The sequence below is a fragment of the Trichosurus vulpecula genome, chromosome 6, assembly GCF_011100635.1.
Source record: "Trichosurus vulpecula isolate mTriVul1 chromosome 6, mTriVul1.pri, whole genome shotgun sequence".
Taxonomy (NCBI): Eukaryota; Metazoa; Chordata; class Mammalia; order Diprotodontia; family Phalangeridae; genus Trichosurus; species Trichosurus vulpecula.
The window spans coordinates 168012297-168153556 of record NC_050578.1 but is presented as its reverse complement, the minus strand read 5'-3'; the positions used below and the strand labels follow the sequence as shown (position 1 = coordinate 168153556).

Below are 141260 nucleotides of genomic sequence, written 5' to 3'. Positions count from 1 at the left end.
GGAGGTCCTATAGCATTCTAGGACTTGCTGCTTATCTACTCATGGATCAAATGAGCACAATGTCATACCCAAGTGGGAGCATTTGGAGAAACTTTCTATTAGGAAAGCAGCTAGATTGTACAGTGGATAGAGTGTCAGGTCTGAAGTAAGGAAGACTCATTATGAGTTTCAAATCTCGCCTCTGACACTAGCTGCATGACCCTGGACAAGTCACTTAACCCTGTTTACCTCAGTTTCCTCATTTGTAAAATGAGCTAGAGAAAGAAATGACAAACCACTCCAGTATCTTGGTCAAGAAAACCCAAAAGTAGGTCACAAAGAGTTGGATATAAATGAAAAATAACAACAAATTTTTCCTGCACATAGCATGTCTGCACTTATTTGAAATGACTCAACAACTATTTATATAGAATCCTTCCTTTTGGACTTTGCTCAGGACATCTTCCTTGACAAGGGTGAACACTTTTGGCAAACATACATGCACATACACATATACATATAAGTATATATACATACATACATATATACACTTCTATATATATGTATGTATACATATCCTTGTTTTATGCTGTATTTTGTAGTGCTAGTCAAAGGATAGTTGAATTAAATTATCTCTGTGGGGGGTGGAGCCAAGATGGCAGCTGGAAAGCAGGGACTTGCATGAGCTCCCCACCATGTCCCTGCAAAAACCTATAAAAAATGGCTCTGAACAAACTCTAGAACTGCAGAACCCACAAAATAGCAGAGGGAAGCAGGGATCCAGCCCAGGACAGCCTGGATGGTTGCTGGATGAGGTCTATCACCCACGGAGTGGAGGGGAGTGGAGCTCAGCGTGGGAGGCAGCAGAACCAGCCAGACCAGGAGCCGGGCAGAACAGGCCCTAGCACCCTGAATCAGTGAGCTGTGGCAGTTACCAGACTTCTCAACCCACAAACACCAAAGACAACAGAGAAGGTTAGTGGGAAAAGCTTTGGGGGACAGAGTTCACAGTTCAGCCACTGCCCCAGGGGCAGCGGGGGAGGTGCAGCTACAGAACTACAGCTCCAGTTACTTCCGGCCCCAGGCCCACGTGGTGGGAGGAATTAAGTGGTGGATCAGAGCAGGAGTGCAGAGCCTGCTGAAGATTTGCGCCAGGTCTGGGTTGGTGGTTCTTGAGGAAGGAGGAGTGCTGGGGTGGCAGAGCTGGCTATATAGAAATAGCTCTGAAATCAATGGCACATCCCCTCAAGCTTGGAACAAAGTACTCTTTGCTCTACAAGCAGTCATACCCCGATGAAAAACTCAAGGGTCAAGTAAGTTGGCTGGGAGCATGGCCAGGCAGCGAAAACGCACCCAGATTCAGTCTCAGACTTTGGAATCTTTCTTTGGTGACAAAGAAGACCAAAACATACAGCCAGAAGAAGTCAACAAAGTGCAAGAACCTACACCAAAAGCCTCCAAGAAAAACATGAACTGGTCTCAGGCCATGGAAGAGCTCAAAAAGGAGGTGGAAAAGCAAGTTAGAGAAGTAGAGGAAAAATTGGGAAGAGAAATGAGAAGGATGCAAGAAAACCATGAAAAACAAGTCAATGACTTGCTAAAGGAGACCCAAAAATATACTGAAAAAAATATTGAAGAAAACAACACCTTAAAAAATAGACTAACTCAAATGGCAAAAGAGCTCCAAAAAGCCAAAGAGGAGAAGAATGCCTTGAAAGGCAGAATTACCCAAATGGAAAAGGAGGTCCAAAAGACCACTGAAGAGAATACTACCTTAAAAATTAGATTGGAGCAAGTGGAAGATAGTGACTTGATGAGAAATCAAGATATTATAAAACAGAACCAAAGGAATGAAAAAGTGGAAGACAATGTCAAGTATCTCATTGGAAAAACCACTGACCTAGAAAATAGATCCAGGAGAGATAATTTAAAAATTATTGGACTACCTGAAAGCCATGATCAAAAAAAGAGCCTAGATATCATCTTTCAAAGAAATTATCAAGGAGAATTGCCCTGATATTCTAGAGCCAGAGGGTAAAATAGAAATTGAAAGAATCCACAGATCACCTCCTCAAATAGATCCCAAAAAGAAAACTCCTAGGAACATTGTCGCCAAATTCCAGAGCTCCCAGGTAAAGGAGATAATACGGCAAGCAACCAGAAAGAAACAATTTGAATATCGGGGAAAAACAATCAGGATAACACAGGATCTGGCAGCTTCCACATTAAGGGACCACATTAAGGCTTGGAATACGATATTCCAGAGGTCAATGGAGCTAGGATTAAAACCAAGAATCACCTACCCAGCAAAACTGAGTATCATGCTCCAAGGCAAAATATGGCTTTTCAATAAAATAGAGGACTTTCAAGCTTTCTCAGTGAAAAGACCAGAGCTGAATAGAAAATTTGACTTTCAAACACAAGAATCAAAAGAAGCATGAAAAGGTAAACAAGAAAGAGAAATCATAAGGGACTTACTAAAGTTGAACTGTTTTGTTTACATTCCTACATAGAAAGATGATGTGTATGATTCATGAGACCTCAATATCATAGTAGCTGAAAGGAATATGCATATATATATATATGTGTATACATATATATATATACATATGTGTGTGTCTATGTATGTATATATGTAGGTATAGGTATATATATATGCATATATATACATATATATGTATACATACACACAAAGGGCACAGGATGAGTTGATATGAAGGGATGATATTTAAAAAAATAAAATCAATTTAAGGGATAAGAGAGGAATATATTGAGAGAGGGAGAAAGGGAGAGATAGAATGGGGTAAATTATCTCGCATAAAAGTGGCAAGAAAAAGTGGTTCTGTAGGAAGGGAAGAGGGGGCAGGTGAGGGAGAATGAGTAAATCTTGCTCTCATTGGATTTGACCTGAGCAGGGAATACCATGCACACTCAATTGGGTATCTTAACCCAGAGGAAAGAAGGAGGAAGAGGATAAAAAAGGGGGGATGATAGAAGGGAGGTTAGACAGGGGGAGGAGGTAATCAAAAACAAACACTTTTAAAAAGGGACAGGGTCAAGGGAGAAAATTTAATAAAGGGGGATAGGTTAGGAATGAGCAAAACATAGTTAATCTTTCACAACATGAGTACTGTGGAAGGGTTTTACATAAAGATACGCATGTGGCCTATGTTGAATTGCTTGCCTTCTTAGGGAGGGTGGGTGGGGAGGGAAGAGAGGAGAGAATTCGGAACTCAAAGTTTTAAAAACAGATGTTCAAAAACAACAACAAAAAAAAGTTTTTGCATGCAACTAGGAAATAAGATACACAGGCAATGGGGCATAGAAATTTATCTTGCCCTACAAGAGAAGAAGGGAAAGGGGATGGGAGGGGAGTGGGGTGACAGATGGGAGGGCTGAGTGCGGAACAGGACAACCAGAATATATGCCATCTTGGAGTGGAGGGAGGGTAGAAATGGGGAAAAAATTCGTAATTCAAACTTTTGTGAAAATCAATGCTGAAAACTAAATATATTAAATAAATTTTAAAAAAATTATCTCTGTGGTTGCATTTATCAAAGAAACTTGTATGATAATAAGAATGTGTAAATTGCTCATTGTAACTAAATTTAGGAATCTCCAATGATGCTTGCCGTACAGGAGTTTCTTTGAATAATATTTTCCTATGGAAAGACAAAAAGGAGACAGCTGATAAGGGACTATTTCTCTTGCTTTGACACGACTGCTTTCTATTCTACATTTTCTCTATGTATGACGAAGCTACTTTTGGCCTACCAAAAGTAAGTTCTTCATCACCATTCATCCTTACTTCTCCAAGAGGACACCATGAGGGTGATGTCTTGCCTTTCAGGTAAATCGGATTTAAGTGAGGCAGAGCCCAGAAAAGTCCAGGAAATATCCCTAAGTAGCAAGTCATTGAGTATGTTTAATCTCTTCAGGGCCTCAGTTTCCTCATCTGTAAAGTACTAGATGATCTCTAAAATGCATCCAACAATTCAACAACTGTTTATTATCTATGCCTACAAAACACTAAAGGTAGGGGTGGGGGGTGGGGAGGATATCACAAAAATATGACAGTCCTATGCAGAAGCATATTTAAAAGCTCCTTTTAAAAGTTTTTCTAAAAATATTCAGAAATAACATTTTCCTCTAAAGTCCTTAAAACTCCTGGGAAAAGCCCCATGGAAAGGTAGATGATGGGTCAAGGACGAAAAGCCTTTTCATTAGGTGAACAAATTAACGGCAGAAACCAGAAATTTAACTGAGTATCTCAGTCTTCATAATCTCTCCCTCTTCAAGGGGTGCCTAGACTCACCTAAGCAAAGACTCCTCTTTTGAATTCAAAGTTAAGATATTCTGCTTTTGACCAGCTCTAATTATTGGGAATTTTTTTCCTGTGGTCAAGCCTAAATTGACTTCTTTGCAACTTCCACCTTTTGCTCCAGGTTCTGCCCTCCAGGACCAAACATAACAGGTCTGATCTTTTCCCACTCAAAAGCCTTTCAAATATTTAGACAGCTATCAAGTCTTACCTGGGCTTTTATCCACGCTAAACACCCTCAGTTCCTTCCCTTAATAGTCATATAATATTAACTCAAAACTTCACCATCATAATTTTCTTCTGCTGGACACTCTCCACTTTATCAATGTCCTTCTTAAACTGTGGTAAACAGAACATAATATTCTAGATGTGGTCTGAATAGGGCCAAGTGCAGAGGGACTCTCACCTCTCTATTCTTAGAGACTATGTTTCTCTCTCTTTTTTTTTTAACTATGTCTTTCTTAATGAAACCAAAAATCATATTAACCTTCTTGGCAGCTGCATCAAACTACTTGTCTTATATTGAGCTTCTAACACCAAGAAAATAATATATGTGTATATGTGTATACACATTCTTTTTTTTTGAGTTCCAAGTCTCCCTGCAGTCCCTCCTCTACCCACTGAGAAGGCAAGCAATATGATGCCTATTATAAATATGAAGCCATGCAAAACATATTTCCATATCGCAAAATATTACATATTTCCATGTTGCAAAAAAAGGCAAGAAAAACAAGATGAAAAACAACATGCTTTAATCTATACTTAAGAGTTCATCAGCTCTCTCTCTGGAGGTGGATAGCCCTTATCAACATGAGCCCTTTGGAACTGTCTTGGATCATTACTTTGATCAGAGTACCTAAGTCTTTTGCAGTTGATCATTACAATATTGCTGTTACTGAGTACAATGTTTTCCTGGTTCTGCTCACTTTATTTCTTCATCAGTTCAGATAAGTCTTTCCAGATTTCTCTGAAACAACCCTCCCCCACCTTCCCACCCCTTCCTGTCATGTCTTATAATGCAATAGTATTCCATCACAATCATATGTCACAATTTGTTCAGCCATTCTCCAATTGATGGGTATCTCCTCAGTTTCCAATTCTTTGCTACTACAAAAAGAGCTGCTATATTTTTGTACATACAGGTCCTTTCCCTTTTCCACTGATCTCTTTGGGATACAGTCCTAGTAGTGGTACTACTGGGTCAAAGGGTATACACAGTTTTATAGTTCTTTGAACATAGTTTCAAATTGAATAGTTGGACCAGTTCACAACTCTACCAACAGTGCATTAGTGTCTCCATTCTTCCACATCCACTCCAGCATTTGTCCTTTTCCTTTTCTGTCATGTTAGTCAATCTGATAGGTGTGGTGAAGTGGTACCTCAGAGTTGTTTTAATTTGCATTTCTCTAATCAATAGTGATTTGGAGCATTTTTTCATGTGATTAATTGCTTTAATTTCTTCTGAAAACTGCTTGTTCATATCCTTTGTCCATTTATCAACTGCAGAATGGCTCTTATTTTTATAAATTCCTATATCAGTAAGGCAGAATTCATGACTTCAAAGATGACCATGAATATGCCTGAATGGTCCAGAATCACAGGATAGAAGGAATTCTCCAAGTAAAAGGTAGAGGACTTGAAGCATTTATTGAAACTCAAAAGTAGCAGACCCACGGACCAATGTCCCCAGTTCAACATCCTGGCAAGAACCTTCCAAGACCAGTATGCCCATCTCACAATAGTGACCAGGAGGCCACAGAAAAACATTATGGCAGCAAGCCAAGCCATACTGGTGCTTCCCCCATCCCCAGTGCCAGGGCCCTCCAGCAAGAAGACCACCCACTTGCCTCAAGCCCCTGCTCAGCACCCTCTGGTCTCCATGAGGGTCAGTCCTGCCTTTTTGTAGTGCCTGTTGCCATCGCCGCCGCTTCCGCCGCAATCTCCAAGCTGTGTTCCAGCTAGCTGCCTGTTTCCTCTCTTCTTCAGCTCTCAACTGCTCTCACCAACTGCCTCCCCAACTGCCTCTTAGCTCTGCTCCAACTGTTCAGCAAGCTCCTCCCACCACAGGCTTCCATTGGCTCCAGTCCTAGCCACTCCCCCCAGAACCCTGAGAGCCCCACCCCTGAAGCCCATTCAAATGAGCAAGGAAGACCTTCCCATGCACTAATTGCCTTTACAAACCCCCATTTTAAGGAATGGCTTAGGGAAGCCATTCTTTCATTCTTTTCCTGATTCTGCTTCTGATTCTTTAGAACTTGCCACTATCTACCCAACCCCTCTTATGTGTTGTATTACCATATTAAAATGTAAGATCCAACATAGAGAACATTATGAAATGCAAAATGGATAATTTTGATTACATTAAATTAAAAAGGTTTTGCACAAAGCTAATGCAACCAAGATTAGAAGGAAAGAAGAAGGCTGGGAAACAATTTTTATAACCAGTATCTCTGATAAAGGCCTCATTTCTAAAATATATAGGGAACTGAATCAAATTTATAAGAAATCAAGTCATTCTCCAATTGATAAATGGTCAAAGGATATAATAGGCAGTTTTCGGATGAAGAAAGCTATCTATATGTATATGAAAAAATGCTCCAAATTACTATTGATCAGAGAAATTCAAATTAAAATAACTCTGAGATATGACCTCAAACCTGTCAGATTGGCTAATATGACAAAAAAGGAAAAGGATAAATGTTGGAGATAATATGGGAAAATTGGAACACTAATGCATGTTGGTGGAGTTGTGAACTGACCCAACCATTCTGGAGAGCAATTTGGAACTATGCCCAAAGGGCTATAAAACTGTGCATACCCTTTGACCCAGCAATACCACTACTCAGTCTATATCCCAAAGACATCATAAAAAGGGGAAAGGACCCGAAATTCTCAAAAATATTATAGCAGCTCTTTTTGTGGTGGCAAAGAATTGGAAATTGAGGGGATGCCCATCAACTGGGGAATGATTGAACAAGTTGGGACATATGAATGTAACGGAATACTATTGGGCTATAAGAAATGATGAGTAGGCTGATTTCAGAAAAACCTGGAAAGACTTACCTGAATTATTGCTGAGTGAAGTGAACAGAACCAGGAAAACATTGTACATAGTAACCAGGAAAACATTGTACATAGTAACCAGGAAAACACTGTACATAGTGCAACGATCAACTTTGATAGACTTAGCTCTACTCAGCGCTACAATGATCTAAGACAATTCCAAAAGACTTGTGATGGAAAATACTATCCACATCCAGAGAAAGAATTATGCAGTCTGAATGCAGATCAAAACATACTATTTTCTCTTTGTTTTTTCTTTCTCGTGGGTTTTCCCTTTTGTTTTGATTCTTCTTTCACAACAAGACTAATGTGGAAATATATTTAATATGATTGTACATGTAAAACTTATGTCAGAATGCTTGCTGTCTTGGGGAGGGGGAAGAGGAAGGAGAAAAAAATTTGAAACTCTGAATCTTATAAAAGTGAATGCTGAAAACTGTCTTTGCATGTAATTGGAAAAAAATAAAATAAAATATAAGTTCCTTGAGGGCAAAGATTTTCTTTTCTTGTACTTGTATTCCCAGTGCTTAGTGCAATGCCTAGTTAGAGCTTAATAAATGTTTGTAGACTTGACTTGGCTTGACTATTAATTTAAAGCAAGCATAACAACTGAATTGCAAGTTAAAATAGTTCCTAACAGCCTTTCAGAATGGACTTAGAACAATTCCACAAGGTTGATTCTAAGCATGTTGTTCTTTCCATCTCCTATTAATATACCATGATAAATCATGACTTTTCTATCATATGAAGTTGACATTTATAGATCCATTCATATATGTCCAACTTTAGAAAACCTGACATGCAATGCAACAATGTGAACTCAGAAAACAAATAAAAGAGGGAATGATTAATATCATTGCCTTTAGAGCTGGGTGGAATCTTGGAGATCATGTAACCCCTCCATGCATTTTATAGGTGAAAAGACTCCAGAGGAGTAAAGTAATATATTTCAGGAGACACGGGTAATAAGTAGCTAATCCTGGACTCAAACTCATTTTTTTTTATTTCAAATACAGTGCTCTTTTTAAGCTAAGATATGTGCATTATTTGTACCACAAAGAGATGTTCATTTGTAAAAAATAATCCTACTACTATGTGTAAAACCCAAGTTCAAAGACGTAAAGAAAGACTCTATATGTACCAAAATATTCACAGCAATACTTTTTGCAGTAGCAAAAACTAGAAACAGCATGAACCTACTGACTGAGGATTAACTGAACAGATTATGTATGTCAATGTAATAGGATACTGTTGTGTGATAAGAAACAAAATATATGAGAAATTCAGAAAAAATGGAAACACTTCAATGAATTAAGTCAAAATGAAGAAAGCATATTCTGGAGAACAATATACATAGTAACTGTAATAATGCAAATGAAAACACTAAATGGCAGCCAATCTCAGATTAAATGATCTTTTTAATCTTAGTCCTCTTTGACAGATGGTGAAATACACTTCTTGTAGGGTTTTATAGCTGTGTATTAAATATCTTCTGAATTGGTCTATGCTGCCTCCAGCTCCCCTGGGTAGTATGGGAAAGAACTGGGGTAAAAACCATGATTTGCCTACAGGAAATATTCATTGTTCAGTTGTTAGCACATTTATGGAACCTAACCAAATCTAGTATCCTTTCCATACCATCACTCTGTCTCTATAATATTATAATGAAAATTCTACCAATTCAATTCAATTTGCAGTTATTAAGCGCCTACTATGTGCCAGGCACTGGAAATACAAAGACAGTAGTTGAAGGGAGGTGCTAAGATTAAACAAAGGTCTTTGACTTCAGATTAGCAACTAGAGAAGAGGGAGAGGTACCAAAATCTCTTTCTGGTATCCCAGGCACTTAGCTATTCCCTTGGGTAGGGATATAAAATGGGTCCTCCTTTTCCTAATTTCTCTTCGGAAATTGTGGAGGGGGTTGGTATGTAAGGCGGATTTTAGTGTGTGTAAGGTGAATTTTTGTTATTTTCAGGGTCATGACTTGTAAACATCTCAACCACACTTGCATGGCATTATATAATGATAAATAATATAAACATTTGTGCTTAAATTGTAAATATACACTAAGATTGTGCAGTGGATATGACAGTGAGGCAATGTAAACTTGTGAAGCTATTGCTGGAAATATGCCTTCTTTGTGTGTTGCCCTATAAAGCAGGTTGGCACTAGTCAGTGAGTGGGGAACCTTTAGAGTTGAATGCACAAGCTGGAGTCCTGTGTGTGCCTTGATCGGTCCCTATCAAGGGTTGGGCAGAATCTGTGCTTGCCTCAACTGGCCCCCATTGAGGTTTGAGGGGATTAGAGGAGTACACAAACTGTGCCTGTCTTGATTAACCTCATCAAGACATAGGGGTAGTTGCCCCTGAGAGAAGGGTGATTAGGGAATGATGTAGGAGTTGGTGTTCCCATTATCAGCAAACCCTCTTGAGAAGACTAGACTAGAAGAAACCCCTCTGAAGCTGTCTTCCTGTCTTTCCTGTCTCACCAGATCAAGAGTGAACCCATGCTAGCAGCCCTCCTGGGTGCTAGTGTTATCTGTCTTACAGGGTTATATTTACAAAGGCAGCAGTGGGCAGCAGGGTCTTAGGTAGAAGATTGAGCATTGTAAAGGAAGAGGTCAGAAATAAAGGATAAGAGATGATGAACGTGGAGAAAATCAGATGTTGGTAGAGAATGCACATTAGAATAGCAGTTTACATTTGTATGCATCCTTAGTAATACTTTACATTTGCACACATTTATACATTTACATATTTATAACATATATATTCACAACAACCTTGGGAGGAAGGCAGTATCAAGAATTATCATCCTTCTCTTACATATGGAGAACCAAAGCTCAGAAATGTCCAAGGATTTTCCCAGATTCAAATAGCTGGTGTGAGAAGGCTAGACCTTGAAATCAGAAGTCCTAGCTCCATATCGAATATGATTTTCACTACATCATACTCCCTTAGGAAAGCACAGGTGTGCAAGCTTCTAAGAAAGAAAGAAAGAAATGAGGAATCATAAGGTTTGGGGAAAGACTGAGAGAAGATTTGGCATAACCCATAGCTTGTGATCTCAGTTTTGAGTTCACACAAAGTTCAGTGTCAGAAGACTTTTAACAATATAGTTTAGTCTCCATCTTGAATAAACCCTTGAGAATATCAAATTTTAGATTGACCTTGCTCCCTTATACGCACTAAGGCTAACAAAACATTGAACAAAGAACATGTTTATTAAAAAGAGTACTAACACAAAAGATAGCCTGTTTTTCAAGTCCCACTAAAATTTAGCATTGTCCTGCCACACTCAGAGTTCAGCCTTCAGACTTAGCCTAGTATTTATCCATAATGAATTTGAGTGCTTAAATAAAGACAGAATATCATACATGTTCCCATGCTTCTCTCTGGCAATTTCTTGCTTTCTTCTGTCTATTGCTATACTGGTCACCCAATTATTTCCGGGTTTCTTTTTTTTTTTTTTAAGAAGAATTATGACCAATGGAATGAATCATGAGAAAGAAGAAACAAAAACAAAAACAAAAAAAACCAAAAACAAATGAGAAAATAAACAAAAGAAAAAAAAAAAGGAGAGCAAATAGTTTGCCTCGATCTGCATTCAGACTCCATAGTTCTTTCTCTGGATGTAGATGGCTCTCTCCACCATGAGTCCTTTGGAGTTGTATTTGAACCTTGTATTGCTGAGAAGAGCTAAGTCTATGAGGGTTAGTCATCACAGAATCAATATATCTGTGGTTGTATATAATGTTCTCCTAGTTCTGCTCTGCTCACTCAGCATTATATCATGTAGGTTTTTCCAGGTTATTATAAAGTTCGTATCTTCCCCATTTCTTACAGCACAATAGTATTCCATTACATTCATATACCACAGCTTGTTCAGCCATTCCCCAGTTGACATGCATCCCCTTGATTTCCAATTCTTTGCTACTACAAAAAGAGCTGCTATAAATATTCTTGTACATACGGGTCCTTTTCCCACTTGTGTGATCTCTTTGAGATACAGCCCTAGCAGTGGTAGGGCTGGGTCAAAGGGTATGAACATTTTTATAGCCCTTTGGGCATAGTTCCAAATTGCTCTCCAGAATGGCTGAATCAGTTCACAACTCCACCAGCAATATAACAGTGTTCCAATTTCCCCACATCCTCTCCAGCATTTATCATTTTCCTGTTTTGTCATTTTAGCCAATCTGACAGGAGAGATGTGGTACCTAAGAGTTGTTTTGATTTGCATTTCTCTAATCAGTAGTGATTTCGAGCATTTTTTCATATGCCTATAGATATCTTTAATTTCTTCCTCTGAAAACTGCCTGTTCATATCCTTTGACCATTTCTCAATTGGGGAATGACTTGTATTCCTATAAATTTGGCTCAGTTCCCTGTATATTTTAGAGATGAGGCCTTTATCAGAGACACTAGGGTTGTAAAGATTTTCTCCCAATTTTCTGCTTCCCTCCTAATCTTTCTTGCATTGGCTTTGTTTATACAAAAACTTTTCAATTTAACATAGTCAAAATTATCCATTTTGCATTTTGTAATGCTCTCTGTCTCTTGTTGTGTCATGAATTCTTTGCTTTCCCATAAATCAGATAGGTAAGATGTTGCTTGGTCTCCCAAATTGCTTATAGTATCAGCCTTTATTCCTAAATCATGAACCCATTTTGACTTTATTTTGGTATATGGTGTAAGGCATTGGTCTATGCCCAATTTCTGCCCTACCATTTTCCAATTTTCCCAGCAGTTTTTGTGAAATAGTGAATTCTTAGCCCAGAAGCTAGATTCTTTGGGTGTATCAAAAGTAGATATTTCTGGGTTTCTAACAAGATGGGCTCCCTGCTCCAGTAAATTTCAGCAGGATGCCTCCTACAATCCTACTGGTTATCTAGCAGGACAGTAGTTTTTCCAGATCAGTTTAACATACTTCTTAACCCCTTGGGAGCTCCATTTTCCCAAGAAAAGGGTAAAAAAGCTGCCATGATCAGGAACCCAAGGTGAAAACTCACTTCCCTCCCCCCATACACAATACACACACACACACACACACACACACACACACACACACACACGTGTACATATATATATACATATGTATGTATGTATGTGTACGTACACACACACACACAAACACGGCTCTGGCCTTCTCCTATCCCAGGTGAAGCAGAGTAAAGGTTTGCTTGAGTAAGGCCCACAGGACCATTCACTGTTACCTTCACCAAACTCAGCCAATATACTGTTACACAGATGGACTTAAAGGTGGCATTAGTAATGAGAAAAGTACTGCCTCAAAAGTACTGCTCTCTGTTGACAAAGTTTGTTAAATTTGAATCATTTCTATTATTATAAAACCTGTGGTTTTTTCCTTGCTGTTCTTAAACTGAGAGAGAGTACTCAATATTTTGTAGTGGGTAGAGTTTGGCTTTGGCACTCCCAGTCTTCCTCATCTTTGAAATATAGATTATAATGCTTGTAGTATCTATTTCACATAGCTGTTTTGAAGAGCAACTGGCATAAAATGTGTAAAGTGCCTTTTAAACCCTAAACACTACTTAAATTTTAGCTGTAATTATTATTTAATAAAATAATACCCTATTCTGATAGAGAAATATGGCTGTCGTCAGTGGTGTGTACAGGTTGTTCTTTCCAAGTACAGGTTACCTGTTAAACCTAGAATGCTCTGCATCACATCCTTCCAAGACCATCTGAAACCTCTTGGGCCCAACAGAGATTCCTGGGGCAAGCCAACTCACTCAAGCCATTGTCAATTTCATCAGCTCCAAGTGGATCCATGGGTACACAGCTTCTGCTGCTCAAGACAGTAGCTCCCTCTTCTTGTTCCTCTTTAATCTCCTTTAGGTGGGTCAGGCAGGTGTAGCCTCAGGGCCTGGATATGGTCCTGAATGTCACTCAGAGCATCCTCAATACCTTTCACATGTGTTAGCTCTCTACTTCTTGCTCAGGTACCCAGCGTCTTCCTTCTCTCTCTTCTCATTCCCTACTCTTGCAAAAGATCTAATAAAATCATTAAAACTGAAGTATCGATGATTAACTACTTTAAAATCTTAGTCCTCCTGGTAGTATCTGTGTGTTCCCTGGAGATAAAGCCTAAAGAAGCTTGAAATGGGATCTTTCTCTCTCTCTCTCAATCTCTCCTCCTACCCCGTAGTGTGTGTAGGTGTGTGTGTGTGTGTGTGTGTGTGTGTGTGTGTGTTCTTTTTTGGAGGGGGGAGGCAATCAGGATTAAGCGACTTGTCCAGGATCACACAACTAGTAAGTATCTGAGGCTACATTTGAACTTGGGTCCTCCTGACTCCACTGAGCCACATAGCTGATCTACATCTTGCCACTGGACCCACATGGCTCCAGAGGAGAAAGTGACTGGTGACTTTGCGTGGCTCTCCCTCACTTAAATCCAATTCACTTGCAAGTCATGATATCACCTTCCTGATGGTATGGTCCTCTTTAAGAACGAAGGACCAATAACAACCTGTGTGTAGTACAAGCTGCCCCACTAGGGACCCAACCAGCCAGTTCCAGTTGGGCAAGGTAGCCCCCTCTTTCGTTCCTTCCTTCCTTCCCCTTTCTTTTTCCTTTTCCCTCCTCTTCCTTTCCTTCTTCCTTTCCCTCTGTCCATATATGATATCATAGCATTACCTTCCAGTGCTCTGCCCAAAGGAATATAAATTTTGATCACTGAAACCTCACAAGATATCTTGGGGTCTACTTGCTAGATTTCATTGATCAGCCAAGGATAGGACCCAGCCCAAGCCTACTTGGTCATTGTTTGGGCTAAGAGTGAATATAAATAGCCATTGTTTCTGTTTTGGCCAGAAACTCTAAGGGTCTTCCCCTCCCAGATTGATTTAAAAAAAAAAAAAAAACTAGGTAAAAGAGGTCATTCTTTGCCTCATTTCTTACCTAGCTTTAATCACTGAATGGGCACTTCCTCAGTCAAAATGACACATGGGAAAGACCTTAGCTTAAAAAGCCATGGTCTCCCACTACAGCCAGGGCCATCTCCAGTCATCCTGATCTATATCTTGCCACTGGACCCAGATAGCTGGCGAGGAAAAAGTGAGGCTGGTGACTGCACAGCCCTCCCTTACTTAAATCCAATTCACTTGCGAGTCATGGCATCATCTTCCTGATGTCATGGTCCTCTTCAAGAAATAAGGACAAACAACAACAAGGACAAGAGATAGCTCATGACGCACATAGTTTGTGATTAATTAATAATTCTTTTTATTGTTGTAATTGAAGGAAGGAAATTCAGGTACCAATGAGCAAATAGAGAAACCTGGGGAGAAAAGGGTCATAGAAGGCCTTTCTACCACTTTCTTTTCTATAGCAAATATAAATCAAAGTGCCAATGTACGGACAACAGAGAGTTATGAAAGGTTCATACATCTGGAGCTAAAAGGTCATTCAATCCAATTCCCTCCTTTTACAAGTGAGGGAACAGGGCCCGGGGAGGGTTACTATATTACCATAAAGGTACTAAGAGTCAGAAGCAGGTTTAGAAATCAGAATCCCCGAACTCCAGAGCCAGTGCTTTTTCTATTGATCTAGAAGAGAACTGCCGAAGAGAAATAAGCATTGAGAATCATAATGCATGTTAACAACATAATCAAAATACAATTATACAATTCAGTAACAACTAATAAGTAACAACTAATAACTTTGGTTAAAACTGGGTGTGAAGCTAAGATTGAAACTTCATTAGGGCCTGAAACAGTTTTGAAATACTGCAAATTAAGCCTCTAGCATTTCACCTTAGCCCTGAACTGAACAGCCAGTAAAATGGCCAAAGAGCGCCAGCCTCCCTCTGGTAGCCCATTCTCCAATGCAGAAATTTCCCCTACTGTTAGCTACTCCTCCTGTGGCTGCAACCAAAAATAATCTGGTCAATGGTCTTACCACCTCTTGTAGACCTCCTGCCCTTTCAAACTCTGTCACATAATGAAGCAAAGGAAACACAAGAAAAGCAGTAGCCTCCAAAAACCAGGGGCAAGTTTGAATAGTTGCCATGAGGGAGGTGGGGAGGTCTGTCATTATACTACAGTAGAAAAGGACCCTGCCTTCCCTGTTCCTCAATGGAGTCCCATCTTGCCACCTGGAATGTCTCAGACAAGAGACCACCAGGCAGAAGCTATCTTTTCTTTTAATAGACAATACCCTCCCCGTCTGCTGCTGTCACAGGACAGATGGAGAACTGAGGGACAACTTAGTATTTACCACAGCATTCCATGCTAAGTCCTTTCAGTGCTGGGCCATTACATATCCAGAAATAATCAGGAAGTTCATCATTGCCATAGAGCCCAAGCAGTGAGCCACTGCGTCAACATGCCTCAGAAATCCCTGGAAGGTTCCAGGAAAGCCTCAGGCACATGCTCCCTGGGATGACCTCTATAGGTTTAGTCAGCTTTGCTACATATATATTTGGTATATACCTATATATGTCCCCCAGTAGAATGTAAGATTTTAAAGTTAGGACCACTAAGGGTCCTATCATATCATAAATCATCAAATATGTTCAGTGATAGGTAACCATCTGAGCAGAAACAGATTCCTTCATGAGCTTCTCTCTTGCTGACTTAATCCATGCAGGGAATAACTGCACATATTTCAAAGAACAGCTCCTAGAGGCCAGTCCATCTATGTTAGATTTACATTAGGATATTTATAGAGACAGAGTGGTTTATTAGAAAGAACACAAGTTTTGGGGAGAGTCCGCAAGGGAGGAATTGGAAAGCGGAAGGAAAACTCATAATTTGGAATTGCACCATGTAGGTTCCTATGTGTTGCACCTACTTGGCCTCTTTATAAGGCCAGTCCAATACTATTTACATACAGTTTAGGCACAGGATCTGTTTTAAAAAATGAAATCATAAAACTGCTTAATGATATATATTCAAAGACAACTGTTTTGCTACTACTGGACTGAACAAATATGATGTCAGAAACTTACCACATAATTCCTGGCCTAGATAAATAGTCCTCCACCCAAATAACTAAAGTCATAAAGCATCAAATTTTAATTAGGCTAAGGATGACTAGACAGATGTTACTCACCAGTAGATGGAAGAGTCATAATGCTACATGAGTTAATATTTAACTTCATATAAAAATGCCTATACATAAGCATACAGAAAGACAGTGTGGTGTAGTAGACAGAGAGAGCTGGCTTTACTGTCAGAAAGACTTGGGTTCAGATCCTACCTCTGACACGTACTGACTATGACCCTGGACAAAATTACTTAATAATTCAGTAATCCGGGAAACTCTCTAAGACCGTAAGTTGGGGAGAAGGTACTGTTCTATGGTCCTATGATCTGAGATGGTAGAAGATGCTCCTCACCACTGAAATCATTGGACCCAAAATAAAACAAAACAAAAATCAGCAGCATTGTTGGAAAAGGCAAAGGATTTGGAGTCACAGAACCTGGGTTGGATTCCTGGCTTTGCTGCCTACTAGTTGTGTGACCTCTAGGAAGTCACTTAACCTCTCTTTACCTCAGTTGTCTCATGTGTAAAACAAGGGTGTTTAACTAGATCAGGGGTGGGGAGCCTGTGGCCTTCTAGGTTCTTGGGTACAGCCTTTTGACTGAGTCCAAGTTTTACAGAACAAATCCTTTTATTAGGGGGATTTATTCTGTGAAGTTTGGATTCAGGCAAAGAGCCACACTTGAGGACCTAGAAGGCTACATGTGGCCTCGAGGCTGCAGGTTACCCTCCCCCACCCCCAGACTAGATAATGGTACTCTAGTGTCCCTTCCAGCTCTAGGTCCAGAGTAATAAGAAAGTGCAATCAATGGTTAAGGTCAATGGTGACTACCGCTGACCTAGTCTGGACCCAAAGAAGAGATATAAGAAGATGCTACCTCTCCCTCCTTTTCCCCACTCTTTTGCAGAAGTAGGAGTCCATGGGAGTGGAATATTCCTTGTCATGTGAGACTTTTAAAAAAGTGTTAGTTTTGCTGTGCTTTTAAAAGAATTCCTTCTTTTAGTTTTTCTTCTTTATTTAAATGGGATGATTCTTTGGAAGGGATTTAGTGGGAAATTCAGGTAATACAAAAACAAAAGATTACAATAAAAATTATTTTCTAAAAATGAACTAACATTTCTTGATGTGGTAAATTAAAATCATCAGACTTAAGTAATTACAAGTGATAATCTTATTTGAAACAAAAGATGTAAGACAAGGATCTTTTAAAAAATAAGAATTTTATACCCTATTCTTAAGAAGTAGGAATTATAACATTCATATAATAACTTGATGTGTTGTCCTTCCCATGGTGTCATGGGAGAAGTGGGTCTTCTCTATTCTTTGCCTCACTATTTTTTTTTTACTGACATGCTAAGCATGCTGGTTCCTCTTTCCAGTTATGACAAAAGAATACTAGCCACCACCGTCCTCACTGACGTGCGGACAGAAGGGAGAGAAAATAGATGTTTGCTAACTGAAAAAAATTATTTTAAAAAGTAATAATTGCCTGTCTTACAGATTTATAGAATAGTATAAGTGAAAGTGCTTTAAAAACTACAAAGTGTTATCTTACAGATATAAAGTATGATGTGTGATTTATTTGATACATAACAGTGTATCACTATTGCAACAGGTGTTTCTAATGCCTCTGGAAAATAGATCAGCCAAGCCATAGGAAAGATATGAAATATAAAGTAGTAAGGTAGGTTCAAAGGAAATAGCACTACTTTTTTTTAAGGCTCCTCTATAAACGCTTTCTTATAAAAAAAGAAAAATATTTAAGCAAAACCAAGTGATACAGTAATCAACATCTGATGAGGTATGCCATATTCTACACTTATAATCTCTACCCCCTTACCAAAAGGACTGTGCTAAGGTGAACTTCATCATTTGTTCTCCAGAGCCAAGACTGAGCATTCTGAGTGTCCTTTTGGGCATAATGATGAATGATAATATAGCGATCTCAGAAAAGTCTAAACCAAATATATATAGATGTAAAACAGAGTTTAGTGTAGTGGAATGAGTACTGGGCTAAGAGTCAAGAGACCTAAGTTCTGTTTACACTAGACCGTAGCAAGTCATTTAATCTCCTTGGGCTTTAGTTTCTTCCATTATAAAATGAAAGAGTTGGATTAGATATTGATAATCTCTGAGGTTCTGGTGACTCTAAAATTTTTAACAAAAGAATATACTGAAAATTATGAACAATTTTTTTTAAACTACAAGGCTACATTTCTAAGGAGAAGGAGGCTTGCCCTATGGATGCCCAGACTGATGGCCTAACATGGTGGCACTTCGCTTTCCCCAGCTCCCTACCACGAGAGTGGGAGTAGCCTCCCTCCATAGTCCTCCTAGACAGAACAGTCTGGGTCTTTAAAAACTGCCAGACTAGAACAGCCTCTCTCTCTTTTTCCTCTTTGCTCTCTCCTGCTACTCCCAGGGGTGAAGATCACACACATTTCACCCACAGCAAGAATACTATGAAATGAACCAGGACGGGGAGAAGAGACAGGGAAAGGAGGCAGGGAAGGGCAGAATACCTTCTCCCCTTTTAACTGAGACACCAAGAAAACAGTCTGGGGTCTCTATTCTATTTCACTTCCCCTCTCCAGAGGCTGAGGATGGCATAGAGGTGGGGGTGAGAGAATTAAGACCTATGTGTTGTTGGGAGAATAAGTTTATATATTTGTGATTATATTTTTGAAGTAATTTTTTTTTGTAAAAGCTAATCCAGCTATTAGTGGTTAGATGGAATTGGGGAGCAAGGAACCCACCACTGGTGGAGGCTAGAGCCATTGACAGAGAGCCTAGACACCCTGCCAATCCCTGTAAGAGTTGAATTCTTTACTCTGTAAGTGTACAGGAAAAGCCTGGGGGAGGGATTAAATATAATATTCTTAGCTTTGAAGAAGTGGGGGTCGGGGTGGCAAGTATTAACATAAGTAATACCAAGAAGAACAATATTTGAATATGATAGAATAAAACAATAATTTACTCTAGGCCACTCTCTAAAGAGTTAGTGCTGACAAGCATAGAAATTAGGTGATCCTGTCACTAGTCTAATAATCTGTCTCTTAGCTAGACCACACTGATTCTCATTAGCCTCAGGATACAATTAGTGAAATTCCCTAATATATGCTAGCTCTGACTACCAAGACCAAAAATATTATATTAGTTAATTATAAATTAGTATTTGCCAAAGACAGCAGTTTTCTCATATTGCTATGTTTAATTAAACTTGCCTATACTCCTTTTTCATTTCAATATTTATCATTTTTCTCTCTGCAGCTTTTTTGTGTCCATTGTTTCATCGTATTGAATTTACATTCCTCTCTCTCCAATTCTTGTTATCTCTCCAGACCTCCTTTTCCCTTTCTTCTTCTCTTCTATACTGCTTGGTTTGGTGTGTGAATAATTTTTGCAAAGTGGACTTTTTATGTGTGTCTTTAATAGGAATGGAAGAAAAGAAGGAACAATCTAAGACTTTAAGCAATTCACTTTATGTCTGTTCTATGCCTCAGTGGAGGAATAGTGCCTTCTAGTGTTGCTTGCAATAATACTTTTATTTGAAAAGATCATAGGAATCTGAAAGGAAAACACCTCAACACTACACTGTGAATCTTCATTCTCCATTTCTCTAAGTGTATTTGTAAGTTATGTGGATAGTTAAGTGAAGGTGTTATTGTTATTGTCCCTCTGTTGAATTGCATCAAATTGAGGAATTTTTTTTTTTTTGGCGGAGAAGAATTATGACCAATGGAATGAGTCATGAGAAAGAAGAAACAGAACCAAAACAAAAAAAAAAACCCCAAAAACAAAAACAAAAGAGAAAAGAAAAAGGTGAGCACCAAGTGTGCCTCAATCTGCATTCAAACTTCATAGTTCTTTCTCTGGATGTAGATAGCATTCTCCATCGTGAGTCCTTTGGAGTTGTGCCTGCACCTTGTGTTGCTGAGAAGAGCAAAGTCTGTCAGGGTTGGTCCTCACGGAATCCATATATCTGTGGTTCTCCTGGCTCTGCTCCGCTCACTCAGCATTATGTCCTGTAGGTTTTTCCAGGTTGTTATGAAGTCCGTATCATCCCCATTTCTTATGGCACAATAGTATTCCATTACCTTCATATACCACAGCTTGTTCAGCCATTCCCCAATTGATGGGCATCCCTTTGATTTCCAATTCTTGGCTACCACAAAAAGAGCCGCTATAAATATCCTTGTACATATGGGTCCTTTTCCCGCCTGTGTGATTTCTTTGGGATACAACCCTAGAAGTGGTATTGCAAGGGTCAAAGGTATGAACATTCCTGTGGCCCTTTGGGCATAGCTCCAAACTACTCTCCAAAATGGCTGGATCATCTCACAACTCCACCAGCAATGCAACAATGTTCCAATTTTCCCACATCCTCTCCAGCATTTTTCATTTTTCTGTTTTGTTATTTTAGCCAATCTGACAGGAGAGATGTGGTATCTAGGAGTTGTTTTGATTTGCATTTCTCTAATCAGCAGTGATTTAGAGCATTTTTTCATATGTCTATAGATAGCTTTAATTTCTTCCTCTGAAAACTGCCTGTTCATATCCTTTGACCATTTCTCAGTTGGGGAATGGCTTGTATTCCTATATATTTGGCTCAGTTCCCTGTATATTTTAGAAATGAGGCCTTTATCAGAGACACTGGTTGTAAAGATTTTCTCCCAATTTTCTGCTTCCCTCCTAATTTTTGTTGCATTGGCTTTTTTTGTACAAAAGCATTTCAATTTGACATAATCAAAATTATCCATTTTGCATTTTGCAATGCTCTCTGTCTCTTGTTGGGTCATGAATTCTTTTCTTTTCCATAAATCTGATAAGTAAACTATTTCTTGCTCTCCCAAATTACTTATAGTATCAGCCTTTACTCCTAAATCATGAACCCATTTTGACTTTATTGTCCCTCTGTTGAATTGCATCAAATTGAGGAATATTTTAAAAAAGCAATATGAGTCATTAATCAAGCCCACACAGGCACTCTGCATCTGCAAAACATGCTCTAAACCAGACATACGAATAGCCTGGGAAAAATGGAGCAACCTGATCCATTCCACATTCCTATGGCATTGATCTCTGACAAGGTCCAAGGCTGGAGGAGGGGGCCCCAAAGTATGATTCATGACAGTGCAACATCCACCAAGGCAATGATGCTCGCAAAAGCTGGTTGGTATTGGATGCCAGGCACAAGGAAGCATAGTCCCTTGACATCTCTTTTCCTGGTATGTCTTTTTACAGTCTATTTGGATGGTTTGTCTCCTATGGATGTTCAAATTCCAGGGCACCTAAAGGTTCTCTTGGGATTCCCTTTGAGGAAAGAGCCAAGTTAAGGCCTTTATGTGCCCTTATCAAGGCTAAAAATGGTAGACCACTTTCCCTCCATCCTCCCTCCCCTACATTCCCTAAGTCATGTTCCCTGTTGGTTTCCACAGGAGAATCTCTTTTAAAACAGATGGGACAAACTAAATACCAACATGCCACAGAGAGTAGAATTTTCTGGAATTTAAAAAAAAACAGTATTGTTGAATGGCTAAACAAATCATGATATGTAAATGTAATGGAATAGCACTGTAATAAACAAGGATTATGAAGAATATAAAAGCAATCTGGAATACAAGGGGAGCAAGACAACTAAAACCAGAAGCTAAGAGTTCAAAATTGGAGATGGTGCCATTAGAGGAAATAAATTGCATACCTTTAAACCTTATTTTGTTCCTTCAGTGGTCCACAGAATCATTTTCAGTGTTAAGAGTCTATAAACAGTGATACTGGACAAGAGATTGGGGGCATGACCCTTAGGGAGCCAAGCCTAGTTCCTTAGCCAGGTCCCTTAACCTTTCAGCTTCCTTGGGTTGTAAATGATAGGGATGGACAAGATGATCTCCACAGTAACCTTCAAGTTTACTAACCAGGAATTAGAATGTTCTTCAATAAATATTTGTTAAGCACCAGTTATTATGTGCCAGGCACTGTGCTAAGCACTGGAGAAGCAAAAAGAGGCAAAAGACAATCCCTGCCCTCAAGGAGCTCACAGTTTAATGGGCAAGACAGCAAGCAAACAAATATATACAAACAAACTACACATAGGATAAATAGGAATAATTAAAAGAGGGAAGACATTAGAATTAGGAGAGTTTAGGAAAGGCTTCCTATTGAAGATGGGATTTTTGTTGACTTAAAGGAAGTCAAACGCGATGGTGTTTGTAAAGGACTTTGTAAACCTTAAAGTGCTATGCAAATTCCTATTATTATTGAAGAGAACTGGAATAATCTGAGCCATATCCTGGTGATGATAAACCACCTTACCTGGTACAGGCCTACCTAACAAAATAGACAGATAGAAAGTTAGAGAGATAGAGAGATAGAGTAAACAGAGTAATGTCAAGATATTAGGAGACATCCTGTTTGCCAGAGCTAATGGCCAATGAGCAAGCTATGCCCTGAGCTTGGCATAACAACAATCCTTTGTGCTCACCTTCTGGAATTGATGGTCCCTGAGCTTATAAATGAATGCCAGCAGGAATGATGCTTACTCCATGCTTTGATATTTGTGCGAGATACACAGCTGACTACTGACCTGTAGTTTGAAGTCTCTGAGGATTGGGGAGGTACACGATTTACCAGCAGTACATAACTTGACAGAGAGATCAGGTTAGTGGGGCCTACCACCTAGCCATGGCCTCAGCTCAGAAAAGTGTGGAAAGAAACGAAGAAACATAGTGGTACATGAGGGGAGTGGAATGAGGTTGCCTTAGCTTGAAGGAGCCCTCAACCTATATGGGGGAGAAGGGTTAGGTAAATGCAAATGCCATCCCTTTCCTACCTGCTCCTCTTGGTGTAAAGGAGTCAAGTATACCCTGGGGCTCAATCTGCACAATAATCTTTTCATTGGTAGAGATTGGTAACTCAATGTTCCATGCCTGTGTGAAGGGAAGAATTAGAGAGAGATTGATAGAAAAGAAATCCCTGCTGTGCTGACTTCCAATTTCTAGAGAAGAATCACATATTTTCAGATTCTCTTCAAGGAAAGACTCCAGGAAGAGGCTGACATGTAGAGGAGGAGGTCACCTAAAAAACTTGATACATTAGGAGTTGAAGACAGCCACATTCAATGTTGGTCATATAGGCCTAGGACTGGGACTTGAGGCCAGTAAATCTAAAGACACCATTTCTTCCATAAAAGATGGCAGGAGAACAAGTGTTCAAAAGTGACAACAGATTGAAGCAGAAATACCTGTATTAGGTAGGGATGCCATGCACGTAGCTCCCCAGTAATGAAAGGAAGGTAATTAAGTACCTACTATGTGCCAGGCACTGCATTCAAGCACTTTATAAATATTATCTCATTTCGTAAGCTATAGCAGGGAAATAAGTATACCAACATGTATAAATATTTGGTAAGTATAGCAATGCAAGAAAAATATCATTCACTTGGTACTGGTATCTTACATTACATTATAGAATGCATCCTGTCTTCAGGGAAGGATAGCACATAGCTAAGTTTGAGTGCATCCAACTATATTATGTTATGAGTATATGTCCATGCATGGGACTTATATGTCACTATGCCCTATGTAATTTCATGAGTGTTGAATAATGAGAAATTACGGACTACACATACATACCTAGTATAATTTGCAGAGACTGCACATTCTTTAACTGGGGAAAGAATGTAGAAGGTATTCTCTGAAAGATCTCAAGTAGCTTCTTCTTCTCCTGCAGACAGAAGAATATGGAGGCATAAAGAACAATAGGAAGACAACTGAGCTTCTGGGTGAGGTCAGGAAGGAGGAACATGGAGCTAGCTGGAGGAAATGTCCACGTCACTGGGTGAATGCCAAGAAGTTCTAGTGCCAAGCAGAGAGCTGCAGAAACCACAATGACTGACTTTCGGGAGCTGCAGGACCATGCTGAGAAGACACTGACACAGACAAGAGAGACTGAATAGTGGCTAATATGTGGATGTCAGAGGAAGTGATCATGCAAACCCCAAAGGGAGTCAGGCAAACGTTAAGAAAGATGTGGCTCTTTCAATGAGGTTCTCAATTCTACTCCTGCAGATGGAATTTCCTGAAATGCTAAAACTTGAATAGTGGTAGTTGGGTGGGGAGGGAAACTGTGACTGAACTCCTTGGAGGGGAAAGAAACAGAGCTTATCAGGAAGGCTATACTTTGCTTTGCTAAAGGGGCTCAGGGATCAGATAGAAATCTCTCTGTTACTAGCTATTTTTTCCTTGCTGATTTTATTTTTTATTTTTTCCACTTAATGGTATTTTATTTTTTTCCAATTACATGTAAAGATAGTTTTCAACATTCACTTTTATAAGATTTTGAGTTTCAATTTTTTCCCCTCCCTCCTCCCCTCCCCCCTCCCCAAGACAGCAAACAATCTTATATAGGCTATACATGTACAACCATATTAAAAACATATTTCCACATTACCCATGTTTTGAAAGAAGAATCAGAACAAAACGGACCCCATAGTTCTTTCTCTGGATGTGGATAGCATTTTTGATCATGAGTCTTTTGGAACTGCATTACTGAGAAGGGCTAAGTCTATCAAGGTTGATCGCTGCACAATGTTGCTGTTACTATGTACAACGATCTACTGATTTTGCTCACTTCACTCAGCATCAGTTTATGTAAGTCTTTCCAGGTTTTTCTGAAACTTGCCTGCTCATCATTTCTTTTTTTTTCTTTTTTTACAAATTTATTTAATATTTTTGGTTTTCAGCATTGATTTTCACAAGAGTTTGAATTACAAATTTTCTCCCCATTTCTACCCTCCTTCCCACTCCAAGATGGCATATATTCTGATTGCTCAGTTCCCCAGTCAGCCCTCCCTTCTGTCACCCCACTGCCCCCCATCCCCTTTCCCCTTACTTTCTTGTAGGGTAAGATAGATTTCTATGCCCCATTACCTGTATATCTTATTTCCCAGTGCATGCAAAAAAAATTTTTTTTTGAACATCTGCTTTTAAAACTTTGAGTTCCAAATTCTCTCCCCCTTCCCTCCCTAACCACCCTCCCTAAGGAGGAAGCAATTCAACAAAGGCCACATGTGTATCATTATGTAAAACCCTTCCACAATACTCATGTTGTGAAAGACTAACTATATTTTGCTCCTTCCTATCCTATCCCCCTTTATTCAATTTTCTCCCTTGACCCTATCACTTTTCAAAGTGTTTGTTTTTGACTACCTCCTCCCCCTATCTGCCCTCCCTTCTATTGTCCCCCCTTTTTTATCTTCGTCCTCCTTCTTTCCTGTGGGTTAAGATACCCAATTGAGTGTGTATAGTATTCTCTCCTCAGGTCAAATCTGATGAGAGCAAGATTCATTCACTCCCCCTTACCTGCCCCCTTTTCCCTTCCAACAAACTGCTTTTTCTTGCCACTTTTATGCAAGATAATTTATCCCATTCTATCTCTCCCTTTTTCCCTCACTCAATATATTCCTCTCTCACCCCTTAATTTGATTTTATTTTTTAGATATCATCCCTTCATATTCAACTCACCCTGTGCCCTCTGTCTCTCTGTCTCTGTCTCTCTGATTCCATGTAGGAATGTAAACAAAACAGTTCAACTTTAGTAAGTCTCTTATGATTTCTCTTTCTTGTTTACCTTTTCATGCTTCTCTTGATTCTTGTGTTTGAAAGTCAAATTTTCTATTCAGCTCTGGTCTTTTCACTGAGAAAGCTTCAAAGTCCTCTATTTTATTGAAAATCCATATTTTGCCTTGGAGCATTACACTTAGTTTTGCTGGGTAGGTGATTCTTGGTTTTAATCCTAGCTCCACTGACCTCTGGAATATCACATTCCAAGCCCTTCGATCTCTTAATGTAGAAGCTGCTAGATCTTGTATTATCCTGATTATGTTTCCACAATACTCAAATTGTTTTTTCTGGCTGCTTTCAGTATTTTCTCCTTGATCTGGGAGCTCTGGAATCTGGCGACAATATTCCTAGGAGTTTTCTTTTGGGGATCTTTTTCAGGAGGCAATCAGTAGATTCTTTCCATTTGTATTTTACCCTCTGGCTCTGGAATATCAGGGCAGTTCTCCTTGATAATTTTTTGAAAGATGATATCTAGGTTCCTCCTTTGATCATGGCTTTCAGGTAGTTCAATAATTTTTTTTAATTTAAATTTATTTATTTAACATATTTAGTTTTCAGCATTGATTTTCACAAGAGTTTGAATTACAAATTTTCTCCCCATTTCTACCCTCCCCCCCACTCCAAGATGGCATATATTCTGGTTGCCCTGTTCCCTAGTCAGCCCTCCCCTCTGTCACCCCACTCCCCTCCCATCCCCTTTTCCCTTCCTTTCTTGTAAGGCAAGATACTAGTTCAATAATTTTAAAATTATCTCTCCTGGATCCATTTTCCAGGTCAGTGGTTTTTCCAATGAGATATTTCACATTGTCTTCCATTTTTTCATTCCTTTTGTTCTGTTTTATAATATCTTAATTTCTCATAAAGTCACTGGCTTCCACTTGCTCCAATCTCATTTTTAAGGTAGCATTTTCTTCAGTGGTCTTTTGGACCTCCTTTTCCATTTGGCTAATTCTGCCTTTCAAGGCATTCTTCTCCTCATTGGCTTTTTGGAGCTCTTTTGTTATTTGAGCTAGCCTATTTTTTAAGGTCTTCTTTTGTTCAGTATTTTTTGGGTCTCCTTTAGCAAGTCATTGACTTGTTTTTCATGGTTTTCTCACATCACTCTCATTTCTCTTCCCAATTTTTCCACTACTTTTCTAACTTGCTTTTCCAAATTCTTTTTGAGTTCTTCCATGACCTGAGAACAGTTCATATTTTTCTTATAGGGTCTGATGTAGGCTCTTTGACTTTGTTGACTTCTTCTGGCTGTATGTTTTGGTCCTCTTTGTCACCAAAGAAAAATTCCAAAGTCTGAGTCTGAAGCTGAGTCCATTTTCGCTGTCTTGCCATGTTCCCAGCCAACTACTTGACCCTTGAGTTTTTCATCGGGTTGTGACTGCTTGTAGAGTGGAGAGTACTTTGTCCCAAGCTTGAGGGGCTGTGCTGTTGTTTTCAGAGCTATTTCTACACACCAAACTCTGCCACACCAGCACTCCACCTCCCCCAGGAACTGCCAGCCCGGACAGCGACTCAGATCTAATGAAGCTCTGCACTCCTGCTCTGATCCACCACTTAATTCCTCCCACCAGGTGGACCTGAGGCCAAAAGCAACTGCAGCTGTAGTTCTGCAGCTGCACCTCCTCTGCTGCCTCCTGGGTGGTGGCCAAACCACAAACTCCTTTCACTCTGTCCCCCACAGTTTTTCCCACTAACCTTCTCTGTTGTCTTTGGTGTTTGTGGGTTGAGAAGTCTGGTAACCATCACAGCTCACTGATTCAGGGTGCTAGGGCCTGTTCAACCTGGCTCCTGTTCTGACTGGTCTGGGCGCAGCCCACCCTGGGCTCTGCTCCCCTCCGCTCCCAGCTCCGTGTGATAGACCTTACTCAGCGACCATCCAGGGTGTCCTGGGCTGGAGCCCTGCTTCCCTCTGCTACTTTGTGGGTTCTGCAGTTCTAGAATTTGTTCAGAGCCATTTTTTATCGCTGTTTGGAGGGTCTTGGAGGAGAGCCCTAGGGAAGTCCCTGCTTTCCAGCTGCCATCTTGGCTCCTCTCCCCCCCCTCATCATTTCTTATAGCACAATAGTATTCCATTACATTCATATACAACTTGTTCAGCCATTCTCCAATTGATGGGCATCCCCTCAATTTCCAGTTCTTTGCCACCACAAAAAGAGCTGCTATAAATATTTTTGTACATGTAGGTCCTTTTCCATTTTTATGGCTTTGGGATACAGACCTAGTAGTGGTATTGCTGGGTCCCAGCAATACCACTATTAGGTCTGTTTTATAGCTCTTTGGGCATAGTTCCAAATCATTTTCCAGAATGGTTGGATCAGTTCACAACTCCACCAACGATGCATTAATGTTCCAATTTTCCCACATCTCCTCCAACATTTATTCTTTTCCTTTTTTTGTCATATTAGCCAATCTGATAGGTGTGAGGTGGTACCTCAGAGTTATTTTAATTTGCATTTCTCTAATAGTGATTTAGAGCATTTTTTCATATGATTATAGATAGCTTTAATTTCTTCATCTGAAAACTGCCTGTGCATATCCTTTGACCATTTATCAACTGGGGAATGACTTCTATTCTTATAAATTTGCCTCAGTTCTCTCTATGAGTCCTTTATCAGAAACACTGGTAGCAAAAATTGTGTCCCAATTTTCTGCTTTCCTTCTAATCTTGGTTACACTGGCTGTGTGCAAAACTTTCTAAATTTAATGTAATCAAAGTTATCCATTTTGCCTTTCATAATGTTCTTTTTCTCTTGTTTGGTCATAAATTCTTCCCTTCTTCATAGATCCTTACTGTCCTAATTTGCTTTTGGTATCACCCTTTATGTGTAAATCTTATAACCAATTTGACTTTATCTTATGATATGGTGTAAGCAGGTGGTTTATGCCTAGTTTCTGCCATACTATTTTTCAGTTTTCCCAGTATTTTTTGTCAAATAGTGAATTCTAATTTTGGGGGGTGGGGGGGCAGGGCAATTGGGGTTAAGTGACTTGCCCAAGGTCACACAGCTAGTAAGTGTGTCAAGTGTCTGAGGCCAGATTTGAACTCAGGTCCTCCTGACTCCGGTACTCTACTTACTGCACCACCTAGCTCCCCCTAAATAGTGAGTTCTTGTCCCAGAAGCTGGGGTCTTTGGGTTTATCAAACAGAAGATAACTCTAGTCATTGACTTGTGTCTTGTGTACCTAAGCTATTCCACTGATCCATGCAACGACAATGCTATTTGCTGCTACTATGGCTGTGTAAGCACAATAACACTAGCACATAGGAGGGCTGCTAGCACAGATTCTTTGATCTGATTTTCTAAGGAAAGCAACTATAACGGGTTAATAATCTTTTTTTTTTTAATAAATTTCTTTATTTATTTTTGGTTTACCACACACGGTTCTCCATAGTTTTGAGTTCCAGATTTTCTCCCCTCCCTCCCCCCTCCCTCCCCAAGACGGCATGGAGTCTCATATAGCTGTCATGAATGACTTTGCATTGAATTAATTTATGCACTAGTCAAGTCATGGAGAAGAATTTTGACCAATGGAATGAATCATGAGAAAGAAGAAACAGAACCAAAAAAAAAAAACCCCAAAAACAAAAACAAAAGAGAAGCAGAAAAGGCAAGCATGTAGTGTGCCTCAGTCTGTATTCAAACTTCGCAGTTCTTTGTCTGGATGAAGATAGCATTCTCCATCGTGAGTCCCCTGGAGTTGTCCTTGCCCCTTAGGTTGCTGAGAAAAGCACAGTATGTCAGGGTTGGTCCTCACGGAATCCACATATCTGTGGCTGTGCACAACGTTCTCCTGGCTCTGCTCCGCTCACTCAGCATTATGTCGTGTAGGTTTTTCCAGGTTGTTATGAAGTCTGCATCATCCCCATTTCTTATGGCACAATAGTATTCCATCACCTTCATATACCACAGTTTGTTCAGCCATTCCCCAATTGATGGGCATCCCTTTGCTTTCCAATTCTTGGCTATCACAAAGAGAGCTGCTATAAATATTCTTGTACATATGGGTCCTTTTCCCGCTTGCGTGATTTCTTTGGGATACAACCCTAGAAGTGGTATTGCTGGGTCAAAGGGTATGAACATTTCTATAGCCCTTTGGGCATAGTTCCACACCGCCCTCCAAAATGGCTGGATCAGCTCACAACTCCAACAGGTTAATAATCTTACTTTAATTAAACTTACATACATCATTAGTTCAGGGGGGAAAGTCAGCACCCTGAACTTCAGAGCAAATACAAACAGAAATTACAAGAGGAAATTATAAGCAGAGAGAATAACAAAATCCAACAGACAGGCTTCTATCTGTGTGACCAAATCATAATATATAGTTATCAGAAAGAGAAGCACCAACATCTAGGTTTTCAAAGCAGGGGAGAGGGGGCAGTGGAGTTCTTAACAGCTACCCAGAGTCTCATCTGGCCAAACCAGGTGACCACTCTTCCAATGAGTGGAACTCCCCAAAACAAAATGCCAACCTCAGATTATATATACACTTCTCAGGGCCCTGGGGTTTAGTAGCTACTTAGGAAAAGGGTGTGAGGCCTGTGGCCTGGGGCTTTCTTGTTTCTTAATCAGGTCATTAAAGACTCTAGATTCAAACAAAGACAATCAAAGATTGAAACAAAGGCAGGATTGAAACAAAGGCCAGACTCATCAAAGGCACTAGCTTACCTCAGTGCTAAGAAGCATTTCAGAACAAAGGACAAAAAAAAGTACCACTTTGCTTGCCATTACATTTAAAAGGCAAGACTCATCAAAGGTAGCTGACTGCCTTAGTGCTAAGAGGCACTCCTAAAGAAAAAACAAAGGTGCAAAGTCCCACCCTGCTTGCCATCACAATCCACCACTCTATTTCTTAGCCAGTTCCAAATAATTTTGATGACTGCCACTTTATAATACAGTTTTAGATCTGGTTCACTGGCCCACCTTCCTTTGCATTTTCTTTTCATTAATTCCCTTGAAATTCATCTTTTATTTTTCCAGATTAATTTTGTTATTATTTTTCTAGTTATATAACATAATTTTTGGTAGTTTGACTAGCATGGCACTAAATAAGTATATCAATTTAGGTAGAATTGTCATTTTTATTATATTAGCTCAGCCTACCCATGAGCAACTAATATTTTTCCAATTATTCAGATCTGCCTTTATTTGTATGAAAAGTGTTTTGTAATTGTGTTCATATCATTCCTGGGTTTGTCTTGGCAGGTAGACTCCCAATATTTCATATTATCTACAGTTATTTTAAGCGGAATTTCTCTTTCTACCTCTTCCTGCTGAGCTTTGTTAGTAATATACAGAAATGCCAATAATTTATGTGGGTTTATTTTATATCATGCAACTTTGCTATAGTTGTTAATTATTTCAAATAGTTTGTTGATTCTCTAAGTATACCATCATATCATCTGCAAAGAATGATAGCTTTGTTTTCTCACTGCTTATTCTAATACCTTCAATTTCTTTTTTCTTCTGTTACTGCTGAAGTTAACAATTCTAGTATAATATTGAGTAACAGTGGCAATAATGGGCATCCCTATTTCACCCTGATCTTATTGGGAAAGCTTCTAGCTTACCCCCATTATATATAATGCTTGCTAATGGTTTTTGATAGATGCTACTTATCATTTAAAGGAAAACTCCATTTATTCAAATGCTCTCTAGTGTTTTTAATAGGAATGGATACTATACTTCCTCAAAACTTTGCTGATTTTAATAAAACTGTGGTATGTTAGGCAGCTAGGAGACACAGTGGTTAAAGTGCCATGCTTGGAGTCAGGAAGACCTGAATTAAAAAATCTTGCCTCAGACATTTACTAGCTGTGTGACCTGGATGTTAGGAAAACTGGTCTAAACTGGCCAGACAACAGTCAGGGTTGAAGAGAAAACTGGGTCAAATGACTACCACGCATGCTTAATTGGATAATTGAATGTTACCTCACACACCCACAGGGAGGAGTTGTACGCCATTTTTGAACATGGGATGTGTGTTGAGGAGGGGGGAACATGCCAAGGAGTTGCATGTTGGGGGCATATATGGAAGACTGTGACCCAGAAAGGAACAGAACAATCTGTTCTCTGAAGGGAGGTACTGAGCTGATGGTGCATCAATCTATGTCAGTCTAATAGAATAAAGTTGCTCTCACTCCTTTACACCCCACTCCCCCTTCCTAAAGAAGGGTGGAGTCCACTCCTGGCCAGGAACATTTATCAATTCCTTTGAATTCCTCAATAATAATAAATTGCCCTTGATACCTGAATTTCAGTGTCAAGCGTATTTCTAACACGTCCTACAGGAAGGCTTTCTTGATTCTGTCTAACTGCTAATGCCATCTCTTCCTATCTTATATTTAACTGCATTGTTTTTATTTGTATTTATGTTCTTTATATTTACCCTATATAGATATACATGTACTCGTTTTCTTCATAGATGGAATGTAAGATCCTTGTGAGGAGAGATTGTTTAATTCATTACATTTATATCATTAATATCTAGTACTGTGCCTGGCATATAGTAGGTACTTTATACTTTCTTAATTGATTGATACGTAGGTAGGACCAATTACCGGTCAAGACTGGACAAAAGAAAAATAATGTGAAACTAAGACAGTATGAGAAATGATTATTAACAACCAATATCTCAAAGCTCTCTCCTTCTAAATTCCTCATTTTAAAAAATTTCTGGAAGAACATTATTGATTATGAGATTGCATTAACTCTCCTGATCTTGGCCAGACCTCTTACAAGGAATGCAATCTAACCAGGGAAGCCCATTGTGTTCTACTCAAGTTTGTGTGGAGACAGAGCCTTTTGTCTAGATAGCCCAAGGTTGGGAGCGGTCTGGTATAGTTAGGGGTGGTCTGAGTAGAGACAATTTTCTCTATGCAAGGGTGGCATGATGATGAGTGACATGAGATGGACAAATGACCATCCTTTTATTAATAACCTGCTCACCTTATTAATAAAATTATTAAATTACCCAGAAATGATGTCTCTCAAAACTTTTTAATCATTCACAAGAGTTAGGACATTGAATAAGCCTAAGTAAGTATGACCTTGTTTGCAAAAAGTAATTTGCATACCAAAAACCAGAGAAATCTCTATATGGATTCTCATATTGCCTGAGAAACTGGTAAATTAGGTGCTTCTGATATGGAATTATGTTGTGTTTCTCCTTAGTTCTCTAAAAGGACCATGACATCAGGGAATGATGACATGCCTTGCAGTTGACTTGGAATTGGGTGAGGGAGGGTTGTGCAAGGTCACCAGCCTCACTTTCTCCTTCAGAGCTATCTGGGTCCAGTGGCCTGATATTCATCAGGAAGACTGGAGATGGCCCTGGATGCAATGGGAGACCCTGGCCCTTTTGCTCTAAGGTTTTTCCAGGTTCTCACTTTGAGTGAGGTAATGCCCTCACTCAAAGCCAACATTTTGTTGGCTAAAAGCTGCCTCATTAACTTGGGGTTTACTGGCTAGATTTCATTGTCAAAGACCGAGCCTCAAATCCAATGTACTCTGTAGCTCATGGACTGGACAACAGGTCCCTGGCCTCCTAGCACAGGATGAATTTAAACAGTAAATATTAATGGTTTCTCTTGTACCCATCAACCTTAAGGGTCTTCCCCTCCCAGTTTGATTTTCTTTCTTTCTTTTTTTTTTTTTTTTGATTAAAGGGGCCATCCCTTGACTCACTTCTTAAAGAGGTATATTCACTGAATAGAACTACCAGTGCCATAAAGAAGAGCCAAAAAATACAGAGTGAAGAAAATGTTGTCCTAGTTTACCCCTTTGACCAGCAGAGAGCAGCAGGCCAAGAAAGTACTTTTGGAAGGAATATTTCACCAGAAGATCTGTCATATTCAGGATGAAGCAGCATGCTACAGTGGATGAAGGACTAGCCTTGGAAAGAGCTTACATAAATATTATATTTATATCCTTCTCATGCCTAGCACAGTGGCTTACTCATAGTAGATACTGAATAAATATTTATTGAATTAAAAAATGGATGATTTTTGAGGTCTACTTATCAATATACACATGGACTATGTAACTACAAAACATTCTTTTTTTTTGAGGAGGGAAGGCAGGGCAATTGGGGTTAAGTGACTTGCCCAAGGTCACACAGCTAGTAAGTGCGTCAAGTGTCTGAGGCCGGATTTGAACTCAGGTCATCCTGACTCCAGGGCTGGTGCTCTAAACAAAACATTCTTATAGAAATATAGACAAACCTAAATAATTGGAGAGATATCAAATGTTCAGGTTTAGGTCTTGTCAATATAATAAAAATGACAATACTACCTAAATCAATGTACTTAATCAGTAGCATGCCAAATTGTCAAAAGATTACTTTACAAAGCTAGTAAAATAACAACATTCACCAGGAGGAATAAAAAGTAAAAAAAATTTCAAGGAAAATAATGAAAAAAGTAGGAAGGAAGGAAGCCTAGAAATGCCAGATCTCAAACTATAGAGTACAAACTAGTAATCATCATCAAAGCTATTTGGTACTAGTTTAAAAAAAAAAGCAGATCAATGAAACAGATAAGTTATATGACCTACAGAAACAGATATAATAGCATAGTTTTTAATAAACCCAATAACTCCAACAACTGGGCTAAGGACTCATTTACTCAATAAGATCTCCTGGAAAAACTAAAAAGTAGTTTGGCAGAAATTAGGTTTAGAGAAGTACCTCATATCAAATACCAAAATCAGCTCTGAATGGATACATGAGATACCTACATAGGGTCATATCCTAAAGAAATGAGGTCAAGGCAATTATGGATAGAAAAAGAGTTGAGTTTTTTTTTCCTAAGTTTGAAAATTTAACTTTAAATGCATTTGAACCATCATCTAAATTTGAAATTGTGATTCATTGTGCACTTTCCAGGAAACAAAAGATTTATCTTTTCTTCCCAATAACAGTCTCATGACCAAATCTCTCTGCTTCATGGTGCAAAATGTATCCCACACTATTATTTTAGACCATGAATATTGAAAAGAAAAAGATTGAGGGCAGAACCAAGATGGCGCTGTGAAAGGAATGAACTACCGGAGCTCTCTCACAAATTCTGTCAGATACATTGAAAAAAGTGAATATGAACAGATTTCAGAGAGTTAGAAGCCACTAGTAGACTGAGAAGATCAGGAGTGCTGGGCATGCACAAAGGCAACAGACCAAACCAACTGGGAACAGTAGAGGAATCCAGCCAGTGCGCTGGTCTGGGAGGCTGCTGGGTGAGCAAAATGCTGGAACAGGAACAGGCTCAGGGTGCAGTACTATGGCCTCAATCAAGCCCCAGGCCTCTTACCCCAGGACAGGAGTCTGTGGGAGTGCAGAGCCTGCAAACGCGGGAGCAGCTAGCCTGGAGGCCTCCAACCACAGTCTAAAGGTTTGAACCTTCTTGAACTTCCAGGAGCCATGATGGCCATGTAAAAATAGCTCTCATCCCTCCTTTGAATAAACCCAGAGAATACTACCTCAGGAGAAACAGAGGAGCCAGAAGAGGGGCTTCAGTGGCGAGAGAAGTTGGGGAGGTGGCCCCTCTTGTGGTGGCGGAAGGAGACTAGCGCAGGAAAAGAGGAGTCCCAGCAGGCCACACCTCAGCAGAACAGCTAGAGTTACTGAGCCCAAGGAGGGGTGGAGTTAACGTCAACGCCAGGACCCCTGATGTGGTTTGACACAGCCAGGGGAAGTGGCAGACAACAGCACAGAAAACAGCTGAGACCACCCCTGCTATAGAACAGTCCTGGGGAAGAGGAGATTCCCAGCAGCCAGACCAACCCTTCCCCATACCTCACAAAACCAGAGGCAATAGCACATAAAGCTAGATCCTAACATGTATTATGGAGGCAGGGAAGATCAAAATACCAATTCAGAAGAGGACCGCATGGACTCCTTAAGCAAAACTCTGTTGAGGAGTGGAAGGGAAAAGGGAAAAATAAAAGCATAAAGAGGGGGAAACAGAATGGAGAAAAAGACAGAGATAGCAATCATAACTGTGAATGTGAATGGGAAGAACTCTCATGTAAAACGGAAGCAGATAGCAGAATGGATTAAAAACCATAATCCTACAATATACTGTTTACAAGAAACACATTTGAAACAGGGAGATACACACAGGGTAAAGTAAAAAGGTTGGAGTAGAATATATTGTGCTTCAACTAAAGTAAAAAAAGCAGGGGTAGCAATCCTAATCTTAGACAAAGCAAAAGCAAAGATAGATCTAATTAAAAGAGATAAGGAAGGACACTATATCCTGCTAACAGGCACCATAAACAATGAAGCAATATCATCATTTAACATATATGCACCAAGTGGCATTGCATACAGATTCTTAGAGGAGAGGTTAAGGTAGTTACAGGAAGAAATAGACAGCAAAAATATAATAATGGGAGGCCTCAACCTCCCCCTCTCTGAACTTGATAAATCTAACCTCAAAATAAACAAGAAAGAAGTTAAGGAGGTGGACAGAATTTTAGAAAAGGCAGATATGATACACCTCTGGAGAAAACTGAATGGGGATAAAAAGGAATATACTTTTTTCTCAGCAGTACATGGCACATACTCAAAAACTGACCATGTGCTGACCATTTAGGGCATAAAAACCTCAAAATCCAGTGCAGAAAAGCAGAAGTAGTCAAATCATCCTTTTCAGATCATGATGAAATAAAAATTATTTGTAATAAAGAAACATGGGAAAATAAGCTAAAAATTAATTGGAAACTAAATAATCTAATTCTAAAGAATGAGTGGGCCAAAAAAGAAATCATAGAAACAATTAATAACTTCATTCAAGAGAATGACAATAATAAGACAACATACCAAAACTTATGGAATGCAGCAAAAGTAGTTCGTAGGGGAAGTTTTATATCTCTAAATGCTTACATGAATAAAATAGAGAAAAAGGAGATCAATGAATTGGGCATGCAACTTAAAAATCTAGAAAAAGAACAAACTGAAAATCCCCAATTAAATACCAAATTAGAAATACTGAAAATCAAAGGAGAGATTAATAAAATTGAAATCAAGAAAACTATTAAATTAATAAATAAAACCAAGAGCTGGTTTTATGAAAAAACCAATAAAACTGACAAACTTTTGGTCACTTTGATTAAAAAAAAAGAAAAAAGAAAATCAAATTACCAGTATCAAAAATGAAAAGGGTAAATTCACCTCCAATGAAGAGGAAATTAAAACAATAATTAGGAATTATTTTGCCCAATTGTATGCTCATAAATTTGACAATGTTAGGGATATGGATGAATATTTACAAAAATATGAATTGCCCAGGCTAACAGAAGAGGAAGTAAAATACCTAAATAACTCCATCTCAGAAAAAGATATTGAGCAAGCCATCGATGAACTCCCTAGGAAAAAAATCTCCAGGGCCAGATGGTTTTACATGTGAATTCCATCAAACATTTAAAGAACAATTAATTCCTATACTTTATAGACTATTGGGAAAATAGGTGAAGAAGGAGTTCTGCCAAATTCTTTTTATGATACAAATATGGTACTAACACCCAAACCAGGAAGAGTCAAAACAGAAAAAAAATTATAGACAAATTTCCCTAATGAATATTGATGCAAAAATTTTAAACAAAATATTAGCAAAACGATTGCAGCAATTTATCACGAGAATAATACACTACAACCAGGTAGGATTTATTCCAGGAATGCAAGGCTGGTTCAATATTAGGAAAACTATCAGCATAATTGATCATATCAACAACAAAACTAGCAGAAACCATATAATCATCTTAATAGATGCAGAAAAAGCCTTCGACAAAATATAACACCCATTCCTATTAAAAACACTAGAAAGCATAGGAATAAATGGAGACTTCCTTAAAATTATAAATAGCATCTACCTAAAACCATCAACAAGCATTATTTGTAATGGGAATAAGCTAGATGCATTCCCAATAAGATCAGGGGTGAACCAACGTTGTCCATTATCACCCCTATTATTTAATTTGGTACTAGCAATGTTACCTGTAGCAATAAGAAAAGAAAAAGAAATTGAAGGAATTAGAAAAGGCAAAGAAGAAACTAAATTATCACTTTTTGCAGATGATATGATGATTTACCTAGAGAATCCTAGAGAATCAAGTACAAAACTACTTGAAATAATAAACAACTTTAGCAAAGTTGTAGGATATAAAATAAACCCACATAAATCCTTGGCATTCCTATACATCACTAACAAAGCCCAACAGCAAGAGATAGAAAGAGAATTTCCATTTAAAGTAACTGTAGACACTATAAAATATTTGGGAGTCTATCTGCCAAGACAAACCCAGGGCCTATATGAACATAATTATGAAACACTTTTCACACAAATAAAGTCAGCTCTAAATAAATGGAAAAATATCAGTTGCTTATGGTTAGGTTGAGCTAATATAATAAAAATGACAATTTTACCTAAATTAATTTATTTATTCAGCACCATACCAATCAAACTACCAAAAAATTATTTTACAGAGCTGGATAAAATAGTAACAAAATTCATCTGGAAGAACAAGAGGTTTAGAATATCTAGGGAATTAATGAAAAAAAATGCTAGGGAAGGTAGCCTAGCCATACCAGACATTAAATTGTAATATAAAGCAGCAGTCATCAAAACTACTTGGTACTAAGAAACGGAGGTGTAGATCAGTGGAATAGGTTAGGTACACAAGACGCAGTCGTCAATAACTGCAGCAATCCACTCTTTGATAAACCTAAAGAATTCAGCTTCTGGGCTAAGAATTCACTATTTCACAAAAACTGCTGGGAAAATTGGAAAATGGTAGGGCAGAAATTGGGCATAGACCAATGCCTTACACCATATACCAAAATAAAGTCAAAATGGGTTCATGATTTAGGAATAAAGGCTGATACTATAAGCAATTTGGGAGACCAAGCAACATCTTACCTATCTGATTTATGGGAAAGCAAAGAATTCATGACACAACAAGAGACAGAGAGCATTACAAAATGCAAAATGGATAATTTTGATTATGTTAAATTGAAAAGTTTTTGTATAAACAAAGCCAATGCAAGAAAGATTAGGAGGGAAGCAGAAAATTGGGAGAAAATCTTTACAACCCTAGTGTTTCTGATAAAGGCCTCATCTCTAAAATATACAGGGAACTGAGCCAAATTTATAGGAATACAAGTCATTCCCCAATTGAGAAATGGTCAAGGGATATGAACAGGCAGTTTTCAGAGGAAGAAATTAAAGATATCTATAGGCATATGAAAAAATGCTCGAAATCACTACTGATTAGAGAAATGCAAATCAAAATAACTCTTAGGTACCACATCTCTCCTGTCAGATTGGCTAAAATGACAAAACAGGAAAATGATAAATGCTGGAGAGGATGTGGGGAAATTGGAACACTGTTACATTGCTGGTGGAGTTGTGAACTGATTCAGCCATTCTGGAGAGCAATTTGGAACTATGCCCAAAGGGCTATAAAAATGTTCATACCCTTTGACCCAGCCCTACCACTGCTAGGGCTGTATCTCAAAGAGATCACACAAGTGGGAAAAGGACCCGTATGTACAAGAATATTTATAGCAGCTCTTTTTGTAGTAGCAAAGAATTGGAAATCAAGGGGATGCATGTCAACTGGGGAATGGCTGAACAAGTTGTGGTATATGAATGTAATGGAATACTATTGTGCTGTAAGAAATGGGGAAGATACGAACTTTATAATAACCTGGAAAAACCTACATGATATAATGCTGAGTGAGCAGAGCAGAACTAGGAGAACATTATATACAACCACAGATATATTGATTCTGTGATGACTAACCTTGATAGACTTGGCTCTTCTTAGCAATACAAGGTTCAAAGACAACTATGGAGTCTGAATGTAGATTGAGGCAAACTATTTGCTCTCCTTTTTTTTTTCTCTCTTTTGTTTTTATTTTTTGTTTTTTTTTTTTGGTTTTGTTTCTTCTTTCTCATGATTCATTCCATTGGTCATAATTCTTCTTTACAACTTGAGTATTGTGTAAATAAGTTTAATGCAAAGTTATATGTAGTCCTGGGCAGGGGGGGTGGGAGAAAATCTCGGAACTGAGTGTTGTAAACTAAAAAGCAAAAAATCTTAATTAAAAAGAAAAGAAAAGATGATCCATTGTGGTTTCTAGGGAAGGAAGGCTTCTCCCTTTTGTGGCTGACTTGAGTTACTATATTAACAGCATAACTCTCCTGCTACATGGACTAGCACCATTATATGAATAATCACAGATGAATATCTGTTGGCTGCCCCACCTTTTTGCTTGAATCATTATTTTCACACTAGACTCTCACCTTTTATGTTTCTCTGTACTCCTGTATTTAAACTTCTAAGTTTCTCCACAGCTCTGGTCTTTTCATCAGGAATGCTTGGAAGTCCTCTATTTCATTAAAGGACTATGATCCTGGATAAAGTCTGATTGCTGCCTTGCAGTCTGAGCTCTGCAAGTTCCTCACCTGGTGTGGATCTGTGCAAGCCTAGAGTTCTGCTCAACCTCATCATGACTGGCACCAATTCTTTTAAAGTAACAAATAACATTACCATTGCAAGAGTTTTTAAATATTGGCTGTGTTTATCAAATGGCTCAAAAAATTTCTGAAAATTTAACAACCAGCTCTCCTAAGGAAGTGAGACTTGACACTACCACACCACTCACTGCCTAGGAAAACATACCAACTTGGCAACTACATTGTTCTTTTATTCTATGTTCTCCCCCTCCTCCCACACCACAGCATTCCACAAAAGATATGTCACAAAAGGCAAACACCAATAGCACACAGCTACTTTCTTCCTCCTTTTTGTGCTGGTTGTTTTCCTTGGTAGGCAGTGGTGTGGTGGAGTCAGCTCTTACCTGCTCAGAAGAGTGGACTGTTAAATTTTGGAGTTTTACAAGCCATTTGATAAATAGTCAGTGCACAGTCCAATCAACTCCTGCAATGGTAATGATATTTGTTTCTTTAAAGAACTGAATATATTTTTAATCCATTACTGTCTGCTTTAAATGATTTTAGCTTTAATACTAAACATTTGAAAGTAAACTTAATCATCATTTGGCACGGTTTAAATCATCAACTGCAAGTATAACTTGATTCAGTATCTGAAATATAATAAATTAATCATTTAAAAATATTTTGGATAAAATTTATTTTATTACCAATCTAATAAAAATCAAATCAAACCAGGAACTGCAGTTAAGAACTTGAAACTGAAATTATAAAAGGGTGGAGTACCAGGACTGAGATGACTGACATGTAGTTTATGAGCTGCTACTACTGAATAGTGCACATATACTACATTGCATACGCATTTTTCTCAGGTCTTCTTAGTCTGGTTTGGCAAAGAGGTTAGTTAACATTAATTTCTTGCAAAACTTTGCTTTAATGGTTGACATCCTTAAAGAATTTTCATTACTTTCAACTGCAGTGTAAGTCAAGATCAACTGTCATTCAGAAAGAAAAAAATTAATGAAATGTGCCATAGGTACTATGGAAAATTTAAAGGTTAGTACTGGTATTATCAATAATTTTCTTTTTCTGCTTACTCGCTCCTTGGCTTAGGTATCAAAACCATATCTATTTCATTAGAAAGAGATAGGAAAGATCCCTTCTTATTTTGTATTGTGTAATTATGTATTATGTTTACATAATATTGAAATTAATTGTTATTTGAATATTTGACAGAATTTGATAATTCCATCTATTCCTGGAATTTTTTCTTTTGAGAATTCATTTATGAATTATTTAATTTCTTTTTCTGATATTGGGTTATTTAAATACATTGTAGTCTCTTTTTCTTTTGTTAATCTAGGTATTTTATATTTTTGTAAGTATCCATCCATTTTCTCTCAGTTATCAGTTCTGTTAGCATATACTTAGACAAATAGGTTCTGATGATTTTCTTTATTCTCTCTTTAACTGTTGTGAATTCTTGTATCTTTTTTTTTCTTTTTTGTGAATTCTCTTTTTATGTTTGATAGGAGCAATCCGTTTTTTTCCTTTAAAAAAATCAGATTGGCTGTTTATTTTATTAATTTTAAATAATGTTTTAATATATTTAATAGGATTTTATCATTACCTTAAAACATACTTGTATAGTTTTATAATTTTATATATGACTTCGTTTTATACAATTATATATTTTATTAAATTAAAAAAATTTAGTTCCTAAAAAAATTCAGTTCCTAGTTTTATCAGTTCAATATTTCTGTTTTCGTTGTATTATATTTTCTGATTTCCAGAATTTTTTACTTTTTTATTTGTTATTGTTCAAGTCTCTTAGTTGATCTTTAAATTTAATTACTTTAAGAATAAATTAATTCATTTCTTTCTGTCTTTTGTAGGGGAAAGTGTTTCAAGCTATAAATTTTCCTTTAAGAAGTATTTTAGCTGCATCTCATAAGTTTTGGTACGTTGTTGCATTATTGTCATTGTCTTCGATGAAATTTTCTTTTTTTATCTATGATTTGTTCTTTAACCCACCAGTTCTTTACAATTATGTTATTTAGTATCCAATTACTTTTAAAACTTTTTATTCAAATATTCTTTACTAAATGTAATTACTGTCATATTTTGATCAAGAAATATGTAATTAGTATTTGCTTTTCTACATTTTTGGTGAGGCCTTCATGCCCCAATCCATGTTCAAATTTTGTAAGAGTGCTATGCACAGTGAGAAGTATATAAATTCCTTTCTATTCACATTCAATGATCACTGGAGTTCTATCATCTCAGATTTTCCTGAAGTTCTATACAGGTCCTTAATTTCTTTCTTGTTTATCTTTTGGTTAGATTTGTTTACATTTGAACAGGTACACTTCGGTCCCTACCTTTACTATTTCTCCCTCTAATTTAATTAACTTCTTTAATTACTTAGAGACTATACTATTTGGGATCTATATTAAGTATTGATATTGATTCATTATCTACAGTGCCTTTAAGAATAATTTAGTTTCCATGCTTATTTCTTTTTATAATTTCTATGTTTACTGTAGACTTATCTGAAATGATGATTGATACTCCTGCTTTTAGTTCAGTTGAAGTATAATAATAATGCTCTTGCCTTTACTTTCACTCTATAGAATGTGTTTCTTTTTAACAATATATTGTTGGAAAATTCTGTTTTCTAATCCCTTTTGCTATGATCTTCCATTTTGTGGATGAGTTCATCCTATCCACATTCACAGTTATTACTGTAAATTGTGTATTTTATTCTACCCTGCCCTCTTGTAGTTTTCCTCTTTGCTCCCACCCTACTCTTTACAAATAAGAGTTGGTTTAAAGCAAAAAGAAGGTATATGTCTAACATTCGGGATTTATTTTTTTTAATTTAATTTATTTAATATATTTAGTTTTCAGCATTGATTTTCACAAGAATTTGAATTACAAATTTTCTCCCCATTTCTACCCTCTCCCCCACTCCAAGATGGCGTATATTCTGGTTGCCCTGTTCCCCAGTCAGCCCTCCCTTCTGTCACCCCACTCCCCTCCCATCCCCTTTTCCCTTCCTTTCTTGTCGGGCAAGATAAATTTCTACGCCCCATTGCCTGTGTATCTTATTTTCTAGTTGCATGCAAACATTTTCTTTTTGTTCTTGTTTTTGAACATCTGTTTTTAAAACTTTGAGTTCCAAATTTTTTCCCCTCTTCCCTTCCCACCCACCCTCCCTAAGAAGTCAAGCAATTCAACACAGGCCACATGTGTATCATTATGTTTAACCCTTCCACAATACTCATGTTATGAAAGACTAGTTATGTTTCGCTCCTTCCTAACCTATCCCCCTTTATTGAATTTTCTCCTTTGACCCTGTTCCTTTTCAAAAGTGTTTGTTTTTGATTACATCCTCCCCCATCTGCCCTCCCTTCTATCATTCCCCCTTTTTTATCTTCTTCCTCCTTTTTTCCTGTGGGGTAAGATACCCAATTGAGTGTGTATGGTATTCCCTCCTCAGGTCAAATCCAATGAGAGTAAGATTCACTCATTCCCCCTCACCTGCCTTCTCTTCCCTTCCTACAGAACTGCTTTTTCTTGCCACTTTTATGCAAGATAATTTACCCCATTCTATCTCTCCCTTTCTCCCTCTCTCAATATATTCCTCTCATCCCTTAATTTGATTTTATTTCTTTTAGATATCATCCCTGCATATTCAACTCACCCTGTGCCCTCTCTGTCTCTCTCTCTCTATATATACACACATACATATATACATACATATACACACACATATATATATATATATATATATATATACATACACATACATATACACACACGTATAAATATGTGCATATTCCCTTCAGCTACTCTAATACGGAGGTCTCATGAATCATACATATCATCTTTCCATGTAGGAATGTAAACAAAACAGTTCAACTTTAGTAAGTCCCTTGCGATTTCTTTTTCTTGATTACCTTTTCATGCTTCTCTTGATTCTTGTGTTTGAAAGTCAAATTTTCTATTCAGCTCTGGTCTTTTCACTGAGAAAGCTTCAAAGTCCTCTATTTTATTGAAAATCCATATTTTGCCTTGGAGCATGATACTCAGTTTTGCTGGGTAGGTGATTCTTGGTTTTAATCCTAGCTCCACTGACCTCCGGAATATCATATTCCAATCCCTTCGATCCCTTAATGCGGAAGCTGCTAGATCCTGTGTTATCCTGCTTGTTTTTCCACAATATTCAAATTGTTTCTTTCTGGCTGCTTGCAGTATTTTCTCCTTGACCTGGGAGCTCTGGAATTTGGTGACAATATTCCTAGGACATTTTTTTGGGATCTATTTGAGGAGGCGATCTGTGGATTCTTGCAATTTCTATTTTGCCCTGTGGCTCTAGAATATCAGGACGGTTCTCCTTGATTATTTCTTGAAAGATACTATCTAGGCTCTTTTTTTGATCATGGCTTTCAGGTAGTCCAATAATTTTTAAATTATCTCTCCTGAATCTATTTTCTAGGTCAGTGGTTTTTCCAAGGAGATATTTGACATTGTCTTCCACTTTTTCATTCCTTTGGTTCTGTTTTATAATATCTTGATTTCTCATCAAGTCACTAGCTTCCACTTGCTCCAATCTCATTTTTAAGGCAGTATTTTCTTCAGTCGTCTTTTGGACCTCCTTTTCCATTTGGCTAATTCTGCCTTTCAAGGCATTCTTCTCCTCACTGGCTTTTTGGAGCTCTTTTGCCATTTGAGTTAGTCTATTTTTTAAGGTCTTCTTTTCTTCAGTATTTTTTTTGGGTCTCCTTTAGCAAGTCATTGACTTGTTTTTCATGGTTTTCTCGCGTCATTCCCATTTCTCTTCCCAATTTTTCCTCTACTTAGAGAAGTAGAGCTCTTCCATGGCCTGAGACCAGTTCATGTTTTTCTTGGAGGCTTTTGTTGTTGGTTCTTTGACTTTGTTGACATCTTCTGGCTATATGTTTTGGTCTTCTTTGTCACCAAAGAAAGATTCCAAAGTCTGAGACTGAATCTGGGTGCGTTTTTGCTGCCTGGCCATGTTCCCAGCCATCTTACTTGACCCTTGAGTTTTTCATCAGGATATGACTACTTGTAGAGTCAAGAGTACTATGTTCCAGACTTGAGGGGATGCGTTGTTGTTTTCAGAGCTATTACAGCCAGCTCTGCCACACCAGCACTCCTCCCTCCCCAAGAACCCCCAACCCGGACTGGACTCAGATCTTCAGCAGGCTCTGCACTTCTGCTCTGATCCACCACTTAATTCCTCCCACCAGGTGGGCCTGGAGCCAGAAGCAACTGCAGCTGTAGTTCTGTAGCTGCCCCACCTCTGCTGCCCCTGGGGTGGTGGCCGAACCAGAAACTCCTTCTTTCACTCTGTCCCCCGTAGCTTTTCCCACTAACCTTCTCTGTTGTCCTTGGTGTTTGTGGGTTGAGAAGTCTGGTAACTGCCGCAGCTCACTGATTCAGGGCGCTAGGGCCTGCTCCACCCGGCTCCTGGTCTGGTTGGTCCTGCTGCCGCCCCCACTGGGCTCTGCTCCACTCCCCTCTGCTCCCAGCTCCATGTGAGATAGACCTCACCCAGAGACCATCCAGGCTGTCCTGGGCTGGAGCCCTGCTTCCCTCTGCTATTTTGTGGGTTCTGCAGTTCTTCTCTGTTGTTGAGAAGTCTGGCAACTGCCACAACTCACTGATTCAGAGCGCTAGGGCCTGTTCCACCTAGCTCCTGGTCTGGTTGGTCCACGCAGCCAACGCTGGGCTCTGCTCTGCTCCCAGCAGTTCTAGAATTGATTCAGAGCCATTTTTTTATAGGTTTTTAGAGAGTCTTGGCGGGGAGCTCACACTAGTCCCTGCTTTCCAGCCACCATCTTGGCTCCGCCCCACATTTGGGATTTATTAATGAAATGGCCTCTTTTTGCTCCATTGTACTTCTTTCTCCTTAACCTGCTCCTGATCCCAGGTTTTTCTTCTTTTAATTCCTCTTCACACTCTTCTGTCCTAGAATTTGTTTTACTCATGAATATTCCCTTGCCTATCATAATCTCCCTTTTAAATTCCTCTCTCCCTCTCCCTTGTCTCTGTTTCCTATTTCTCTTTTTGAGTTTATATGGTATTGCTATATTTGAGTTTCTCTTGAGTTTAATGTATTTCTATAATGTAAGGATTCACTTTGATATTCTTTTCTCCTTAGCTATTACACTTTACATCTCTTTAATTTCTTCCAAGTACTCTACCAATTCTTGTGATAAGGATATTTTTGGTCTCTGAAGCTCTACTTGAACTTGGGGCTACTATCTTTGGGATTTACACCTTTGACATCTCTCAGTCCAACTTATCTCTTCATAATATTCTGTGTTTGCTTTACATCTCTCGGTGTCTATGTTTGAGGCGGGGGTCTGTTCTTGGGTCAAGCTTTTCTCCTGTACACCTGAATGGTGTGGGCAAGCCTTGTTAAGATGAGGCTCCTCCTTTTACAGGAATTATTTGGTCTGTCTCTGTACTTCAAACCTAGGCTTATGTGGATGCTAAGCTGGGCCAGAGCTTCCTGGATGCTGCTAAGGGTATTTCTTCTATTATGGTCACAGTTCTGAATAGTCCTGCTGCTGATGCCTTTTTCTCTGGCTTCTGCAGATATTCCCAGGCTACTTTTCATATCAGGCATGACTGAAACTCCTATCGGACTTACAACTGTACCCCTTTCTCTTGCTGTGAAGAATGTCACCCTTGGTCACAGGTCCTCTCCTTAGTCCACTCTAGATATGTGACCCAGCCTGGGGTAGTGATCACAAAGCTGAGATTTGGTATGATGTCTTCCTATGCTGACCTAGACTGGAAAAATGACTCACTGTGATTTTTTTCTTGGATTTTTCTATTAGAATTCATTTTCTAGATAAGTTTGGAAGAGTTTTGGGGGTAGCATACTGTACTTTCTACTTCTCTGCCTTCTCAGCACTGCCTCAATGATTTTTTTAAAAGGAGGAAAATACTTAAAATCAAACATATCAAAGCAATCAGAGAAGGTTGGAATTCTACCGGGTGTCCCTAAAGTCTGTATACATAGGAAAAAAAATGCATATTTTTGAGAAATGAAATGAATGAAATTTTCAACACTTTATTTAATTGGAATATTAATAGACCTCTGCCCCCTTGACTTCTTTTTCTGGGGTAGGCTAAAGGAGGTATACTCAATGAAAATCACAAGTGCAACTCACTTGACTGAACACATAAAGAGAGAATGTAGGGGCAGCTAGGTGGTGCAGTGAATACAGCACCAGCTCTGGAGTGAGGAGGGCCTGAGTTCAAATCCAGCCTCAGACACTTGACACATATACTACTGTGTGATCTTGGGCAAGTCACTTAACCCCAACTGCCCTGCCCCCCGCCAAAACAACAAAAAAAAGAGTGAATGTGCTAAAATTGACAGCAATGTGGATCTGCTGCATCGAGTTCATGTGAATCTTGCAAAGCACATCAACCTTTGCATCATAAATGATGGAAATCATATTGAAGATGTTATTTGTTAATATTACGAATAAATAAAATGTTGTTGAAAATTTCATTCATTTCACTTCCTGAAAATAGGCATTTTTGCCTATGTGTCCAGATTTTAGTTACACCCTGTATAGATCATTTCCACTCCAGGCAGCCTCAAACCTCTCCTTTTTCTTTAAACAAGCTTGAAACCTAATACCTCAGTCTCTTTCCTAGCTCTTTCCTTTAGATAGCTAGCAGGCAGTGATGTTGGGTTTTTTCCACTAATAGAAAAACCATGGTTGGTGTCCAATCAATGGAGGTAACTCAGGAACTTGTGGTACACCCCAGTACATAACTGTCTCCTTCAATAGACAAGGTAGCACCAGGAAAATTGGATCAGCACTGACCTGATGGTCTCTGTCTCTGCTTTCTACTTTGTTCTGCCAGTATTCATTGAGTTATATTTCTGTCCTACTACACATGGGCAAGAATGCAAGATGTAAGTCTATATTGGTCATAAATAGCTCAGGTTTTTTAATCCTCTACATCAATCAGAGGCGAAGAACACACAGGAAGCCCTAATTAGGTGCCATTTCCCAGATTTCTCTTTTCACATTAATTCTGACTCCTCCTTTAACATGGATACCTTTTGGCTTTCTTCCATTGTAAAATACTACCCCCGTTTCATATGTGGACATAATCACTGCAGAAAGGAATTAAAAAAATGTTTGTATAAGGATCACTGATAAAATCAGCTTCAGGAGAAACACAACCTCTCAGACAAAATATTGAGGAGAGACATTTTGAGGACCTGAGAGAAAACTGCCTTCAAATAAATGCACTAAGAGGATCTCAGACAGATCAACGACTGAGCTGCAGGACTCTGGGGTTCATTTACTTTTACACATTGCTGTTTTCAGAGCTTTGTAGGAAAAAGCTGATAAACTAATAACTATCTAACTCTCTGGAGACTATAGACAGTTCATATAAAGATTGCTACGGTACTACCCGACAGAAAGGTACATCTTTTGAATTTTGCATTATAAATTAGAGTTGGGCAATTGCTCAGACAAAGACTCTCGTATGAGACGTTGGAAGCCAGATAGGAATGCTAGGAAATGACCGGAGGAAGATAAAAAGAGGAGAGGAAGCTAAGCACAGGAGGCATCAGGGACAATTGAACACAGAATACAGAAGCTGAGAGAAGCTGATCAAATCTGATGGGCAAGATACATTGCTATTTTTTTGAGAGCCCTGAAGATGGGAAGGTAGGCATTACTCTGCTAAGAGCTGATTGCTGGAGAAAGTCAAACTTGCTCACTGAAGCCATCTGTAGCTTGGGAGAGGGGAAACTGTTGTAGTTTGTTGTTCTTTACCGCCTTCTCTGGTTTGAGAGGGAGAGCCAGAGAGGGAAAGATAGGCTTTGCATCCAATTTCCTATGAAGAATCATGGCTTTATTGAGAAATGTTTGGAGAAAAAAGAATCCCCTGCTATTTGAAGAGCTTCCTTAAAGAAGCTCTTCCTACTATGATCCTACTGTTACCTCCAGGAAGAAAGTCCTCAAAATCCCAGAGTAGAACTAGAGAAGTAAAGAGAATTTCTTGTCACTGAACCAGGGTAACACTTTTTCAGTTCTCTTCCAAGAGGAGGGACTTATGTGCTAAAAGAGCTTGTCACAGTTTCAGAAGGCTCAAAATAGCATAGGTGTGGCTTTGCCCAACAGGAGAATAAGGAAATAAAGGTCTGTCACTCAGAGTTGCCTTAGGTACATGGATTCCGCCACTCACAGGTCTCTCTGTCAGCTTTCTATGAGTGTATTCCCACTCTCCTTTATGGACACTGTGAGCATTGGCAGGAGAATGTAAGTTAGATTTATGGGCAGACTGTTTCATATTGATTATTATTGAGTTTTCCTTCCAGTGAGTCAATATTACGATTTTTCTTTCTTTTGCCATATTTTTTGTAAATGTTTCATGTTCGATAGTGGTGTCATTATGACTGATTTTGTGTAAATGTCAAGTACACCAGGAGAGGCTTAGTAATTTCAGCTGAAATTAGTAGAAGCATATTTCTCTCCTATCAGGGTTACTCCTTCTGAGATGTAGCCACATGATTACCTCTCCAGGAACACCACCATGACTTGTCGGAAGTGGGTGCAAGAGGGGTGAGCAAGTGAATCTCAGTCCCAGGAGAGAAATCGGAGAGAGCTGAGCGTTGGTAACACACCTAAGCTATACCATCAATACCTTGCTGTGAAGCCTTGTGGGTAGGCCAACTGATGCGCTTCTTGCTTAGGCAAAACTGTCACACACTGAGAGACCTATTGTCTGGGACTAGGCAAATAATCTGTCCTGTATGGAGTATAGTGCTCAATTCTTGGGTGCTACATTTTAGGAAGGATATGGGAGAACATCCAGTGGGCAACTGTCAGGATGGGGAAGAGCCTTGAGTTTTTGCCATGTGAGGGTGAGTTTAAGGAACCAGGGCTCTTTAGCCTGGAGAATAAAAGGTTGAGGGGGAACATAATAGCTATCTTCAAGTATCTGAATGAATGAAAAATCATTAACTGTTTACAATGTACCGGGCTAAACACCAGGGATACAAATATAAAACATGATAGGCCTTGTCCTCAAAGATGTTTTGTTTTAATGGGAGAACACAATACATATAGGATAGTGGCTAGAGGGAGAGGTCTGAGAAGTTGCTGGGCTGGTGATTGGAGTCCTAAAGGAACTGATTGTTAAGTCCTTTTCAATGAGAGAAATGATTATTAATAACCAATGATTTGAGGAGATCTGGTGCTCCCCCTTTTTCTACAGCCCTCATTTCAAAATTTAGTTTCTTAAAGGACATTTGCTGATAATGAGACTGAATTAACTCTTCTCAATGTTGCTCAAACCCTACCCAATCTTCTACTCAGGTTTGGGTGGGGATAGATTGCCCAAAGCTGGGGGTAGTCTGGGTGTAGAACTCTTTGTCCAAGAGTTCTCTTAGCCCCTCATTGCAGTGAGCCCACTTCTCACTGCGATATTTATTCTCTCACTAATTGTTAACCAATCAGAGTTGATTGCCACCTTCTGGAACATCCAGTTTTCCAAGGATATATAAGTCATGAGCCTGCTGCCAAGCAGGTCTTTGGGTTTCAAGAGTGCCACTGACCTCTTTTGTTAAAGCGCTAGCATTATTAATAAAATGACTAATTACTAAGAAATTATGTCTCTCAAACTTTTTAAACATCATACCAGGAAAGTTGGTGCTGATTTGATTACTGTTGTATTCAAATCCAGAGGTGGAAAGTAGGTAAGGGTGAATAAAAGGAGTGGCAGGGAAGGTGGTCAGAATGCATCATGTGCATATGCATCATATGCATCACTGTGGGTGAAGGATGCCTAGATATAATCACTTCTCAGGCATCAGAAGCTCAAGACCTCTGGGTGGGAACTGGAAGGACTACATCCTATGGAAGGGAGATTTAGATTTGTTCAGTTTGGTCCCAGAAAGCAGGAGTAGGAAAAATTGGCAGAAGTTTCAAAGAAGAAAATTTAAGCTGTAATGTAAGGAAAAACTTACTAATCATTTCAGCTATCTAAAAGAGGAATTGGTTGCCTCTAAAAATATTAAGTTTTCCTTTACTAACGATCTTTAAGCAGAAACTGGATGACCATTTTGTTAAGTACGTTGTTGAAGGTATTCTTGTTTAAGTTTGGTTTGAATCATATGATCTCTGAGGTCCTGTACAATTCCGAATTTTTTTTAGTGAGGTTCTAGTGGTATGAAATTAGCTATGATCGGTCAACTTTAATGTTTGGTCAGTGGGCCAAAGATGATACTTGGGCAAGGTGAGTACATACATGATAAAGGTGATATCATCAATGCCAAAGTGTTAAAAATGGAATTAGTGGAGATTTTTATCCCTTACATAACATTTGCAAAGTCAGAACAAAGGTCTCATTCCTTAATCTTCTTAACATAGTTAATAAAGTGATGACCAGGTGCTTCCTGGGGGCATCCTCTATAGAAATAAGTCAAACATAGATTGATTATACCCTTTCTTATGTGATAAAATAACCTTCCTGATATGATCAGAGAAAAAAATATTATTGTTATTTCCTAAGAAATCATGGACAATTGCAGAGGTGACAGAAAATTGGAGAAAGGAAAATGCTGTTCTGATTTTCAGAAAAAAAAAAAGGGTAGAGTCCACAAACTACAGTCCAGAGAGCTTGCATTCTAGAACATCTTATTATGATGGTTTGTGAGAACTTTGAAAAGAAAGTGGCAAGCACTAGGAAGAAGAGTGTTTACTAAAAGCATGCAACCCAAATTACTGACATTATTAGTCTTTCTCCTTGAGACACATATCCTGGTCCACCCTTTCCAGTGCTTTGTGCTCCTCTTCTTATGCTTTATATATAACACAGTAGGCCTAGAGGAGGCATACCCCTTGTTCCAAGACCCTCCCTCTGATGTCATCCCTCCACAACTTCCTTTGCCATTCATGCCATCTGTCTGTATTAGGATGACTGATTATAGCTATAGCTCAAATGGTCACTGTTAAATTGATCCTGAGTTATGTAAAGTCTGAATGGCTTGCCTATACAGGTGAGAAAGCACTCTTTCAATCTCCCCCTAAACCCTTTTAACATTCCTATAAATATTTGCTTGTATAATAAGCATTACACTCTACCCTGCAATGAGAAAATTTCTATAGCACAAGTATACGTCTGATGCTGCTACAAAGGCAAATCCCAATTTGGGAAACTTCAACCCAGATTTTTAAAATGTGTCCATAGTATTAGGTGAAATATATGTATAAAGGTTTTGCTTACTTAGTGGTAATTCTTAACTTTATGATGGGGGCCTTAAAGGGCTGGAACAAGTCATACAAATAAAGCTATAATAAATTTAAAAGCAAAAAAATCCCCTTATACTGAAAACCAAGAAACAGAAAACAGAGGGATACTTCATTTCCTTACCAATTGAAATTCCAAGAAACATAACAGAGGGAGCTGCTTCCTTAATGTATCTCACCTCAGAGTACAAAGGACATCAATGGGATAATTAATCTGTCCATGGATGTTGTACCACACATTGCACTTGAGAGATGTGCCTGACTTACAAAATGAAATGCAAATATCAGGACAAAGACAGCTACATCTCTACTCTTACTAGGACTGGCTGCCTGTGAAGCATTTATCCTTGTGAGTATAACTGAATATAAGAGGAACTAAGGACACTAAGTTTGTGCTCTTTTGTTAATTCCACGCTAAAAGAAAGCAAGCATGTTGCTGCAATGCCTATACAAACGTGGAAAAGGCTGATCACTCTGCTCACTTCTGGGGTTTTCGACATAGAGCTTTCCTATTGGACCATACTTCCTCCCCGACCCCCAGCCACACTGTCTGCTCTATGCAACCTCCATAGAGTATCAAGTTACCATCAAGTCCTCTTCTGGATCTACCTTCTCCTATAAGTATGACTTTAGCAGTTGAATGTAGATTGTCCCTGTACTACCTGATCTGAGAACACATGCTCTGTGGGACATCTTGAATGTGGCATCCTGGAGTCCCTGGCTCCCTACCTCCCTAACTCTGACGTTTTCTTCCTGTTTCTTCCACTCTCCTCCACAACTAAATCTGCTCTTCATGTCAGAATTCCCAGTTATGATTCTGGCTGGGAATGTAGAATACAAATTTATCAAAGGGAAGCCTAAATTTGTTCTTCATCCTGGAAACGTCTAGCAGCATGTGTGATTTAATATTGTTTAAGTTGAAGTGAACTCTGTTATACTCATAATTTCCCTGTATTAGTTTTAAAGTGCCCTCTGGAAGTATCTTTACCCATGGATTCATAGGCCACAAGCTTCAGGGGAATAATTCTCTCCAGCAACAAGTAAATTCCAAGTTTTAAGGAACTGTTTTGGAAGTAGTCTGAGGTAAGATTGTAGCCTGATTTAGGAAAGGAAGTGTCCTCTTGCACTAAAAGACAGAATTAGGTTTATTTTGTTTGTAATTGCATTTTCATTATAATTAGTCCTTCCATTTCCCATGTCCAATATTTCATTTTATTTTTAATTAGCAACAAATTATCTATTTTCTATGGGTGCTCTGCAGCCATTGTAAATGTCTGCATTAATAGGAGGTAAGAATTATTTATGAGATGATAGAAGCACAAGTCTAGAAATATAGAATACTCAATTCTCTCCCTTTAGTCGATGAATTTTCAGGCAGAAAGCATGTGACAACTATAGTTGCAAAGTCCAGAAGAAGCAACACAAACTGGATCCTGAATTATCTTGTGACAGGATAATTTTTAGTTAAGTCCAATGCTTTGTCATTCATTGGTGTTACATAGCTAGGCACAGAAATAAGATTTGCCTCATCACATCAAGAGAGACTTGCGGGGAGGAAAAGGCTTTTCCAAATGATGAAGTATGGTAAGCAAAACTCAGAAACAAATGGCTGCTTTAAGCATTAAAAAAGCCTCATCACGGCTTTTCTTCCAGCCATTACACCACACTAAGTTCCTCACAAATTCATATGGGAAAACCTTGCAAATAAATAAGCCTCGATAAAGGTCTGGATTTTTAGTCTTTACAGGACTCTAAAAAACTCTTTTTAAAAACCCTTCTAGACATAGAGTGTAAAAATAAGTGGACTATTTAATTAGATGTAAGGAGTGAAGGATGACTCTGGAGTTTCTCATACTGAGTCTATTTCACATTTCTACCACAGCACTTCTCTCTCCTCTTTTCAAATTCCCAAGTCCTTTAGCCAAAGACTGACTTCCTCTTCTCCTCTGAACTTCTTAGTGTTTTCACCTCTCCTCTTTTTCTTTTTTCAGAGTGGTAACTCTACTCTTTGCCAAAATTAAACTATCTATCTGCAAGTTCAACCCCATTCTCTTTCTTGTTCTTTGTGACCTTGTACCACCAAATATCTCAGACTCTTATGTACTACCAATCTCTTCATACTGGGTGTCTCAAAAGTCTCAGTGCAGTTTTGATCTTTAATAGCTTAAAACTCCACTAAGACTTTTAGAACACCCTCTATATCCTGTTCATCTTCAATTTCCAACTGAATTTGTCAATTCAGAGTCTATTACATATCTGCAAGACCCTGTGCTTGCAAATGAAAAGAAATCAAATTCAATGCTTGGCTCAATAGTAAGTACTTAACATAAATACATTTCATTCGTTCACTCACTTTTAAAAAAAATTTTTTTTGTTTTCATTCACTCATTTTTCACCTACTACCTTGCTTTCCTGAGGATAACCCTACTCTGAGGTCATAGAGATTGTCCAGATAATTGGTGAGTCCTTGTGGGGATTCACCAATCCAATATATGACTCACTAATCTATAATACAACCATTAACCTCTTTCTAGAGATAGAGTATCACTTATACCTGCCTGATGGATATCTATATCTTAATAAGCTCATTGGTATCTCAAACTCAACATATTTAAAACTGAACTGTCAATCAGTCAATAAGTATTTAACAAATGTATACTATGTGCCAGGTACTATGCTAAGTGCTAGGGATACAAAAAGAAGCAAAAGTCAGTCTATGCCCTCAACAAGCAAACAAATATGCACAAACAAGCTACATAAATAGGATAAATAGGAAATAATTAAAAGAGAGAAAGGCTTCCTGTAGAAGATGGAATTTTCATTGGAAAACTTGAAGGAAGCCAGTAGAGACAGATGAGGAAGGAGGGGATTCCAGTACTGTGGGACAGTCAGAGAAAATGCCCAGAGCTGAGAGATGGAATGTCTTGTTTGTGATATAGGAAAGGAGGCCAGTGGCATTGGATTGAAAAACATGTGGTAGGGATCTAAGGTATAAAAACACTGCTGATGGGGGAGAAGTAGCTAGACTATGAGGAACTTTGAATGCTAAAGAGAGGATTTTTTATTTGATCTTGGAGGTAAAAGGGAATCACTGGAGTTTAACGAATAGGGAGGGATAACATGGTTGGGCCTAAATGCTTTATCTTCAATGGCTGTCCCACAGTGTGTACTTATGTTTACTTGCTGATTGATTGATGGAATTACCATCCTCTTAGTTGTCCCTATTTATAACACTGGAGACATCTCGGACTTTTTCCTTTCTCCAATACCCCTAATGCCCAATTAGTTGCCAAGTCCTATACATGCAATGTGCCTAATATAACAACTAACATTTATATAGTACTTTAAAGTTTGCCAAGTACTTGACTTAATACTGTTTGGTAGCATTGTAAACTGCACTATCATCTCCCTAGTCTGGGATATGATGTCTCTTCTAATGCCGCTTAAGGTTGCATTTGTGCTCTTGGCTGCCACAAAACATATACTGAGCTCATTCTTGCTCTTTATGTTCTTTCAAAGATACGTCACAGTGGCTTAACAATAATTATTTTAGGGAACGAGCCCAAGAAGCCACCTAGATCTTTGTGTGAGGTATGCGATTTTGGGGATCACTGGAACTCCCCAAATTGTAAGAAAACGTGGTTTTGGGGATCATTGGACTTTGTAGGCAGGGCCAAAGTCCTGAGGAAGAACCCTGTGATAATCCCTAGGGAAGGCTGTACAGACCACAGGACTCCCAGAGGAAGACCAAGTGGTAGCCCCACCCTTAATCTGTGGGGATCACAGGACCTCCTAGGGGTCAGACCCTTAAGGAGGACCCAAGTGATGCCCCCTTAGGAGGTAAGATCACAAGGCTCCCAAGACGGGGCGGACAGAAGACCCAAGTGATGTACCCTTAAGAAGGCTGTGCAGACCACATGGTTCCCCAAGGGAATCCGGAGTGGTAGCCCTCTTAACACTGCAGTGGGGATCACAGGACACCCCAAGGCAAGATCCAAGAATAAGCCCAATACAAGCTTCCGCTGCTCATTACTTCCCTTTACTGGACCTTAGAAAAATCCATGTGATTTGCCCATTCTCACCAAAAGAACTCAGGACCAGAGTGGGCAGAGGAAGGCATTTTATTACACTCCTCGAGAGAGTGGGTGTAATGCTCACTGGAACACTCACACTGATACAGCTGCAGGAGCAGGGGTAACCATTCCCTCCACTCCTGCTAGGGTTACGGTTAGTTTACAATCTTCATTTTTTACATAGTTTTCCTAGGTTATACAGTTTATATAGGTAGGATAATAAGGATACAGAAGCAAAAGTGAAGTTAATTAGATTTTCCTTGTCTTAGTTTAGGATTAAACTACATTCTTTTACTTCCCTTACCTTCCCTCTTTAACATATGCAAATTATGCAAATCAGTAAGCCTGGACTCTTGCCCAAGACCAGACCCTAGATAAGCTTGAACTGGTTAAACCTGGTTTGGCCTCTCAAATTCCCCTGAATGCCTTCTCAAAAAGCATGCCCTTGCATACAAGCCTCTGACCTCTCACCTGACCAATCTTGAGGCCTGGTTTCTGCTAAAGCTGGGGTGGGGGAGGGGGAAGTACACCTTTAGTTCTGTGGAAACAAAACTCCTCCCATTTCTTACATTTGTAAGAAAAAATGTTGCCTAGCTCAGGTGCTCTCATTTTGCATTTGTGAAATTGTTTTTTGGAATATAAGATTTTATATTTATCCCTATCAAACTGCATCTTCTTAGAATCTGTCCAACATTCTAGCCAGGCAGTATCTTTTTGGATCCTGACTTTGCCATCCAATGTGTTTTCTATCCCTTCTAGCTTTATGTCACATGAGAATGTGATAAGGATGACATCTATTTTTATACAAGTCGCTGATACAAAATTAGAAAAAAATATCCAATTATAACAACAGTATAGGGTTAGGTAAAGATCCCTAAGGCATTACTAGAAACTCCTTTCAAAGTAGATATCAAAACAATGGCTGGACCAGTCAACTATTTCCAAATCCACCTGTGCTACTGTTTAGCCTACTTTTCTAGAGCTTGGTTACAAGAATAGCATGAGAAACTTGGTCAAATGCTTTTCAAGGATATAGGTAAACTATATTTCCAGCATTCCTTCATCTACTAGTATAGTAATCATATCAACACTTGATCTTAGCCAAAAGATCAAGAAGTAATGATTAGTAACCATATTAAAAAAAGGAATTGAATTTAGTTTGGAATGACATTTTCTTGATGAAACCATGATGGCTCATTGTAATTATTGCTTGTTTTCCTATATTTTCACCAACTATCCCTTTAATACCATAATCTAGAATTTTACCAGTAGTGGAAGTTAAGTTCAATGGTTTATTATTTTCAGACTCCATCCTTCTCTGTTTTGAATATTAAAACAATATTGCTCTTCTCAACTCTTGTAGTACCTCTCTTGTTCTCCATGATCCTTCACAAATCTCTCATTGTGGCTTAGCAATTACATCTATAAATTCTTTCAGTACCCTGAGATGCACTTCATTTGGGTATGGTAACTTGGAATTATCAAGGGTAGGTAGGTGCCCTCTTACTGTCTCCTAAAGTAACTTGAGTTTCAACACTTTATTAACCATTTTTGTTCTGTACTTTCCATTCTAAATATCATTCTTAAAAGATGAAATAGAAACAAGATAAGAATGGAATACCTTTTCAGACTGGAGCTTTGCCATACATATCCTTTTTAGGAGGAGACTTGGTTCATTCCCCAACTGATAAATGGTCAAAGGATATGAACAGGCAGCTTTCAGATGAAGAAATTAAAGCTATCTATAGGCATATGAAAACATGCTCTAAATCACTATTGATTACAGAAATGCAAATAAGATGACTCTGAGGTACCACATCATATCTATTGTTATATGTGGTTTGTTCTGTGTCTAAAGAGGACTATGACATCAGGGAGATGATGACTTGCAATTGAATTTGATTTGAGTGAGAGAGGGCTGTGCAAAGTCACCAGCTTCACTTTCTTCTTCAGAGCCATCTGGGTCCTGTGGGCAGATATTGATCAGAAAGACTAGTGATGGCCCAGGATGCAGTGGGGAAACTTGGCTTTTTAAAATCAAGTGAGGCAATGCCCATTCTGCGAATAGGCCTCTTTTAGAAGCGAGTCAACGGATGGCCCCTTTTATTAAAAAAAAAAATCAAACTAAGAGGGGAAGACCCTCAAGATTACTGGCCAAAAGAGAAACAGTTACTATTTACTTTTTTTTTTCTAAATCATTTCAGTTTCAATAGCCTACAACATTGATTAAAAAGATGTGGCAACCTAAGGCCTTTTCATTTTAGCTTGATTGCTACAAGTACAGAGAAGAACAGAGGCAAATTGAGACTAGATTCTAAGAATCAAGTGTACAAAAGGAATAATTTTAAAGTTGTGAAAATGGGTTAATAAAGTCAAAGATTTGAGCTCTTCCTGAATGAGGTCTCCTAGATGTAGGGAAAGGTTCTTGGGCCAGTGTCCTTGGTGGCTGCCATTGCTTGGTGGCTTGGTAATTACCAATCATGCTTGTTGGGTCATGAGAACCTTGAATCTCTTCTTGATAGTGATACGGTGTCTTGAGTACTTAGCATCTGGGGAAAATCTGGCTAGGTGAGCTGAGCAGGTCTGCTGTCCTGCAGGGTCTGTTTTCTTTAGGGTGTAGACCCGTCCCCTTACTCGTTGAGGTAATACTGCAGAAACATTGCGGCCAATTCACTTTGAAATCTGGATCCGTCATGGAAAAACTCGGGCTACAACTGCACTTCCACCTCCACCTTAGCCCAGGAGACTCCAAGACCACTTCGCTGCGGAATACCAGGCCTGCCCCCAGACCCACGTGTTACTTCTATACTATTTACTTTCATTCTGAGCCAGTAGGGCCCAAAATAACCCAGTAAGTGGTGCTCAGGCAGGGCAAGGACCTATTGTTGTCTAATCAATGAGATCCAAAGTGAATTTGGTATAAGATGTGGTCTTTCAGAAAGAAATCTAGCCAGTTAACTAAGTAGGTTTTGGCCATCAAAATTTACCTTCCTTTGAACAGAACACCCTCAGATAAGGGGAGGAAAGGAGAAGAAAGGAGAAGAGAGGAGTTGTGCCCAATTGGAACTGACCAGCTGGGTCCCCAATAGGGCAGCTCCTACTACTTTCAGGTTGTGGTTTGTCCTTCATTGAAACATAGTTTTCTCTTTCAGTCAAGGTTTGACCAAAGCCAATCCATTTCACAAATTCAGGGCAAGAGAAAAGTCTTAATTCCACCAATAAATGCAGAAAGCTCCACAGTCTGTAGCTATTATTGCAATGCATAGGAAGCCAGTGAAACAAATCAGGTCCTGAGGAATTTCCATCCTTATGAGAATAGTGTTTCCTTTGGGACATTTAGAGATAGGCATTGGTAGTGCAACAATATTAGAAGAGGAACCCAATTCACTCTGGATCTCATTGATTGGACAACAATAGGTCCTTGCCCAAGCACCACTTAATCGTTATTTTTTTGGGCCCTCCTGGCTCACACTGAATGTAAATAATAACTTTCTCTTTTGGTCAGCAACCCTGAGGGTCTTCCCCCACACCTTTTGATTTTTTTTTTTTTATGAAAGGGGCCATCCTTTTCTTCTTTGACTCACTTCTTAAAGAGACTTATTCACTGAACTGGCATTCCTCACTCAAAGTGAGAATCTGAAAAGACCTTAGCTTAAAAAGGCCAAGGTCTCCCACTGCATCCTGAGCCATTGTGAGTCTTCCTCATCAATATCTGCCCACTGGACCCAGATGGCTCTGGAAGAGAAAGTGAGGCTGGTGACTTTGCACAGCCCTCCCTCACTCAAATCAAATTCAATTGCAAGTCACGTCATCATCTCCCTGATGTTATTCAAGAACGAAGGACAGACCACATCACACCTATCAGGATTGGCTAACATGACAAAACAGGAAAATGATAAATGTTGGAGAAGATATGGGAAAAGTGGAACACTAATGCATTGTTGATGAAGTTGTGAACTGATCCAACCATTCTGGAGAGCAATTTGGAACCATATCCAAAAGGCTATAAAACTGTACATACCCTTTGATCCAGCAATACCACTACTAGCTCTAAATCCCAAAGAGAGCACAAAAAATGGGAAAAGGACCCACATGTACAAAAATATTTATAGCAGCTCTTTCTGTGGTGGCAATGAATTGGAAATTGAGGGTATGCACATCAATTGGGGAATGGCTGAACAAGTTGTGATATATGAATGTAACGGAATACTATTGTTCCATAAGAAATGATGAGCAGGCAGATTTCAGAAAAACCTGGAAAGACTTGCATGAACTGATGCTGAGTGAACAGAACCAGGAGGACATTGTACACTGTAATAGCAACATTGTGTGATGACGGACCTAGCTCTTCTCAGCAATGAAATGATAAAATATGGAATCTGAATGCAGATTGAAGCATACTATTTTCTTTTTTTTTTTTAATTTTTCATTTCTCATGGTTTTCCCCTTTTGTTCTGATTCTTCTTTCACAACATGACTAAGGTGGAAATGATGGGGTACAGGCTCTGGGAATCCCCTTGAACTCTCCTTGAATCTTCCCACTTGCTCTGGCTTCTACAGGAGGCCATAAGCCTTCCATTATCTCTAAGCCCAAATCTCTGTTGCCCTTAACCTAACCTAGCCATTCATTGTCTGTTATCTTCTGATAGCCTTCTGCTACTTCCCACCCTAGATTCTATCAAAACCCCATTCTCTTGGTGTCTGGCTATAGACCTCCAATCACCCCAGTATCCTGGCCCCTCCCAACAAGATCTTCCCTAGAAGTCCTCTTCCCCAGACTACTTGGCCAACTCTAGATCCCCCCTAAGTCACACTGTATTTAAGATCTATCTGGGCCTCAATTAAGGTGCTCAGGTTCAATCTGGCCCGCTTATCATCATAAATGCTCAGATTCCTTAAAAATTTCAACAATGCTGAGATTTCTTAAAAGCCTGGTAAATATGGCCAATTTTTAATAAACTTTGGTTTTTCGGACGCAAGAAGGCCTGGGTCAAATTCATTCAGGCAGGACCTGCATATCACTGTTTTAGGGTCCCACCACCTCTAAACCTCAACAGAAATCTATTTAATACAATTGTACATGTATAGACTATATATCAGATTACATGCTGTCTTGGGGAAGGGGGAGGGGAGAGAGGGGGAAAATTTAGAACTCAAAATCTTATAAAAGTGAATGCTGAAAACTATAAATAAATAAACAAAACACCCCCCACCCAAAGGGAAGAGACTTGGTAAAAGTTTGCTAAGTCTAGTAACAACTAGAGTATATTCCCCAACTTTCTCATCCTGTTCCCCATTCTTCAGTCTGAGAAGAAAAAGAGGGAGAATATCCTTAGGTAATCTAACGGAGAAGCAGGATATTAAAGATGAGGAATTTAGTCATATGGCTATTAAGTTGATATCATTATATACTATGGGTAATGATTCACAAGACCATTTTAATTAAAAAAAAAAAAGCATACTTTTTTTTTTTTGGTTGGCAGGGCAATTGGGGTTAAGTAACTTGCCCAAGGTCACACAGCTAGTACATGTGTCAAAGTGTCTGAGGTCAGATTTGAACTCAGGTCCTCCTGACTCCAGGGCGGGTGTTCTACTCACTGTGCCACCCAGCTGCCCCAGGAAAAAAAAAGCATTCTAACTAAACATTACAGCCTAGCTAAATTTGAAGCATGATGAGATAGGAAAATGATGAAGTAGAAGGTCAAGAATATTTAACTATCTTTCAGGAGACTCTGGATTGAAGTCCTATACCTGTGAGTTTGGATAAGTTACTTCTCTAGTTCTAAGTATTCTCACCTGGAAAATGAGGATAAGGATATTTTCATTTTAGTATGGACTTTTACAAACTAAAGGGTATTCACTGCAGGGTCTCTAGGTGAGTTCATACCAGTATCAGTGGAAGGAATCAGGGATATTTTGTCTGGAAAAGAGAAGGCTTATTTGGTAAGTAGTAGCTATCTTCAGGTGAAAGGAGGTGTCCCTTTGGACTACAAATAGGGGCAAAAGACAGAGACTATGAAATGCAAAGGAAGTTCTTTCAGTTCTAAAGGAAGCACTAAATACCTAAGAAAGAGTCTAAAGCTTTCATATGAAAAGGTCAAGTGAAATAATGAACTGATTCCTTCATACTACATAAGACCACAACAGAAATCTGGAAAATGTAACTGGCAGATTGCCATAAGTAACGTGAATAAATGGTTAAATGAATAAGTATTTATTAAGCACTTACTATTTGTAAAGCACTGGGCACACAAATAGAAAACCTCTCAGAGAGCTCCATTCTAATAAGGGAGATAATACATATGAAAGTTTCAGCTGCATGGTCCTTAGGGTATAACGGCAAAGCAGATGGTAGTGCCTCCTTTTTTATATCATTTCCACTGATAAAATCATATCATTTCTGAGGTTGAACCATTTGGCAGTGTCAAGGACTTCCTCCCCACCCCCACCCCCATCTTTAAAAGATGTGACTATAGCACTTACATAAGCAATTGCCAGGTTGCATCTCCAGAGGAATTGCCTCTTAGGATGACGGCATAATACTGCTAGAAGTTACTATTTCCCAGGCTCTTGGTTCAGGGTCCTGGGCTTGTTTGTCTCCGTCAGGGGTCTGAGGACATATGAGAGTCAAACTTGACTTGCCTAGCACATGCTTGTCCCCTATCTCTCCCTCAGGATGCCCTGCTGTTTCAATGAGTCTGGCCTGCTGGTCCTGTGTGTGTGGCAGCTAGTTGGCAGTTGGTGGAGATGACTAGTCCCTTCTCCCCAGGAGCCACCTCCCTGGAGGATGACTGTGAGGACTAGGGTGGGGTGGGGATGTTGCCATTCCCAGGGCTCCTGAGCCTATCTGCCAGATGCTGTCGTTGATGAGGAAAGGTGGACCTCTTTTCCATACTGATTTATCCCCTTGTGACAGCTATGGGAGTTGGGCGGTATGTGGGGCCAGTGGGCCTGGAGTGCACAGGACACTGGAGTACACTGCTATTCACTAGGTTCTTGGGTTCAGGATCCTGGGCTATTCCCATCAGGGTCTGAGGTCGCCTAGCTTAATCAAGTATATAAAAGTGTTGAAAGTTATGTTAGTAAATACTACTTTAAACTATTTCAAATTACAGTAACCTGTTTCCTAAATACCAAATTAATACAGTAAGAGGTTAATTTGTTAGAATCCACATTATTACTAATATCTAACACAAAATAGAATGAAATGCTTTGCTATGAATTCCAAGCACTCTGAATTTGCTCAGAGACATGCCCATTTTCGGCTACCTTGATAATGATTGCCATTATAGCTCTGCTGGGAACCTGTGCTAGCAAAGCTGGCCTTGTAACATTTCTGCTTCACTCTGCAAATCTTTTAAAAGCCACATCGGTCAGGTTTCTAATGCATTCTGAGTCTGGAATAATGCAGCATGCATTATGATCAATCCTCTGGTGCCCCACTGGCCTGGAGCTAAGTTTAGAAGTTTGACTGTCTGGAACTAAATGTAGCCTTCTTCTCCTGCAGCTGGAGCTCCCCATTCTAGCTGCTATGGGAAGAGCTAACAGTATGCCAAGGGTAGAGGTCAGTCAGTACAGTGAAAGCAAAATTATCTCAGAGTTCAATGTTTTGAAGCAAAGGGATTTTTCAAAGAGAATTAAATGAGCGGACTGGAAGTAAAAGCGAAGAAAGAAAAAGAAGTCTGAAGATTCTGGCAAAATACCAGATGTCCTTTGTTAGGAAAAGACTAAAGGGAAAAAAGAATTGTTCTGTAGGATGGATAAAAACCTTCAGCATAGAAAGGCAGTTAGATTGTGAAATCCTTCAAGGAAGAGGCTGTCTTTTGCCTTTTTGTATCGGCAGCCCTTAGCACAATGCCTGGCCCATTGTAGGTACTTAATAAATATTTACTGATTGAGCAGTAACAGCAGCAGCAAGATCAATGAGAGAGTGAAGAAAGAAATCTTGGATATTTATTTCCTCTTTAATAGGAAAATAATGACTATTTTCTTCTAGTAGTCTAAAATAGTGAAGACTAATTGTGCCAGTAGAAGGGAATCATACCTTGCTACGCTACGGTATTTAATTTGGCCTGAATCAAAAGGTAATTTTGCTTAACTATTTCCTGAAACTGTACTGGAGAAGTAAGGGAGCGTTTGGAGGACCGTTTGTTAGGAAGCTTCTGTTTGGTCAAACTAAAATGTATCACAGAAAAAAACAAACAGAACTTTTAAGTGGTAACAAAAGTTACCACAGTACCCCAAGCCATTCAAAAATCCGTTTCAAAATCCAAACCCTCCCACTCATCTGTTAACAGCAGCAGCAGCAGCACAACATGGGAAATCCTGTGAAATCTAAGCTCTTAAAATTATAAGTAGAGATCACTTAAAAATTCAATTAGTTATTAAATACCTACTATAGAAGGCCATCCGAGGACTGGGGTTCACACCGAATTCTGCCATTTTCTCCTTGTGTGACCTTGGGTGAGTGTCTTCACCTTTGGGCCTCAGTTTCTTCATCTTCAAAATGAGGGGGTTGGATTGGACCTTCCCACCTTTCAATCTGTGATCCCATTGCCCTAGAGGGGATTTTATAAAAACTAAAGGTAAAAGTCATTTATTTTCCTTGTAAAAGGGTATATGGATGGGTGGGGAATTCAGCATTAATTAAGATGCTGGCCCTTGCCTTTGTGAAAGTTTAATAAGAGAGTTATAGCACATTGAGTAACAACAGAAGATAATTCGTGCTACCTTACTAAAGGGGTAAAAGAAAAACGTTACCTGAGCTTAAGAAGGGTTGTCAGGTAACTCTTAGGAGAAGCTGATTATCTTGGTGAACTACAGTAGAAGAATCTGTGCGGCACTGGCAGATGGCTTTATAGAAAAACCTAAAATTCTGGTAAAGAACTATTGGTATTCTGTTAATTTCATTCATGTTGGGAATCTGGGGATTTAACATAGGGACTACATTGAAGACGTGCCTATGGGCTGAGACCTAATGCCCATTTGATAGTGAGTAAACCACAGGACCCTTGGATCAAAATTGGTCCAGGAACATACGCAGAGGATTGCGTAACAAAGTAAAAAAAACCAAAACAAACCAACAACAAAACCACCAGCTTCCGTGTACTCGTCTCCCACTGGCTGTTCACGCACCGTGACCCACATAAAGCGTTTCGGCTCCCTTCTGGACCACGAGGGGGCTCTGCTAGAAGCCTTTAGTCTCTGACGTTAGACGGTCAGATAGGAAACTCATATTTTTTGGGCGTTTTAATTCATTTCCCTCTCCGTTGCCGCATTTTGTGCGTGCGTGCGTGTGTGCGTGGGTGTGTAGCGGTTATGGTTACATCTTGTCCTATTTGGCACATTGTGTAAAACCACATCTATAATACTGTGTATCTTTCCCCGGTTCTTTGAAGATAAGGCTCCCACCCAAAGAAGAGGAGGTCACTGGAGGGTAGATTAACTTTTGGCTACCCGACACCCCCTCCCCCCTGCAGCCCCTGCCTCCCTAATCTTTCCAAAGCCGGGTTTCTACCCAAAGAGAGTTAACACTTCTTCCCGCCCCGGCCTCGAATCTGCCTTAGCTCTTGCCTGGGGAGCCACAGCCTCCTTCCCAGGCTTTCTGAGGCTGCTCATTAAACTGCCACCCAACTTAAAACCTCTTCGGCCCCCCCCGCCCACCTTCCCTCTCTCAGCCTGGGTTTTAGCCCCTCCAGAGCCAGAGAATCCCGCATAGCTTAGCTCACGGGCGCGCGGCAAGGGAAGCCGGAGCCTCGACCCACTCGGCCAGGTTGGCCTAGGCTTTTCAGGCCGCTCCGGGCTTTGCATCGCGGCTTCTCGGCTGCGCTGCAGACGGGCTGGCTGGGGTTGTTCAGGGGGCTTTGTGGCAGCATCCCGTTAGCGCTTCGTCAGCACTCTTTTGTGATGGGGGGTGGGGGTGGCGGTAGGGAGGAGAACGTAATCAACTGTTAGGGCTCGCCCGATTTTATCCTCAAAAAAAAAAAACAACCCAAAATCCAAAACCAACCTACAAAAAATGACGGCCGCGATTTTGGGATGGGCTCCACTGAAGGGAAGGTTTGAGTACCACGGCGGTTCTTTTCTGTCTTCTGGAAAGCCTCTCCGTGTTTCTTCCCCTCCCCCCGCCCGGCTGGTTGCGGGGAGTGTGTCAAGATGGACTTGGAAGCATTTGGGAGGGGGTGGGGGGGATTCTCTTGGTGCACTGATCCGGGGCGCGCCTGCTTCCCTTCAGCGGGGTTGCTGCCTCGAAGTAGCCTCCCAAGGTTGGGGAAGCGGCCAGGGCCTAGGAGCCAGCGGAAGGGTTTAAAGGGAAGGGGCGAGGCCTGAATGGTCTCAACCTAGGGGCCCCCGCCAGGTAACCCCACTCCGCGAGTACGGAGGGAGGGGGGAGGGTGAAGGGGTGGTGCAGGCGCGCGCGCCACGGAAGTCCGGGACCACCTCACGCACGCGGCGGCGCACAGGCGAAAGCTCGCGGCCGGCTGGCGGGCTCGCGGCTCAGAAGCTTCCTGGGGGCTTACAACGAGAGCCGCTGCGCCGCCCGGCTGGGCGATCGCCATGCGCATGCGCGGCCCCAGCGCCATTTTGGTGGCCGGGCGCGGAGGTGATTCCACTGTAAGGAGAGAGCGGCGGCGGCGGCACGGCTCCCCGGCTCGTCTCTGAATCGCTGAGGGGGGAGGAGGCGGCGGAGGAGGTGGCGGCGGCGGCGGCGGCGGCGGTCGTGGCGGCGGCGGAGGCGGGGGGTGCGAAACGGCTGCGGGAGGAGACATGGCCAACATTGCGGTGCAGCGAATCAAGCGAGAGTTCAAGGAGGTGCTGAAGAGCGAGGAGGTCAGGAATGAACTCCCGGCCGTCCCCCCGCCTCATCCCGAGGCCGAGCGGTCCCCTCTCGGGCACCACCTCCTCGACCCTCCGGCACCCCCCGGGCGGCCCCCCCGCATGCCTGGGTTCCCTCTGCGCCTTGTCCAGGAGGCAGCCTCCCTCTCCTCCAGCCTCTCTCCACCCCCCGCCCCGGGCCCCGGTTTGACGGTGTCACGGGCGGGAGGGCGGCGGAAGGCGAGGCTCGGTTTGGGGGGGACGGCGTGGGGAAGGGGCCGTGCCGCTCGGCGAGCCCGAACCCCGAGGCCGTGACCGCCGCTGCAGGAAGTGTGGCCGCGGCGGCGCCGGGAGGGAGCAGGCCGAGAAACCCCGGGAAGTGGGTTGGGGGAAGGGGAAAGGTGGGAAGAGAATCGGCCTGGGAGTAGGGTTGCGGAAGGCCCTGCGGCATGGGGCTTGGGGAGGTCCTGTACTACGAGGTTCCCCCATTTTTCCTTTGGGAAGGTAACTGGCAGGCAACCCTGGGCGCTGATGAAAGAAGAAAGGAAGGTACTTAGGAGGGTGGTTTCTTCTTAGATGTGTTGGATGAAAGGTAGGCAGGAAAGGGACAGGACAACATGGTGGTTTAGTGTCCTAGTGGAGTGAAGAGATTTTTTTTTCAACTGAAATAAATGATTCAGTCCAGGTCCCCCAGGAATGGGCCCCTTCGTTGACCCCTCCAGTGTTTTGTCTAAGGGCAGGCAGTCCTTAGTTGAATTTAATATTTTTAGCCAGTGACAGTGGTTGATGAGAACAGATTACAGTACTGTGTTTTTATATAATCTTTAAAGGTCGGTAGACAATATCTCTTTAAGACATTGCCTCGATGACTTAAGTTATACACTAAACTTAATTTATGTCCCTTTTAGTTAACTTGTATAATACCTTTGAAAAAGAGCATTTGAAAATATGAAAGTTCACCGACTATCTTCTGAACAAGAATGATAGGTGATTTAATTATCGTTTACTGTTCAAAGAATGATTAAAAATTTCCAGTTGGCCAAAATTCTTCCTGTTTCTTCTAGGTATATGCACACTCTATTAGTGCTGCATATATGTAACAGTCTGGTGATGTTATGGTTTGTCATGTAATTCAAACAGTGCTGATCTCTAAAAACAGCTTTCCCGCACATAAACAGAGATAAGATATTACTTATTACCATATGATGATTAAAGTATGGAATTGCTTAATTGGAAATTTATGTATCTCTTCCCTAAAATAGAGGCGAAATATATAGTATAATTACATAATGATCATGATCTCTTCTTTTAAATTTCTTGTTATTATAGTACTTAGATAATAAGTAGGAGTGTTTTTTTTTTAATTTAGTATTCTCTTTAAACGATGAAGAGTAAATCGTCAAATTGACAGTAGACCTAAAAACTTACTCTTCATATGAAAAAAATGCCACATCTTTGCAGGTAGACATAGTATCTTATAATTACTAGCTACTTTATACAATTGGGACGTTTGTATATTGTCTTAGTATTCCAAATGAGTCTTTTCAACAGAGCATGTGTGTGAACTTTGACCTGTATGTTTGTTCAAGTGCCAAAATGAATGGAAGAATGACTGTGTATTTTTGTGGTACAGTGCAGAAATCACTGCGCTCTTCAGAGTCCTGAGTGTCTGCACTGCTACAGACTATTAGGTGATTCTAACTTTAATGAAATAGAGGTGCTTCCGGGCATCTGATCTGAGTAATCATAATAAAAGGATAGGTTTTCTTTGTGTTATCACATCAGATTGCTATTTTAAAAATAGATTTTGCATAGCAAAGTTGTACAAAACTTAATATGGATGTAATGCTTCCTTTTCCATTTCCTAGTTACTAAGTATACCTTACAGACTTCTAATATTGGTTTCTTTGACCTGTTTTAAAGATGACTGATTTAAGAACTTGAATTCAGGGTTTCTAGAAATGCTGGTTTATGCATAAGTGAATGAATACAATTATTCTTATGTACTCTGTGTCCCCAGGGGAGTTGTTTGGAAGTAGTAAAATTAGAATGGGAAAACTATCTTGGTGTGTCCAGAAGAAAAACCATAGATGGCTGGGTCAAGTTATCTTTTGGGAATTTCACTCCATTCATATACATCTGAAAGCAAGCATTCCTTTCTTTGTCCTCCTTCCCCCAAGTCTGTAGAAAAGGACATTTTTGGGAAGGGTCTCACCATTTAATCTTGGATGAAAACAGTTTCCATCATTTATTTTTATTAGGTCCAGCTCTATAAAAGGATTCTAACACCAATTATGCTTTTTAGAGGACTACTCCTGACTTAATTCATGTATTTTGTTTCTTATGTTAACAATATTTTGAATGTCTGATATACTTAATATTCTGTCACGACTTTGGGTTTTGTTCTCTGTCCGAAGTTTGTTTATATATTATGAGTCTGTATTTACTGAGAATATCAGCTGATATCAAAGGCATTTTGCATTTCAGGAGCCTTTGTAGTTGGAAAAGAACACTTTTATATAAAGTAAGAATTCTTAACTTAGTATCTTGCGAAAAGATTGTCCAGATTTTTTTCTTAGCTCTGAGTTTGGAAATTTAGTTGATACAGTCTTTTCAAAGTTTCTTATTTATTAAGGTTTCATCTGAGTTTGATCTCGAGACCTATTTTTAAATCACTTCAAAAATGTTTTTTAAAGAAATAAGTAACTCAGAATTAATGGAGTGGTTTGTAAGGTAGGTCCTCTGTCAGCCCTGAGTTATCCATCAGAATTTACTATTTAGTTTTACTTTCATTATTGATAGCAAGGCAATCTTAGAAGCATGAATTTTTATTTTTTGCTGTTAATGTTTATTTTCAATGACATTGAAATGGAATTAATGTAATTAGTGGGGAAAAGGTGACCTTTTTAGTGAGGTATTTTTACCCTGGAAACCGAGACTGTTTGTGAGCAGATTTTCTTCCAATGTAGATTCATTTTAAAAAATTAAAGCTCTTGAAATATGAAAAGAGCTTTTGGTCTTCCCGTAGGGTCTTTAAAGGATCATCATGTTCAATGTTTTGAATGTGATCACTGATTTTTGAAGAGATAAATGACACCTGTAATTAGCTTTAAAATATGTAGATGTAAAAGAAATTTGCTTTTCATTTTGAGTGGTGATAATTTTGTATATTTTTAAACTTGCAGTTTAGTAGGTAAAATGTTTTGTCTTTAGAGAGCATGTAAGCTCTTGTTTTTGGTCTTTTATTTCATACTACATAGTGACTGTAGTTTAATTAGTTGTATTTATTTTATAATTGTATCCACACATTTGGCAGTTTATAGACCTGTATTTGAGGAAACTTAAATTTGTATTATAAAATCTAATTTGTTAAAATGAAACTAGTTTGAATACATACTAATTACATTTGCCACACATCAGATTTTCATGCCATGTTGGTTTTTAAACTGTTAGATGTTTCTGTTACATTTTGAAATTGATATTGATTGGTTCATTTGAAGCTAATTGTTGGACTTGTTTTTAGAATATTTATTACACTTTCTTTGGAAGATCGGTGAGACTGTTAACAGTAGGAATCCAAATAAACTCACAACTGAGGAACTCACATAGATATTTTCACATTTTTTATTGTCCACTTGCTTAAGTGAAAACATAGACACTAGTCCAGATGTCGTTTTAGTTTTTAAAACTTAATAAATTTTCTTTTCTGGTAATGTTTTTCTTTTAAACCAGAAGATGAAACTATGCCTGAAAGAAATGTGACCATATTGTTTAATATAGTGAAAAAAATGTGCTTTTAAAGAAAAATCAATGTCAAGTCATTGATGTTAACCCATTTTTAGCTAGTTGCCTTACATATAGTGCTCAGTGAAGCTATGTATATGTAGTAAAAAAAATAAGGCCTATAGATTTGCTTGAAAGTTGCACCATGCACAAGCAATGTTGTGTTTGGTATGTTTCTCTCCTGGATGTCCATCTGGTAAGGACACAGATGGACCTAAACCTGAAGTGTTCTACCTCTGTGGGCAAAATCCACACCTACCGCTCCTGTAACATATCCTCTCACTATCAGCAAACATCCTTCAAACTTTAAATGACTTCCCATCCACCTGCTGAACAAAGAAGACCAAATTCCATTTTACACCATTGACAATTAGGCTCCAACCTACTTTTCTAGAGTCTTCTCGTAGTACTCTTCTTTTAAGTAGTCTTCCCTTCAGTTGGACTGGATTACTGACTGTTTCCCAAATACATCTTGGGCTTTGCCATCTCCTTGCCTTTGCTCTCACATTCCTCCCTATTCCTGGAAAGCATTCTGACCCTAAACTTCTGGTGTGTTAATGTTTTTTTGTAGATCTCTTCCTAGTTTGTCCTAGTGACCAGTAGGTGGCAGAGTAGATAGAGTACTGGGCTTAGAGTACTCGGTTTTGGGTCAGAAAGACATGGAATTCAAATCCTGACTTGAAACACTTTACCTAGTATATGTGTCTGTGGACAAATCATTTAACCTTTCTTAACTTCATTTTCCTCATCTAGTAGTATCATCTGCTTCAAGTGAAGAGAATGTATTATTATCAGAAAAATATCTAGAGAACTAAAATGGGACGTGACATTGAGAAATTAATCCTTTTTTGTGAATTTGGAAGTATTTCTGCATCATTATTAGGAGCTGAGGCCACAGGTAGAAAAAGAAATAGATTTGGAGTCGGAAGACCTGGGTTTAATTCTTAACTCTGCTCCTTACTACCCTTTTGATCTTGAGAAAGTCACATCACCTCTCTAGGCCTCAATTTTCGCATCTATAAAATGAGGAGATTGAACTGGATGACCTCTTACAATCATTAGATCAATAGATTTAGAGCTGCCCTGGCTCTAAATCTATTATTTTGTGACACCTTGAGTTCCCTCTTCTGCTCTGAGGATTTGTAGTCCTGGAAACTTCTTTCTCAGCTGTTGTCCATCCTTCATTTTCAAAGAAGAACAATAATCACAATGTTGGTGTCAGAATATAGTGTGATGGGCTGTGGCTGATTGGTTCACTATGAGTTTGGAAGGCTCTACCACAGGTCAGGCACAAGTAGTCCCATAGAACATTTGGAATGCAGGTGGCTCTGGATTTTCACAGCTCCAGTTTCCTTTGTGCTTCTGAGATTCTGTTTTGCTCATGGAGTACTTCTCTGACTTGGACATGCCATGCTGGGTGGTCTTGTGCCCTTGTGTCCCATGTCTCATGGTTGTTACTAAAGTTCTTAAGAGATACCTTGAGAGTGTCCTTGTGCTTCTTCTTCTGACCATAGTGTGAGTGCTTGCCTTTTATGAATTCTCTGTAAAATAGTTTTTTGGGTAAGTGTGCCTTTGGCATTTGGGCTATGTGGCCAGCCATTGGAGTTGTGCTTGTCATTGAATGCTTGTCATTCAAACTCTACTGCTAAGCATTAAAACTCTTTCTTAAACAATGTTGGGGCGGGAGGAGGTTTCACTCTGCATCATTGGCATAGAATAGGTGAAAAGAGAAATCTCTGAAAGCAGATCTATAGATGTTGTCAACCGTGAAAACTCAGATCACATAATTTGGGTTACACATATTTTTACTGGTACAGCATCTGGTGCCAAAGTAACATTCTCCCATTTCTACCTAACTGCACATGGTGATGTCTAATGTAGTTCATTATCCTTATATCCTAGGGAAGATGTTTATTGGAATACAGAAGCACCATAAGCTGTCTTACTTCCCTCACCCTCCCAGTCACCTAAAAGCCTGTTCAGAACTTGTCCTACTGTTATAGGTCATTGACTTGTGGAACTTGTTTTAAACTTAAGACTAGCTACCTAGGAAATTGAGAGTATTCTTGCTAGCACCTAGCTGAAACTGGTCCCATATTTTTACTCTCTGTTATGATGGAGTTAAGAATGTCCATGTTCGGTTTCCAAAGCAGCACCTGGGAATTATTTCCTGGTCATTTTGACTTTATCTTGTGCAAAAGCTCATTTCTTGACTGTGTCCTGGGTTAACTTACATCTGTTACTGTCTTATCTCCTTCCTGTTTTTTCTTTTCTTCCTTTTTCTTTTTCTAAACTTTTTTTTTTCTATTGATCAGTAAAGTGAAAAAAGGGGTGGTTGATTTTTAAGCATCTTTAGCTGTTGTTGCTCTGAGTAGAGTTAATACTGCAGTGAAAAACCTTGGGAGTGGAAATGGATTGTTGTCTATGTACCCATATCCCCCTGTTATTTGATGTTGATAATACTATCTGTAATTTAGTGTTACTCTTTTCTTCTAAGAGTTTGAAAAAAAGATCAATTTGTATCTTATATTGCTTGTTAACAATTCATTAAGTTACCAGTTGCTGAGTATCAATTTTGAATGAAATTTAGACAAGATAAAACTACTTTTTTGCACAAGTTTTAAATAGTAAGGCAGAAATTAAACCTCATATTCAAATGATTCTTTTTGTATACATCTTGCCTCCAAAAATGGAAAGGTGGAATGAGGACCAGAAATTTTACAAATGAATGCCATTTTCAAGAATTTAATTTCCTCCCCCTAGTGAAAGAGCCCCAGAAGGCTGAGCAGCTAGCTACTATTGACCCCTTTAAGTATGCTTCTTCTTTTTTGGGGTGGGGGGGCAGGGCAATTGGGGTTAAGTGACTTACCCAAGGAGCTAGTACGTGTGTCTGAGGTCAAATTTGAACTCAGTTCCTCCTGACTCCAGGGTCGATGCTCTACTCACTGCACCACCTAGCTGCCCCAAGTATGCTTCTTTTACTTGACTTTTTGGGGTCATTTATCTCTCTAGCTGTTCTAACAACCACTCTTAAGTTATGGCTACCGACTACCAAAGCAAGTGAAGGAGAGAAATAATATAGAAGTGAACACATCTTATTTTTAAAATAGCACTCCTGGGTTGTTTAAAGGTTAACCCTTTGTTTGTTTACTTGGAACAGGAAAATTGTTTTCTCAGACCCTTTTTTGGTGGCAACAATTTCTGTTTCAAAGCAAGAATAAAAATGTGTGTGTGTGCGTGTGCGTGTGTGTGTGTGTGTGTGTTTATGTGTGTGTCTCGGGAGGGGATTTGAGGAGGGTGATAGTAGTGGTATATACAAGGGAAGCAGAAGTAAGTCATGTAGGAATTTTTTTTTACTGAATTTATTGAAATATGTGCATATATATTGGTCGTTGTGGACAGTCATATAAACGTGAGATTTCATAAAAAGCAGCTTTTGATCACTGTAATATAGCCAGTGTTATTACACTCCATCCTTTAGATCACAAATTAAAGAAAACTAGATTATATTATTATAGCTTTCACTTAAGAATGAAGCAGTATAAAACCTAGAAAAAATACAAAAGTAGTATTTATTCCTACTGGTAATGAGAACATAGTAACACAAACCAAGGAAAGAATAATTTTCATAGCACAAATGTGAATTTAGTACAATAGGATTTTAAATCACTTAACATCAACTAAAAATAGTTTTTGGGAAAAGGACAGTAAACTTAGAAAAGCAGTGTGAACAAAGGGCTGGACCCAAAGTCAAAAAGTTTGGGGTTCACATTCTGGGTTAAATAATAGCTTTGTGACTCTAGCCAAGTCACTTAAATTCTATAACCGTTAGTGTACTTATTTGTAAAGTAGGTTGCACTTAACCTCACTGGGTGGTTGTGAGGAACAAATGAGATCACATATTTTTGCAAGCACTTTGTAAAACTTACAAATGAAAACTAATTATTAAAATGATATGGGTACTAGGTCTTATAGCAGATGCACCTCTACAAATTAGCTTAGAAATGAACTTTTCCTATTTTTAAAAAGGTCTTTAGACCTGGCAGAATTTCCCTAAGGCTATGCAGGATGTATATTCTTTCTTTCACTTGGTGTTTGGAATTTTACTATGACTAAAGTATTCTGAATCAATCTCAGGTTAGTCTGCACTGAACTAGTCTTAGTGGGGAAGCATGTTTAAGATGTATAAAAAAGATAGCCTAATGTTTTCTTTAAACAAGTTGAAGTAGGATTAAGCAGGTTCTGCATGGCTCCAGAGGATGGGATGGGGGGATAGAGGGAGCGATTTTTTGGGCTGAATTTATAAGGAAATAATAGCTGTTATGAGATTTGGTTGTAAATTGCAATAAATTTGGCAACAGATTGTTTGGTTCTACGAGTTTGATTAATTTTTGTAGCTTTATAGAAATAGAAAACAAGCAAAAAAAAGTATCATGTACCATAGGACATTAGTTTCCAATCTCAGGTAAAGATCTACTGAGGGTGTACAGGGAAGAGGATATCAAAACCTGTAGAAAAATTCAGAGGGACCTGGACACATACAACTAAATACTAAGTGATTCATATTCTAGTTTATGGACTCCTTGGTGTCCAACAGCATCCCACTTCTGTTACTGATCACTGAATTAATTTGTGCATCAATCTTGAATAAATAACTCAGAAAGTAACAGGTAATCAATTTGGATGATTCTGCCAATGTTTCTTTTGTATATATTTGTATAAACAAATAGACTAATGGTAGGAGTACATGTTCTTAAGGAAAAAAGGAGATAAGTGGAGATAACACATAGTCTAAGATTTGAATAAGTGTTCACTTGGAATAGTCAGTCAACAAGTATTTGTTAAGGACCTGCTATTCCAGTCAGTGTGCTGGGTGCTGAAGTTTGTCATTTGGTAGGTATAAGGCCATTTAGACAAAATCTGAAAATATAAGCCTTTTGATGAAAATAGTACGTTGAATGAGAGTGGACTTTGGTAGTAGGTAGATGGTGGAATATTGAAGATTGTACATGTGATGAGAATGAGAAATGAAAGCAATTGGATTATAAGGATAGATTTATTACAGAAAAGAGCCTAAAGCTTAGTGTGAAAGAAATTTAGGGGAGTAGAGGGAAAGAAGGACCACATAGTTTATGGCCTTTAGAGGAGGATATAAATTAATAAATTTACCTCAAACTAGGGACACTTTGATTTTTGAGCTGATTATAGTTACTATTTTATATAACAATTACTTTGGTACTTAGGTGGTTCTGTAATCTCAGTGGCATGGATTGCAGCCCAGCTACTTTTTTTTCATTCTGTACAGCTCTTTTCCTTACCCTCCTATAAATTTGTAGACTCTTTCTATTGTGATAGGATCTCCTGTGGGTTTCTCGACATAGTGTCAATTCTAGTTGAGCACATGCTGTCTCGGTTATGTTTTGCTCACTCAATGGCCTTCTCAGTCCCTCTATAGCATGCCCCCACCCCGACCCCCACACCCCCATCTGTGTTTAGATTTATGTTTAAGTGAGAAAGTAAAAGCTCTTCTTTGGGAACCTCTGTCTTTTCCTGTTCTGTGCCTTTCAAAACCCCTCAAATTCAATCTTCCTTTTCTAGTTTTTGAAGAGGTAACCTCTCTTGAACCTTTATAACCTTCATCTTCTTTAGGTCATTGTGCTTGAAATCATCTCGTCTTGCTAATAATTTTTGGTATTTCTTTTGTCTACTGGCTCGTTCCCTGACTGCTACAAATATACCCAAGTCTCCTTCGGACCAAATGAACTCTCACTAGATTGTAGTGAGAACTCTCAAGTCTTACATCTATGTTCCTCTTGACAGCTAAACTCCTAGGAAAAAAAAGTTTATACTCATTTCTTCCACATCCATTTCTCTACTCTCTCATATATATCTCAGTTCTTTTTGGTTTGACGTCTGGTTTCTCACTCAAGTTACTCTTTCCAGAGTTACCAATGGTCTCTTAATGGCCTTTTTTCAAAAAGTCTTCAATCTGCATGATATCTAGAGCATTTGGAACTCCTTGGATATTCTTTCTTTTTTGGATTTTCATAACTCTATTCTTGTTTCATTGGTCCTCCTCCTACCTGACTGCTCATTCTCATTCTGCTTTGCTGGCTCATTTTCCATATCACACTCCCAACTATGGGTGTTCCCAAAAACTCTGGCCCTGGACCCTTTTTCTTTCCGCCTTGACACTTTGTTTTGTTTCTTAGAGACCTCATCACCTCCCTCCCCCTCTTTTGTTTATCATCTCTATACAAACTATTTCCAATTTTATTTATTATGTACCAGTTTTTTTTTTCTCCTGAGCTCTCTTTTCAGCTTCCTATTGAATATTTCAAATTGGTTTTCACATTAGACTTAAAATTCAATGGCTCTGTTTTTGACTCTCCAGGCTTCACCACTTTGAATTAACAGCGTTCTCACCCTGGAACATCACTCCAGTTCTGTGGCCCCTTTCTTCTGTTAGTAAGAAGCTCCCTTTTATATTGTTCTCCCTGCCACCCCCATTAAAATGAAAGCTTCTTGAAGGTAGGGAATCTCTGTGCTTATATTTGGTATCCCTAGTGCTTGATATTGTGCCTGGAAAATACTAAGTGCTTAATATTGACTGACTGGTGTGTTGAAAGCAGAAATCATTTCCTTTCTCCCCAAACTTAACCTCCTGAATTTCTCTACTTCTGTCTAGGATGCCAACCCTTGGCATTATCTTTTACTCACTCTCCTTCACCTCATGTCCAGTATTTTCTAGACCTTGTAGTTTCTGCCTCCACAACTTGTTTTAGGGAATGGCTGTCATTCTTATATACAGTGCATTCCAAAAGTCTTGGTGCAGTTTAGCATTAGGCCTCATGCAAGCTCCTGGGGACATCTTGTATTTAAATCAGCTCTTTATGTATCTCAGTTATCAGACCTTTATCCGAAGCTGCAAAGATTTTTCTCTTTACTAACCTGGACCCCACCCACAGCTAACACAAGTCCTTATCACTTGCTTGGACTATTGAAATAGCCTCTTAATTGATTTCCCTGCCTCAGGTCTGTCCTCTAATCCATCTTAACAGACTATCAAAGTAATTTTCATAAAGTACAGGTGTACTCATTTCATTCCCCTATTAAATAAACTCCAGTGACTTCCTATTATTAATATATAAATAACATCAAATAAACTACTATGTTTGGCATTTAAAGTTCTCATCACCACCCAAGCCCAGTTTAGCTTTTCAACCCACCCCTGGTCTAGACAAAAAAAAAAAGAAACCAAAACTATGTTCTTAAAATTTTCATTATTCTTGACAAACACCAGGAAATATGAGCATTTTTGTAAACAACAGAAAAAGAGAATTGTACATGAAATAACAAATTTCATTGCATATAGCATAGTTTAAAAATTTTTAGTGTAACATTAGTTCCAAAGCTGTCCTAATTGTCTATGTCCTTCTGAACATCCTTTTTTATGATCTGTGCACTTTAAACAACAATAGCAAAATTATTTTGAATTTAATACCAAAAGACGGAACATTTCTGTATGCAAAGTTAGAACAGAAAAAGAGGATTGTGTGAAGATACATCCCTATTTTGTACAGCTTTCATTTTTGGGGAATATATATTATGACCTTTTTCTTTTTAAAAATAAGTTTTTTTATTATCTTTTGTTTTTACATGCTCTAAATTCCCCCTGTATCTCTTACCCTCTTTCCCAGAGAGCCATCCCTTATAACAAAGACTCAAAAGTTCTTTCAGAGCTGTTCATTGTACTCCTTTCTACTCCCTCCTATATATTTAAAAAAATTATTCAGTGGTTTTGTCTTCCTCTTCCTTCTATTCTTTCTCCTTTTTTGGGGGGGGTGGTAAACCCCATTGCTGGCTACCCTTTCTTTTATCAAATAAGCATAGTGGAGCAAAACATCCATACTTTATCCATATCTAAAAATAGATTTATAATTTTTACCTTTAGTCTATAACTTTTCTGTCAAGGTGAGTAGCATGCTTCCACATCAGTTCTCTTATAGTCATGATAGTTGGGTATTGGATTGATCAGTGTTCTTAAGTCTTTAAAAGTTGTCTTTCTTTACATTATAGTTGAGGTGTGTAAAAATTGATCATCTGATTCTGCTCTTTTCACTCTGTATCAGTTCATAGCAGTCACCCCAAGTTTCTCTGAAACCATATTTTTCATTATTTCTTACCAAGCACAATAATAATCTGTGACTCCGCATATACCATCATTTGTTCAAGCTTGCCATAGTTGAGCATCTCCTTTGTTTCTAGTTCTTTGCCATAACATAAAGAGCTACTTTATATGTTTTTGTACTTAAGGAGTTTTTTCTCTCTTTCTTTGATTCCTTGGGGTCATAAACTCAATAATAGTATTTCGTAATCCAAGAATATGCACAGTTTAGTAAATTTTTAGGCATAGTTTCAAGTTGTTTTCCAGAATGTGTAGACCATTCACAATTATACCAATAGTACACCATCGTTCCTGCCTTCCCCAGTTCCATCTATGGCTATTTCCCTTTTTTTGGTCATCTTTGCCAGTCAGATGGACATGGAGTGGAAACTTGGTTTCTTTAATTTTAATTTTTCTAATAATTAGTGATTTGGAGCATTTTTTCATATGGGTATTGATGGTGTGAGAGACGTGGTTTTGGGGATCACTGGACTTCCTAGGCAGGGCCAAAGTCCTGAAGAAGAACCCTGTGATAATCCCTAGGAAAGGCTGTACAGATCACAGGACTCCCAGAGGATGACCAAGTGGTAGCCATCCCTTAATCTGTGGGGATCACAGGGCCTCATAGGGGTCAGACCCTAAGGAAGACCCAAGTGATGGTCCCTTAGGATGGCAGTAAGATCACAAGGCTCCCAAGACAGGGCCAGAAGTCCCATGTGATGTCCCCTTAAGAAGGCCGTGCAGACCACAGGGTTCCCCAAGGGAATCCAGAGTGGTAGCCCTCTTAACACCACAGTGGGGATCACAGGACACCCCAAGACAAGATCCAGGAGTAAGCCTGGCGAGCTTCTGCTGCCTGTTGCTTCCCTTCACTTGACCTTAGGAAAATCCATGTGATTTGCCCATTCACACCCAAAGAACTCAGGGCCAGAGTGGGCAGAGGAAGACATTTTATTATGCTCCCGGAGAGAGCGGGTGTAGTGCTCGGGGGAACACTCACACTGATACAGCTGCAGGAGCAGGGGTAACCATTCCCTCTACTCCTGCTAGAGTCATGATTAGTTTACAGTCTTTGTTTTTTACATAGTTTTCCTAGGTTATACAGTTTATATAAATAGGATAATGAGGATACAGAAGCAAAAGTGAAGTTAACTAGATTTTCCTTGTCCTAGTTTAGGATTAAACTATATTCTTTTACTTCCCCTACTTTCCCTCTTTAACATATGCAAATGATGCAAATCAGTAGGCCTGGATTCTTGACCAAGACCAGACCCTAGATAAGCTTGAACAGGTTCAATTGGGTTTGGCCTCTAATTCCCCAGACTGCCTTCTCAAAGAGTATGCACATGCATACAAGCCTCTGACCTCTCACCTGACCGACCTTGAGGCCTGGTCTCTGCTAAAGCTGGGGTGGGGGAGGGCAGGGAAGCACACCTTTAGTTCTGTGGAAACAAAACTCCTCCTCCCATTTCTTACAATGGCTTGGGTTTTGTTGATTGACACCTACTCATTCACATCCTTTGACAATATATTTATTGGGGAATGGCTGTTCTTTTAAATGAGGTATCCCAAAAGTCTTATTGTAGCTGTGTAGCTTCTTATGTTTAACTTGTAGACTTTCGAGACTCCTTAATACTTAAATCAGTTCTTTGTATATCTCAGATAGCAGAACTTTATCAGAAACCTGGTTGCAAAGATTTTTTTTAAACCAATTAATGGTTTCCTTTTTGATCTTTTTTTTTTTTGAAAGGGGGAAGGCAGGGCAGTTGGGGTTAAGTGACTTGCCCTATGTCACACAGCTAGGAAGTGTGTCAAATATCTGAGGGTGGATTGGAACTCAGGTCCTCCTGACTCCAGGGCCTGTGCTCTACTCACTGCGCACCTAGCTGCCCTTTTCCTTTTTAATCTTAACAGCATTAGTTTTGTTTGTACAAAATTCTTTTCAGTTTTATTTCATCAGATTTCTCCATTTCATCTTCTGTAATCAATCCCCTCATCCCTTATCTAATTATGAACCTTTCTCCTCTCTCTATAGGTGGGAAAATTATTTTGTTTTTTGTCCCTTTGATTTATTATATGACCATTATTATGTAACCATTTGGATCTTATTGTGATGTGGCATGACTTGGGTTAAACCTAATTTCTTCCAGGCAACTTTTCAGTTTTCTCATCAGATTTCGTTGAAATCTTACCTCAGTAGTTGGAGTCTTTGGGATTATTGAATACTAATACTATATTTGCTTCTGTATGTTGTGTACCTAATTGATTCCTTCATCTTTTCCGTTTTTTAGCCAGTGCCTAATTGCTTTGATGATTACTGCTTTGTAGTGTAGTTTGAGATCTGGTACTATTAGGTCTCCTTCCCATTTTTTCTTCATTATTTCTCTTGAGAATCTTTACCTTTTTTGTTCCTCCAGATGAATTTTCTTATTCTTGATATATAAAATAATTCTTTGTCAATTCACTGAATAAGTAAATTAATTTAGGTAGTATATCATTTTTGTTACATTGGCATGTTCCATATGTGAACAATTAATCTCTTATTTATGTCTGTCTTTATTTCTGTGAAGAGTGTTTTTTGTTCCCTGTGTGTGTGCGCACACGTGTGCGTGTGCCCATGTGTGACTGGATATCTTATTTATCTACATAGATAGCTAGATCTATATATCACATAACTTGCTGTGTGTATCTCTTCTTGACAGGTCTTCTTCCATGTATTTCATACATTTTATAGTAGAGTGAAATTTCCTCTTGTATCTCTTCCTGCTGATTTTTGTTAATATAGAACTACCAGTGGTTTGTATGGATTTATTTTATATCTGATATTTTACTGGTTGTTGCCTGAATTAATTTTTTGGCTGACTCTTGATGCTCTCTGGGTATCATTATCTGCCAAAAGCAAAAATTTTGTTTTCTTTGTCCTTATTTCCTCTATTTGTTTTTCCTCTTATAAAATACCGTTTCTAGCACTGTTAAATAATAATGGTCATAATGGACATCTTTGCCTTTGATCTTATTGGAAAAACGTGAGGTCCCTATTACATGCAGTGTTGTTGTTGGTTTTAGAGAGATGCTGTTTATCATATTGAGAAAAGTATCATTTCTTCTTGTGCTTTTTAGTGTTTTTAACAAAAAGGGATTGTATTTTGTTAAAAGCTTGTTTTCTGCAACTATTGATGTAATTATGTAATTTTGTTAGTTTTTATTAATATGATATGATTTCCGATATTGAATCTATACTGTATTCCTGGTATAAATCATCCCTAATTATAACTTAAAGTCTTTATTAAGAGTAGACTCTTACTAATATTAAACATTTTGCGCCATTATTCATTGGAGATAGTATATGTATAAGGCTTTCTTTTTCTGATTTGTCCCTCCCTGGTTTATGTATTGAGATAGAAGCAATTAGGTATCTCATTTCCTATTTTTTCAAGCGGTTTATTTGATAATTGAAATAAATCTTTTCTTGATAAAATTTACTTGTAAATCCATCTGGTCCTAGGTGGTTTTTTGGGGAGAATTCATTTATGACTTATTCAGTAACTAGATCTTGATTTGGGATTCTATTTATTTTCTCAGAGTGAAGGATGATTGGGGTGTTTGAAATGAGGCTGGAGAGTGAGAATTGCTTTCATGATGAAAAAATAGCTAATGTGTAGAGGGGATCAGTTGTCAAGCTTTTTCTCTTTCTTTGCCTATTTTGCAAACTACTGTCCAACATAATTATTCATATGGAAGGGAAATAGCTTTGTTGTGCAGAATATTATTTGTTAATGGTGGTCTTCCATAGTAGTGGTATTTTGTTAATTTGATTACAACCACTTCTTTGTATCTGTTAGTGGTTGGTACAATGGGTGGTATATAGTAAATATTTGTAGATTATTTATCTGATTCCTGATTTTATAAGTCATTCTCTAAAGAACATATCCGCATTGTGATATTTCTCTACAGTGCACACAGGCATGATTATTGTCAATGGGATGGGTACTCTATTTGGCTGTCACACTGATTCTTTGTCATTTTGCATTCTCACCCACATTGAAACTGTTGCACAACATTTACAAACCAGACAACTCTGTTTACAAGCCAGCATTTAATAATCTATGGGCAAAATGTCGTGACTAGCTGAAGCTAACTAGTATAGCAGGGGGTGTAATATCATATAATGTTATTTACTGTTCCTGCTATTTTAGAGGAAAATATTCAGCTTTAAGTTTTGTAGGGCTTTTGAAAATTATTTATAGTTATCAGTCACTACCCTTAATATACTTGCAGGTTATAGGAGATTGAGCAACAGCTACAGATGTTTCCATCTTGGGTAAAATGAGTCAGTATGTAATCAGCTATTATCTTTAACTCCCCCTCACTTCATCTTTTGACTTTGTCTATTCCATCTTTCTAAGTAACTATAGTTATTTACTGTTGTGGTACCTAATAAATGCTTCCCTTCTCATTCTACTTATTAAATTTTAAGTGTTAGAATGATTTTGAAAGGGTACCTGGGAAAAAATAAGTAGAAAAAGAGAAAGAAAAAGCCTCTAGAAAACTTCATTTTGGCTATTCTCAAATTAAGATTATCACTCCATGAGTATTCACTTAAGGGCTCTGTGTACCTTTTTCTCTATGTGAAGACAAAATCTAAAGTGGTCCCTATCCTCCAGGACATCAGGGAAAAACAATAGATAACCATTTAAGTAATAAACACAAAGTCATTTTTTTGTTTGTTTAGGAGGAAAGCCTTGTCATTTGAGGGGAGAATCAGGAAAGGCATTGATCCTCTTAGAGGAGGTGAAACTAGGTCCTAGTTACTAGGCCATTCTTAAGAGCAGAAATTAGGAGGGAATATATTCCAGTCTTGAGGGAAATTGCCTTGGCAAAGACTTGGAGACCAAGTGATGGGATGTTCTGTGTGTAGAACAGCAAGCAGGTCAGTTTGACTGGAGTATTTAGAGTAGATGAAATAGAGTAATGCATAATAATTTTTCAAATGAAGATTAGAAATAACTGTAAATGAATTTGAATCAAAGAAATTTCTATTATATCCTACAGTCAATAGCGAGCACTGGAGCTTTTTGAGCAGGGAAGTAATATGGTCAGACCTTTAGGAATAACTGGGTGGATTGCAGAGAGGAGAGATTTGAGATAGGAAGAAAAATTTTGCTATCGTTTATGTATAAAGCGATTAAGTCTTGAATTGGTGGGGAGTGATACAAGAGATGTCAAAGCAGAATTGGTAGGACTGAAGACTCAGGCTCCTCTCTGAAGTTCTGAAGCTGGGTTACCAGAAGGACCAGTGGTGCTTTGTGTAGAAAATAGGGAAATTAGGAAGAGTGGCAGGTCTTGGGTGGTAGATGAGTTCCTTTTTTTGAGTGTGTTGAATTTGAGTTGTTTATGGCACATTTGTTTGTAAATGTCCAATTGGCAATACTTGATGCAGGTTTGGAACTTAGACTAGGCTGACCATATGGATCTGGGAGAAACCTATATAAGATAATGAATGCATGGGAGCATATTGAGGCAGCTAGGTACTATAGTGGATAGAGCTCTGGATGTAGAGTAAGGAAGACCTGAGTTCAGATGTGGCCTCAGACACCTAATGAGCTGTGTGACCCTGGATTAGTCATTCAACTTCGGTTTGCCTCAGTTTCCTCATTATATAAAATGGGGATAATAGTAGCCCCTACCTCTCAAGGTTATTGCAAGGATAAAATGAGATATTTGTAAAGATATTTGTAAAATTGCCAACATATAAATGCTAGCTATTTTAGGAGATCAACAGGAGAGAGTGTAGGGAGAAAAGACGAGGAGGACCTTTAGTACACACCCTAAGGGAGTACGACATAGATGATAGAGCAAGAAGAATGAAAAGGACCATCCCAACTTGTGGCAGATGAAATGAGAGAACATTGCCATGAAAACCCATAGCGGAGAATGCATCTAGGAAGAGAGAAGGTTAGTGTCAGGTGTTTCATTGAAATCAAGAAGAATGAAGATTGAGAAGCAGCCATCAGATTTTGGCCACTGAGAGAGATCATTGTTATTTTGGTTGAGTGAGGTAGGAAGCCAAATTATAAGAGGTTAAGAAGTGAGTGAGGAGAGGAAATAGAGACAAGAAGAGAGGCATATAGTCATTTTTACTAGAAGTTTTTTCCTCTGGTGAAAGGAAGAATAGATACTGTACTATAGTTTAAGGGAGACAGTATATCAAATGATGGGTGGATAGGCTTGAGTGTACCAGATTAGGAAGATGATAAGATCAAAGATTAAGACTTTGAGGCACCAAGAAGCCATATAGTCCAACACCCTTATTCTATATATGAGGAAACTGAGCCTTAGAGATGTTAAGTGACTTACCTAGGGTCACATATATGACTATCAAGTGTCCAAAGCTGGTGTGAGCTGAAAGCTCAAAATTCTTTTTATATATGCTTCTCTTAGTGACTTGGGAGTAGTCTTTCCTATGGTTCTTGATAATTTGCATTTCTTCTTTTGAGTAGTGTTTTGTCCCCTTATTCATTGTGTTCCTTGCCTTATATTTGTATTACTTCAGGTATATCTTGGATATCAGATCCTTATAGCATAGATATTTGATGCAAGGATTTTTTTCCCCGGTCCACATTTTTCTCTTCTCCTACCTGCATTCATTTTGTTTGTGCAAATGATTTTGCAGTTTTACAAACTTGAAATTGTCTTTTGTGATCACGACTCTAACGCTTATTTGATTAGGAATTGTTTCTTTGAGATGGTTCCATCTATTTTACTCTTACTATTTTAAGAAAAAATGTGAAAAAAAAAACATGACCTTTTTATATGGTTAAATATCCTTTTAAGTGGGCCCAGCAGGAACTAGGTTAAATGGAAGGAAGCTCCTCCCCCACAACCATTCATTGTGTTCTTTCCTCCTGTCCCCCTCTAGGTTAGACTGTCTGAATACCTGTTCCCCTTCCCCATCCCCCTTCTCCTGTGGAATAGACTGCATGGTCTTAGCTTCATTTCAACACTTGGACCTACTCTCCCCTTCACAGTGTTGGTGGGCTGAGCTCCTTTCCTACTCACCTTCACTCCACTGTTCAAACATGCTAAGAAACTAAATCACTTTTTACTTGGATAAAATTTGTGCTTTTGAAAAGGGTTGTAAAGCTTCACTGAGAATTTTAATTCGCAGAATTTTTTTAAACAATTGTAGAAAATGCTTTAAAATAAAAGCTGTGGCATTTAAAAAAATAGATGTTTATTTGTTGCTTACTTAACTAATTTTTTTTCTGTTTATTTTTAAGACGAGCAAAAATCAAATTAAAGTAGATCTTGTAGATGAAAACTTTACAGAATTAAGAGGAGAAATAGCGGGACCGCCAGACACACCGTATGAAGGCAAGTAGTAAATTTTTGTGTAAAATATTTTGTAAAGTAGGGTTGTCTTGATAGATCTGCAGATTGTAATGATTTAAATTTTTTTTCAATGTTTAGATTTTATTTACTTGAGTTGATAGTAATTTAATTGTTTTATATAATGTTTTGATATCTTAATTTCAATGCTATTTATCTAGATTTTTTCTTCCTCTTTGAACCTTGATTTTTTTTGTTTTTAAGTAAATAAGATTTAGCAGTTATATTTTCTCTGTTTATATGAGCAAGATTTAGAAGAGCTATGGTTATATTTTACATATGATTGTATAAAATATACACTATATCCCTATCTCATAAAGTGTAGACAGACCTCATTATTATCCACTTGGCATCTGTGATGTGTCATTTTGACATTTAGCAATCTTTTATTTTTATGCACATAGTCTACAATCTGGAGGGGAAGTCTGTTGAAAATGAAACATTTTATTTTTCCCTACTACAAAGAAGTTGTGAATAACAATTGGCTATTTTTTGGGGGGTGTTGTTTAAAGAGAGAAGAAAGATCTCTGTAATTAAATTGGTCCTCCTAATTGATTTGTCTGATATTTATTTCTCACCTGAAGTGTTGAACTGGGCCATATTTAGATTTTGATAGTAAAAGATTTTAATGATGAAAATAAAATGTGAAGGATTCTTTCTAGAACATTAGACATCCGTAATCAGATTTAATCGACGAATTTACTTCAGTGCTTCAAAAGATCCATGATTGTACTAGTTTGCGTACTCCCTCCCAAACAGACCACAACCCATTTATACCATAACAGATAAGTGTGATGAGGTGCTTTGTCTAAAACAGTCTTCACTTGGGCGTTTGTTTGGGGATCATTTTGAAAGTATGCTGCTTGGAGAATCACAGAATTTGGAGCTAGCAGAGACCTTAGTGATCATCTATTCTAATCTTCAAATTTTACAAATGAGGAAATAGGCCTAAGAGAGGTTGTGACTTATCCAAGATCATGCAGATATTAATTTAGCAGAGCCAGGATCAGAGTGCACATTCTCATTGCAAATCTTACCAGGCTACCATTCTTTCAACATTTCCTTGGTTGAGACTGTTGTTGCTTTCTTATGAGAATCTTTTGCAGTAGGACATGCCAGAGATTGAATTTGTCTTCAGGAGCACAGGGTCAATTCTGTTACTACATTGAGGCATAGGAATGACTGTAGTGGCATATAAAAACATTTTACAAACCTTTCACATGATTTTTTAAATAATTATTGTTTTGGATCTTTGTCATAGACCACCCAGATCCCCAGCACAATGCCTTCATTATCTGTAAATTGCGCAGCAGATATTTGTTAGGTTAAACTCAGATTATCAAGAGTTAAGAATGTATATATTCGTACTTATTATGAATATTATAGTAATTATAATATTTTTATAGAGTGTGATATAATTGTTCTTAAAAAAGCTTTTAGAAAAACTAGTATTGTAGAATAATACTTAGTAGTTTGTTTGGAGGTCTCTAGGATTTCCGTATTAACTGTTGCCAATTATAACTTACAGATGTCTACTGCAGATTTCATGATAAATTCTCAATACCAAGCATTATCGTAGGGAATAAGCCGTTAGGTGTAACATGCTTCTTACTAGATACATTTTAGCTCTAAGATTACTAAATTACAAGTTACCATACTTTTTCTTATTGTAGGGTTTGGAAATATGTATCTTTGAAAAACTAAGCTGTAAGGCATAGAAATAATGAAAAATGAGGGAATGGAGTTAGCTTAGTGCTTCAAGTGAGGTTATTAATTTTTGAACCGATGAGCATTATTGATATATTTCCAGCAACATTGGCTCTAGTTAAGAGAGGTGAACTTGAATGTTTTATTTTTATCACAAAGATGATAAAATAAAAATTTTAACTTTCAGATTCTAAATAAAATACATGAGTTTATAACTGTAGAGCCTTTTACATGAAAAGTTTAACATGTGTAAAATATTTTATAGTGTTTTAACTTTTGTAATTTCTTTTGGAGGGGCATTATTTTTGAAGGGCTGGTTTAGTAGGTCTTAATGTGGGAGTTGTCAGATGAGATAGCACACTATGGCAAACCATCCTCTAGTAACTAGAATAGCAAGGGAAATTTCTATATATTTCTGAATATTATAAAAAACTAAACTACAGAATAATTGTATAAATTGCTAATGACTTCTTAAATATCTTTTGAATTTTTATAATCTCGTACTCAGGAATTTTTTTTTTTTCCAATTTGATTTTGTAAGGGCTGCATTGTTGTTCTTTTAAAATTGTGGGTAGTACTCCTCCTCATTCTTCAAAATCACTTTCCTGACTTTGATTGGTGTTGAGATCAAGCATGTATAGTGTCAGTGCTAAAATCATGAACAAATTCACTTTATGCCAGGCATTGAGAGTAGTATGAATAATAGAGATCATAGTGGATTTTCTTGTATTTCTTTGATGTGATAATCTTCTAATTTTTTACTTTCAAAATGTCTCCATAATTATATTTATAGCCTTGTCCTAAATTTGAAGTTTTAATACAGTAGAATTAGATATGCTAGTCCTATGTTCAGTATATTAGAAATGATGATTTAAGACCTCATGGGAAAACAAGACTTGTCTGAAACATTCTATTATATGAAGATACACTTCATATGGAAGATTGAGAAAGTACATGAATTTAATGAAATGATAATAGGATGTTTGAAATAGAAATAGGATCTTTGAAATAAGATGAAAAGGGATCAGTCTGTTACAGACATCTCTTAAGGGCAGATTAAGTTTTGTTTTTTTAAATCTGCATGTTTTTTCCTTTTTTATGAAATTTCTTAACATTCAGTGTTAACTTGTCTTTTTCTTTTATCACAACCACTTTTTTTTTTCCTTCATGCCATCACATATATACTCTCATAGGTGAGTTCTCCTGGCTCATGAGTGTTTTGGCCCCTAATGGGACAGCATCAAGAAGTTATCAAGAAAAAGAGAAATAGTTCAGAAAAAGTTATGGAGAAAGTAGCTTTCCTTTCCTGTTCCCTTACTCAGTGACCCAAAATAATGGGAGCGGAAGATATTGTACTTGGTACAGACCACTGCTTTGGTTGTATCTTCTAATTCTATGTCCATGGTTCTGGGAAGCTAACATTCACTTTAGTAAACAGTTTTATATTTTTTTGAGTCGTGGTTTGTGAATAGTAATTGATAATAGCATCTTAGACTTGTTGAGGAGATTCTTAGAGGAGGTCCTCTAATCCAATATTTGAGTCAGTACAGGGAATAAATTATAAAATCAGCGTATAGGTCATCCATCCCATATCATATAAATACTTCTTTTCTGTCATGTATTTAGAGGAACTTTGTTCTTGGGGCACAGTGAATCAGTGGGGAAGTGGCTGCCTTTTGTTTATAGTGTACTGATGAAAACATTCTTTTGGAGAGCTTTCCTTTTTTCCTTTTTTTTTTTTTTTACACATTTTAACTAAAATCTTTGACAGTTAAATTCAAGTTGAGTGAAAATGTTCTATTTGAGTGCTTTTTTCCCTTTGCCTTTCAGTTGTTTTTCTGGTTTTACTCTTCATTTAGCACAGTTATCAAAAGTGATGCAGGAGAAATAAAAGTGGTTTAATTTAGTGATTAGTACTTTACCCAATGGCAGCTCTAGTAGAAAGATCACTTGAAAGAATTGGCTATTGGGGGGGGGGGTTGTTGGTTATTTAGTTTGTCCATGTTATCTTGGTCTTGATTATAATAGCTAATTTGTATGCCTTTTATGTTGAATGGTGTGGGTAGTGTCTGCTTTAAATTTTAATCAAAGTAAGCCACCTTTTTTTTTTTTTTTTAAAGCATTGCTTTTTGAGCTTTTAGGTTTGTTTTATTCAAACTGACTTGTGATCAAATGTAAACTTACATGATTTTGAGAATCTATGGAAATTTATTTGGTTTAATATTCCTAACTTCTTAATTTTTTTTAGGAGGAAGATACCAACTAGAGATAAAAATACCAGAAACATATCCATTTAATCCCCCTAAGGTATTGTAAACATATTTTTGTGCATGACCTTTTAAGATATTTTACATTTCTTGGCCATTAAGTCAGCATATAGTTCAGCAGTTATTACCGTTCCAGTTTCAGAGCTACTTGACATATGTAAACTCTGAATGTGCAGAGGATTTTAGAAACTGGTGGAAGGAGAATCAAAAGCAATAATCTTGTTGGAAGGCAGCAGGAAGTACTGGCTCAGATCCTTGACGTGGAATCTGCAGTATACCCAGAAAGCTAGAGAAATTCTCTACAAGAATTGAGGGATTATAATTTCCTTCAGAGAGAACAATTTAATATAGATCAGTAGGTGGTATTAAACTTATGGACATAAGATTTTGATGTGGGCAACTTCTTTTCTCTTGATGCTTCCAATTTAATTGAAGCTTTTATCTCTTACCTAAACAGTTGCAATATTCTCTCAGCTTCCTGTCCTCTTCCTTTTCACTTCATCTTCCACATTACCAGCAGATTAATTGTCCTAAACCCAAGTCTGAGCCTGTCAATTTCTTGTTAAAAAATTTTCTTCATAATTTTGACTTTTCTCGTTATATAATCTAGCATTTAAGTCAGGGTCCTTCCATAATTTGGCCCTAATCTTTTTATTTTTTTCATTACCTCTGATTGGAATGTGCCTCCTGCCTATCAAACTCATAACCATCCTTCAAAATCTAGTTAAAATTCTTTCTCTTTCATAACATAATATGGGTCCTTTTCCCTGTTTTTGGGGGGGATTTCTTTGGGATACAGATCTAATAGTGGCTTTGCAGGATCAAAGGGTATGCCCAGTTTTATAGCCCTTTGGGCATAGTTCCAAATTGCCCTTCAGAATAGTTGAATCATTTCACAGCTATACCCACAGTGCATTTAGTGTCCCAATTTTCCTTTATGCTGCCCAACATTTATTATTTTCCTTTTCTGTCATATTAGCCAATCTGATAGGTGTGATGTGGGACTTCAGAGTTATTTTAATTCTCATTTCTCTAATCAAAAGTGATTTAGAGCATTTTTTTTTCATATGCCTGTAAATAACTTTGATTTCTCCATCTGAAAACTGACTTTTCGTATCCTTTGCCCATTTATCAGTTGGGGAATGACTTGTATTCATATAAATTTGACTCATAGTTTTCTCTATATTTGAAAAATAAGGCCTTTATCAGAGATACTCTGAGGATTGAAAAGTTTGAAATATATTATATAAATACTTTACTATATGGGCTTGCTTTAAAAAAAAAGACCAATAATCTCTGCTTGTCTGGTCTTGTTCTTAGCTATTTTTTGTGTATCGTAAAAATACTTCATTGATGTTTTTTTCCCTTTCTTTTGGTGTCTATTACTACCTTCCCGCTTCCTCTGTCCCCCAGTGCCCTTTCTTGTAACAAATAAGTATGAATGAACAAAGTAATTACTCTCATTTACTCTGTCTGAAGGGGAGGGGGATGGACACACAAGCATTTTATTTTTTCTAATTTTTATTTTTTTCCCATGTAATAGTATTTCATTTTTTCCAATTATATGTAAAGATACTTTTCAGCATTTACTTTTATAAGATTTTGAGTTCTAAATTTTTTTTTCCCTCCTCTCCAAGACAGCAAGGAATCTGATATAGGCTGTACATGTGCGATCTTATTAAACATTTTCATATTGGTCATGTTGCAAAAGAAGAATCAGAACAAAAGGCAAAAACCATGAGAAAGGAAAAACAAACAAAAAAAAGAAAATAGTATGCTTCAATCTGCTTTCAGACTCCATAGTTCTTTCTCTGGACGTGGATAGTATTTTCCATCATGAGTCTTTTGGAGTTGTTATTGCTGAGCAGAGCTAAGTCTATCAAAGTTGATCATCACACAATGTTGCTATTATTGTGTACAATGTTCTGGTTCTGCTTGCTTCACAGTAGCAGTTCATGCAAGTCTTTCCAGGTTTTCTGAAATCTGCCTGCTCATTATTTCTTACAGCACACTAATATTCCATTATATTCACATACCCCAACTTGTTCAGCCATTCCACAGTTGATGGGCATCCCCTCAATTTCCAATTCTTTGCCACCACAAAAAGAACTGCTATAATATAAATATTTTTGTACATGAAAGTCATTTCCCCTTTTTATGTCTAGAAATTCTGCCTTTGGGATCCAGTTAGTAGTGGTATTGCTGGATCAAAGGTTATGCCCAGTTTTATAGCCCTTTGGAGTTCCAAATTGCTCTCCACGATGGTTGGATCAGTCCACTACTCCACCAACAATGCATTAGCGGAAGAAGCATTTTATTAAGTGGCTACGATGTGCTAGGCAGTGTGCTAAATGCTTTACAAATATTACTTCATTTGATCATTTAAATTTGATCTTTGAAAATTTATGCCTTCTGTATCTCTGTTTCTTTGTTTTTCTTTCAGTTGATACTTCTTCAAACATCTAATATTGTCATGATCATTGTGTTGATCATAGTTCTTAATTCTTTCAAAATTGTTGTAGGTCTTGTATAAGTTTTCCTGGTTCTGCTTATTTCACTCTGCATCAGTTTATAAAAGTCTTTACAGGTTTCTTTAAAACTTGTCTCTTTTATCATTCTCTGCATTTGGTATTTTTCCAGCCATTCTAATTGGGCAGTTCTTTGCTACAACAGAAATTGCTGTGATATAACTATTTTTATGTATGTAGTCTTTTCCTTTTTTTCTTTGATTTCTTTAGGTAAATGCCTAGTAGTGATATTGCTTGGTTCAGAGGCTTTGTACAGTTTAGAAAATTTTGAGATCTAATTCACATTAATTTCTAAAATTGTCTCATGAATTCATCATTCCACCCACAGTTCATTAATACCCCTGTCCTCTCGTAGTCCTTACAACAATCTTTATATTCTCCTTTGGTCATCTTTACCAGTCTGAGATTTGTTAGAGTTGTTTTAATTTAAATTTCTCTTGTTACTCTTTGCTTATTTTCAAGAAACTATTAGAGTTCTCCCTCTTTTATCTGTGTCATAGAATTTTAGCATTGGGAAGGCTATCTCTCACTAAGTATGGTAATCTATACATTGAACATATTTAGTAATCAAGAGCAACCCATTACGTGTTTAGATAGATGTACTTCTTCAGATACTCTTTCCTTTATTGAGCTGAGATCTACCTTCCTGTAAATTTTTGTCATGCTTTAAAAACATTTTCTTCTTGATTAAAGAGCTATTATTGTATGATTGGTTCGTCTGGTTCTGCTCAGTTCACTTTGTATCATTTTATACAAGTCGTAGAGGTTTCTCTGAAACTATCTCTCAACGTTTAAGCACAGTAGTATTTCATTACATTCATTATGCCATTGATTTTTCATCAATTCTTGTAACTTTTTGTTGTTGGTCCTAACTTTTCTCTTTCGGGGTTGTATGACGGGGAGATTCTGAATGTTTTGTGTCACGATTCTTTTCTGCTGTTCAGTTCAGATCCCCCTGAACCCTCCTCCTTTGCCCCTTTCCTTTTGTCTTTTAGATCAGGGCTTTTTAAACTTTTTCCACTCGAGACCACTTCAGTGCTTCTTAAACTGTGGGTTGTGCCCCAAATAAATTTAAAAGTACAGAATCTTAATGTTGGAAGGGACTTTAAAGATTATTTTGTAGATTATCCTATACTTGAAGCCTTTTTGAAATAATATGATTTCTATAACCTTGAGCTCCCTTTTCCTAGAGTTCATTCTAACTCAAAGTTGCTAAGCCTTTAAGATTTTTAACTCATAAATTCACCTCTGATAATAATCTCTTTCCCCACATTACCTGCACATTTCTAAGTTTACTCTTTGCCTTCAACATGAGGTCTAATTCTTCCATCTCAATTCTATCACTTCCACCATGGTCAGTTATTTAAATGGTATCATTTTCTCTATCTTTCTCTCATTTCCTTGACCTTCCTCAACCTTACATAACTCCCAGTCCCCGTACCCTTCTCATAGCCAAGGACTGCTGGAGAAAGTCATACTATTATGTTGACTAAGTCCACTATAGATAATATCTATGTTATCTAACCTCAACTGGACTCTTTACTGATGATCTTTTCTACTTCTCTTATGAGATTTAATGTTGCTCTCCCTTCCTCTTTTTAAAATTCAAGAAAATTTATGATCTTAGTAATCATGAACAAATATTCCAGTATTCCAACAAAGAACAGAGTATTATTATATGAAATTACAAACTTCCATTAAATATGGTTTGCACACTAAATAAGTGTACACTAATTTACCCTATTTATGTCCTCATCTGAACTTGTTTTTTTTCTCTGTAGTTTTTGTTTTATTGATGCTTTTTGTGTTTTATGTATTATTTTTCACTAACATTAGCCCTATGGAGATAATTCTCCCTTGTAGCCAAAAAACTAATCAAATAAAAGAGAATAACCCATGATCAGTTTGAAAATGTATATCTCATCGTGCACTTCTAATTCATTTAATTCTTTAACATTTTCTACTTCAATCTTCTTTCATCCTTGCCAGGCCTATGTATATGTGATATAGAACTCTTTTATTTTGTGTTTCTCTTCTTATTGGTGATTTAGAATAATTTTTCATAGCTTTGTAATAGTTATGAAAAATTCATGTTTATATTTTTTGACTACTTGTCTATTGGAGAATCACTCTTGTTTTATAGTTTCACATCCCACTATATGTGTGTGTGCACATATCTTTGATATAAGATTTTTATCAGATATATTTGCTATCAAGATTTTTCCTAGTTAACTGCTTTTCTCTTTCTATCTGTGATTAGTTTGCTTGTACAAAAACTTACACATTTTATATACCTGGAATTGTCAATTTATTCTTATGTGATTACCTGTCTTGTTTATTTTTATAGCTAGGTAAGGTATGTGTCAGGTACTGTGATGAGTGCTGAGGATACAAATACAGGCAAACAAGACAAGTTCCTTATCCTGAAACAGTTCATAATCCGGTAGGGGAAGACAACATATAAGAAGGGGCTGAAAGCAAGGTTGTGGAGATGGCTAGAAGTGATGTGGAGGTCTGGATTCAGGCAAGACAAGGTGAAAACTCAGCTCTAGGAGCCTACAGTTATAGGATTTATTGATGAAAAAGGACCTTTGAAGTCATCTATTCTATTTCTCTCAATTTGCCAATGAGGAAACTAAGTGCATAATAGGAAGAACAACCATGTGATTCTAAAGATGTTTAGTTTTAGTTAAGAATTCTTCTAGCCATAGTTGTGAAAAATATATCCTTCAGTTTTGTAAAAAATTATTTGACCTTTTAGGTCTAGGTCATGTATCTGTTTTGAAGCTTATTGTAGGTATATGATATAACTTGTTAGCCCTAAGGTCATTCCCTTGCCAGATTGCTTTTCAGTTTTCCTACAGGATTTACTCCAATAGATGGTATCCTTTGGTTTATCAGACACTATGCTACTTTGATTACTTCTGGGCCTTATAATAAAGATAATAGCTAACATTTATTATAGCAGAGTCTGCAAAGCACTTTACAAATACTGTCTTACTTGATGCTCACGACAACCTCAGAGAGTTCGGTGCTATTATTATCCTTGTTTTTATGGTTGAGGAAACTGTTTAAATGACTTGTCCAAAACCATACAGCTACCTAGTATGTGTCTGAGGCAGGATTTGAACATAGGTCACCTTTTTTTTTTTTTGAAATAGTATTTTATTTTTTTTCCCAATTACATGTAAAAACAATTTTAACATTTGTTTTTTAAAATTTTGAGTTCCAAGTTCTCTTCCCTCCCTCCTCTCCCTACTCCCTGAGATGGTAAACAATTTGATATAAGTTATACATTACAAAACATTTCTGTATTTATCATGTTGGAACACAGGTCTTCTGACTTCAAGTCCATTACTCTGTTTACTGAGCCACTTAGCTGTCTTTTGTTTATCTAATCTCTTCCGTTGATCAGCTTTTCTGTTTTTTGATTAAGTACCAAATAGTTTTGGTGATTACTGTTAAATAGTATAAATTGAGACTGGATACCTTTTATTTGTACTTTCCACTCCATTATTTTCTTTGCAATTCCTTCATCTCTAGATTGACTCCTTATTCTTTTCCCTGCTTCTCAACATTTCTGTGCCATATCCTAGTCATGTTTTTCTCTCTTAAATCTTAAAGAATAAGAAGACCCTCCTCTCCTCCAATATTAATTTCTGCACCTGTCTCCTTAATCCCAATTCTTTGTATTTCTTCCAGTGCAATATTCCATTGGTCAGTCATTTTTTTTCATTCTTTACTCCCCCTGCCCCACGCCCCCTCCACTCCACTGACTTCTCTGTCTACAAATACACTTAGATTTCTCTTTTCTTTAAAAATAAAAACCTTCTTTGTTAGTCCCTAAACTTACTCTGTTTCTCTTTCTTACTTCTAATCTTTTAGAAAAAGTACTGCTCATTTGCTGTTTCCATCTCCTTACTACTTACTCATTTTTTAAGTTGGTAAAATAAGATTTCTGTCCTACTTTTTTTGAAACTGCCTTCCTCCAAGGTTACTAAAGGCTTCCTCTTTTCTGAATCTAAGACTTGCCTATGAAGATTTATTTTACAATGTACTGTATGACTTTTGGGAAGGTAATTTTAATTTCAGTTGACTTAGTGGTGAAGTCTGATGCCAGATTGTAAAGGATTAAGGAGTGAATGAAAGGTGGCAAAGTCAAGGCAGGGAGTGAGATCAGTTTTTCTAGAAAGTTACCTGAGAAAACAAGAAGTAGACAGTAGCTTGAGAGATTATTAGGGTGTAGTGCTTGCATAAACCTTTCAGACCTAACCTGAACTTGTTTCCTTCTTCAGCTTTTGCATTTTTTATTTAGAATTGAATAATCTGTGCCTTCTTGCTTCCTCTCCCGGCCTCCCCTCCATTTGAACAGGTGATTGAAATTGAAAATCCAATTTCAAAAGGTTTAAAAGTGAATGGGACAGTGAAGTGGAGATGATAAATGTATTTTGCTTTTTCTACAAGCTTATTGAGCAAATTATATGTCTTCTAATCCAACTTCCTGATATATAGAGGAGGAAATTGAGGCTCTGAGAGGGGTTTTCTTGTTCAGAGTCATATATTATGTAGCCCAAACCTGGATTTTAATTCAATATCTTTGACTACACTTGTCCTTTCTCTAGTAAAATGGATGTTACCTTGGGGACAAAGAAGTATGTATGAAGGCATAGATAAGGATGAATTGTTTTTGCCAGTGTGTATGAGATTAATACTTTGAATTCAAATTGTTGATAAATATAGATAAAATACATGAATTAAAATTAGTTTCATAGTTTCATTGGTCCTTGTGCCACTTACATTTATTTTTAGCTGTTTAGTGTGATGTATTTTTAATAATCATGCAGACAGTTTGAAGTTAACTGACTAGATTATCTGTCACTTCTGAAACAGTGTAAAAATTAGAGGAAAAACAAACACAAATCTTACTATAAAGTAGTTGCATGAATATTTTCTATTTTAACATTTAAAATTTTTAGAGTGAGTTGTAAATTTGGTTAGTGAAATTCCAAGATTTTTTAATCAGTGAAATCCTAGTAGAGATGAATATTAATGCCTTCTAATGTTATGATATAAATATTTCTTGAATAAATATGAATAACTGAATTTTTTCAACTCATCATGGGTTTTCTGATAAGACTAAAAGCATTCTATATTATAATTCACATATGTTTTGTTTTCTTCTGGACAGTTGAAAATATTCTAATAGTGTGATAGCCCTCGTTTGTTCCAAAGCCATTTTAAAAAAGCAACCTCTTTAAAAGTCCATCATTGGCAATGAGAATTGTTAGTCATCTTCAAAGAAAATAAGAAAAGCTCTTAGTGGCAAGAATGAAATGAACTGTTGAGTGTGGTAGATCTCTTGAATGTGTCTGTCTTACTGTGTATACTAAATAGGGCGTATTATGGAAGAGGGAGCCATTTGGCTGCCTAAGGAGAGGTGAACTGGCTTTAGTTAGAGCAAGTCAGAGTTCTGTGTGTCAGTTAGTACTGTGAATGATCTGGGAGAGATGGATAGACCCAATCTTAAAGAAATTAAAATTAAAAAAAGAGAATGGGAAATAATGGTAAACACTTTAGGAATAGCAGGAAATTTATTATCTCATCATTATCAGTTCAACTTTTTACACACACACACCCCTCCTCTTCCTCAATCCTCTCCTCTTTTCAGCTTCCCTATTTCTGTTAAGGGTACATCATCCTTCTTCATTTCATGGTATTCATCCATCTTCAAAGCCTCAGAATCATCCTCAGCTCCTCATTTTTTCATTTCATATATTTAATCAGTTTCAATTTTTTTGCTGATTCTACATCTACAGCATCTCTTATATTCTCTCATTACCCTAGTTCAGGTCCATATCACCTGTTACCTAGACTATTATAGCAGTCTCTTCTGCCTCAGTTCCCATACTTTTCAATATATCCTTCACACAGCTGCCAAAGGGGTATTTCTAAGGTATGGATCTATTCATGTTACTCTCCTCAACAAACTAGTGGCTCCCTAATTCTTATAGGAAAATCAGTCTGTCAATCATAAGCATTTATGAAGAGTTTACTATTTTCCTAAATGCTAGGCCTACAAAGACAAAGCAAAAAGGCAAAAACTCCTCTGTTTAGCATTTAAAGCCCTTGACAAGCTGAATCCAGTCCTTCCATCCCATATACACTCTTCCCCTTCACACATTCATCAATTCAGCCAAGCTGGCATTTTTGCTGCTCCTTGTGTATACCATTCCATCTCCTGTGATGCACTCTTTCCACACCTGTTTTATATGATATCGTTTCCTTCAAAGCTCTGCTCAAATAACGCCTCCTCCGTGAATCCTTTCATGATCAATCTCCCACCCCAGCTTCTCCTGCCTCTCTACCCAATTACTGTGTGATTATTTTATACATATATACTTCTATGTGTATGTATCATCTTCCTATCCTCAACCCATGGAAGGCCCTTCGAGGTTATTATTATATCCTGGGAGATGAGCACAATATCTGGCTTAGGATAGTTGCTCAATGAGTGTATGCTGATTGATTGTCTCAAGCATAGCATGATATACAAGTTTTAAAAAGAAAGTGATTTTGTATTTAAGATGTAATTACTGTGATAGAGGGATGGATTTCAACTCAGATCTTTATGATTTAAAGCCTAACGCTTTATTCTCTGGGCGTTGTAGCTGCCTTAAAAAAGTTATTTTATTTTCACAATAATCCTTTCACTTCTGTAGTGATGATACCAAAGTAGTTCAAAAGTTGGCAAAATATTACTTAGTCATATGGTTTTTAGGCTATTTTTAGTTTTAATTTGACTTTTGGTGTGCTAAATTTGAATTGGTCAAATAAATAAACTTCTGAAGAAGCAGCACTATATCCATCTTGATATTTACCACTACAAATTAAATGAATGAATTATGAATGAAAGGAAATGAACTTAGTAAGTACTTTGTAAAGCACTGTGCTAATAAGCTCTGGGTAATAGAGGATCTATTAGCTTACATTTTAATGAGAAAAGCAGCACAAAAAAAGTTTCACTTGCAAGTCCGGAGGAGAGGTCACATAGTTCGTAGTGTACTGGTAAAAGAGATGGTCATATATTTTAAAAAATAGAATTTCTACTGCTTTTGAAACTTTGATGTGTAGTGACTTTGTGTAGAGACTTTGGTGTAGTGAAATTTGTTTTGTGAATATTTACTAGCTGTTGCTAAGGTGAAGCAAATTATAGCTAAATGAAAAGATGAGTCTACAGATATTACTGGAGACAGAAAAGAATGGAATAGGTACAAAATTGGTTTTATTGCATGTCCATAGGCAGCAAGAAATGTTAATTTATCTTATATTTGGTAATTTAATATTATTCTCATGCTAAGTATTTGCAAAAAGACCACTAAGTATATCACTGCAACTTATGTACCAACATCGGTTGCTGAGAATGAAGAGGGAGAGAAGTTCTATGAAGAACTTGATAAGACTCCAAATTAAATCTGTGTAATATCTGATGGTTGGGTTCACTACAAAAGTGGGAAAAGTTGATATTCGTCAAAGAGTTGGTTGAGGAGATAGTATTGAGGTACACAAATAGTTATATATTACACAGTAGTCTCATGACTATATTGAACATATTCTTTTTTTTTTTGGAGGGGGGAAAGGCAGGGCAGTTGGGGTTAAGTGACTTGCCCAAGGTCACACAGCTAGTAAGTGTTTCAAGTATCTGAGACTGGATTTGTACTCAGGTCCACCTGACTCCAAAGCCGGTGCTTTACTCACTGTGCCACCTAGGTGCCCCTGAATATATTCTTAAAAAGAAGAATTGGGAGACTCTTGACATGGTGAACATCAAATAGCATGAAAGAAACGAAATAGATAACATTTCAATAATCACTTGTTTGTGATGTGGGATTTGCCCTGAATCAGTTGTCTCTGACCACTGGCTTGTCAGGGCAGCGATCAGAATTTGTGAAAATTAAGATAAAAGAATAATAATGAGGAAAAGGATATGGAATGTATTTGAAACAACTCAACATTTAAATATATAAACAAATAAAAGTGGTAAATGGATAACAGAATTAACTATAGTGATGTTATACTAAATTTCAACCAAGAGTTTAGAAAGTAGATTATCTTGGCAACCCTTCAGATAGCCAAGAAAAGAGAGATGGTAGCCCAAGGCAGCCTGGAGGTAGAATATAAACTCGTTCGAAAAATATTAAGAGAATGATGATGGCTAATTAAGAGGAGTATCATCCTGTTAAGCAGAGAGAAGCAGTGAAAGATAATATTAGTTTTAAAAAATGTTTGGAAAAAAGATCCCACTAAGAAATGCACTTCCACAGGTAAAGGATGAAAATGGAAATAAATAAGATATAGGAAGATAACTCTTGACTTAAGATAACTTTCAAGGACAGTGGAACCATCCTAAACTTCTAACATCATAGTCCTGGGTATCTTATAGTGGAGGCTGAAACAATACTGAAGGGAACAGGGAAAAGGAAAAAGCTTGATCAAATTTTTTTAGAAGCACAATTGTTAATGCAGTTAATGATTAATATGAAGGATATCTGAAAGTGATAAAGATAACAAAGCATTGAAAAAATTTCAGCCCTTAATAAGACCCCAGAAAATTTACTGAGAAAATAGCCACTAACCATATTCTTACTTTCTCCTATCTAAAATCTTTCAGTGTCAGCTGTGCATGAGACAGGGAATCCTTCATTAGGATTAGTAATGAATAAGTAGTTTTAAACTAAATGATATTCAATAATGGGATATATTTTTTTTACTACTTTGCAATCCACTGAAGTAAAGATTCCTTTCAACTTGTAACAAGGGAGATAACAATATTCAGTGACCAATTTCATCATAAAAATCAGGTGAGGTATAAAAGATAGAAAAACATATTCATGAAATGTGTTCACTATGTGATGGAAGAGATCTGCTGTAGAGTATTGGTTGAAGAGGGATTGAGACCTTTCAGATGTTTTTTGTTTGCAAATAATGATGCACTGCTTACGTTGAGCCCTGGAACATTATAAAATTTTTTAGAAGCAATCTGTCATCACAAAGGAATGTGGCCTGAGTTGAACAGGAAGAAGATATAGTGGGTTGGATTTACTTCAGAAAATTGGAAGACTTCCCATGAAATCAGACATCATTTAAAAATTTTCACTTGTTAGTCAACAGGCATTTATTAAATGCTTATTATATGCCAGATACTGTGCCAGGGAGATAGAGACAGAAATTAAACAGTTCTATATTCTATTGCCATTGCAGTATGGAGATAGGAGATATGGAATACAGCATATTCTGAAAAATTAAAAATGTCTTATGCATATGGAAATGGAAAGGCACATGGCAGGTGTGAGAAGGCTTCAACCTACAACTGATAGGAGCATTGAAGCACTGCAGTAAAAGATGGCATCAAAGAAGATGGCCATCTTGAAGAGGGATAGAAGATAGCCTGTCTTTCTACTGATTCTTTTACCCTGTCAGCAGAAAGTAAGGAAACCTTTCAACATGTTGGGTGGGACTCCCTTCGTAGGACTTGCTTAAGAGTTGTGATCTATGTAGTTTTAGGGAAAACTCCCAGATTGATGAGATCACAAATCCATTTGGGTATTATCATGAAGAGCTAGATGAGGGAAAGGAAAGGATGGGGGAAAATAATACTCATTTGAATAATCATTATTGATACTAGTTAGTTGTGATCACCTTCTGCCATTGTTTTAGATCACTAAAATGTTTCTTCATTAAATCAGGTTTTATGAGATGTTGGACCTAAGGATCATACAAGCAACAAAATGATGAACTAGACATTTCTCTGACCCCCATGACCTCACAAATTGTCAAAATAGAAATTATGCACCAAAGAAAGCAACTTCAGCTATTTAAATGGTCTGGGATACCCAGAATAAAAAAGAATGTTAAGAAACAAAAAAGCAACTAAGAAAACAATAGCAATCCCACGCCCCAGCAGTTGATGGTCACTGACCCTGAGTTCACTTAACACCTGTTTCAACCTCCCATGCTACTGGCAAACAAAACTGCATTATAGACACATGGATGTGACACAGGTTCACATCTAAACCCACTTTATGCATCCTGACAGCTCCCCACCCCCCTTCCCAGTTCTGTGGAAACTGCAGCTCTAGGATGCTGGAGGTACAAACCAGAAACACCAGTGCTGAAAACTTCTGAACTCTTAGTTCAGAGGAAAACAGTCTCTGAATTGCCGATGCAAGGCTAGAGAAATGAAGGATGAAGGGAGTGGGACATGTTGCTGGGACTGGATGTTTGTGTGGGGGGCCTATGGTTGCTACACAACCAAGCATGATGGAAAGAACAATGCATCCAGCTGTCTCCACCCAGTTCTGATTCCCCAGAAGTCAGTTGGGGCAAAGCCCTAGACTAGTGATCCATAAATTGCCCAGGATGGGAGGAGGCTGAGACATTTAGAGATCTAGTCCTCAAGGAAACCAACAGTCACCTGGGAGGAAAACAGAAAGTGAATGATAAGAAAATTAGGAGGGAAAAAGACTGAAAGTGCCGAAGATTTCAGGAAAAAAATCTCAAATACCTTGAATGTGAACAGATTAAGTCAATAGGAAAAATACTAATAGCAGAAGAAATGGGGCCTCTTCAGACGTAGTAAACTGGTTCAGGCATCTGTGAATTAATAACTGCAAAATAAAGGAAAATGATCCAACATTAGATCAGCCAGAGGATGCTGTGGAATTTGGGGAGAACATGGAACTATATATTTTATGTAATCTCTGTTAGATTAGGATTTGTTATTCTTTTGGTTGATTAACCTTGAAATTCTGACATATACACATATGAAAGCAAAATATATTAAGATCTTGAGTATCCTCAAATTGCTTGCCTTTTTGTGACTTTTTTAAAATCTAAAATTGTCAATTAGATTGAAAAAACCTACCACAGAATAGGAATTTTTCTTTTATTAATGTGATACAGAATGTTTTTGCTTTAAAAAAATCTTTAAATTATGGAAGGATGGTTATTTTAGGATCTATTCTGCTCTAGTGGCAAACAGTAGGTGAGCCCAATATTGGGTTTATGCTTCTCACAAAGTAATTTTAAAAACAGGCTGTAAGTTCTCATATAAAAAAAAATGTTTTTTGCTTAAAGCAGACTTATTGTAGTGCTGTTCATTATACATTTAAATTAGCTGCACTTCACAAACACCTTGATTTTTGAGGCATAAATGACAGATTGGTGTACTCTTCTGTATATTAGAAATAATTGGAATTGCTTTTTTCAGAAGTATTTGAATAATAACATAAGAATTGAAACTATTGCTTTGACATCTTTCCTGAGAAGTAGCACAATAATAAGTGGGAATTATTCCTATATTCTTTACTCCACCAAGGATGTAAAAGTTTTTATCAAAAAATTGCGTATGGGTCTATAGCAGGCCTTTTAATAGCAAAAAATGGAAACTATAATAAGTGCCCATTAATAAGATAATGTTACTTAACAAATTATGATGTGTGAATGTAATGACATACTTTTATAAGTATAAAATATAGGAAATTCAGAGAAATATTAGAATATTTGCTAAGTGAAGAAAGCAGAATACAAGAGAACAGTTTAATACATGGTACCTGCAGTAATGTAAGAGCAAATAAAAGGGCACACTGTTAAATGTAATGGACATTTAAATGTGAAAGAACATATAATGAAATGAATTTCCCTTTTCTTAATAGAGCTTGGGAGAGTACTTACAATGTGGCATATGTTTGCAACCTTATTCTCTTGTTTGTGGCTTACTGTTTTCCTTTCTTGCAAGGAAGTAGTTAAATGGAATGGGAATTGATTGGTGTGAAAATAGTAGGCATCAATAAAACTTGGAAGAAGAGCCTTGTGAGTTAGAGGGTTACCTTGTGCTCATCCTGTACTCTTTCTGTCTTCCTCCAAAATCCCTTTTCTTGTTATTGTATTTTTCCTTACTTAAATTGAAGTCAGCAAAGAACTGGCAGACTTCTTTGTATCACTTATTTTGATATCTAATTGAACCTTTTTCCCTCTTGTATCTGTATTATAAATTGTTTACAGGCAGGGTCTTCTGTATCCAACTTAGTAGATACTTAGTACTTGATGAGTTGAATTAAGTAAAGGGGAGAGAAATTAGGAAAAGGTCTTTTTGAACTGATGCATCCCTTGCCCCTGATGACTGTAATTTCTAGTTAAAATGCCATCATGATGTTAATTAATGGGTGAAAAATCTAAGGTCTCATTGACTTGGTCCTGAAGGCAACACCATTTTTAAAGTTAATTTGACTTTATATATACATATTTTTATAGTGGGTTTTTCTGTTTACAAAAATCTGAAGTAATGCTTTATATATATATACATTCTAGGTGCGGTTTATTACTAAAATTTGGCATCCTAATATTAGTTCTGTCACTGGGGCCATTTGTTTGGATATCCTGAAAGATCAATGGTAAGAAATTTTTATTTTTCTCTTCTCCCCTCCTCCCAGTCTACCTCCGTTGAATACTAATAGTGAAAATTACACTGTATGCCATATCTCTTGACTATTAAAAAACTATTTGTTATGCTTTCCTTTTTCCTTTTCTTGGGTTATTCTAAAATCAGCAATTTTAATGCCATATATTTTGAAATAGAAGATTTTCTTGGAAGTTACAACAGATTCTTTACAATTCTTGTTTCCCATTTTGAAAATTAGTGAATGTAGTATGTTATTTCTGTAAATTAATTTTTCTCCTAGGTGGCTTCTTTTGAAAGGGCTCTTGAAGTAAATTGATTCTGGATAGATGGAATGTAGATCTCCCCCTTCGTAGTCTGGAATATAGTTGTTGAATTATTTTTGGCCACAACAAAAGTTCTCTTTGTAGCCCACTTTTTGAGGATAAATCTCAGTGAATTTTGTTAGACCGATTCTCAAATGAGAGATAGAAAAACGTGTTATGGAGTCGATACAGTTTATTTGGATGCTTATGCTCTGTTGAGTAAACTTTTCAGAGAAGTCAGGGATCTCTGCTTTGCCATAATTAATAATAATAATGATGGTAGCTAATAATTATGTAGTTCCTACTATGTGTACCTTGCACTGTGCTAAGTGCTTTAGAGATATTATTTTCTTTGATCTTCACAACAACCTTGGGAGGTAGGTGCTATTATTATCCCCATTTTACAATTGAGCAAACTGAGGCAAACAGTGTAAGTGGCTTGCCCAGGGTCAGATGCCTAGTAAATGTCTGAGGACAGATATGAACATGGATCTTCCTGATTCTAGTCTGAGTGCTTTATTCACTGTACCACTTAACAGCCTCAAGAGGCGTAGGAGGAAAATTTTGATAGAGACATAGTAACATTGGGCTAGAAAGACATAACTATGAAGCTTTAGATGTTGGATAATTTGTTAAAAATCAATTTAAGGTCAAATGAAAGCTATTAATCTTTGAAAACGAAATAAACTATATAATACAAAGTGATAAATTGTATAAACATGATTTGAAAATAGAGATATAGGTCGTAGTAGAGCACAGATCAGGCCAAATTATATGGGGCCCATGAGTTAGCCCTTTTACAAATATGTATTAGATTGCCTGATAGATGTTTCACATTTTCAGCAGAATTAACTAGAAGAGCCACAAGAAAATGCTTTTTAAGTATGAAAATACTTGCCAATTCTTTTGTACTATACTAACACAGAATGTTAAATTTTGTATTTAATAGTATTATTTTAAATATTCACCTAGAATTATCTTCAGAGGACTCACTTTTCATTTTTATTAGATTTTAAATTATCAATGAGTTACTGCTCAGATAACTATATCAATTGACTTTACGGAACAACTTTGAAGTTCATTCAGTTTTTTAAATTTCTTTGTAAATTTTATCTTGGTTCTATAAAAATAGTATATACCAGAAAGTCAGGAACATAAGTCAATTCCAAATAATTAAATGTTAAACTTCAAAGTGAATATGTAGATTTTAGTTGTTTATTGATTAAAAAGGGCAGAATGGTTGAAGTGCTTTTACTAGTGAGCTTTTTTTTTTAACCTTATAATTTGTTGGCTTAGTCCATTGGGTGAGATTCATTTTGTATTCTTATTGAGAAAATTAATTTTGCCTTGCTGAGCCTTCTCTGTGAACTAAATATGTTAATGTGTCTTGTGTCCCTTTCCTCGTATTTGGAGTCTACACTCTTTAGCAGGTTAATTTCAAGCTAGCTATAGTTGCATTCAGGGTCTTTTCCTTTTTTCTCTGTATTGAGTTTAACCTTCTGATTAGTTCATGTCTTTTTATCTCCAATTCTGAAATAATTCTGGTGTTAACTGTTTCCTATCAAGATAGGCAAAGTCTTTTTTTTTTTGGTAGCATTTCTTTTTTTTTTAATTATAAATTTCTTTTTATTTTTAGTTTACAACCCTCAGTTCCACAATTTTTTGGGTTCCAAATTTTCTCTCCCTCCCTCTCCTCTCCCCTACAAGATGGCATATAATGCAATGTAGGTTCTATATATACCTTCACTTTGAACTTATTTACATAATAGTCCAGTTGTGAAGATGAATTATAACCAATGGAATGAATCATGAAGAAGAAACGAAACCAAAAAAGAAGGAAAAAGAAAGAGCAAATCGTTTGCCTCAATCTGCATTCAGACTCCACAATTCTTTCTCTGGATGTGCATAGCTTTTTCCATCATGAGTCTTTTGGAGCTGTCTTTGAACCTTGAATTGATGAGAGGAGCCAGGTCTATCAAAGTTAGTCCTTACAGATACCGTTTGTCTGTAATTGCATATAATGATTTCCTGGTTCTGCTCCCCTCACTCAGCATCAGTTCATATAAGTCCAGGTTATAATGAAGTGTGTCTGCCCCTCATTTCCACAATAGTATTCACCTTCAATGAAGTGGAAAATAAGCTAGAGGCAAAGTCTTTTAAATAATTCTTTGTGGTGATTACCGCATTTAGAACCTTCTCTCCTTTTGGGAAAAATATTCCTGACATACAAATTTTTGAGTAATCTACAAGTCTTTAACTTCTTTGATATCTGGATCTCAACCGATGTTTTCCAACTTTGCTCCCTTTCACATGTGGGTCTCTTTGGGTTGAAGTCACTAAGTATAAAGGTATAATGTTGATTTAATGTGGAAGATCTTTTTTCATTATCTTCATAGAATTTTTATATTGCTTCATATGCTTGAATTGCACCTGTTTCCATGGGGTTCTGCTTGCTTATGCTTGTCCTGGTGTCTTGGGTGCATGATGAAACGGCTCTGACAGTTTGCTGATTTTAAAATCGCATTTCAGTCAGAAAAAACCCCCAACACCTTAACAGCCCAGACTTTGCTTGTGATTTCATATAATCAGAACTGGAAGTGACATAAGAAGTAATCTAGTTGTATACTTTCCTGTTACAAATTAGGAAACTGAGGTCCTGAGAGTCCAAATGACTTTTCCAAGATTATACAGTATGGTAGTGTGTGGCACAGCTGATTACCGTGTACTTCTGGTAGTTTCATATGGGCACAGATAGCCCTGTCCTTTTACAAACAGCATTTGTGACACAAATGTATTGCTGAAAAGAATCCATAAAGCATTCTGTAAGTTATGAAGGGAGCAAGGGAATAAGTGTTAAGTGCTTAATGTGTGCCAGGCACTATGTTTAGTGCTTTATAAATACCTTATTTGATCCTCACAACAGCCCTCAGAGATGAGTTTTACTATGATTTCCATTTTACATTTGAGGAAACTGAGGCCAACTTGCTCAGAGTCATAAATCTATTAAGTTTCTGAGGCTAGATTTGAACCTGACTCCAGACCCAGCCCTCCATCCACTACATCAGCTAGCTGCTAGACTAGGGTAAGTCTGAAGATTTTAGGATCCCAAGTAGTGTTCCTGTCTCTGCTGTTGATTAATGGCAAGGGCTTCAGAAGAAAAGCATAATTTGAAAGTGAATAGCTTGTCAGAAGGTGTTTTCTAAGAAGAGGTTTTAGATTTTTGGACATTGACTTAAAATAGAGTAATGACAGGTTTTTGGCTGAGGAAAGAGTGTACCTAACAAAATTTAGTAAATGGGTATTTGTCTGAAGTTTTAAAAATCTATTTTAAAGGGCTGTGATTGCAAACAAAGATAAAAATTGCCTATGTGTGTCTATCATGTTAGACGCTGTAGAGACAAACTTCTATATCTGAAGAAAAATAGCACATAAAATTCACAGTAGGGGAAAAAAAAATCAAACCAAGAAAGAAGCCACCGATGAGACTCATCGCCTCAGCTGTATATATAAATGGACAAAAAATGTGTAATGAGCCAGGTGAAACAGACCAAGGAAATATATTTGACTACGTTGATGCCATAGAAATATGATTCTGGAGGGGTAGTCTTAATTCAAAGGAATAGTGTAAGTTATAAAAGGAAAAAGGAACAGGGTGAGGAGTGGAATAAATAACATTAAGTCAATATACTTGTCTGAGGAAATCAGAAAACATCTTCAGTAGAAGCAGAAATAGAAGTAAAGTGTAATAATTACATTATTTGAAGGGTAATAATAATTATCGTAACAATATAAGACCTAGTTAGAAGGAAAGATGTAGAAGACAAATTTGAGAAATAGTTCACTTGTGGGGTAAAGGCATGATGATAGTAGTGATGATGAAATTCATTTCCTAGGATGTCTGCTGTGTAAGAGTACCTTACAATTTCTTGTTTAATTATAATTTATCCTTCCAAATGGAGGAGGCAGTGAAGGGAAATTCAGCATCTGATTCTTCGCAGCAAGGAATAATCTTGCTTAAATAGAAATAGACAGGACCTTTCCATGAAAAGTCGTAACTTTGTTTTAGCATTTGCAATAATAGAGGCAAAAGCTAGAAATAATTTAGCATGTACCAAAATTTTTTTGAGACTATATTTCAAAGGGTTTTGGAGAAAGGACAGGTAGTAAAACTCCTTTGAATGTAGTTCTACATGGAAATTAATCTAGGACAGATTGGTTGTTCTCATAAAGAGTGTCTGAAAAGCATTTGCTGAAATTTTTTCATACTGTTGTTGTGGACGAGATAAAGAGATGGAGATTTCAAACTGATTGAAAGTTTTGACCCAAAGAGTCTCTTAACCCTGCTTGCCTTATTTTTTTTTTTTTAATGGCAAATAACTTCAATTTTTAGCATTGAGACAGAAGAGCCGTAGGGACATTGTTCACTGATGAGCCGTGATCTTTGTTCAAGGTCCCAATGCCTTAGGTTCTCATCGTGAGGTTCTGCAGATTTCTCCTAGAATTTTCTTATCAAACAGGTCAAGGGGTAGTCATTAATAGTTCATTGTAAATTTGTAAGGAAGAGTCTTAGTGGAGTGCCTCAGAGATTTGTTCTTAGCTCTTTTTAATGTTTTTAAAAAATCAGTTGCTTAGATAAAAGCATAGGTCACATGCTTATGAAATTTGAAGACAACACAAAGCAAAGAGGAAGAATTAACATGTCTGATGATGATTAGAATTCAAAAAGATCTTACCTGGTTAGAACATTGGGCCAAAGGAATGTCATTAGAATAGATGTAAAGTTTTATTTTTGGAGGATCTTAGCAAGAAGGAATATGATTAGAATTGTATGCCTGATTTCACCGATACCAATTAGGAGCATCTATTAAACACCTACTGTGTGACAGACACTGTGCTAGGTGCTGGGGATACAAAGAAGACTGTTTCAGTTCCTGCCATCAAGGAGTTTGCTTTTTATCAGGGGAAACAATGAATATGCCTTTAAGTATAGTGCTTTTGTTGGATGGCTGGAGAGTTCAAGTAAGGCCTCATATAAGTGGTAGCTTAACTTGCATACGTTTTGAAAAGAACTACAGATTCTTAGAGGTGGAGGTGATGATGGGACTAGATTATAGGCATGAAGGGCAATCTGTTCAAAGGCATGGGAGAAAGGAGATTTTTTTTAAGAATCAGGAAGGTATTCCAGTTTGATTAAAATGTTCTGTGTGAAGGGGAACAATGTGTAATAAGCTTGGGAAGATCCTCTGTAACCAGATTGTGAAGGTAATTAAATGTAGTTTATCCTGGAGGCAATAGGGAGCCACTCAAACTTTTTTACTAAGTGTCTTGCTCAGACCTGTGCTTTTGGAATAGCACTAACAGGAAGCGGTGGTATTTCAAGTGTCTTTCTTTCCCTCAGTAAGGTTGTCACATTTGTTAAAGCAGTAGAAGTAGTCTATGGCAGACATGACAGTGAAAAAAATTTTTTTTGGTGTTTTTCTGAGTGTCAACATCAAAAGCAGGAGAATAGGAACTGCAAGGCCATCAAAGGGTTGGTCATTGAAATGGAGTGTGTCCTTCACAGAATCAAAATTTTAGAGGGTTTTCTAGCTATGGTACAGTTATCCAGATAGTCCTTTTTTTTTGATGACTTTGTCCAGATTTCATTAAGCCTCAGAATCTTGTAAGGCCTTTTCAGTGATATTCTTGGGCATCCAGAAGAGGTGTTTTTTGCCATCAGTGGTGAAAAAACAAAATGAATAAGAAAATAGAGTATACTCAAATATAAAGGACATGCTCCTGAATAGACAGCCTGCTAATTGTGTGTGTATGTGTATATTTATGTATGTAAGTGTGTCTGTGTATGTTTGTGTTTGTATGACATAGCTCAGGAGCTATGGATGAACATTGTTCTGGGCCTAAAATTGTACAAGAGAAGGAAACTGGTCTCACATTTGAGCACTTTTTCAGATAACCCAATATGACTTGTTGCTGAAGTCCAGCTTTTAAACACTGATAATCTCCTGCTTTTGCTTATATGCAGCTGTGAATCATGGAACTAGGTGTTTATTGAAGAATCACAATTACATATATTTGTCAAAGGGAGTTTTGTGAGTAGGTAGTAGTATGTTACCTATTTTGACTTCTGTTATGTGGTGTGGTATAAAATTCATGGTCCTTCTAGAACAAACCTTCACAATTTGTGGCCCACATGCTGCTTGTGGCATGCCAAAGGGTTTCCTCTGTATACAAAGGCTGTTTTCCTCTACACGTTTCACAGGCTGTCTGAAATCCTTTGGCGGGCCACAGGTTATGCAAGCCTATTTTAGGACATACATAAGAAGGAAATGAAGTATATCATTTGTGGAATAAGAATAAAGGATAGTAAATTTTTGGTCTTAAGTGCTATCAACATGTCTATAAGCAGTATATTAAAAGAACCTGAGTGGATATTCAATGGAACAATAAAGATGAGATATGCATTGGATGAGAAAGGGATCAGTTTTGATTTGTGGCAATGGAGAGATATTCATATCTGGTTAGATTACATATTCACTGGACACATGGAGGATAGCGATGAGGTTTTTGGTACAAAATGCAAGTGCTAACAAAGTAAGAGGGAAAGGATTATTGGGATGAGTTTTTATTTTAAGAAATACTTAGCAGTCTACTAAATTGAGAGATAGAAAGTTTAGATGACAGATACAGTACTAAAGCCTGTTGTACCACAAGTCTTTTGGTGGGGTTAGTATACTTGAGAGCCTTAGGCACTGCGTATTAGAGTACCTGGAAACTCAACCCTAGAACATAAATGCAATTTTTCTTGAGAGGTATTTAATTAGAGTTAATAGAGCTATTGAACATAGGGTAAATTTTAGCAAGTGGATGATGCTTAATTATTTCTGAGCCTGTTTGGAATTTCAGTTAGCAGACATTTATTAAACACCTGCCATGTACCAGGCACTATTCTATGTGCAAGGGAGAATGGGCCTTGATAGAAAGTTAGAATGAATAACTGAATGTTAAATGTTACCGTGTTTCATAAACTGTGCTATGTACTAGGAATACAGATAGAAAATTGATAGTTTCTACTCTAAAAGAACTCACATTCTACTAGGGAAGGGATTCTTAACCTTTTCTTGTGTTGTAGACCCCATTGGCAGTCTGGTAAAGCCACTTGTCTCCTCATAATGATGTGTTTAAATGTATAAAATAAAATGCATAGAATTAGAAACAAAACCAATTATGTTGAAATACAATTATTAGAATATTCAAAAAACAATTTCATGGACTCTGGCTTAAAAACCTTGCTGCTAAAGAGAGACACCTAAATAGCAGGGTTCAGACAGCCATACTAGTTGTTAGGGTATATCAGGAAGGCAGATAGTAAGGTATCTTGTTCGGTCGTTTCCATCAATAAAACTGTATTTCTGACATTGAACCTACTTAGAGTGTCAAGGACTTTGGTGATGTGTACATTGTTTTCTGTTCTTCAGTAGGTTTGGCTCCTTGTCCCCATGGAGTGTATAGTCCTCCAGGGGAACATAACATGTTCACAGATAAATAAATGAAAAACATAAAAAATAAATACAAAATCATTTTGGTTGTGGAGGTGGAAGGGTAGATTTTGGAGGGAACTCTTGAAGGAGGTAGCTTGAGGTGAGACCTGAAGGGGTCCAGGTGTTTCTACAGATCTAGGTGATGGCAGAAAGCATTCTATACTTGTTGGGTACATGTAGAAAGTATAGGAGGCAGGAGGGGAATTGTGTGTAAAGACAGGAAATAGTTTAGTTTGCCTGGAAGGAAGAATTGTAAGCAAAATGGGTATGCTTTTGTCTCCTGAACTTATGATCTGGAGAAGGAAATGGCAAACCACTCCATTATCTTTGCCAAGAAAACTCTAAACAGTGTCATGAAGCGTTGGACGTGACTGAAAAGACTGAAGGACAACAATGTATTTTTAAATGTCTATACTTTTTTTTTAAAAGAAGGCTTCTTTGAGTGCTGCTTTATTATTATTTTCTTTCTTGTCAACCCTTTCACAGTTTGTCCAGGCATCTTGTTGTTTTCTTCTATTTCTTTAGGCTGAAATAGTTCCTGGACATAACTGAGGTGCATGACCCCATCACTTTCTGCTTTACAGGAATGACTTGCTCACTTTTTTTTAATATGTCAGAACAGTTCAGCAAGGGTAAAAGACCCTTCATACCACGTCCTTACCAGCTTCTCTTAAAGACTATCCCTAACCACATATCACTCTGGCTCTCATTGACTGCCCAACAATAGGTCTCATTTTGCTTGGAAATTCATCAGTTAACACCTTCAGGATTCTCAGACTCACTTATCTAGCCCTAATCTCTCTTCTGAACTCCTCCCTTTTGCCAATGTAACATGTCCTGGAGTTACTGTTACTCAGCATGTCTTAAAACAACACATTTCCCCCCAAATTCTCCTCTCCTGAACTTCCCCACTGATGAGGGTGCTAGTTAGCCAGGACAAGGATAAAAGCTTAGATATTATCCTTAACTCTACATTCTCTGTGGCTTGTGTTCAGTCTCTTGCCAAGTCTTGTTGCTTCTACCTTTCCAGTATGTGTAGTATGTGCTCCCCGTCTCTCTTCTGACACTGCCACCAACTTCATATAGGTCCTTATGACCTTTGTGATGGGACTCCTGCTTGTTCTCTCTAATAGTGTTCTGTTTGGCCTTTAATGCTCTTAATAATCTGCCCCTTTCCTACTTTTTTAGTTTTCTAATAAACTGTATTCCATCCTCTACTCATTTGTTAAAGAAGTCTCCCTAAGTGAAGGTCTGAATCTCTTCACCCTCCCTAAACTCTTCACCCTTAGGATCAGATATACACTCTTTTGTTTGGCTCTTCAAGCCCTTCATAACTTGCTCCCTTCCTGCCTTTTTAATCTTATTACAAACCTTATTCCTCTCTTTGTATTTTCCAGTCTGGCGGTACTGGAGTCTTTGGTGTTCCTTGAACAAGACACCTTGTGTCCTTACTCTGTGCATTTTCACTGGCTGTTCCCCATACCTCTTCTTCATCTCCTGGCTCCCTGACTGCCTTCAGATTTTAGCCAAAATGCCACTTTATGTAAGAAGCTCCCCCAGCTCCTCCGCCTCCCCCGCCATGTTAGTGCTTTCCTTTAATGTTACCTCAAGGTTATGCTCTGTGTGTGTCTGTATTTTGTATGTAGTTGTATGCATATTGTTTCTCCCATTAGATTGTGACCTTTTTGAGAGTAGAGGTTGTTGCTTTCTCTCTATCTCTAGTACTTGGCACAGCGCCTGTGTTAAGGAATGTTAAGGGGTCCCATGAACTTGTCTTTATGAGTTGCCATATTTTCCAGAAACACTGGACCCAGAGTATTCAGGAGACCCTGAACAAGGATGAAGGAATTCATATTTCACCCCCCACGCGCCCCCCCCCCCCCCCCCCCCCCCCGACATCATTTGTTGTTTACATCCCAAGCTGGATTCCCTCTGTATCCTTGGGAGTCAAGGCAGGTGCCAATCAGTCTTCACTAGACTGGGAAACTGCTCATGGAGCTGGGACCCTTGTAGATAAGCAAACCATCCTGTCTTCGTAATCTAGCTGCTGCTGTTTGTCCTCGAATAGGACCATGGCATCAGGGAGGTAATGCCATGACTTTCAAGTGAATTGGATTTAAATAAGGGAGGGCTTTGCAAAGGCAACCAGCCTCACTTTCTCCTCTGGAGCCACCTGATGCAGATCAGGACAACCAGAGATGGCCCAGGTTGCAGTGGGGGCCTTGGCCTTTCCAAGTTAGTCTTTATCAGGTCTTACTTTGACTGAGGCAGTGTCTGCTCAGTCTAGCAGTTCCCAAGGGAAAAGAATGTGGCTTTTGCCAGTGCCTTGCTCTTTCCTTGCAGAGGGGTTTTGTCCTTTTCCCACTTTTACTGTACCTTTCCCCCTCTCATGTCATGCCCCTTTAAGTGGAGGATCTGTCTTTTCTCCTCCCTCCTTTGTCATACTGTTATAAATATGCAACCTTCTGTATGAATTGTGAACTCTTTGGGTTCCACAGGCATGTTCATTTCTTTTGTAATAAACTTATTTTTCACATAAGTTTTGTGAAGTGAGTGCCTTGACACATGGCACATAGCAATAGCTTAATAAATGGTTACTGTTTTGACTTGACGGTGGGTAACTGAAGCTCAATATAAAAGAGTAACAGTAATGCCCAGTGTGCCTTGAAGCCACTGACAAAGGCCAAACGATAAAGAGCCATTTTTTTCCTGTGTTGCGGACAAGAGGAAGATCTAGTATGGAATAGAGTTCCTGGTTGATTAGTTAATAAACATTTAAGCACCTGCTATGTGACAGATACAATGCTAAGTGCTGAGGATACAAAGAAAGGAAAAAGATGGGATAAGACAACACAGGAAAAAAAAGCTGAAAAGGAGGGAGGGAAAGGAAAAGGCAGGACGCAGTTAGCCTGGTGGAAAATGATGAGATGGTTGCTCTGGGGCTTCCTCCTTCAATGAAGGATCTTGGAGGAACTCTTTAATTTTCACCTTATGCCGCCCACCTTCTTCAGTCAGAGGTAGGGAGTAGCCCCTGGAGCAGGGGTAAAGAGGAGAGATGCAAGTTTCAAAATTAACATGATTTTTAGAAAGAAGAGTTTCTGGAGACAGTGATGAAATCCAGAAGTGCAGCTAGTTGGTCTGTGTTGAGATGGCTCCTTTAGGCCCGCTCCTTAAGTGGAAAATTCAAAAGATAATTACTCTTCTCCTACAGCCCTTTTTTTTCCCCCAATAAAAGAATATAATTTTAAAATTGGGAAGGATTAACCAAAAATTAGCACCCTGGATCAGTTAGTACAGGCCTACACAACATATGGTTGGCGGGCTGCTTGCGGCCCAGGAAAGGATTTCAAGTGGATGTCTCCGGACCTGAGGCAACCAACCTTCCACTCTAGACAGATTGACAGTGGTTGGTTGTTGCTGTCACATGACAGTCCCCCAAAATCCTTTGGCAGGCTGTACATTGTACAGGACTGGATTAGTAGATGTGAGACTACCATCATGAATTCAGGTCACTGGGCTCCGATCAGCTACATTTTAGCATATGGGAAAAAGTTGAAGGTGTATTTCCTGACTTTTGAAAGATTCCAGTCGTGGTCTTTTAAACAAAGGTTAGATAATATCTTCCTGGGAATAGTGTAGATAAGAGTTTATGATTATGATAGGAATATAACAGTAACATCTCTAAGGTCTCTTAACTCTAAATTTATGATCTGTTAATAGGACATGTGGGATAGGAGAAAAAAAAATCCTTTCAAACTAGTTAGATGAGAAAATCATTCTTGAAAGAAGTGATCTATTTTGATCTTCAAGTATGGGTACTGATAAGAAAGAGATGAGAATAGAGACTATTCCCAGCATTAGAGAAAGGAATAACCAGAGATAGAGTAGTTGGAAACTCTGGACTTAGGTATGTCCAATTGGAAAGGGCTTGAGAAGGAGGAAGTGTGCTGTGTGTGACAGAGGTGCGGAGGGAGAATCACAGGATTAATAATTTTTTTCCAGTGCGGGAGAAGGAATCAGAAAGATGATTAAAATATTCTTAAACCAGGGAAGTAGGAAATTGAAGGTAATGTTAATATAAGTTGGAAAAGTAGGGGAAGTTTAAAGAGGAAAGATACTAATCTTCAATTTTAGACACTTTTAGAGGACCATCCACTCAGGTGGAGATACCAAGCAAGCAGTTGGAAATGCTGGGCGGGAGTTTAAGGAAGATCAGGATTTGAGATACAGGTTGATTTAGATGTCATGTAGATAGGGTTCATAATTCATACCATGGGAATGGGCTTGTCTCAGAGAATGGAGAGAGAGAGAGAGGAAGTCTGAGAATTGAACCTTATGTGGATGCTAACTATAGAGAAAAAGACACAGAAGGTGAACCTGGAGAGTGCAGTACCATGAAATCTAAGGAAGACAAAGAGAATGTTCAGTATCATCAGATGCTATAGAAAGGTCATGGAGGAGGATAAGGACTGTGAAAAATCCCTAAATTTTGAAACGGATTCGGTGATTAGGAAGCCATTTGTGAATTTGGAAAGAATAAATCCAGTAGAGTCGGTCAAAAGCAAACATTTATTAAGTACCTGCTATATGCCAGGCACTAAGCACTAAGTTGAGTGGCAGGGACTCAAGTTGAATTGCACAGGCTTTGAGAAATGGATAATGAGATAATAGAGGCAAGGAAGGAAGTTTAAATTGCTTTTTCACAAATGTTAGATGGTTAACTTAAGAATCTGGTTATCATTGGCAGTTGGAAGCATATATCAATAATTGTGAACATTGTTGGGTATGATAGCTTATCTTTTCTGGTCCTTTTGAACATCTTGAATATTCTTCAGTGACTATACAAACCTGATTTTCTAGGATTATTTATTTTTGCTTAAAAGTTTTGCAAATTTTATTTTTAAATTTGCTATATTTTCTTTGTGAATGACTTGATAAATTTTTTTATGCACCAGTTTTTTTTTTTAAATCTGGTATTATACTTTTGCATAGACAAATAACGACAAATTGGAGACAACTACCATTAGGTTTCAATTTTTCTGTAGTGATTTGGTACTAGATTTGTAGAATGTTTTCTTTAATCATCATTATTAGTTATTACCACTTTTGCTTTATTTTTCCTTTAGCCTTCCCATTCTTATTCAATGATTTAGAATAGATATTGACATAAAAACAAGTGTATAGATTATAGATTTAGAACTGAGATTGATCTTAAAGCTCATCTTGTCCACTCCTGTCATTCTGTTTTTTTGATTGCTTTAATGTCAGTTCCCATTTCCTTCCTTCCCCCTCCCCCAAACCCACCCTAGTTTTGCATATAGATACATAGATAAGCAAAATAATCTGAAACATTGACATTTCCTTACAGCAAATGCTTTATTTCACTCATTTAAGAATCTGCCACTTTTGGATCAGTGGAATAAATTAGGTACAAATTATATTATAGTAAATGACCATAGTAATCTTGTATATCTATAAATCCAAAGATCCAATCTGATTATTTTACAGAACTGCTGGGAAAACCGGATGGCAGAAACTAGCAACATCTAAAACCATATACCAAGATAAGGTCAAAATGGGTACATAATTTACACCTAAAAGGTGATACCATAAGCAAGCATGGAATAGTTTGTCTGTCTGATTTATAGATAAGGGAAGAAGGACCAATTAAGATATAGAGAGCATTACAAAATGTAAAATAGTTCATTTTTATTATGTAAAATTAAAAAGCTTTTGCACAAATAAAACCAATGCAACCAAAATTATAAGGAAAGCAGAGAACTGGGGAGAAAATTTGCAAGAAGTATTTCTGATAAAGGCCTTATTTCTCAAATATATTAAACTGAGTCAAATTTATAAAAATACAAGTTATTCCCCAGTTGTTAAATGGTCAAAGGATATGGTTTTTCTTTTAACATTTTAAAGTTCTGAGTTCCAGATTCTATCCGTCGTGTGTCCCTATTCTATCCAGTTTTCAGACAAAGAAATCAAAACTATGAAAAAATGCTCCAAATAACCATTGATTAGAGAAGTGTAAATTTTAAAACAATTCTGAGATACCTATGAGATTGGCTAACATGACAAAAAGGGAAAACGTTGGATATTGGAGAGGATGTGGGAAAACTGGGACACTATTGTACCATTGGTTGAGTTGTGAACTGATCCATCCATTCTGAAGAGCAGTTTGGAACTCTGCCCAAAGGATACCACTTCTAGGTCTGTGTTCAACAGACAACCCCAAAAAAGGGAAAATGACCTATTTGTACAAAAATATTTATAGCACTTGTTTTTGCAGGGATTAAGAATTGGAAATCAAAGGAATGTCCACCAACTGGGGAATGGTTAAACAAGCTGTGGCATATGATTATAATGGAATATTATTGTGCTGTAAGAAATGGAAAGCATTATGATTTCAGAAAAACCTGAAATGACTTAAATGAACTGATGCATAGTGAAGTGAACAGAACCAGGAGAACATTGCGCACAGTACCAGCAATATTGTTTGATGAATGTGAATGACTTAGCTGTTTTCAGCAATACAGTGGTCCAAGAAAGATCCCAAAGGACTAATGAAAAAGCATTACTATCTGACTCCAGGGAAAGAACTAATACTGATTGAATAGAATAACATGCTATTTTTCACTTTTTTCTTGAATTTTTTTTTATTGAAATCTTCTTATGCAAAATGACTAACATGGAAAGGTTTTACATAATTGTTACATGTATAACCTGTATCTGATTATGTCTGATATATTTGATATTGTCTCAGGGAGAAGGGTCAGTAGGGAGGCAGGGAGGGATAGAATTTGGAACTCAGAACTTTAAAAAGTTAAAAAATTGAAGAAAAAAAGTCCACCAGTTCTCCACTGAGTAGGGGTGGGAAGTATATTTCTTCTTCAGATGTCTGGGATCAAGGTTGCTTATTGCTTTGTACTTACATTTTTATATTTTTAGTATTGTTTTCCTTTACATGATTCCATTCATTACTTATATTCTCTATTGTCTTGCTTTGTAACTATACAAAAAATGCTTTCAATATTCTCTGAATTTCCCATATTTATCATTTCTTCTAAAAATAGATTTTTATTCTCTCCTGACTCCCAAATAGCTATTAGAACAATTTAAACTTTTAAAAAGGCATTACTAGAACAATTTAGCAACACCAGTCAGCGTAAAAAAAGTCTAATATATTGTGTTCAACAGTCTCATCTCTGCAGAGGGGTGGAAGAGGCATCTTCTAATGTTTATTTACTCTTTCAGTCACTCTGGTCATCCATTCCACAATTGATATGTTGTTTTTAGTGTTCCTATAAATATTTTCATGTATTTTCTTTATGCTAGTGAACCCCTTATTTTTTTATGGTACAATAACATACAAGGACACTTCCACTTTTGTTCATCCCCCTATCTGTGCGCACCAAGTGTATTTCCATTTTATTTTTCTATCACAAAGAATACTGCTTTTAAGTATTTTTTGAAAAGCATGGCATCTTTCTATCTGTGATATTCTTAGTTTACTTCCTCAGTGGTATCACTCAATCTTAAAGGATATGGCTAATTTATTGCCCTTATTTTTTTTTAACATAATTTCAATGTATTTTCCATACATTTTAGATGACTTTTTAGTGCCATCATGAAGTGTATTATTATACCTTTTCCCCATAGCTCATCCTATACTGATCATCTGCATTTTTAAATTATCATTGATTTTTCTTCACTTAAAGTGAAATGTAAGAATTGTTATAATTTGTAATTCTCTTATTTGTTGCTAGAATATTTTTCGATAGTTATTTTTGAGTATGACTTAATTTTATATATTTGAATTCTTTCCCTCTATATCTTGGAAATCAGATCTTTTATCGGATACATTTGCAAGAGGATTTTTCCTCCACTTGGCATTGCCTTTTATTTTAATTAACATTCATTTTGTTTATGTAAAAACCTTTTATGTGTTTTGCCCTCAAACCTTTGGTCAGAAAGGTGCCTCTCACCATTCTAGACTTTTTAAAAAAATGATACGATATTTTACATTAATCTTATGTCCATTTGGAGCTTCTTTTTTCATATGGTAGATGATACCGGTATAAACCTGATTTGTCTTCTAGTTTATCCAACAGTTGTGATCAGTTGGGGTGGCTAGTTGATGCATTGGATAGAATATTGGGCCTCGTGAGGAAGGCCCAAGTTAAAACCATCCTTGGACATTCAGTAGCTGTGTGACTTGGGCAAGTCACTTTACCCCCCGTTTGCCTTAGTTTTCTCCTCTCTAAAATGGGGGCAATAATAGCCCCTACCTTAAGTGTTACGAGGATCAAATGGGATAATTTTGACATGCTTAGGACGGTGTCTGGCACATAGTAAACGCAATATAAATTTTAGCCATTATAATTATTGTTAATAGAGTCATTAATTTAGGCAACTTGACCAAGAGTCATACAGGTAGAAGTACAAAAGCAAGGATTTGTACCTAGATCTTAAGTTATAAATCCTGACTTTGCATTACATTGTTTCTTTTGCACTGATTTAACATGAACTTCTTGAAATAGATTATGAAGTAAATGATTTTATATCTTTATTGGTGCTTTCAATATACAGTTCTAGACAGCAGCTATACTAAGAAGGCAGATTTTTGGTCACAAGACCTTTGATGACCATCCTCTGATTGTGTGCATCAGCTGAATGTGCCCATTATGCACAGCCTGCACACACAGTAATGTAGATTTTCTTGCTGTGCTTGTTTAGTGTTAACGATACCTTTTTTGTTCCTCTTGACACAATTTTTTGACACAATTTGAGAAATATTGCTATAAAATGTATTAATGATAGTCTTCCTTTTGGTGAAAACTTAAGCTGTACTATTTTGGTCGAGGAACTTTTGTTTGCAAACATCTGAAATTTGTATTATATATGTTTATGTAGTAACTTTTTTTTTTGCTTTGTATGAATTTAGAAAAAGAAACAATGGATTTGGAATTAGAGGATCTAGGTTCAAATCTCTCTTCCATCCACTAGCTGTCAACTTCTCTGGCCTTTGTTTTCTTTCATTTATAAATGAGGGTATTGGATTAGAGGACCTGAGGTCCCTTCTAGCTCTGTGATCATGATTAAAATATATGATAGTCTTATTACCAAGGCTGCCAAAGGGTAGGATAGGAAAGGAATTCCAGATTTTAAAGGCCTTTAACTTCCAGGATGCAAACTGATGAGTTTATACTTTATTCTAAGGGTAATAGAGAGCCACTAATGTGTGGATTGGGTTCTGACCTTGAAAGGCAAACAATCTTTTTCTGGAAATTTAAACAGTTGAAACAATTGGTAAAGAAGGAGAGATACTATATAATTAAGTTCTGTGGGTATTCCTAGTCATCGCCATTCATCTTTACTTGTCTCGCCACTGGACTGTGATGAATCTGGGTGGCGAGGGAAAGGGGGAAGGAGAGGGAGATTGAGGAGCTCTGCCTCACTGAAATCTGATTCTCACACAAGTAAGACATCACCCTTGTGATTGGTCCTGTTCTCAAGAACAAAGGATGAACAACTACTGCTACTGTTGTGTGGAACTCAGGGAGGTGGGGGGGGAGGGGAGGGCAATAACCACACTGAGTAAATTGGTCTGCTCAGAGTCAAATCAAAATTGAACTCAAGCACAGTTATTTTGTGATGAGAGTCCTACTCTGAATCCATGTAAGAAGTAAAGTAATGTGAAGTAAATCTATCCATAGGTATGTATAGTAATGTGCTAAGTGTGGTGGGGAAAACAGAAGTAGATACTTCAAAGAGGTATGCCTTAGGAAATAATATCCTATTTCTGCTACTAGATTATAAATTCCTTAAAGTACAAGCATTTGAACTCATCCTTCTCAGAGTCCCCAAAATTCTGTGACTTAACTTCTCTTAATGTATTTGTCAATATAACATAATTAGAATAGAATTTAGGATGTGGGAGTGTTGAAAAGAAACCCTTAGGGATAATTTCATCTAAGTCTTCTTGAACTTGAGGAAATTGGTGCTCAAAGTGGGAGAGATGCAACTAGAACTTGAGTGATCTTACTCAAGTCCAATGAGTTTCTCCCATATCCTAAAACTTCTTTGTTTCCTAAATAATATTTCTCATTTTAGTTGCACATGTTCACATTTTAAACTGAAGATGGAAGATTAAAAGATTAAACTGAAGGTGGAAGATTAAAAATGGTTGTAGTCTAGGTATTAGCACTTTGAAAAATATACTTATAAAACAAAAATAAAAATTTCTCTAAATATATAGACTCTTGCAATAATTTTTGAAAAACATTAGATTCCTTATGTTGTTACACTGCCATTAAGCAGTTTCTACGTCGTGTACAAAGTTCTCTGTTTTTCTTTCAAATCATTACAATACCTCTTTGCTTTATTATTTATCCCATCTTTCCCCAAAACAGATCCATGTCTTTAAAAACCAGTGTCATAATAGTCCTAGGCTAGAATTATATTACATTGATTTATATGCATCCCTCTCCTCCACTTGTTCACTTTCCTTAACCACACAGTTTATTTAGGGCCAACACAGATCATGTCTTTCATGAAGGCTACTACAGTAGTTCCCAAACTTGCCCATCACTGGTCAACTGTCACACTTATTTTTATCACATAGTGCAGTACTTAGCTGTTTTCATATGTCTCTCTCCAAATAACTCATTGAAACACAAAGCCATGACTTTAAAGTTTGTTATTATTTTCCATTCCATTCCATTACACCGTAGGAGTTTGAGGTAAATATTCTTTAAATCCCTTGTGTTGATTTTAAACCCATTTTTTTCTTGTTCTTCACTGGATATCTAGAATAGGTCACAGTCACCATCCCTGCAAAAGAAGGGTTGCCTCAAAAATTTCCCGTACTCATTTATGCGTATCAGCACTGTACATATACATGATACGTAGTTCAGGAAAATTAATTTAGAACCAGCACAAACGTAGGTGTGGAATTCACTGATGGTATTGTAACAATTTCATTTATAAATTTTTTTGACATTTAAGACAGTCAATCAAGTATAGTTTTTTTTAAGCAGACGCCTGTTTCATGAGTTTTCTTGTGAAAACGTGTAAGATGTAGTATGCATAGATAATGAAATATATGTACTATACATAGCTTAATAATGTGCTAAAGTAGTACATTTTAAAAACTGCTATGTACTAAGCTTAGTAATCCTTCATGGCCTCTGAATATTTTTTTCATGTAACTTCTGTCCACTCCCTGTCTCCAGCACACCTGTTCTTACTGTAGTATACTTTTAATCAGTGCAAAAGTACCTTAGGAAAGAGATTGAAGAATAAACAAAAGTATAAATGTGGAACTAGCTGATGATATTCTACTAGAGTTGTAACTGTTTTCGGTTATAAATTTGTTTTAAGATTAATTTGTGTAGGAAAGAGAATAAGGAGGTATATTTTGTTTTTACAAGGACTGTGGGTTTCATGGGTTTTCTTGTCAAATTTTTAGAAGTATTACCAGAATTATTACCAAATGCAGTTTTGAGATGAAAATTACTGCCATGAGATTGATAGCCATTGATACATTAGTTGTATTTTTAAAAGACTTGAATGTGATTAGTTTCATCTTTGTAACTAGTATTTGTAATATGTGATTATAATGCATAAGGAAAATGTCTCGTCAGGACATGTTTGCTGTGGAATTTGTCATGTAGTACAAAATCCTTTCTCAGATACTTTTATTCAAAGACACCATTTTTAAAAATTACCAAATACAATGTTTTACATGATTGAACATGTATAACCTATATCAAATTGCGTGGCCCCTCAGGGAGGGAGGGAGAGAGAAAAATTGGAACTCAGAAAGTTTTAGAAATGAATATTAAGAACAAGTAACTGGGGAAAAAATATCATTTTTTAAAAACTACCAAATACGGTAGAATTTCCTTTTATTATCTTTAAATTTGTAGTTCCTTGCTGTGTATTCAGAATTTAATATTCCTGACGTAAGTTTTCCCATTCAAGAGTTGTTTTTTTAAGTGTTTGGTTTTTTGAAAAATAATAGATCAACCCCTTATTTCACAACAGGGTTGTGAACAGGCTCATTGAAAAATGTTAAGGAGTAATCAAATTTAAAATGAAAATAGGTTGCCTTTAATTTTATCATTTTGTTAATGTTCTTGTTTTCCAGAAAACTTGTTTTTTCTTGCTGGAATGCAGAGATCTTTTTTTTTTAATTAAATTTTAAAATTTTAAATAAATAGAATATTAGCAGATCTTTTCTTTAATTAAAAAATGTTTTTACTCTTGAATTTTAGGGCAGCAGCAATGACTCTAAGGACAGTATTGCTCTCATTACAAGCATTATTGGCAGCTGCAGAACCAGATGATCCTCAAGATGCAGTAGTAGCAAATCAGGTAAGGTATCTGAAGCTTTTTTTTTTTTTTTTTTTTTGCTGTGGGGAAGGCAGGGCAATTGGGGTTAAGTGACTTGACCAAGGTCACACAGCTAGCGAATGTGTCAAGTGTCTGAGGCCAGATGTGAACTCAAGTCCTCCTGACTCCAGGGCTGGTGTTCTACTCACTGCGCCACCTAGCTGCCTCCTGAAGCTTTTAACATAAGGAAGGAAGTTCTTCTGCATTTTGTAGGCTTTTAACACAGCATATGAAACAAAAATGACACTTAACATACGTTTTCTCTACTTTAGTGCTTAAAAGTTGTTAAGATTGCCAATTGTCATGCTATGATGAGATTAACTTTGGGGCACATTTATTCTTTAGGCTCTTCAAGTAATCTCTTAGATATGACTGGAAATTTAACTTACGTATTCCTAACTGGAATTTACTGAATAGTTGTTGACTTGTTAAACTAGACACATGGAATTCATTGCTAATTCACCTTTGAAAATGAATCTTGATCAGATAACAGTCTATTGTATTATAGTAATAGACTTAAAATGCTTCTGTAACTGACACTCTGCAAAGAGGGGCTAATATATAAACTTGATTTGAGCAAAATTCCTGAACTTACTGTTAAGACTCAGAATGGATATTGTCATTGCTTTTTGGGGGTAGGTCAGCAGATTTTATTGTATGTAAAATTTTAAAGTAGTTTTGGTCTAAGTTTTTAAGCATTTTAAATCCTGGATACAAAATTTGCAAATCACCTATGTCTGTTATTCTGTTTGATATTTAATAACATATGGAGAGTAAGTACTTTTTTTGGCATAATTTTGAGCTATTATGTGTTCAGAACCTGTAGTCAAGGGTAAAATAAGCTTTTCGTTCTCATTGTTATTCTTCATGTGTTTCAGTTTTGTCTGAACCTTCATGGACTCATTCGGGGTTTTCTTGGCAAAGATACTGGAGTGGTTTGCCATTTTCTTCTCCAGGTCATTTCACAGATGAGGAACTGACACAAACAGGGTGACATGACTTGCCCAAAGGACACATAGCTGATAAGTGTCTGAGAATGAATTTGAACTTGTGAAGATGAGTCTTTCTGATTCCAAGCCCAGTGTTCTAACCACTGCATCACCTAGGTGCTCTCAAATCAGTTTGTGGACAGACCAATTTTATTAGTTTTCAAAAGCAGATATATTAAAACCTTGCTGTATTTGTATAGGGCTTTGTTTCACCAGGATAATGTTATAAGTCAGCTATGAAATCATTGAACACTTTTGCTATTTAAAAAAACAACCGTGAATAGGGAAGAAAAGTATTTACCTTACTCAAATTCCACTCTATTGTGTACATTTAATAAGGTTTCCATGCATTTCATTCCAACAAACATTTATTAAATACCTCCTACATATGAGGCACTGTTCTAAGACACAGACACAAAAATGAAATAATCTTAAGAAAGTTACATTTTCTTAACTAATTGCTTAGTTAATCATTATTTATAAATGAATTATTCAAACATTAGCTTCAGAATTGCCTAGGTCATTGCTTATTCATATTTTTAACCTGCAAAATAACTACAAATCTACAGATTGCTGCTGAGACTATAGCGACTGTGTTTGAATCCTGGCTCAGAAATGAATTCTGACTCTGGGTCAGTTCATTTAACCATTTTGAACTTAACTTTTCTCACATGTAAAACTGGTATAGGAACAGCTAGGTGGCGCAATGGATAGAGTGCTGGGTCTGAAGTCAGGGTGCTTCATCTTCTTGAGTTCAAATTTGGTCTTAGACACTTACTGTGTAACTCTGGTAAAGTCATCTAACCTTCTTTGCCTCATTTCCTCATCTGTGAAGTGAACTGGAGAAGAAGATGGCAAACCACTCCAGTATCTTTGCCATGAAAACCCCAAAGGAGGGCAGCAAGAGTTGGACATGACTGAAATGACTAAACAACAAAAATTGGAGTAGCATTTGTACTACCTGTCTCAAAGGGTTATTGTGGGAAAAGAATTGTGTAGCCCTTAAAGCACTATGTAAATGTGGATTATTTTTACATTTATATGGATTTTATAAGTAAGAAAAGAATTAATTTAATAAAAGTACAGTAGCAAAAGCGTGGGGGTGGGGCAAGGGAAGGCAGTGTTTATATACCAAGCATTGTCTTCAGGAGACAACGAATAAATAATATCTGCCTGATTAGAGCAGAAAATGTGTGCTGGTCAGTAGTGGGAAGGAAGCATTTATAGGGAGGGGTAAAATTATAGAAGTCAGTAAGCTAGCCCAGAAAAGTTTAAATTTAGCGTAGTAGGTAAGAGAGCTGTTAGAGACCTTTGAACAGAGAAGCATAGAGTAAAACTGTTTCTAGGAGTGGGATATTAATAGAACTCTGCTTATTGGTTAAATCTGACAGTATTGAGAAAATAAGATGAAGGGAGCATTGTGGGAAATCATCTATAGGGTTTTTACACTAATCTAGGCATTAAGTATTTTGGGATCTGGATCTAGGTGTGAGATGTAATGGGGACCTGGACTTAGGATATGGCTATGGAAAATGAAAAAAGGCAGAGCAATTTTGAAAGAGTGAGTAGTTTGGTAACTGGAGGTGGTGAATAAAGGAGAAAAAGGTCAAATTCTACTTGCTAGTTTGATTTCTTTAAAATCTGAGATTATTAGGAGAATGGTCTGACTATTGACAGAAACTGTTTAGGTGAGGTAGTAGTGTAAGAAGTTGAAAGTAACACTGAGCTATGAACCTGAAAGTTTGGAAAGATGGTGGTGCTTTTGGTATAGAGAAATTTGTAAGAGAGGAAGGTCAGGGAAAATAGAATGAGTTTTACACTTTCTGCATTTAAGATGTCTCCTGGACTTTTATTTGGATTGATTGGGAGAGAAAGTCATTACTAAACAAGGGGATAAAGAAAGACGTCATGAAGTAACTGACAGCAAATTTGAAAAAGTAGAGCCAATCTACTTTACAAAGCAGGGCAACCATAGTAGTAAGTAGTATTAACAAACAATCAAACCATGTAGGTGAAAGAGAACATGAAAGGAAATATTCTGAGGACAGAAAGTAGATTAGTCTGGCTGGAATTTAGAGTTCATGGAAGGGTAGTAGGAGATAAAGCTTAAAAGATAAGGTAGTTCCAGATTGTGGATAACTTTGAATTTCTAAATAGGCAATAAGGAGCCACAGAAGATTATCTAACTGAAAAGTAGCATGGGCAGATCTATAACACTTATTTTTTGCCACAAAAGATTAGCCCTCAATTATATATGATCTTGCTGTATTCTTTATTAAGTAGTATGACTGTAGTCATACTGTACTCTGTAGATGATTGCAGTCATTTCCCAGTAGGATTGTAACCTTGTTGAGGATTGTTGGGTCTTTACATCACACATTTTGTTTTTATATCACCCCCTCTCCTTCCCAATTAGCTGTCCCTTATTCTTAAGGCAGGAAAAAAAGTTTGGCAAACCAACCAATGCATCGCTTGTATCTAACACTATCTGTACAGAACTAATTATCCCTGCAGAGAAAAGATGTGAGGTATATTTATTTAACATTTTTTCCTATGGCCAATCTTGGTTATTATGCAGAGAATTCAGTTTCCTTTTTTAAATAGTTGGTTTAAATAAGGCGAAAGTAGATTTAAATGAGAGATCAGAACAAAGGCAAAGAGGGGGCAAAACTAAGAGGAAAAGTCAGAATGCAGCCATCGTGGCTGGAGGAATTTCCAGGATTTCCAGAGACCCTTGCATTTCTAAAATTATATGAATCTATTAGAGGAGATACAGTAAAAAGAACATGAAGGAAAGAGATTTCCATGTTGTCTATGCTATTCAAAGAGCTCTGAATATACTGATCAGGGTGTTAGTAGAAGAGGAAGAAGGCAACATAGAGCAGGCCCTGGAACTTATTGGTACTTACCCTGTTCCTTTCACTGAAATACATCTTTACCATGATTATTGGATTAAGAATCAGGAGATCTGAGTTAGAATCCTACCTCTGTTGTTGTTTTGTTGTTTCAGTCATGTCTGACTCTTTGTGACCACATTTGAAGTTTTCTTGGCAAAAATATTGGAGTGGTTTGCCATTTCCTTCTTTAGCTCCTTTATAGATGAGGAAATTGGGGCAAACAGGGTTAAGTGATTTGCCCAGGGTCACTCAGCTAAGTGCCTGAAGCTAGATTTGAACTCAGAAGGATGAATTTTCTGGACTCCAGGGCAAGCGCTTTATCCACTGTGCCATCCAGCCACTCTTGTAGCTCTGGTACTCGTAGGTAAATCTTTTGGCATCTCTCTTGCATTTCTTTCCTTTTTTTTCCTCTGTAAAATAGATGGCTTTAGAGGACCCTTCCAACTTGATCCTGAGATTGTGGAAATTGTCTTGGGATTGAAATCAAAGGAGACTAACATTCAGATCCAAGCTGTCCCCTTAGTTACCTCATCTCTAAAACAAGATGGATTGGGCTCTAAATCTGTGATTTTATCATTCATAAATCAAATGATGATGGCAGTGCTTGCTATACCTTCCTTGTAGAATTTTTTTTAAACATTATATGAATATACAATGTATTGTGCCTTTGGGGCAATATACAACTAAAGTATTGTACTTTTCTCTCTGGTAGCTTATAATCTAGTATGAATAGCAATTCTGTTTGGAGAGTGTAAAACACCTGTAGTTATAAGTATGCCTTAATGTACATTTAATACATAGGTTTTTAGAGACGTTGTGTATCCACAAGTTTTAAATTGTTTTTAAAACCCAAAGTTCATTTTATTATTTTTGTTCAGTTTGGAAATGCTCCATTGTAGTGTAAGTTGAACTGCGTGTTACTATTTTTTCCAACATTAATACCCCCAGAAATTAAGGGCATCTTGATTAACATCACAACACACTTAAGACATATTTCTGTTTGATGTGCATGTCATTTCATGGTCTTTCTATTCTCTCCCAGGCAATCTTTTCCTCCTCCCCTATACTTAACTACCTGATCCTGTCTTGCTCTCTAGTCTTGTTGGTTCCTCCTCTACCTTCAGACTTTTACCACTTTCTCATACCTTATTTTTTCCTTAGCCACCTTCATTATTTCTCTTCAATCTGGCTTCCACAGTACTATGACACTCCATCATCAAAAGAGCTGAAGACCTCTTTGTTCCCCAATGAAACTGTCTTATTTCTTAACTGCGTCCTTTTACAGCAATATTATCAATATGGTTGATACATCTTTTCATATTGCAACTGCTTTTCCTTGGCCATCTACAAACAATATTTACCTTTTGATTTTCTTCTACCTAACGTTCTCTTTGTTTCTTCAATTTATTGAGCTCTTAGTAACTTACGAAGACTGGTAGTTAGTTCTGCCTCAGATACTACTATCTGTGTGACTATTGGCCATATTAGCCTCTGTCTTCCTCATTTTCTTCTTCTGTAAAAAAAAAAATGGGGATTATAATTTCAACTCATTCTCAGAGTTGTTAGTATCAAATGAGATAGTATTTGTAAAGTTCTTTGTAAACTTTAAATGTTTATGTACATGCTAGCTGCTATCATTATTAATAATAGCTGCATGGCCCAGAGGGAAATAAAAACATAAGGACGATGATCTGTGCCTTTAAATAGTTACTTAGATAAAAATAGCTACACAAATAATTCCATTTTTAAAACATGCTTATAATAAGGTGTTTATACTCCCCACCCCAAATTATCTTTTATTATTAACTTTTTTTAAGCAAGCAAACACAACTATTTCGATATAATATGAACAGAAAAAGAGATTTGGATATGAAATCATAAATATATATTATTTAGAGATTTTCTTTTAAAAAACATGTTACATTCAATCCATTAATAGAGACACTCCCCTGTTTATTCATAATCCCTTCTGAATTTCCTGCCCCTCCCTGTTGTTATTTTAAAATTTCTTATTGATACTCAAAAAACGACTTGTTATTGCTCTTTGGAACTCTTATTCCTCCTTCACATAATAAAAGTTTATGTGGATCAGTGTGTGTTTTTCCCAATATTCATAGATAGTTGCCTTAATTTTTTTAGGATTCACTCATGCTATACTTAGCTATCATTTGAAAAATCCATAATCTCCTTTTCATTAATTAAATTAAAAAAATGAAAATATTATCTAAGTCCCTAAGACGTCCCTTCTATTCTTGTAGATTTTTCAGAGGTCACTGTCAGCGAGTAAGTAAGCACATGTCCAGGTTATTTTAGCGCTCTAGTAGGTAGTTGTATGGAGTTGGTGATTTAAACTGACTGTAGTTGGATATTCTCCTACCATCTTCGTTAGGATTTTCAACACCCCTCCACTGTTGACTAGTTTATATTCTGTGCTTAGTACTTTAAAATATATTTTCTGTATCATAGAAAATATAAGGAAAATTGAACTAGCTCTTTCATCTCTGTTATAACATTAACCTGGGCCAGCATTCTAATCCTTTAATCTTCACGTTGCTCCTCACATAGCTTTAAAACGGCCTTTTGTTGTCGTTAGCATTCATTGCATGCCTCACTTTGTGCTTTGGACTTTGATTATGATTTACATCTTTCAAGGATTATGTTATTTTTAAAATTCATTATCAGTTACTGATTCTTATCCTTGCATGTCTTTGAAAATTCTAGGGTTGGTGATGATTTCCTCATGTCTACACATTGTTCTCTTTAGATCGTAGCCTCTTTTCTTCATCGGTATCATTTGACATTGGTATTATTGAGACCATACCCATGCTCTCTAGCTGACTTCCCCCATGGAATTTTAATTTTGAAATAAGTAAATTAATTTCATTAAATAAAACCTAGATGAAGGAGCTAAAGGATATTTTATTTAATTCTTTTCATTTTTGGCTTGAGTTTGGGGCAAAATATGATTTATATCTTATGTGTATGCCAGGTGTTGGAGTCAGAATGATATAATAATCATGTTTGTGGGACAGAATGAAGGATCACCTTATCTGGTTGGTTTAACTGCCGAAGTAAAATGCTGAAATAAATAATTTGTATATATTAAGAAGCAAGTTAAGGAATATTTAATTTAGGCTGTAATATAGCTTTAATTTTTTTGTTTTTTTTGTCCTGTTTGTTGATTATCCTTCATTCCCAAAGTGGACCAATGACATCACAAAGGTGATGTCTTGATGTGTTCATGAATTGGATTTGAATGAGGCAGATAATAGTTTGTGACCATTAGGAACAACCAACAGATACATTCATTGGGGACATTTCCTTGATCTCAGACTTGATGGGCCCTAGCCATAAAATTGGCAAGAGTAGTAGGCACTAAGATTATTATTCACCATGCTAACTTTTGTATAATTGAATTTTTTAAATTGCTTTTTAAAAATCCATGTTGATGTGCTCTCAAGTATTTTGTTCTTCAGTTCCTCTAAGTCTTTAACTCATATGAACCACTCCTCTTCTCCTTAGCCCAAACTTGGATAGCTGCAACCTTGCTGTCACTAACATCTACAAGTCAAAAACTTCAAAATTTCTTTATCTCATTGTTCCGTTGTCCCCTAGCCTTACTCTAAACCAATTTTTCATCTTCACCAGGAGCCCCTTTATCTCTAATTATTCTCCATGGCCACCATCTCTACTACTGTACTTTTGTTCTTTTCCCATTCTGGACCCAGTAATAAACCTGATTAACTATATACTGTAATTGACTCTTGGACCCCTTGATATTCTAATGGAAGGTCGTATTTTTAACAAACACCATCTCATACCAACAACCTTATCTACTCTTGCTTGATTATATGCTGCTGAACAGATTTGGAGGAAACTCACAGGATTAAACTTGGGTCCATTGCACATTTACATTAGTTATTCTCAGCTCAACAAGCCATCCTCTCCCGAGTGTCCCACCTTTGTTGAGGTAATTACCATCCTTCCTGTCACCCAGTTCCATTGAACTAAACTATTTTTGACTCCTCACTGTCCCTTAACCTCCTTCCCCTTCTTAATCATTTGGCTGATCTTAGCCTCCACAGAAACTCTCACCTATGCTTTCCCTTCTATATACTCGCATAGTCCCTAACCTAGTTTAGATCCTCATCACTGTTACACTAGTCTTCTAGTTTGTACCTTTATATTGACCTCTTCGCATCCTAAACCTTATCAAGCATGCATTTGCTAAAATAATCACCTACTCAGTAAACTTCAGTGATTCCCTTGTGACTTTTGGATCCCATGCAAACTTATCTTAGTGTTTTAAAGCCCTTCAGAACCTGTCCTCAGTTTACCTTTTCACTCCCTGTTATGTATTTGCTTCTCTTCCTGAGCTTTGTGTTTTAGCCTAAGTGGCCGTACGCTCCTGACATAGAACACTCTAAGCCTTTGTACTAGCTGACATCCATGCTTAGAATGCACTCCCTCCTTCTTAAAATTCTTGCATTCATTTTGTATAGATCTTTTCATGAATGTGAATGGAATCTCCATGAAGGCAGGGACTGCTTCATATTTACCTTTGTAGCCTCAGCACCTATCGCAGAGCTTGATATAGTGTATTTTTAATAAAGATTTGCTGAATTGAATTCACACTATTTTCTTTTGAGAAGCCATTTGATCTATATTACAAAGCAAAACAGGGTGTTTGTCCCTTTTTTTTCAATTAGGGAAAAAATTATTTAGGGTACTTATTCCCAAATGTTTACAAAAGCATTGCCATTTTCCTTGAAGCAGGTTACATGTACATAACGTTTGAGGCCAAATTTGAACTGTAATTAATGTTGAAATCAGCCATGATAAATTCTCATTACTTAATGTTCAAGGTGTGTTTGGAGAAACTTAAATCTGCATTGTATTATTATTCTAACTTTTAGGCACCTTTTTTTTTAGTTTGCTAATTTAGTGGATAGTCATTGCCAATCTTTGACTGTCACATAGCTATATTCCCCCTATTATGATTGTCCCTTTTACAAATATTACTGTGCGGGAATCTTATAATCAAATCTTCCAGGTTTTCCATTATTTTTTCTTTCATTTTGTGTCATGGAAAGTACTAATGAAAATTGCCTATCATAGAAAAATAAAAATTACGAACAACTTGAGAGTGAAAAGATGCCTAGTATATATAACCCTGTTAATAAAGATTTCCTCCTAAGAAGGTACAGTATGAGATTTTATTGAGATTATATGATTTGAAAAAAGGTGGGGGGCAGGTAGGTGGCTCAGTGAGTAGAGCACTGGCCCTGAAGTCAGGAGGACCTGAGTTCAAATGTGCCCTCAGACATTTGACACACTAGGTGTGTGACCTTGGGCATGTCACTCAACCCCAATTGCCCTGCCTTCCCCTCTGCAAAAAAAAAATAAAAAGAAAGAAAGAAAAAAGGTGGGATGGTGGTTCCTTAACAGAGGAGCAAACTTAAGGATACCTTGGTACCTTTGGGATTAAAAAATAATAATTTGAGATTTACCCAAAGGACATTGAGCAGATTTTGACTTTGTGAGGTTGTAATTTCTGGCAGGGGAGAGAGACCCACAAGGAAATATTAATAATATTAATAACACATTTATATAGTGTTTTAAGATTTGCAGAGCAACTTATGTGTGAGGTAGTTATTTTAAGTCAATATTATCCATATTCGTTTGGTGAGGAAATAGTTCCAAGAGAAGTAAAAGTGTCTTTCTGGAGCCTTACAGCTAGTGAGTTTTGGAGTCAAGGTTTGTTTCCGACTCTAAATCTAGAATGCTGATCTATATGCTGATCATGAAGCATTTTTAGTATATCCCTTATGTAATAGAACCTGGAAGTTTGGTCAGGCTTTTAAAATATTAAAATACTTCTTATTACGTACTATTGGATAGCTTCATTTAGACCAAATGTTGTCTCGTTTTGTTTTCCTATAGTACAAACAAAATCCAGAAATGTTCAAACAGACAGCTCGACTTTGGGCACACGTGTATGCTGGAGCACCAGTTTCTAGTCCAGAATACACCAAAAAAATAGAAAACCTATGTGCTATGGGCTTTGATAGGGTAAGTACATATCATGTGTGCTAGTTTTTATTTTATTTTTAGTATTGCTTGGTGGCATGGAGAGGGATTAGAAAAGCAGCTGAGGTGATCTTTACTGTTTCTGTCCATCATTTTTAGTTGACATTTGCTAATAAATTATCTATTTTCCTTTGTATCTTCATTTAAATAAAACTCAGCAACTGGATCAGTTCTTTGCTTTAAAAGATTTATATTTGTTATATATGCGTGTAGTACAGTGGTACTGGGTAAATGTATTTTAGGAAAGAAACTTTACATAAGATATATTAATTCCAAAGCAGTAACTGAATATGCTCTAGAAATGTTACTTTGGGATTTGATTTTTTTTCCCCCATTTCTTTTCTCTCCAGAATGCAGTAATAGTGGCCTTGTCTTCAAAATCATGGGATGTAGAGACTGCAACAGAATTGCTTCTGAGTAACTGAGGCGTAGAGAGAAAGCTGCTGCTGTAGTCCAGTCCAGTTTGCCCCCTTCTTGAGGAGCATCACCATCTGTTATTTTTAGAATTCTGCATAGATTTCTTTTAAAACTGGCATTCTTGCCTAATTATTATCTAGGCATGATTGAAGACTGAAAAAAAAAACCCTGCTCTGTAAATAAAGCTAATTAAACGTCTGTGTAAATTTAAAAAGGGGAAATACTTTAATTTTTTTTTTCTTACTAAATAGTGTAAAAATTCTTTGAGCTCAGCTAAGACTATGGAAAAACAAAACATGCTACTTTAGCATTTAGCAGTGTGACCAAGACTAGCAAGAGTTTGCTTCAGGATTTTGTTGAATAATTATTTAAGTAATATTTTGAACTTGTTAAGGCCATCCAAATTGTTGATGTCATTCATCACAGCTACCTTAATGTTTTTAACATTGATCTTCTGTGCCTGTGAATTTACTTGCATGCGTGTACTTTACTAGACCTCTTAGAACCTGGTAGCTGAAGAGAGCACCATTTTAAATATTTGTGTGCTTAAAAAATTAAAGACTTACCCAAAGTTGAAAATGGTGACCTATTCAGAACCTTTTCCATCCCTGTCATTGGATTGGGACACCACATGTACTTTCTCTTCATTTTACATATCTAAATTCTAATGGTAAATTAATTTTTCCCTTGTTTCTGGTTGAGAATGTGCCATTTATAGTACCTTATTTTCCATTTTCAAATGATATATTTGCAATATTTTGTCATTATAATTAAAATAACAGTCTTGGAACTTTCATGTAGTAAGAGGTGGTGCAAAAATGGGGCTACTGATTTTATTTCTTCTAAGACCATTACATTCTTAATGTTGTGGTTTCCCTGTAATTATGGGAAGAACATAACTTAATTTTCGCTGTTTGGACACTCTTTGAAAAATTGTCTCAGCAGTTGAAGATTTTCTTTGAGTACTTGCTTTGATGCAATCAACAGTTTTGCAACAGTTTTCTATTATTTTGGGCTTTATTGTAGGGATTGCTTATCAGGTACTTAAAATTTCACTTTTGCTTACATTTTCCCCTTGTTGACCCATGAAAGCTGTGTTAATGTTTTCCTGTACATACTTCAAATGCACATAGAAAGAAATAGAAGTGTGTTATAAATCTAGCTTTCTTTATGATGTTTCTGATAATACAAGCATTGAAAATCTCACTTTCTTGTGTACATAGTCAGACTTTCTATTCGTATTAAAATGACATTTCATCCTGAATTCAAAAGTTTGAAAATTATTAGTTTTGCCAATACAGATATCAGTGTGACCATTTATTGATTGTTGAACGAACTTTATGCAAATAGGCACATACTTCAAAAAAAACTATTATATGAAATTTTTAGGTCAGATGAAAGTAAAGTTGGCAGACTGGATTAGTTTATGATATGTCATATACAAAGCTTCCATTTCCTGACAGATTATTAATCTAAACCATAAATTTAAAAGATGCAGACATAATTGTTTTTGAACCATGAGTTTGGTGTTACTTCATATTTGACTTTTTTGTATTCTTGATACTGGAAGCAATAAGAACTATTATTGAATATATTAAAAGATTAGAATAAGAAATTAAAGGGAACCTAGTTCTTCCAAAAACGTAGAATTTCCTAATCAACAGTAAACTCTTTTAGTTTATCATACTAAACTCATGTCTGTTTTTTCTATGCTGTTTGCTTAAGCATGAGGTTTTTCCTACAATCACCTTTTATTGTTGTAGCCCAACTATTTTCTGATGATGCCAAAGGAAATGATTTTTTCTCTTTATTTATTTTAAGCAATTAAGGACTTTTAATTTGTATTTTGAGGTATTAGAGTAGTACAGAATTATGGATGTTGTCCCCTCATTTCCTCTTGGTCAAATCTCAGTTTGCTTTTTTTGTTACACAGCCCTAGTTATACGATTATGTGGTGAACATTCTATTTTTTTTTTTTCAACTAAAATACATCTGCCCAGTTTACCATTTCTAAATATTGCCAGGGTATAAAAATTATCATTAAAAGAGAGAACTGGGAGATTGTAAAAGAACGAGGATTACATGCCTTTGTTTTTTGAAGACAGATAAATCTTGCTTTTGACTAGATGCTTTAGCCTCAAATGGACCCCATTAAGTAAGTACATGTCAGATACTATGTAGCTCAAGGCTGCCCAAGGGAGTTTGAAGATGTGATCATGTTTGGTACTGAGGTGTTTTTCCATAAGAGAGTCCTCATGCCTACAATTTAATTTACTTTACACTTTTTAAATACTACAGTCAGTTTGTTTTTGTTGTGTATTCTATATATATAAATCTATGTATAGATACTATAGATATAGATACAGATATGAATTTGACTTCTTCCATATTGCAAAATTTAATAATTGACAAAAAAATTGCCTTGTTCAACTTTTTTTTTCTTAAAAAAGCCTGGAACAAAGGCACTTTTAAAGAATGCAGATTGGGGAACAAGAGGTGCCCTGCTAGAAAATAGTTTCCTTATTGCATTTTTTGGATATTTGGTATTTTTAAAGGTTTACAAAACATATACACAAAATACAAATCTATTTGGAGCAGATAGTGTTACTAGAGAAAGCTGACATTCCAACCAAATAGAGTTTATTATTGTTAAGTACAAATTTTGTGGAACATGCCTGACTTTTAGTAGAATGGTCAATTGTACAGTATTCATACACTTCAGTTTTTTTAATGACTGGAAAATAGTATGTGACAGAAGAATTAGTGCAGTATGTAAATATTTAAAAGAATCTGGTACTAAATTAGCTGCTGAGAGTTGACTCCCAAAGATACTTATCGTTGTGAATATAAGTTCACTTTAACAAATGCAACTTCCAGGAGTAGATAAACTTCAGTATAGTTGGCTAGGGAGTCCCTTGACATTTTGCTTTTGTGAGAAAAACTGAATCTAAAATAAGATTGATTTTGAAGCATATCATATTGGCAATCCATGTAGTCGTCGGGTATATTTAAAAACTATGCAAAGTTCTTTAAAAGAAACTGTGAAGAGCTGGCATTTAAAGGGGAAATGGTTTTGTTTATGCACTACAGAATGGAGCACACTAGTGGATGAGAGACATTTGCTGCTTAATGTGAAAAGCAAGCCTTTGCTGTCAGTGTGTGCCTGATCTAGGGCTTTTAAAAACGCAATGGGGAATCGACACTATTCCTAGAGAAGCAGACACCACCTCTCTTGGGGGGTAAAGCCAGGAATTGAATATAGTCCTTCTCTTTAAATAATTAAGATGAAATACGCCGGGAAAATTAGATCCAGCTATACCTTCTTCATGTATATAGACTACGTAGGTGGTGGCAGAGTTTTAAAAGTGCAAAAGGATGCCATTTATTCACAGTTGATTTTAAATTTATGAAATTCCTGTGAAAATGTTTAGTCTTAATAGCTCTTTCTAGTTTTAGGAATTTCAACTTTGGTGTAAAAAATAATTTAATTTAAAATTTTTACCTTTTCAGGTTTTTAGCATTAATTTAAAATACATGCTTAATGTCAGGCAATGACTTTCTGGGGAAGAAGGCAACCTGAAGTATGTACTGATATATAGCCTCTTTTTCCAGGTATGATTTTTCTGTGATGTCTACATGGTACCACATGATGATATTTTCAGAATTGCAAATGGATCAGAAACCTTAAAAATGAGTAGCTCATTTTCCCCGTTTTTATTGTTTATTGCTTTGTTGGTCTGATCTACCATGACAAACGTGATCATCAGCTTAAATGTCAGTCATTGATGTGTTCCCTCTCTTGCTTGGTTAATTTATTCATCGTATTCTACATAATCAAGCTTGGCACTAGTTTACTGATTGGTTCCAGGGGATAAATGGATACAAATCATTGCACTGTACTGTTATCCTTGTCTGCTTGCTGTTACCTACCTTTTCTAGGCATCATAATAAAAACTAGACAATTTCTTTGGGGCAAAGAGATTTATTTAATGTAATTTAAAGATTTTTCAATAGAAAAGGAATTCTATTGAAAATAAATCAATTTTGCAGATTTCAGCAGGTGATGGTGCTTTGTTGTGGTGTCTGCTGGAAGCTTACTGCCATTATAGGAATATTCAACTTAGCCAGAAAGAACCTGGCTTCTTAGCTTCTCCAAATTTTTAAAAATTGTTAGTGATAATGAATTTTGTCAGGAGGTTTTGTTTTGAGCCACTAACTTCTTGTAAGGGGAGAATACCCATATCGCATTGAAGTAGTGGAGGTGGGATTTGTGTCATTTTCCTTGGTGGGTGGGGAGGGGAAGAAGGGCAGGGAGTGGGTGGGTGGGGTGGAATTTGTCTTGAGAATAAAAACTACAAAACACTTTTGTACACAAAAGATTTTTTAAAAATAAATACACATTTTAAAAGATGTTGATTTTTTTTTTCACTGGGAATGCTTAATAATAAATGCATGTTTCCCTGAAAACAGTTCTCATCTTGTTTCTGAACATTCATATTTTAGATAGGCCATTCAGTTAAATGCAAAAAGGACAGGCATCAATCTCTGCTTGACATATTTATAGTGATTGCTGATGGTGAAAGTACACAATAGTCATTTTCATTAAGTGTTTAACAACAAGAACATGAGCTTTAAAAATTTTGGTCTGTCTTGTTTGTTTAAACGTTGTTAT

At 37.4% G+C, this 141260-nt stretch overlaps 1 protein-coding gene across 2 annotated transcripts; it reads left to right on the top strand.

The window, feature by feature from the left end:
* The first annotated feature begins 67424 nt into the window (after nucleotides 1-67424).
* Nucleotides 67425-140554, top strand: UBE2K (ubiquitin conjugating enzyme E2 K). Of its 2 annotated transcripts, XM_036763185.1 has the most exons (7): nucleotides 67425-67670; nucleotides 86886-86979; nucleotides 90950-91008; nucleotides 105863-105945; nucleotides 126078-126177; nucleotides 136025-136153; nucleotides 136522-140554. In XM_036763185.1, exons 1-7 carry the CDS (start codon nucleotides 67608-67610, stop codon nucleotides 136594-136596), a joined length of 603 nt encoding a protein of 200 aa, XP_036619080.1. In that variant the 5' UTR covers nucleotides 67425-67607; the 3' UTR covers nucleotides 136597-140554. The 2 variants fall into 2 exon arrangements, with proteins under 2 accessions (XP_036619080.1, XP_036619082.1); XM_036763187.1 differs by lacking the exons at nucleotides 86886-86979; nucleotides 90950-91008.
* Nucleotides 140555-141260: the final 706 nt, after the last annotated feature.

Bases quoted from the DNA above. Each gene is read 5' to 3' on its own strand.
- UBE2K (XM_036763185.1), top strand. From the start codon at position 67,608: ATGGCCAACATTGCGGTGCAGCGAATCAAGCGAGAGTTCAAGGAGGTG. The intron at 126,178-136,024 runs GTAAGGTATCTG...GTTTTCCTATAG, and splicing joins ATGCAGTAGTAGCAAATCAG to TACAAACAAAATCCAGAAAT. The intron at 136,154-136,521 runs GTAAGTACATAT...TTTTCTCTCCAG, and splicing joins GTGCTATGGGCTTTGATAGG to AATGCAGTAATAGTGGCCTT.